Source organism: Oryza glaberrima, chromosome 11 (genome assembly GCF_000147395.1).
Source record: "Oryza glaberrima chromosome 11, OglaRS2, whole genome shotgun sequence".
Classification (NCBI taxonomy): Eukaryota; Viridiplantae; Streptophyta; class Magnoliopsida; order Poales; family Poaceae; genus Oryza; species Oryza glaberrima.
This window is the reverse complement of record NC_068336.1, coordinates 8,581,145-8,725,323: the sequence shown is the minus strand read 5'-3', so window position 1 is coordinate 8,725,323 and position 144,179 is coordinate 8,581,145. Positions and strand designations below refer to the sequence as shown.

Here is a 144,179-nt window from a genome sequence, read left to right as displayed (position 1 = left end):
AATAGGGTTGAACTGTAGGCTACGTTGCTCAGAGTACACCGGTCCCTGAAGTATCTTGTGTGGGATGTATCGTTATTTCCTTAAGTATTCTAATATCTCGTTCTGTGGAGCAACTGTGCGCAGGATGTAGCGAGCCTACATAAGAAACTCCATGGCAAGATGGCCCAAAAAATATGCAGACAAATGCAACAAATAGTTTCATAAAATAAAGTAAAATTCTATGAAAATATTTGAAGGGGTCTGTTTTACGTTATAGTGCAGCGCTAAATACTTTTATTGGGTGAACAAACGGTTGGATTGTTTTTCCCGTAACAAATCTTATACATTTTATTGAACTAAGAAAATTTTAATATTTGACAGACAATTTTCAGAAAGAATCCAAATCCAATCTGTAGTATAATAGTGGTTAATGAGAACAATATCAATAAACATACCTGATGGGAATTTTGGAAATTTTGATATGAAGTAGGCGAATAAAAATTTTGAACAGGGGATAATCGAATTCCTGCGCATCACTTCAATGGCGATCGGTGGCACCTCTGTTCTGTGCTTGATCAAATCAGTTGATGCCATTGCATCCTAGGCTACATTCAAATAAATGATATCATGGTGGAAATAATGAAAAAAAATAAAAAAGATAACAGCCCAAAATTTCAGAAACCACCTTGGAAAGAACAATTGTATTCTTGTTTATTCCCTCATAGGGGAAAAGGCAAATGAATTTGCAACTTGATGATAGAAAAACAGTAGATAAAATAACCTTGTACAATATTTACAGAAGAGAAGCAGCCAAGAAGGTAGTACATCACTCGAGCCAGCTGCCTGTTGTCAGTATGAACAATAAAAGATGAGAAAAAAAAAGTGGCATGCGAAAGATTCATTGAGCGATCTTCTAATCGATTTTAGAAAGATGAAACAACTTTTGTTCGAAGTTCTCAAACATATGTATAATCAATTGCTCGAGGTGAGATGCTGATTATATTAGATCGTGGCTGGAGAAGACAATAACGAAGGCCTTCAAGACCAGAAGATAAAGCCAGCATGACATGCTCTTTAGTAACCCACGGCCGTTTCCGCTTTTTGCATGCATCAACTGAAGCCTGAAGGAGGCGACCAGCCATGAGCCCATGACGTGGGTTTGGATTTTGGAATTGAATGGTCGGCGATGTGGGATGCCGCGGTTTAATCTTCCATGCAGTCGATCTCATCATAGAGAAGTCGAGAAGGCACAGCTGATCGTTGCTTGGCTTTGTGGCGAATTATTTGGGGGAGACGGAGCGACGCTAAGGGGTTGGGTAGGAGAGGCGCCATGAAGTGGGGGAGAGGAGGCTGGGGCATTGGCATAGCGGATGGGTAGGAGAAACTGAGAAAGGAGAAGTGTGCGAGCGTCCAGATTAGATCGAACGGCTGAGATTTTAAAGGTGACATTCTACTTAAAGTATATACTACCAGTATATTTGATCTAACGGTGTAAATTCGTCTGACCTTCCTCCCAATTATTCTGGAGAAAATTCGATCCATAGCACAGGAAAGAAATCGGTACCAAAAAATAGCACACAAAATTTTCACTTTCGGCGAGAAGCACAGGCCATCGTTTTTCCTTCGTCCCGTAGCACTTCCGTCGCATTGTGAGGTAACGGCGTTCGATCGGAGTGGAGAAAAATATCGTTGGACTCATTTGCCCTTCGTCTCTTCTCCCTTATTCCCCATTTCCTTGCTCTTTCCCGTTCATTCTCTTCATTTTCTGTTCAGCAAACCCTATCAAGATATAACATGCTAGCTTTTTGATTGGTTCCCCATTCAAAATGTTCTTTAATCTCATCAGTAAGCGCAATCAAGTTGAATTTATCTCCATCAACAACTATGTCCCATTCCTTCCCATCACAAACCACTTCGACATCACCCTTTCGAGTATATGATTGCATAGTAATGCATACCCGATATGCCGAAAAGGGATCAACCCTGCCATAGCAAGATTAATTCCTATAGTTAGCACACACATTCCTAACCCCTATTTCAAAGAACAATGTGATTTGTGATTTGGTTGTAGAACAATCTTATCAAAGAGGGATGTCGTCTGGAGCAACCATCTAAACAGTCTATCAAAAAGAGTCTAAGAAAAACACATTCCTGCTTCAGAAACCACAAAAAACAAACAAAGAACGTTTCTTCAGATCTAGGTTGCCCCAGTCAAAAACCCAACCACAAATTCGTCATTGCACATACCGTGAGAGAGCCTTGAGCATGCAGCCACGATATAGCCGCCAGCCGCTAGCAGTCGCCGTCTCCCCTCTGCTCGCCACCGCCGGCACCACCGCCGCCGTCGCCGTCACCTTTCCCCTTTCTCTTCACCTCAAGCAGTGATACCAGCGCAGGACAAATTGAGTGGGCCTTGCTATATAGATAGAAGAAGGGCAATTTGGTCTTTCTATCTGTTGACTAACAGCAAAACACTTCACTGGATGGATGAATGCGACGGAAGTGCTACGGGACGAAGGAAAAACGGTGGCCTGTGCTTCTCGCCGAAAGAGAAAAATTTGTGTGCTATTTTTTGGTACCGATTTCTTTCCAGTGCTATGGATCGAATTTTCTCATTATTCTGCACTATAAATTGAATAGGGTATATTTGCCTTTTTATCTATTTGCATGGAGCGTAATTTTGTAAATGTGCGTTTCTCACTTAGTCAGATCCGGCCTTTAGGCGCTCAGTCAAAGCGAATTTTTCTCGAAGCCGCGCGCATGGGCGACCGCCGTCGCCGACTGCCTCTGTGAGCACGCCGCGCTGAGCGGCCGTCGACAACCACAATCGGCGCCGCCGCCATCATGAATCGATTCGATTTCCCTCCCCCTTTCTTCACCGAAAACCTAGTTCTTCCAAAAATCCCCAAATCGTCGGGTTTGCGGGAGGCAGCGCCGGCGGGCTGGGGAGGTTTGCGGGAGGCGGCGGGGCAGTTCATGGGGCTCGTCAACTCCGCCAACAACCGTAACGTGACCAATCACCTCTTCACCGTGGAGTTCGACACCATCCTCAACTTGAAGTTCAACGACATAAGCAGCGCCCTGTCCGCAGGAGGCAGCAGGCATGCGGAGCTGCAGAAGGGCGCCGGGAAGAAAGCGTGCAGCTGCGGCAGCTCGGAGCGGCAAGGGCAGCCCAGCGGCAGGGCGGCATAATTAGCATAACTAATGTAATTAGCATGGTTATATGCCAATATAACTAATGTATGAACAATTTTGTGACTACTATCCATTCAACTCCCACGTTCCAATCTTCCAAAGAAGGCCTTGAAACAAGAATGTTCATACTCCAAAACCATTAACGTCATTTCGAACTTTACACGATATATTAGAGAATCCAATTTAACAGCACAAATTTTTGGAGCAATGCAGTATAGAGTTGGGCTGAAATATACAGCTGTTACAAGCTTAAATTACGCGGATGACGAGATCCAGAAAAACACAACCGAAGGAAAATTCATCCGATGGAAATAAATCTCTATTTTAAATGACTAAACAACCATTTTTCAGTTTTTAACAAATACCAAATCTACCCTATTATATACTGGTAGTATATACTTCAAGTAGAATGTACTGTAAAAGTCCTCTAACTACAATGCAGCTTTAGGTCTTAACTATATAGAAAGAATGGATGAGAATAGTCCTTGGATTATATTGGCGAGCCGATATATAGGAATGGGAGGCAACAGGGAATCATGCTGATGCTCCCATCACTGTCTTTTCCATTCACTGTCAAAGCACATAACTGTCTGTCAAACATCGTGTTTAGGGTAAAATATGCATCAGCGGTATCCAAGGATTACTAGGGAAGTACGCTGTCTGAACTTATGCTATATATCAAAGAAGGGAGTGCAATCCTTCAATGACCTATGACTATTGTGACGCAGAGAGAAGACAATTGTACTGTATTGATATCGAGTATAGTATCTACATAGAGCTTTAGTATTCGTTCCAAGCCAGGGGATAAGAGAGGTATAAAGAAATTTGTGTTTATAGTGGGCCTCATCTCTGGGGATAAGAGAGGTATAAAGTTATAAACACACTAATGGTACAATGACCGATTCCAACCTCTCACCATTATTTACTATTTCAAGAAAGATTGTGATTTACCTTTTTCCCTATAAAAAAAATGTACCTACTTTAAAAGGTATTATGGCCCATTAAGATAAGAAAACCAATTATACACAATCGTAAGAACACATCTTGGATGTGCAAATTTTAGTTGCTTGACAAATAGCAAAATCAATATATTCCTAACAAGTGAAATATAGCAAAACTTACATTTTATGTTTTGCTTGTTGTTTTACTTATTTCAGTGAACATTCTTGCAGCTTGGACTTTTGGACGGCTGGACCTGTCAATCAACATTGAAACTAACATACATTTACAGTTGTACACAATAACATGCCATGTGCCATCATCAAAGCAATGACATAGTTACGTTGTGTACGTCACCACCCAGCTGATTCGAAGTTCAATTCTAATTTTAGCACTACATTTACGACATCCAGCTATCGGACCAATATATTCATTTGGAAGGTGAGCACAAAAAAATGGCTAGCTTTTTTTTTTTCAATAATGGAAGCTTTATTAAAACACAGTCAATTACATCGAGATGATACATTTCAACTGAGCCCACTCCGGCCTCTGCATGAGATGCACACAGAAAAAAAAAAAAAGCTCTAGCTAGATTGGATGCCATATGTTTTCTAGCTTTTCTAAAATGTGATGGATAACACCACCGATCATCCTTCTCATCTCTAGACCCTGTAATAAGTTTGTCCATCTCTTACAAAGTTAGGATACCAAATGCCAACATGTGTGTAGATAGACTGTATATATACAGCACATGCATGCAGCCCACCATAGGAAAGGGAGACACCGAGAAATCTCGATGTGCTGCACGGTTCATGATGAAATAGGACACCTCATTTGCCTGCACGGAAGGTGTAGCTAGGTTTTGTTCGGGTCAATTAGCCATATTCTACTCAGTTGCCAGAAGCAAAAGATGACTCGGTTTCAAAAAAAAGAAGCAAAAGATGACTCGGATTCAAAAAAAAAGAAGCAAAAGATGACACTTTATGCAGCATGGCAGAAGACATGCTATGCCAAATGCCACCCCATGTATATAGGTAGACACCAGACAGTTTAATCTACAGTCCGCCATATGGGGAAGGAATTTAATTAGAGGATTTTTACGGTACAATATACTGCAAGTATATATGATCTAACTGTGTAGATTGACACTACTACACGTGAGATTTTCCTGGACACCGGCTCCATTAGCTTCCAGGCGGGCCATAAGTGGCTCCGCCTGGAACAAACCGAAGGCCGGCGCCGGGGTTAGGGCCGCACGGGATAACGTATTAAGCCGTGCAGCCCACGTAAGCCGACCGTCTGCGATGGTGGGGGGGGGCATATAAGCCTCAGCCCGACTGTTGCCATGATATGCTGGCGTTTTCTCTCTCCTAAACCTCCACAAATTATGGGAGAAGGTTTTCGACCTCAAATCTTTGATTGGGTTCTATATAAAAAGTGTAGAGCTTGTTCTCCTCCTTCATTTGCTTCCATTTTTGTCAGTTTTCGTTGGTGCAATGCGAAGAAACTTTCACTTTTATAAATGGAATAGTGGAGGCACTTGTTTGTTTTTTTTTATCTTTTAGCTAATATATAATAATTCCATTACATGTTTTTAAAAGTATTTAGTAGCTAAATTGAAAAGTTGGGTTTACCTCTATTAAATTTATTTTCATTCAGATGAAAGGACGATTTTTTTAATTTTTTAGAAATGGACAATATTTTATTAATGCTTAAAATTCCTGTACGGTGGAAACTTTAATTTACTATGTGATTAGTTCCCTCCATTTAAATACACTCATTTTTGAATCGGGCATGGATGTATTAATGACAAGCTGTATTGTAGGTCATGGATCGGACATGGATGTACAACACGAAAAGAGCTCATCCTACGTTCTTGAAGGAAGCAGGCAAATTTGTTGAGCTGGCAAAGGCACATGTTGTGAGGGAGAATATGAGGGGCATTTTTTCCCCATGCAAAGATTGCAAGAACGAAATTTTGCTGCAAGATCTGAATGAAGTATTGTCGCACACCATAGAGCGAGGATTTAAGAAGAGTTACGAGATATGGACTTTTCACGGGGAAGTCTGTGGTCATAACGAAGAGTTTGATGATTTCTGCTTTGATGATACATAAAATTTTATATTCGAAGACATGTCACAGGGAAGCATCCCGGAATGCGGTGGCTCTGGTATAGACAATGTAGGTATTGATTTTGATCTGGAAGATATGTTGTGGCACGTTGAACCAGATGTCCTAACTGGTAGAAGACGAGGGTTGGACAATTGGGAAGCGTTGGAAAAAGCAGCGAAGGAACTTCGTTACGACGAAGCGAAAGGATGCGACAAGGACTATACGGTGTTGCGCTCGGTGCTTGAACTTCTCAGATTGAAGACCAGACATGGATGGTCGGACACTAGCTTCAATGATTTGATGGATCTTTTGAAAGTTATGCTTCCTAAGCCAAACCTCCTGCCGACGAACACATATCAAGCGAAGAAACTGATATGTCCATTATCTCTATGTGTTCAGAAGATCCATGCATGTGAAAATCATTGCATACTGTACCGCAAGGAATTCGCGGATTTAGACTCTTGCCGAACATGTGGGACGAGTCGGTACAAGACGGGCAACGGAGTCTCCGATCGAGAGGTGGTCGACCAAGATGCACTGGTGGATGAGAAGAAAAAGATTCCCAACATGGTGATGTGGTACCTGCCAGTGAAAGATCGCCTGAAGCGGCTATTTTTGAATCGTACCGATGCCGAGTTGATGAGATGGCACCAGGAGGGTAGGAAAAATGACGGTAAGATCCGACACCCTGCCGATGCTCGACAGTGGAAAAACTTTGATGCACTACACCCGGAATTTGCAAAGGTCCCGAGAAATGTAAGGTTTGCCTTGAGCACGGACGGAATGAACCCGTTCGGTGACCTAAGCAACACACACAACACCTGGCCAATGCTGCTAACCATGTATAACTTGCCTACATGGATTTGCCAGAAGCGAAAGTATATTCTTTTGTCTATCCTTATACAAGGTCCAAAACAGCCTGGGATTAACATTGATGTGTTTATGGAACCATTGATGGAGGACATGCAAGAACTGTGGAAGGAAGGGTTAGGAATGTGGGACGAGTACCGTAGGGAACATTTTACTCTGTGTGCCATCATATTCATTACGATCAATGACTTACCGATGAACTTTTCGCTCTCGGGCCAGTTTAAGGGGAAATTCAGATGTCTCATATGTATCGACAAGACATCGTACAAGTACCTCACCTCCTCAACCAAGGGTGTGTACATGCGTCATCATCGGTTTTTACCTCAGAGGCACAGGTGGCCTGCGATGGCCAGATTATTTGACAATACAGTAGAGAATGATCTAGCTCCTGAAACACGAACTGGTGGCTCTATCTTCGAGCTGACAAAGGACATTAAGGTTGTGTTCGGCAAGCCAAAGAAGAAGGCCGTTAAGAGGAAGAAACGTACGGATTAGGAAAAAACAGATGCACCTGTAGTGGAAAGTAACCTGCCTTTCAAGAAGCACTCAATATTTTTCAGGTATCTGGATTACTAGAAAGACCTGGAGGTTCGTCATTCCATCGATGTAATGCACCTTGAGAAGAATGTGTTTGATAGCACCATTGGCACTTTACTGGACATCCGAGTAAGACGAAAGATGGGTTGAAGTCCCGTACCGACCTCATCAATTTGGACATAACGAATGAGCTTCACCCAAAAGAGCTGCCAAATGGGAAGATCGATATTCCTTCGGCGTGCTACTCACTAACTCTAGAAGAGAAAAAAGTTTTATGTAGATGCTTGCATAGTGTGAAAGTCCAGACTGGTTTCTCTGCGAATGTCAGAAAACTTGTATCTTGGAAAGATTTGACCATCTCTGGGTACAATGCTCATGACTGTCACAAGATGTCAACAGTCTTCCTACCAATTGCTATAAGAGCGGTCAAGCCATTTCACACTCGGTTAGTGATAACAAAGTTGTGCTACATTTTCAATCGAGTATCACAGAAGGTTTCTGATCCTGAAGAGTTAGGCCCCCTTCAAATATTTGCAATCGAGACAGCATGCCAGCTTGAGATGTTTTTCCCTCCAGCTTACTTCAACATGATGGAGCATCTGATTCTCCACATCGTACCTCAGATTATCGAGATTGGTCCCTTATATCTACACCAGATGTGGGCGTACGACAGGTACATGTCGGTCCTGAAAGGGTATGTTTGTAACCGAGCTCCTCCGGAGGGATCAATGATAGAGGGGTACACAACTGAGGAGGTGTGTCACGTCCCAAAACAACCCTAAAATATATCCTTTAAATTATGCCTAGAATAATTAAAATCCAACTGAAAGCCTCCAAAATTAAAATGTGCAAAGTTAAAAGTCAAACAAGGCTAGAAGGATTTTTGTATATTTCCTAAAAGCCTAAAATGTGTAAATAAATTTTAGTGGAATTTTCAGAGCACAAATAATAATTATCAAGAAATAAACAAAGTTAAAATAATTTTATAAAAAGAAAAACCCTAAAACAGTCATTCCATCTCTTTGGGCCGAATCTGGCCAATCTCCCTCCCCCTCACTCTCTCTTCCCCCGAGGCCCACTCGGCCCCCTCCCCGTGCGCGCGCCACTAACGGGCGGGCCCGCTCGCCACCCTCGCTGACGGGTAGGGCCCACCCGTCATCCCCCTCCTCTTGCCGCTCCCGCCACTCCCTCCACCCGTGCCTAGCGCCGCCGCCGCCGCCAAATCCGCCGAGCCCAGCCGCTCCCGTTCAAAATTGAATGGGGGGAATTATTCCCCCCGATTCCCTCTCCCTTTCCCCCCATTTTCCCATCTCTCTCTCTCCCTCGGATTCGCTTGGAAACCGCCCCCGTAATCTCGCCGGTGCCATTGATGGCAGCCATGTCTCCTACGCCATTTCCTTCCCCTCCGGCCGCCCTCTCAAACTCCCAACCCTATATAAACCCTCCCCAAGCTCCCCACCACCGTTTCTGCCACTCGCCGCCCCTTCACCCCGTAGGATTCGCGCTCGCGCCGTCGCCCTCTCTCTCCGCCGTCGCCGCCGAGCTCCGGCCGCTCTCTGTCGCCACCTCGGTCCTCCACCCGCTTTGGCGCCGCCTCCCTCGGCTTCGCCGCATCCTCGCGGACCTCGTCCACCCCTCTATTTTGGTCGCTGACCGCCGGAACGCCGACGACCCCGTCGACCTGAGCCGCGCCAACGTCTCCCTCCGCTCCGGCAGCCTCTTCCGTCGCCGCCGTCACCCAGGGTGAGCCAAGGACCGCCGCCTCTTTTCCCCCTCCTCTTCCTCTCTCTCGGCCGCCGCTCCGCGCCTATGGTCGCCGCCGGCGACCATAGGGGTGCGGGCGCCGCCCTCCGCCGGCCGCGCCGACGTGGCCGCCTCCGGGCGCGCCGTGTGGGGCCCGGCCGTCAGCCGCACGCGTCCTTGGGTGCGGCTGACGCGTGGGCCCCACGGCACCGGCCGGTGTGCGCCTGGTGCGCCCGGTCCACCGTGGACCGTGAGGCTGCCGCGTGGGCCCCACTCCCGTGGCCCGGTCCGCGCGCCCCCTCCTCTCGGCTGACGCAATAAACTCTATTTTTAATTAAAATTTAAATGAAGAAATTCGCAAATATTCACATTAAGAACATATAAAATTCTAATGGCCATATCTTGGTCATTTGAACTCGAAATTGGACTGTTCAAGACTCTAATTTTTCCTTAAGAAGTCAAGAACCCATTTTTGTGCTTTGTTTCTGTTTGTTATATGGAGTTTATTAGAGTAAAAGCCTTTTTCTTTCCGTTGGTCGTGTAGACGCTGCAGCTTTGGAAGATCCGCTCTACGTGGAGGTTGAAGCTGACGTTTGGGAAAGCGAGCAAGGCAAGTCACATCTTCTTTGAACATATTGTTGTCCCATGCTTTAAAATTATTTTGTTTTAAACTAATGCATTATCGCTTTATTTAAATTCCCGCGTTATCACTGTTTTACTTAGCCATGCCTATTTACCTTTGTTATGACCTTATTATTATTGTTATTGTTATTACTACCTTGTTCACCCGAGAATAACCAAAACCCCACTGGTGTGTACTGTATTATGGTCTCGCTAGTACCAATTTTAGGTAGATGCTTCGCCATTTAAATTAGACAAACTTTAGGTGCTTTTATAACTCTAGACTTTGGGAGTTCTCATATCATTTGTGCATTATGGAATGGTTGGCTTATGTGGAATGGAGTACACACACACCCTCCTCTATTCAAAACCTCCAAAATGGTTTTAGGCTAGGCTCGAGGTGCATGGTTTTGATAGTCGCACCTCGGCCACTATAAGGACCGGTCTTCGGGCCTCTATTGCAAAGCACTACCGTACTTCCACATGTCTAGTGGGTAAGGTGTAGTTTGTAGCTTAGTCTGGTCATGGGCAAAAGTACACGGATAGAGATGGACGAAGTCGGGGCTCGATGAACATCTCTAGGGCAAATGAAGGCTACACAAGCTACGGCCCAGTAGTCGAGATGTCATGGCACAGGGCCGGTGTCCTGCCACTAGGGGCTCAACCTTGGTTACCTGTCCCGGGATTCCGGTTGTAGCCAGGATTGGGTCGGTACTCTTGTTTATGGCTAGGATGGGTTGGGAACTATGTCACGTCTTCCGTCCGTATGCCGTGGTGGTATGTGGCGCGTGTTTGCACGTGAGGAAGATGTGTCTTGTGGGTAAAGATGTATATCTCCGATCAGAGTATAATCTATTCGAATAGCCACGCCCTCGGTTATGGGCAAGCCTAGCAATGTACCCAAGTTAGTGGTTTATTTCTTAAAACTTGCTTAACAACTAAAATGTGCAATGGTTGGCCTGGGTTGGCTTGGGATGAGCTAGGACCTGGGTCTGGTTGCCAGTTCGGTCTGAATCATCATAGGCCTTGAGTTAAGGCAGGTTTGTGTGGGTTCACGGCCTTGATTAATAACACTGTATAGCTCTAGGATCGTCTTTACAAAATAGCCCTGAGCAACTAAAGGTCTTCTAAATGCTGTTACTGCAAATCCTAACCCCTATACTATAACCCCTTGTACGTGTTGACGGCTGTTAAATACAAAATTTATACCGTCAATACCTGCATAAAACCATAAATGCAAAACATCAACCATAGTGGTAGGGTTTATTTCTAATGATTTCCACTAGTGTTGGTGTATATTCATATGCAGGTGACAAACTACCAAAGTTGAGAGGAAATATACGTGAAGGAGGATGAGAATCAAACTCGTATCCGAACTTAAGGAGTTTTGGACCCATAAACCCAATTAAACACCTCCAAATGGGCCAAACATTCATACCAATGAATTAAGGGGCCCAAAATGAGTGTCCAAGACGAAAACCGGAACGATCGGAGCCGTCCCGGGTTCGGCCGAACTCCACCCTGGCAGAGGCTGTTCGCCCCGGCCCAAGTCCAGTTTGGTTGCTATCCGCTCCCCAATGACGGTTATGACCGTTTTCACCGGTGGAACCCGTCAGAAATTGGACACTTGGCATGACAAGAGAGAAGATGCTCTATGGATGCTTGGAGCATCTCCACTCTCCCAAGGCAACCCTCCACCTATAAATACCCCTCTCCTCTCCCTCATTCACACACACCAAAGCATGAGCTGAATTACAAGCGGCTCTAGTGTACTTTCATGTATATTAGAATAGGGAGAGAGTAAGGTAGAAGGAATCGGAGGAATCCCGGAGTTGTCGGTAATCTCCTCTTTCTTTTGTATCTTGTTAATTACTCTGCTTTAATAGAAATATCATTCTGAGTAATTAAGATTTGCTTAGTGAGAATTACATCTTGGTTAGTTCCTAATTAGCATACGGGATCATTGTTCACTATAGTCTATTTATTTATAGTGATTGCTTTAGTGTTTGATCGGCACTAGAGTAGTTATTAATTACGTAGACGCGGTGTCTGGGTAATTAATCTCCAGTGGTTGCTGCGTATCCCACAGTATGTTTGAGGTGGGTGTAGAGGTGGTGACAACCCTGAAGAGCACTTAAGTCCTCCCTATCCGGGTACGTAGTAGAGTGACATCTGGAAACAGCGGGTTGCCAGTGCCTGAAGTATTGTGTTAGGATTAAAGTTAAGCTTTCCATAGACACTATTTCTCATTAGGAAATCATTTCTGCCCTCTGCCCACATTAGCTTTGTGTCCTTGGATGAACCGGAGGAAGAGATAATCACACACGTTCCCTTGATTCGATACCCTTGGAATACTCCATAGGGGAAGTGCTACATCGGTATATCCGTGCGCTTGCGGATTCTATCTGTGAACGTAAGAATTACCAATAGTACGCCTTTGCATTTATCCTGCATTTGTCGGTGTGTCTTGCTGAGTACGGTGGTTGTATTCAATCTTGCTCAATTTTTCCCCAACCCAGAAGAGGAGTTCCCGGAGGATGAAGGCTTTGGTGTCTAGCTCGCGCCTGTCGTCAAGCGCCTGTGATTGTCGCCCTAGTCTTCCGCTGTTTTTCGTTTATCTTCGTGTGTGTTGGGCCCTCGTCGCACATGTAATAAATTAACTATTTACGCTTCCGCTTGTTAAACTCTGAATTGTATCAACTTCTGGTGTACCTTGCCTCCTAGGACAAGGAATAATACACGCACGTATGGAATGCCTGTTGGGTTAATTCCGGTCGTGACAAGGTGGTTGAATGATGCATAGATTACATGAAGGACGCCGAACCCATTGGTGTAACCCCCCTTTACACGAGGGCCGGTTAGCTGGGACAGGGATCGTAGGCAAGAAACGGTTCTATGATGAGGACTTCAAAGATGTAACGGAAGCACATAGCAGCGTGTTGCAACAGCTCGCCATCATCGAGCTGTACATTGAGGAACATATGAATGAGATAAGAGCCCGAAACCCTAGAAGAACGGCCATTTGGATTTGTAAAGAACATAAACGAAAATTTCCTAAATGGTTGAAGGGGAAAGATCTGCAGTTCAGTGAATCACTCGAGGAAAAAACATTGCACAGGCTAGCAAATGGCCCAACTAGTCTTGTGACCTCATGGCAAGGGTACGACATCGGCGGATATAGGTTTTACACAATATTCAAGGACAAGAAAAGCGCAGCTCAGAATAGCGTAGTTCGGGTGGAGGCGTTTGACATATCAGGTGAGAAGAAGTTTTACTACGGGATCATACAAGACATTTGGGAGCTTGACTATGGCCTTAACATACAGATCCCGGTGCTACGATGCCAATGGGTCAGAGACACAACAGGCGTATCCATCAATAACTACGGCCTGACGGTTGTGGATCGTAGCAAGCTAGGACACAAGGATGATCCGTGGGTTGTTGCTGAGCGTGTTGCACAGGTTTTCAATGTGAAGGACCCATCCGACGATAAGGTGGCCGTTGCTGTATCGGGAAAGCAAAACATCATTGGCATTGATGACATTGAAGATGCGTCAGATTACAGCCAATACGACGACGTCCCATTGTTCACAGATTATCCTAACTGGATCAAGTGAGTTGAGACAACCCTTGACGAAGATATGTTTTCGTCCGCGCGGAAGGATTGTGTTTCCAAAATTGTCAAACATTAGTTTTATTTTTGATCGTGTGTACAACTTTTTTTGTAAACGATTATTGGATGAAACTTATTTTGCGAATGAGACGGGGTATCCATGTTTATCCATACTATATGTCGTTCTAAATTTATTTTGCTACATTATGGAATTTGTGATGGAATTGTGAGTTCTACATTTTAGAGTATTTATGATGTAATTAAATGGACTTTGTTATAGTACAGTATTTGAGATGAAATTGTGATTCTAGGGGATGTTAGTTACATATGTGGTTGACTAGGATTTAATTAGTGAGATGGAATTTTATTATTGATGTTAGAGATGTCAATTGTATTATTGATTTTTCTTTGTTTTGTTGATATGATGGGACTTATTAATTAACTATATTTTAGATGGGACTTATTAAATAACTATAATTAACTATAATTTAGATACGACTTATTAATTAACTATAATTAACAATAATTTAGATGGGACTATAACAATTAATTAACTATATTTAATTGTGCTATAGTAAATATAATAATTAATACAATCGCATGGAAATTATTTTTTTACAAAAAAAATCGTGCTTTTTTTGGTCCCATGTGGGCCACTTAAGCCGCCCGCACGAGATAATCAATTATCCCGCGCGGGCGCCTAGATCACCCGCACGCGGTTTGCCTCTATAAGGGGAGGGCGGTTCGGCGAAATTTTGTAAGTCCCGGCGAAAATTTCACTGACGCTGCCAGGCTGCCAAAATTTCTCCCGCCGCCGATGCCGCCAAAACCTCTCCTCCCGCCTCCGCCTCCTCCTCTCGTTCTCTTCTCCTCCCCCCCACACCGCCACCTGCTCTCCTCCTCCCCCCACTCTCCCCGCCGACGTCGCCGACCAGATCCGGGCTGCCTCTCCTTCTCGTCCCCGATCGCCGCTGGCTAGATCCGGGCTGCGCGCCTCCTCTCCACCTCGCCCTCGCCGCCGCCTCCTCCTCTCCTCCTCGCACATGCTGCCGGCTGCCACCTCCTCTTCTCCTCCCCCCACGCCGCCGCCTCTCCTGCTCCACCCCCAGATCTGGGCTGTTGCCCACCTCCCCAGCATCCTCCGCCGCCTCCTCTACTCATCGGCTTCCTCCAACGCCACCGCGCGCCTCCTCTCCTCCCTAGCCCACCACCATCCGCCGCCTCCCTCCCCTCGCTCCCAATCGCCGCCACTGCCGCCTCCCTCTCCTCCATCCCCCTCACCGCCTCCCTCTCCTCCATCCCCCTCACCGCCTCCCTCCTCTCCACCTCCCCCTCTCCGCCGTCGCCTCCCTCACCGTGGATCTACTCCCCGAAGCCTGCACCGACCACCTCCCCCTCGCTGCCGGCCTCAACAACCCCATCGGCCTCCTCGCCGAGCACGTCCCCAAGCCAACGCCTACGAACTACCCCAAGCCGGCGCCGACATCTCCCCCAAGCCGCCGGTGACATCTCCTCCAAGCAAAGGCCAGCCACCTCCACCCCAAGCCGTCAGCCTCCTCCTCCCCAAGCCATCGGCCTCCTCCTCCCCAAGCCGCTGGTAAGCGTTTAGCTGTTGATTTGTGATGATTTCCGTCAGCCTCAATGATTTGTGATGTTAAGCTGAAATATGTGATATAATGTGATGTTGATGCCGATTTAGATGATTTGTGATGTTGATGCCGATTTAGATGATTTGTGATGTTGATGTCGATTTAGATGATTTGTGATGATATTTAGATGATTTGTGATGATGTGTGATGTTGGATAGATGTTGAGATGATGATGATATTAAGGATGTGCTTTTAGAGTAATTAAAGGGACTTTGTTAATAAATGGACTTCGCTACATTATGGAATTTGTGATGGAGTTGTGAGTTTTACATTTTAGAGTATTTATGATGTAATTAAATGGACTTTGTTATAGTATGGTATTTGATATGGAATCGTGATTCTAGGGGATGTTAGTTACATATGTGGTTGACTATGATTTAATTAATTAGTGAGATGGAATTTTATTATTGATGATAGAGATGTCAATTGTATTATTGATTTTTCTTTGTTTTGATGATATGATGGCTATGTTTGTGATGTGAATAGATGACCTTTGTTAATTTAGGATAAATTTTTATTCATGTTACATCTATGAATTTTGTTGATTAGATCGATGGCTAAATATGTGCAAATAGATGACCTTTGTGAAATTAGGTTAATTCGGTGCATATAAGTACGTTATCTTGCGGATTGCTATAATACGAAGTGTTCCGGTTTCGAAGTTGGCTTGGTCGGGTTAGTTCCTGGACGGAACCGACCAATGCACATTGGCAATCACAACATTTCGTTAAGAGGTTTAGTGCAATAGGTCTAGACCTTAGGGGTTTGGTTTCCTGTGTCTTGTACATACATCGGCCTCGTCGGCAGATGTTTAGCGACAATGTGAGCAATGTCGAGTGGGATACCGATGGTGAGTCGAGACAACTGCACTGGCCTTCTTGAACATGGATGGGTCCGTCCACGAGGCAGACGCAGGTAGGAGATAGAGGTAACACAAATCAGAGCATTTCGTAAAGGTCTAGCAAACCATGGATGCGGCGTTATGTTAGTTTAGTGGATTTGAATGAATTATCAATTTTAAATTGAGTTTTAAATTGTTCCATTGGAAGAACGCGCAACGAAGAAGATGACGAACAAGACGGCTCCCTCGGGCACAGAACCGATGGTCAATAAGAGTGACCGGTCGGGCCCAGATGGCACGAACAATCCCCCTCATGAAGAAGCTGTCGGAAAGGAACCGGCGTCGAGCAAGGAATCGTGGCGCACCCCGAGCGACCTGTTTCAGCTAGAACTAGCACAAATGCAAACTCAACGACCTGAGGATGACCCGGATTATATTCATATCGAGCAGGCGGTGATAGTTGAATCATGTCCAACGACTTAAGCATTGTTAACGTTCCCTGTCCTAGCGGTCTAATGATTTCACCGTGCAGATGGCTACCTGTCGTTGCTTAACCATGCAGATAGCTACCTGTCGTTGGTCAAAACGAAATGCTGTCAGGGCTGAACCTGAGTCGGACACCGCCACCTCAGGACCACAGCCAACGGACACGATGACGAGTGCTAGAGCACGTCCAAAGAAAAAACATGGCGATAGGAGCAGGAACCTGATGCCGAATGAGACGTACTACATTGCTGCTCTCAACGATGATGGCAAACCCGTCGAGCCACAACATGTCATGGCGAAGTTTAGCACTGCATGCAGCACGCTAGCATACACATCAAGAACTTAATGTGGGAAGGTCTGCAGGAGCACCTCATTTATCAGCCAGGGTCAGAGGCACTTAGTAGGAATTTGCACTTCAAACAATTTCCCATCGCTGGCGACAGTGGAAGTTGGACATGAACACGCAATGTGTTCAGAAGAATAAGACTCTATTTGAACAATGGGGCACCATTTCGAGAGACGAGTGGGACAAGTTCGTGGCCAAGATGACAACGCCTGAAGCTCTAGAAAGGAGGAAGAAGATGTCGGACCTGGAGAAAAACATATATCCGCACAGATTGGGGTCAAGTGGATACGCTGGTCACGAGAAGAAATGGTGAGCTAGGGAGGATAAGTTTGCAGCTGAAGGCAAACCTTTGATGGTGCAGCCCCTAAATAAGCGAACTAGAAATTGGGTGTGGGCACGAACTTCGGGGCAAGTGACAGATGAGGGTGAGATGTTGTTGGACTGTCCTGACATCCAGAACATGACCACATCTCTCAAACAGATCGTCAAGAAGGAGAAGGCCGGGGAGTTCATTCCACGACAGGCGCATGAAGAGCTAACCGAAGCTTCGGGAACTGCCAAACACTCCGTTAGAGTTAGAGGACAGTCTTGCAGGACTAATTGGAAGGTAGGGTTTCCACAGGAAATTGAAAGTTACAAGAAGCGGGATGCCTATAAGGCGAAGATGCGTCAGGAAACCACAGACCAAGTAACCAAACAAATCACCCAACAGTTCTACAGTCTTGCCGCACAACATCCTCAACCCTTCCCAAACCTGGTTCCACAAGGCTCGCAGTCAATGCAAATCCCAAGCTCTGTCGGGTCAGTAGAAAATACAACCTACCCGGTAGATAGTATCACTGGTCCTACACCATGCAGCCTTGTCGTTCTTATAGGGAGAGCGGGAAAAACAAAGGAGGTTGCGTCCGGATTGGCGAGACCAGGGAGACAGTTCCATAATAGCCCAATTCCGGCGGACTACGCAAGGGTCCATGTGGCACGGCTTAATGCCGATCAGATGTCATTGGAGCTTGACATCCCAACACCAGAGGGGATTGAACTTATCGGAGATGCAGTGAACCAGTTCATACTCTGGCATCGTCGAGACATCATCCTCATGGGACAGTGCGCGTCGATGACCCCAGCACCATAGGTGCCAAATACGGCTGCCCCTCCTGCACCACCATCCCCTCAGAATTCCACAACCCCACCCGGATCTCCACTCCCACGAATATCACCACTTAGAGGTCGTTCTCCACCTCCAAAACAAGCTGCACCTGACTCCCCAACTCCCCTACCTCGACAGTCATCACCTGCTCTGCAGTCGTCTCTTGCTCCACAATCTGCCAATGTGCCACCTCCCTAGACAGACACATCAAAGGAGCAACCAAGTACCTGCGAAGCCCGCAAGCTCATACATGTTACGATTTCCACGTACAACAAGGATAAAATGGCAGAGTATGAGACGTGGATGGTTTTGCAGTCTTTCAGGGGTCACGACGGTCCGCTAAAGCCACGTGAACCTGATCAGTATTCGGACGCACCGAAGAGCATAGTAGGTCATACTGACAAAAATGCAATCTTGGACCTTCGATGAAGTACCAAAGGAGTATGAATATGGCAAGCCATTCTTGCCGTACAACTTAATGTGTGAACTCCCATGGCCAATGAGGTTGTTGCATGACTAGTAGTCTATCCATGTCTCGGGATGATTACTGTGCATGTCCCATGGCCAATGAGGTTGTTGCATGACTAGTACTTGCATGGCCAATGAACTCCCATGGTCTCGGGATGATTACTGTGCATGTCCTATAGGGCGCTTTCAAGACTGAACCTAACGGAAACTTCGCCATCAGTTTCAAGGACCTGCACACTTTCTTTAAGATGGATAAAATGGATATCAATCTCGTCGGCGCGTGGTGCCTGTAAGCTTTCCATGTAGTTCGTTATTACCCAATGTGTGGCGATAAAAATGTTAGTTATTCTAACTTCCAAATTTCTTAAGGTCACAATGGGTAGACTCCCAAAGAACGGGGGCCTCAATTGCATATGTAAACCCAATATTGGTTTGCGAGACGGCCCACACGGTGCGGATATCGGAGAATAGTGCGGTACTAAAGAATAAGACAGACGAGGAGAAAAAAGATTACATCGAACATCTGCATAAGAGAAAGATGGCCGAGTGTTAACAACCAAATTTGGTAATATCAGCATCGGAAGTGAAGATGGGATCGAAGCGGAGTCGGAGATAAGGATTGTTGCGGGAACAGAGTAAGGATCAGCTGGAGTCCAGATCGGCTACGACTAGAATCGGCTAAGTCTGAATCAGACTGGGTTAGGTGATACAGTCGATTCCGACAATACGACTTGTATCCGATATTGGGTTTGAGTTGACGTGCTTCAAGATGATTGCCATACATGGATAGAGTCCTGAGAAGGCAATTGTATCTATTAATTAGGATGCTTTGTGTAATTTCCTTATAGATATGTTTAGGGCAAAAGTCTACCGCAAAGACTTATGATATCTTAGAGTTTGTTAGAGATAATAGTCGTGTCTGGTATGGACATATCTTGTAATTCTCGGGTATAAATAGACCCTGAGCCCTATGTAATTTTTAACACACACGTTCAATACAATCTCGGCGCATCGCCACCCTTTTTGCTTTAGTTTTATTTCGACGAGTTCTTTCTTTCGGGTTGAGCTGCATCGGTTTCGATCTTCAACAAGAGGTAAAACTTGTTATGATGGATTGTGTTCTCGGGATTAGTGCTTCCATCTTTACGACACTCTAATCTTGTCTATGTAATTCGTCAAGTTATCATATATCTTACATAATCTTCGACAATATCGTCATCTAACCTACAATCGGCTAACATTTGTCAACAGAAGGCAGCCGATTAGGTTAAATAGCGACGTTGACCTAGATTATGTAAGATATCTACCACTTCATGAAACATCCAGCGGCTTGATTGTCTAGATATTGTTCTTCTTTTCATACTTAATGCTGCATCAGTTGAGTTTGATCTATTAAGTCGTGCTTAGAATTTCAATCTCTAGCCTACCTTCTGGTTGCCGATTAGGGTAGTATCGGAGTTTCAGCCGATCTTATCTGATTTAACTACTTTTATCTTATATGCTCGATTGATATGTTAGATCTGCCCTTTATATTAAGATTTTGCTGCGTTTAAGTATATTAAGCTCCTGTTTAATGTATTCTACTTGCTTTAATATCTTAATATAGAGTGGTATCAGAGTATTAGCCGATACATGCTAGATCTATCTGATCGGCTATGCTATGAACATATATAATCCTATTATTAATATATATTTTCATTTAAGTGATTTATACTGTCTCGGCAAGGTGACCGATCTATCCCAATCACTTGATTTAAGTATATATCGATATAAGGATTACATATGATTAATATCTACAGCCGATCGAGTAGATTTAGTTCTGATTTGTTTATTAATACTTGCCGATCGATGTACATATGACATCGGCATAAGATAAATGGTATGTCATCGGCATCTAGCCGATCGGCTATCATTTATAGATTTAACCACGAATTCTTTGTCTCTATTTATTGTTGATTACAGGATCAAATCAACTGTCATGCTCATACATCTGAAGGCGAGCTTTGGACCTGCACAGGAGTTAAGCAGATCTCCTAGGCCTCGTGTTTTCTGTCAACACCGAGGTGGAAAATTACTTGGCTCACTCAATGCTCACGCACTCCAACAAACAAGTCATCGTGGTCCCCTACCACTTTGGGTAAGCAACTTCCACATCGTTCCGTTCACATATTAATAACCGCACATTAAAATATGTCTTACGTAATTTCATAATCCGTGTTTGCAGCATGCACTATATACTATTCCTTGTCTATCCAACGGACCAAATCGTCATAGTTCTTGATCCGGCAGACTATGACAAGCAGGCGTACATGGAGTTCCTATGCTTGCTAAACTTGTAAGTACCAAGCAAACCCCCAACATTCTGTACAGATCATTTGTAATGTGTAGAGTTAGCTCAATTAATTAATTTATCTTTGTAGCGCACATGGCCGTTATAGGAAACTTGGCGGGTTCGTAAAGAATCCAAGTAGAGACAAACTCTACACAAGGGGACGTTGGCCGGTATGTCAGCATTTATTTGGTATGTATATCACGATTGTAAGTTCTTACTACTGACGTGTCCACTGTTCTTATGTAGTGTTACAAGCAACCGAGCTTGTCAAACCTATGCGGATATTACATGTGCGAGATGCTCAGGGTCAGTGGGAGATACAGAACTGAGTTTACAGATGTAAGTCCACATGCCCTTAGATATTGCAAATATTTCATTTAAGTTGATTGTAACATAAATCATTTGTCTTTTACATTCCATAGCTCCCGAGCATCCCTTATAACGCAAGCCGGTTCGATCAGAAAACGCTTATCAACTTATGCACGGACTTTTGCCGGTTCATTCGTCGCGACATCTGTAACCATCTAGGAGAGTTCCACGATCTTCATAGCGAACTTGCCATGGATCCCAAATTCAAGAACCTAAGGGAGTGGGAGAGGAAACATGCTATGGACTAAAAGGTTTATTTGTCGCTAGGAAGCTTGTAATATTACAAACACTATACATTCTATGTAATTTGAACATGTTGAGAGAATCCATTATATGCCACTGACTTTGTCACACGTCTACGATTTACCATCGACATTATCATGATCTACAATATACCATCGACTTTTGTTTAACTTCTACGATTTACCATCGCCGTCCGGTTAGCCTCCGTTAGTACTGTACAATTTTGTCCAGATGACCGAAATACCCCTAGGACAAAAACTTCCAAAATTTGGATAACAACTTCAAAATATCATATTATAAACATAAGATTGTAAACAATCAAAATTTGGCCAAAAACTTAAAAATCTTATATTTCAGAATTTTTATCCAAATTTTGAAAGTTTTTGTCCCAGGGGTATTTTGGTCATTTTGAAAAATTTGTACAATACTCATGAAGACTAACCAGACGGTGATGGTAAATTGTAGAAATTAAGCAAAAGTTGAATGGCATACTATAGAACATGATAAAGTCAGTGGTAAATCATGGACGTGTGACAAAGTCAATGGCATAAAATGGATTCTCTCATGTTGATGTTTATAATTGAGCTCGGTTAAATTTCGGCTAATTTTACATCTATTATCCCGTGCAGTCAAATTATACCAACCGCACGGGATAATAGCTTATCGCAGACGGCTAGCATGTGCTAGGGAAATGGCACGAATTATCTCGGGCGGTCGCCCTAGCACATGCCAGCCGTGGGGGATAACCTATTATCTCGTGCAGTCGGTATAATTTGACTACACGAGATAACAGATTATCCCGTGCGGTCATCCTTACTGGACCGCACGGGATAATTGATTATCCCGTGCGGTCGGCCCGCCCGCACGCGAAAATATCGATTTTCCCAGACGCAGCGCTGCAGTCAGGCTGGTCCATCGCACGGGAAAATAGATCCAACCGCCCAGAAAAATAGTGTCTGTAGTAGTGTGATTTTATTCTTTAGTTAATTAGATTGCAGCATAAAGTTTGAAAGGGTAATTTTGTCTTTTCTTTGTTATTCTATCATCAAACCGTGCTATCGTCACGTGCTTCATCATCATGGCGCTCAAGATGCTCCTCCCCTAGTGCACGATAAGATCCAGGACCGGGTACTCTCAATTAGATTCAATATGAACCAAAAATTACTAAAGTGTTATTTTATTTGCTATCAAATTCCTAACATACCCTTCTATATATTGCTAGTATATACTAGTAGTATATTGTAAAGTAAAAGTTCTCTTGAATTAAGGCATGCATGGATGAAACATGATTAATGTTTCAGCATCATGCTACAAATTGCCAAAATTGCAGAAGGAATGTTAAGCATGAATACTGTTCTACAGGGTTTGCAAGCTAGGCAGAACCATCTACCACGACTTAGATTGAATGATATGGTGAATGACAGCCAATTTAAGACTAAATACGGTGTTCATCCAACAGGCTGCGGAAGCTCGGTAGTAAGAGATCAGAAATTTAGAATTAAGTTTAGGATTCACCAATTTGCAATTTTGCACTAAGCTTCTCAAACTTTTTCTTTGTTCTGCGATGGTCGAAGCGTTGAGCTAATTTTGTGAAAAATATGGTGTTCAATGATTTCCTGGTTGATAATAAGGTATCAAGGTGAAAGCGGATGGACAGTGAACATATACATACATGTGAACCCAAGATAAGTTCTAAAGCAAAATTGATGTACATGTTATAGTGGTAATTTTTACAAGGCAAATTTTGCAACAGGACACTTCGACTTCGTGGTTTAAGGCGTGGGACACCACCCGAACTCACTTTTGGGTGAAATACTCCATAAACGTGGTAATTTTCCAATGGACACCGCGCCGATTAAAATAATAATTTCCGGTTGAAGAGGAGAGAGAAATCGCGTGAAATATCAAAAATACCCTTGGGCCCACATGTCAGCTATCCCATCTCTTCTCTTCTCTCTCTATCTTCACTCCATAACGCCGTCGTGCTCCCGTCGTCTGCACGTCATCATCGCCGACCGGGTGGACCCCCGCTGCGCACGCTGCATCCCCTCGAGGAGGAGACCGACCTCGCCGTCCTCCGCCACTCCCGCCACGAGCGCCGTGGTGGCCGCTCCCACCGTCCTCGCCATCCCCTCCGCCACAACGAGCTCGAGCCCCGGTGACCGACGCCGCTCTGTGCCGCTTCGCCACGTCCTCGCCGTCGTCCTCCGCTCCCGCCCCGTGACGCTTCGCCACGTCCTCGCCGTCCTCTGCCGCTCCCACCATGAGCGCCACGGCGGCCACTCCCGCCATCCTCCGTCGCTCTCGCCGCGAGCGCCGCGGCGGCCGCTCCTGCCGTCCTTGCCATCTCCTCCGCTGCGACGAGCTCGAGCCCCGGCGACAGACGCCGCCCCGGCCGCTTCGCCACTACAATTTAATGGATGGAATTGAATTAAGGCATGGATGGATCAAACATAGGTAATGTTTCAGCATCATGCTACAAATTGCCAAATTATAGAAGGGATGTTAAGCATGAATACTGCTCTATACAGGGTTCGCAAGCTATTCAGAACCATCTACCACGACTTAATTAGATTGGATGATATGGTGAATGACAGCCAATATAAGAGTATAAGACTGTCACGCCCAGAAATTCACTAGTAATTTTCGAACTAATTTGTGCATTAAATCCTCGTCCAGGAATCAGCCGAGGTACACAAACTGACAATTTAATATACAGATTTATCAATAATACAACATTACATACTTACAAATGAAAAGAAAACAGCAGTGGAATAACGGTCTAGCGAAGCTCTAGCTCCACTCCCATAGGCAGCTCAAATGGGGTGTAAGCTAAACGTCTTCTCCTTCGCAACTTGTCTTTAACTGAGGTTTGATTGATTATTTCAAGGTGAACATATGACATACTCAGCAAGCCACACAGCAAATATGCAAGTGTACACGGATACCAAAGAATGGCATAATATAGGGCTCATTTGCAAAAGCAGCATTTAGCAAACATTTGAGAATTGTAAAACAGTAGAGTAATTAATCATCAATATTAATCAACACTGAACAACACACCCATGCTGCTTAGGCCCAACCATCCTGAACAACCATACCCGGCTACACAGATCTATCTCCAAACCAGGAATGTACCATTCCAAACCAGGAGCTAAATTAATTACAAGCAATTATCACATTATTATTAATGAGTAGTGTGGGACTAATCACGAAAGACATTGTTCGACCCGCCCATAACCGCGGGCACGGCTATTTGAATAGTTTTACTCTGGCCAGAGGTGTACCACTGTACCCACATGACACAACCCCACGACATGTCACCATGCGCCTCAATACCACCACGGTACCTCGGAAAGGAGCTGTGACAGTACCCCTCGCATAACACAATCCACCATAGCGCACCGTTCCTAGATCATAATCACCCCCTTATAAACAAGGCTTGCACTCCCCAGTGACCCACGTGGGCTTATCTCCGCCACTTCTCAGTCTGGTGCCCCACAATGAACCATGCTATACAAAAGGTAAAGCCGTTGCCCACGCTGGCTTGTGGTTGGCACGGTTAATGTTTCACAACCGAAACTCGTGAACCGGTCCTTAATTGTCATGAGCACGACCATCAAAACCATGTGCTTACAACCCACCATTATCAAGTTTTAGTTGGCACATTAATTAATTAACTAATCACGATTAGCCATCGTGAGCTACAATTAAATATCCATCATTAAGTGATAGTGAAACATTAGTTATCCCAATCATGTGCTAATGTTTGTAAGCATGGCTAAGCAATTATATCTAATATCTAGCTGAACCAATATATAAGTCCAACTAGTCAAATTGTAACCCGAGGTAATCAAGAAATAGGGTAATCAATGCAAATTGGCCATAACGAAGGAATAAGTTCACACCACCCGGTGACATTCGAAAATTAATGCACAGTTAAAATAAATAGAGAATTTAAATATAGGATCAACATGTTCAAAGGAATTATGTCTGGGATCTGTGTGACTTGCCTTGCAATAATCGGTCTTCAATTAGTCTTCTTGGATACTTCCAACGCACTCATGAACCTTCGAAACGACGGAAACGACAAGCTAACACGCAAAACGAGGAAAAAGACTAATAAAAACCAAATAAATAATACATATAAATTAAACAAACATGTATATCATAATTTTAGATGAATTATGAGACTTGAACAGCCTCATTCTGATTTCATATGAATTAGTTACGAATTTTACAAGATTTAATTCCAATTAAACCTATTAAAGAAAAGACTATTCCAAATTAATTAAACCATTTACAAATGATTTATAACTGAGATAAAAGATTAAAGCAACCTCCGGAAATAGATTAGATTATATTTGGTAGATGACATATATTAAAAAGAAATAATATGCCATTGAAAAGAGAGAACGGATTTATATTGATTTTGGACGGCTGAGATTAATCTTGACATAGAGTTGACCAAGATTCAACGGATTAGATTGATCTGGCAAGCGAGCCTCACAAGATACCGACTCAACGAGTCAATTCTACATAACACGGGATCACCCAAATGATCAACCGAAACCGGCGAACAGAACCGACGGCTTTGAACGGCTCTAAGCTAAAGGACGACTCAACATGGATGAATGAACGAAACACGGGGAACACCTCGTTCGAACGAACGAGCGAATGACTTAACAACGGCTGCGACTAAACCGGTGAGCTAGACACGATTCACGGTAAAGCCCCGATACGGCAAATGATAGGCCGGTAGGAATTAAGGGATGCACCTTAGGCTTTGCAACTCGGCTACCGGGCAACGACAGCGAACAAACCACAACAACGACACGGCACAGCACAGCGGCCAGTGGCTCGGTGGTTGCAGTAGTGGGCCGGCAACAACTTGGCACACACGAGCAGCGGCCAAACAGCAGCTAGCGGCAAGCGGTAACGCACAGCAGCAGCAACACGACTGTGGCAGGGAGCGGCACAACGGCGGCTAGGCGACTAGCGCAGCGGCGACGGCAAGCAATAACGGCACAACGGGTAGCGACGGTGCACGGGCTAGGGCTGCAGCGCGGCAAACAACAACGCAACAGGCACGGCTGCGGCTGCGACGAAGCAACTTGGCAAGCGCGGCCGATGGGCTGAAATCTAAACCAAGGAGACATGGATAGACGTCCCACCGAACCAAAGCGATCGGAGAGATAGATGATGACGGTGAACCGGCGGCAACACATGGAGACGATGATGACGCTAGGGCCAAACAAGATTAGATTAGATGGGATTAAGACCCTAGGGACAAACTACACTGGGAACGGCATAGGAGCGGCGGTTGCCGGCGAACCACGGCACAATAATGCAAACAGAGGGCACCGGGAGAAAGAGGAGGCAACGGCGATGCTTACCAACACTTACGCAGCGATGAACGGCGAAGGAGATGGCCGGCGACGAGATCGGATGACGGCGAGGTACTGTCCATGGCGGCGACGACTTTCCAGCGATGTGCGGCGACAACGGAGGGGTGGACGGCCTTCGTCTTGGTGCTGCGATGCCGAAGGAGGGAGCAGCTCAGACCAGGGACAGCTGGGACGACGGCGAACGGCGGCTGTAGATCAAAAGACGGCGGCAACCCACTGGTTCACGGCGAGGACGGCTTCTGGCAAGATTTCGGCGCAAGGGAACCGGCTGCCAGGCTTCTCCTCCTCCTTGCGAATCCAACGGTGGCGGCGGCGACCGAAGGAGACGATGGACGACGACGAACGGCGCGGCCGAGGCGACGGCGCACTGCGGCTGGAGCGGCGGCCGGAGGTGGAGAGAGAAGGCGAGCGCGGGGAGAGCGTTTCCGGCGACGGCGGAGGACGAGACTCGAGGGAATAGGTAGAGGACGACAAGGGGGTCCTTTATATAGGCACGGGAGCTCGCGATCAAGCCCACATCGACGGGAAAAACTCGGGAAAGTCTAGGGTTCTCGCCGGAAAAAGGAAAAATTGAACCGCGAAATTGGAAAGGATTTCCATAGAAACTTTTGGGGATTTCTTGGGGAAATTGTAGAGGAGATTGAGAGGATTCCATTCCCGCAACTAATTTGGAAAGAGGAGCAATGGAGAGGTCGGATTTGGAAGGAGGAGGCGGCGGCAACAGGACACGGCACGGGAGACAGTCGGCTGGAGGAGGAAGATGATACTGTAGCGAGAGGGATAAAAACTAGACTTTGGCTGGGCTGAGAGGGAGGGAGAGAATGGGCTGAATTCGGCCCAAGACTAGGAAGGAAACTTTTATTACTTTTCCAAATAAATTAACCAATGAGATGATGTTTCAATTGTTAAAAATACTTCCAATGCTCAAATAATTCCAAGAAAAATCTTGAACATACTTGGACACTCAAAGCATTTCAAAAAATTGAAACCAGCTCATTTAATTATTAATTTAATATGTGAATAATTACTTAAATATTCTTTCTATTATTAAAATTAATAATTGTGCTCTGAAAAATCCGAGAAAATTTCAGAGAGCATAATTAATCATGGAGGACTTAATACAAATTAAATCCATCATGCTTTATATTTAGGAAATTTTATTTCCTATATTTAACTTCACTTGTAAATTAATGAACATTTAATATAAATTCTATTAATAATTTATTAAATAATTTATAAATTCTGAAACGGAAATTCAGGCTGTGACAAAGACTAAATGCGGTGTTCATCCTACAGGCTGCGGTAGCCTGGTAGTAAGAGATCAGAAATTTAGAATTAAGTTTAGGATTCACCAATTTGCAGTAAGCTTCTCAAACTTTTTCTTTGTTCTGCGCATCACAGATGACATATTGTCTTGTGGCAACGGTCGAAGCGTTGAGCTGATTTTCTGAAAAATATTCTGCTCATTGATTACCTTGTTGATAATAAGGTATCAAGGTGAAACCAGATAGATAGTGAACATATACATACATGTGAACCCAAGATAAGTTCTAAAGCAAAATTGATGTGCATGTTTGTCCGTTCTTGCTCATTCGTGCGGAACATCAGCATCCTCCATTTGTTCAAGAAGGGACCCGGCTCTCCATCAAGTCGGCATGACGAGTCTGGCACTCGTTCATCCGCCGATGTCCCAATGGAGGATGCTGATGTTCTGCAATGTCTCTTGAACGACGCTGACCTCGACCTTGTCGGTGATCGGGAAAGACAAGCCTACTACATTATGAAAGACCGGGTGTTTGCTCACACGCGGGCATACGATCCGGAGCTACTAAAAAAGATAGGTATGGACACTGACTTTCGTGCCATTTGGAAAGCTGTTGGATGGCAGAGATTTGTTATGGTAGATGAGCATGGTTCTTGTTTGCTTACTTTGTAATTCCTGTGCATTTTAAAAGAAAAAGAAGATGGAACTCCTTTCGCTTTTTCCATAATTAATGAATACACGCTTAAAAGAAATAGAAGTAAATTTCTTTCTTTTCACGATTCCTGTAAAATCGATCTTTGGAAAGGAATTTCCGGGTTTGTTGACGGTCCTTAAATTGTAATATTTGACAGTCAATACTTGCATATAATGAAATAAAACATGGTATCCAATTTAGTGGTATGTATTATTACTGATCATTTCCACTAGTGTTGGTGAAATATGTGTATGCAGGTAATTTGAGGAGAAAACACATCTGTCATGCGACAAAATGCACCTCTGCATATTCAGGACACGTTTACACGGATTGGAGGCCCCATAAGTCAATAAAAACTATTTAGAATTGGGCCAAAACATAGTGCAGGTTATTGGGGGCCCATTAAGCAACCTACCGGCCAAAGGAGAGGTCGGGAGGACACTTTTTGGGTTCGGCCGAACCAACCAGTTTGGCCGAACCCGTTCCGCGGCCGTTCACCATCTGCTTCCACGTGGACGACTTGGATTCCTCCTCTATGGTGGATGCAGGGTGTTTTGGTCATTTCCCATATCCCTAACCGTCATTTGGAGCCTATATAAGGAGGTCCTCATCTCACTTCAAGCACATACAACTTTAAGCTGAATTACAAGAGGCTCTATTGTATCTTTTATACATTAGAATAAGGTAGAGAGTGAGGGGAAGCTCTGGAGGAGTGCCCGGAAGTTTGGTGCTCATCCGACATCTACCTCGACGAGTGTAGCTTTCTAAGAGGAATTCTAGAGGAGTACTGGAGCTATCGATATACTCTGCTCCGGGTTCGGAGAACTTCTTCTATAAAGTAAGCATTCGTGCTCATTTCTTTTGTTATTTAATTACTTAGTCTGAGTAAGTTATATTTCCATCTTTGCGGGTTCATTGTTTCGTATTCGTACTAAGTGCTATAGTACTAGGAGTCTGGATAAAGAAGGAAGTTGCTGTACAAGTATTAGAGTAGTAATTAATAACTTATAGACATGGTGTCTCGGTTAGAGATTACCCTTATTTGTTGTGTATCCCACGGATTTGTCAGAGGTAGACGGCAGGTGGTGACAGCCCTGAATCCCATCCTACTAATCCTCCACGTTCGGATACATCATAGAGCTATAGCCAGAACCACGCTGGCAGACCAGCAGGGGTTGGTGCCCGAAGCAACATATAAAGAATTACCTTGTTTAGCATAGATATGTAAAACACATAGGATGTCCTCTCTAGCCTAGCCTACCTATCATCCATTGTTCTCCTTGGATAGTCTTAGCCTTAGGTAGATTACACACGCTCCCTGAGTTCGATATCCTTTTGGGGTCACCCGAAGGTGAAGTGCTACAGCGGTATTACGTGCGCGCTTGTGGATTTATCTATGGTCGTAAGAAATACCAACAGCATTCGAGAAAAACAGATTTTGGGAAGACATTTCTGGTGCTCCAATTTGAAAGAAACCAAGGACGAATGACATCTATAATCCTACATTTAGGCTTATGCACAAATGGATTGCTATGACTTTGTTTCCTAGAGGAGATCTTAAACCTATAAGAGAGGACGAATTGATTATCATGTTTGCCATGGTTAAAAAGATTAAAGTTGCTCCTGTGAAATGTATGATAAGGCAATAGTAAGAGAGTATAAGATTTATTGCTCCTGTTGAGTACACTTCTTTGGTTACTCGCATAGCAAGGGGACTAGGGGTCATTAGTAATGATCAAATTGCTTATATTTATACCCCTCGTCCCTATGTTGATAAGAGTTATCTAGTGCAAGGGCATATTCTTAAACATGGAGTAGATGGATCTGTGATATTCTTTTTCCCCGGTTGTACAAATGAAATTCCGTTGCCTAATGCAGGATATCATTTGTACAACTACCATGAGCTAACCATTCCCGTGCAGACCATAGAAGAATCTCGTGCCGGTGGAACATACAGGGAGACGCGCAACATGGCAAGACACGAACGCGAAGGTTCAATATCCTCAACACCCGTACAGATGTATGAGGCTGGTTGGGAGCCAACTAGGGATGCACCCGGATGGACCTAGGCTCCACGCCATAGCATTGGAGGCTCAGGCTGGGAATGTGCCAGTGAAAGCCGATGGCGGTCGCCTCATGAAATACAATGGGGAGGCTTGAACAATCAATCCACCAGATCGAGCGGTATGCCTCCATCTCCGGGTGAATGGTGCTCAAGTTCCTCTCGTTAGGATTTAGGTGAAATCACCAGGAGAATGGATACCCTTGATATGCAGACGGGAGAGATCCAATACAACCTCAAGAAACACATAGCACAGACGCAAGAATGGCAACAAAATACTGATGCTCAGTTCAACAACATCAACAATCTGATACAGCAATAACACGATGACTTTCAAGCGTACTTCCGCTTCTAGGGATTCAATCCTTATTAAGGATCCTGAGTGAAAGCCAAGCTTAGGGGATGTCTCTCCCCCACTAAGGTAACTTGTATCATTGCATATTTTCCTTTTTAAATGCATGTTTTTTTTTCCAATTGCATTCTATAAGAATAAAAACAACATAAAAATTTGTAAAATAGAAAAAAATATATTACATGAAATATATTATAGATATACACCGGTCATGCGAGTAAAAATATATTATAAATAGTAGTATACAGTTGATTTTCGTTGACCAGCTAGCTTGAGCAAACAAAATACATATATACTGATCTCGCCGATCTGTATTTACAAAACATATAGACACTATATGCAGACTGTGTCTTATTTGTTAACTTTATGTTGTGCAAATTGGTTTTTGCAAATAAGAATAAAAAAATTAGACAGTTAATCTCCTATCGATTACACCATTTTTCTATAATACTGTAGAAAGAATTACATGAAATACATTATATATGACCTGATATACGTCGGGTGCATCCAGCACGTATGTCGTTCGCGAACTTATCTTTCATCTGATGCAGAGGTCACGAAGTGATTCCACAGCAAAATATTGCTTTTAGGGCTTCTTCGAAATGCAAAAATGGTAAAATAGAGGAATAGGGATAACTTAGGAATTTGGTAGGATTGCATACGCAAAACAGAGGATTTGAACCTATATATAGGGATTTTTTTAGGAACGGTTATGTGAAACATAGTAATAGTTTTGATGGAATGCAACGTAATTAATTAAATAACATACAGAACCAGCTGACACCTGGGCCTAGTGTACTACCGGGTCACGTTGTCAGTGAGAAAAGAAAGAATTCGTTTGAAGCTTGATCTAGTTCTTTGTGCAAAGGAATTTTTACAATGAGGTCTGGGTTAGATAAATTTTCCTGTTGGTTTTCCTACGAGAACAGTGCTAACTGCTTTGGAAAATATTCCTTCACGTATCCTGTAACCATTTTGAATCATCTGAATGGTAGGAAACGAAAAGTTCCCTATCAACAGTATTTCTATGAAAATCCTTTGAGAATCCCTCAATCCGAACAACCCCTTTGGGTTTCATGGTGGACCTTCAAACCGCTCCCGTTATTGTCCTTACATATTGCTATTTAATTAACTTAGAGATGGGAATCGAAATAATATAAGTACAACTCTTCATGGTAATAAAATAAATCTCTTGTACAGAAGTCATACATCTAGAAGATCCATTTTACAATGCGTTACAAAATTATGGACAAGTCGTATAGCTTATATTATATGCTTCATGGTTTTATATATATATATATATATATATATATATATATATATATATATATATATATATATATATATATATATATATATATATATGCTCTCTAGACAAGTTGCTTCATGGTCATAGCGTACTCTTCATGGTTATATGCTTTCTCCAGGCACGTGGCTACTGACTTTTTATGGTTTGTTTAAGATTTAAGAACACGTTGTCCACCGCTCTATGCACCATTTATTATTATCAGGAAGTTAAAACACATGTTTGATTTATTAATTCATCAGAATTTTAAACGACAATTTCCCTGACATCTCTCTTAATCTTATGTCACGGTGACATTGCTTCATCGGACAAGTTGGCAATTGACATTGCTTAATGCTGACAGCTCACCGTAGACTGAATATCATTGGACAGAAATATAACGTCTTTCTTTTATAGGGAAAGCTACTAGATCTACAACGCCACCTTAAAACAACTACTCACTCCATAAATATTTTTGGAGTTTGTTAGTGGAATTAAGCACGTATGTGAAATTATTTGGGAGTGAACGTGTGTGATTAATTAAGAAAAGGAACTCTTTGAAGAAATTAAATGCAGAATGGTTGGGATTGATTAAGATGAGGAGCAGGTGGAGAGAGTATATAGTTTTATTTTAAGACAGATCCATAGTGGTACAAATAGCTTCAGTTTGAGACGAAGGGTATAGATATACAGGTCGTGCTAGTATTAATATATAGTATATTGCTGTTTTCCATCCACTAACTTGACCAAATAAATTCATCTATACTTATCTCACCGATCTATATTTATAGAACATACTGACAATCGATGCAAGTGAGACTGTTATTTGTTAACTTAATGTTGCAAAAATTGGATTTTACAAATAAGAATTAAAAACACGGACAGCTAATGACCTATCAATTACACCATTTTTCTGTAACTAGGAAGATATCCTGCGCATTCGCGCGGGTATGCATCGTATGCTAAGTTTGAGATACTTATCAGAGCGAAATATTAACCGGAGAACATATGCTACGATTTCTCCATAAATTATTTTTATCGGTATTAATTGCTTTTATGATTTTCCAACCTATTAGCTTTATATTATATCATATTTAAGTAATATCTATAAGTAACTATTTATAATATTCTCCATCATTTCAAAAGAAGGTAGACTTATTTTCTTTAGAAAACATGTCAACAAAAGTAAAATAAGGTGTTTTTCTCTTTTTAATTGCATATCTGTTATCATGGTTTATTATAGGAGAATTGGGTGGGACATGAAGTTCCACTAAATGTATAGATTTATATAGCCTAATATAATTGATGTAGTTTGAGAGGTGATCCATCTATAAACATTTCATGTAGAGTGGGTCAGAGGTTCGACACAATCTAACATGAATACTATAACGACGAAATATAATTGCACAACATTAGTATTATTTTTGAAATATGATGTACCATGAATACACGCTTGCTTTTTTATATAAGATTAAAAATAATAGTTCCACTGGTTTAAAAGGCATAGGGGTATTCCAGAAATGTAGCTTAAAGATTATGGTTGTTTTAATATCTAATATTATTGCAAAGTGAGCGTAGCTCAACTGGTTAGTTTCCTTATAGTGGAACATGCCACCCCGGTTCAAGTCCTTGACTTAACATAGTGTTCACATTTACGACTAATTATTCTTTCAGTGGTAGGTGGCGTACCCATCGACAGCGAAGCGCCGTGGTGATTTCATCAATCTCAAAATATATAGGCCCAATATTTCGGAGATACTCATAGATGTAGGCACAATCTTTTAGAGATACTCAAAGGGGTAGGTTATGTGTTTGTGCGTTCATAGGGGTGAGCGTGCGCGTGTTGTCAACGCCTACGTTCATACTGTTTTTCTAAAAAAAATTATCCAGCATTATTGATTATTTTTATTTTAGTTTAAGAGCCAAAAAAATTGGAAGGGGATGGGCAGTGTTGTACGCATGTGAGGGCGAGGAGGTGAAGGAGATTTTAATTTTGTAATTTTTATAAATGATTTAAGTGATAGCCGATGATTGGCTGTTTCGTTTTTCAAAGAATTTCTAAGATTTTTTTGTGTTTTATAGGACGTGGCGCATGGCGATTTAAGATTATTTTTAAGAAATAGATCTTATAGTAAAAATAATGGATACGTCAATTTAGTTGGATTTTTTTAGACTCGTAGGACATGATACGCGGTGACTTATGAGCGCTCTAGAGGGCATTTAATTGATTTTTGTTATAACATAATACATATTTTCAATTAATTTTTGGTTGTTATTTTGTTGCCATGCAAATGATAGGGTCTACCTTTGAACGATGCATTTTTAACTTTTAGATAGTAAAAGAGTAAATTGCACCCACGGTGCAACAACTTGGCAGATGGGTCCAATTTAGTGTAATAACTTGAAAACCTAGGTGAAACCCAGCGCATTGCTGCGGGAATTTAGTATGATAATAATAAAAAAATAACGTGTAAGATAGTTAGATAATATTAGTTTAAGTAAATTAATGTGGTTTATGGTAATTTAAATTTAAATAGTATGTAGAATGGTGATTCAAAAGTAAAAAGTAAGGTGGTATGACTTTATGGAAGAAGAAAAGCAGGGAGATAGTTTGGATCGTAGATTAATCATCTAAAGGCTAAAAATAATTGATGTAATATGACTTAATTAGAGGAAAAAAGGAGAAAGATAATTTGAACCATAGATTAATCATTTAAGCACTAACTAAGTGAGGATGAACTATATAAGTATATATGATATCATAAAACATAATAAAGATATATATATATATATATTGAAACATTATGTGAATTATGTTGGATGATAATTTAACATGTTTGTATTTGAAAAGCTCTTAAATTATAAAAACTATAAAGATATAGCATGTTTGTATGATGTTTGAATGTGATGATTGTTAGTGGATGATGATGTGGCATCTTTGCATGTTAAGTATAAGGAGTTAGTGGGGGATAACTTAATAGTAAGATATGATGAGCATTCTAGTGCAACAACTTGGCAAGAAGGTGCAATTTAGTATAAGAACTTTATAAGTAATCGTATAAATGCAACAACTTGTAAGGTAGGTACGATTTTGATATAATAAATTAAGAAGTTGTGTGACAACTTAATTATTTGGAGAATTTTTTTATATAAATTCAATTTTTAAGTACTTATTTTGACAATATACTAGCGTGGATTTGTATAAACATATTTATATTATTATCCTAATAACTAATAACTGAAAGCCAATTAAACTGGATGTAGAAATTATTATATTTTGGTTGATATTTGAGAAGGTGAAGAAAACAAAAAATTCTTAAAGGTAACTGAATGTAAATTGTATGTGCAACATAATTCTTAAAGATTAAATTCAATATTATAAGGTAATATCCGTAGGATTACTGTGTATTGGCATATTAACATCGTGAAAAACCTCACCTACCATATGCTTAGCTGAATTGATTCACCAAAATACTAAATTGTCAAGTTCTTGTACTAGAACACATCTACTTGTCAAGTTGTTGCACTCGGACGTTCAATTCTCAAGTTCTTGCACTATATCACACCCACCTGCCAAGTTGTTATACCGTGGGTGCAATTTACTCATAGTAAAATATAGCTGATGTGATCTTGATTATTTATTTAGTTATGAATAAAACAATAGATATGATTATTTTTATATTATGTTAGTTAAAAAATAGAAGAGGATATAATTGAATTGGAGAGGAGAGATGGGAAAGTTAGACGGGGAGGGTCAGAGATATACGTAAGGAAAGAGGATGGGGGATATTATTGTTTTTTAGATAGATATGATGGGTCCTAGTTTTGTGTTATCTACTACTATATATAATCCTCGTATGGTCCGAATAGAATAGAACATACCCTACCTGTTAATTCATATGTTGATATAACTATTAGCGATGGTGGCCTCCATTGGGATTAGGGGTGAAAATGGTACGGAAACTTTCCGGATTCCGATCCTATTTTCAGAAACGAAATATGTTGGTCGGAATTTTTCAGAAACGGAAACAAATTCGGAAATATTTTCTTGGAAACGGAATCTAAAATGATAGGGCAATTTTCGTCAGAACTCGGAATCGGTCGGAAACTTTCCGGAAATTTTATTGGAATTTCCAGAAATTTTGTGACTGAAATACCCTGGATTTTTTTTATGCACTGAATAGTGAATACCATGGTGTTTGGTTGTTATTTTTTAGAAAATATTTGTTATGCAAATCTGAAGTTACATAAGAATATTTGTTTGCTTCATTTGGATTTATCAACAACATCACTGAAATAAATTATCTATGTTTAAGATAATTTATTTCATAGATTGTGTTTTGTAATGTACCGTTGAGACTTAACAATTAGACTTATATGATTTAGTTTCATGATGAATTGTTGACCATTGAGACTTGAGAATTGGATTTATCAGTTTGAGGGGTTTTTGTATTCCAATAAATTTCTGTTACCATATTCGCGCCGGTTCGTTTTCGCTCCGTTTTCGGTTTCGATAATATTCGATTCCGTTTTCGTATCCGGGGTTTCCGATTCCGAAAATAATATGAAATTTTCACCCCTAACCAGGATCACCTTAACTTAGCCATATGTTCCATGCTATACTTACGGTACCATAGCAAACTCTGTTATCCATGTTTGGTGCCCTTTAGGGAAGGACAAAGAGAAGATGGAAGAGATCAAAATAATTTATTTTAGACATAGTTTGTTTATGGTGTTGATCATTACTACTCAAATATTTTTATGATATAGATAGAATAGTCACTTTTGAAAATGAGCGAGGTTAATCATTCAACATTATTTTAAAAAATATAGCTAAAGAGAGGTACCACCACGATAATATCCAAAGCACCATATTATTTTTTTAATATTTTGATAAATATCTATAGTTTAGCGCCTAGTTTGTTTCAACGCCTATTATTCATAATCACACTAGGCACTTCTACTAATTTGAAGAATGTATTTATTTTTCCAAACTCATTTACATTAAATAATCCATTGGAATACACTTATAGTCACGTTAGTGGAGTTTATGACATATATCCATCAATTAAGTCTGACATATTGAAATTCCTTTAAGTATAAGAAAATATATCATGAGTAGTTTATTGTGGATGTTACTTCATTGTTCATTTGTGTCAAAACTATTTGGCAAAGAAAAAATATGACCAAAAATCTCATGATGGATTAAGGGGTTGAATTATAGCGAAGATCATTGGCTGAAAATATTTTTGATATTTCTTTTCATATCTATGTACAATGTATGTTGCTCACTTCTCCTATACCAATCGAATAATTCTGAAATTGTCAAAGAAAAATTTTGAGAATCTTGATCTCGAACAAATTATAATTAATTAGATCTACTTGAAAAAACAACTAAATTATCTTGTTTTTATTTTTTTACATATGTAGATCCAAAATTGTGTTGTATATTTATGAAATGATATTTCACAACCTAAAATATGATGTGTACTTTTAAAATAATTATCAAACAACTAACTATTATATATCAGCCCCATGTGTCATGATGTATTTAGGACCGCAATATAACTTTTATAATTTAATTAAAGGAATACAATAAAATCACAAATTAGATATATAATTTAAAAATAATTTAGAAGATGGTACAAGGAACATTGATTGGATATTTTATATTATTATTATAGATCTTAGTTTAACTATATATATTTATATTTGTGATGTAATATATTTAGAAAACCATATTTTAAAGATCATAGATTTTTTTCATGGTTTTTCTTTTCTTTCCGGCAAACAGTACGTAAGCTATTGTTTTGTTTTTGTGTACGTAAGTACGTATGGAGAAGAACATGGTTTGCATCGTATAAACTTGTACGTACATGACAACAGTAGTAGTGCTTAAATCATGTAAAGAGGACGTTATTTTTTTAATAATAGATCTAATCCAATGGTATAAAATGATGGGTCCACCAATTTAAGTTAAAATTGATGGTGAGATTTGATAATGTCATTTGGCAGCCTAAGAGCGTTTATAGGAGTGCCACGTTGCTGCTTAAGAGCGTTTGTAGGAAGTTTAATGGACTTTTAGTATATAATAATAGATAGATAGATAATGGATAGATAGATAGATAGATACTGTAGAAAAAAAATACATGAAATACATTATATATGTACGAAGTCCTGCGCATATCTTGGACTGATGCTAAGGTCACAAAGTGCTTCCACAGCAAAATATTGTTTTTTAGGTTTCATATGGATCTCCAAACCGCCATTGTTATTGTTCACTCTACATGTTTCTATTTGATTAACTAAAGATGGGAATTGGAATAATATAAGTACAACTCTTCATGGTAAAAAAAAGTAAGTCTCTTGTACAGAAGCCATAACTCTCTTGGTGGAAGATCATCTTTACAGTACGTTAGAAATTTCTCTAGGAACATTGCTACTCACTTTTCACTACTACATAAAGAGACATGCATGTCAGCACTATAGGTGCCGAAAAATGTAAAACTGGAACCTCTAGTGCTTTTCCCGTTCACGAGGGCAAAAAAAAAAAAAAACCGAAACCTTTCAGGCGAAATAGATGCCAGTTTTAAAAATAAACCGGCACTGATTTTCCCTGTCAGAGAAAGGTGCCAGTTCTATACTAAAATCTGACACATTTTACAAACGTCAACCGGATTGTTGCCCGCGGGGCGCACAATAGAACCAACATAAGCGGTCAGAAAAAGATGTCGGTTCTTAACAAGAACCAGCACCTTTAAGTCTTTCATCTGGCTAGTAGTCGTAAAGGACCTACACTTGAAAACTGGCACCTTTATTTTTGTTAGAGGTATGTGTTAAGAACCAGCACCTAATATCGCAGTATATAACATTTCCCCTCCCCTCGAGCTGATTGAGCAAAGAACAAAGCGGCACCTCTTGTTCTTGCTCGACCACTTATTTGAGGGGGGAGGTTTTGCTCTGTGTTCTTTTGGTTTTCTTGAAGATTTAAGCATGCAAGTTTAGTTCATTATTTCTCACGGATCCATTTTCTATTGATTCGTGTTACACACAATAGATGGTATATCGGAAATTGACTAAAGCAACATGTCTTATTTTTCTCATGGACAGCTACTAGGCATACACTGCGACCTTGATCTATATATAGGTCCTATCGGACTCAAATGGACTTGTACCACCACAAACAGCACTCCCTAGCTTAAGTACGAGCGTCCATCGTATAATTAAGCTGTATGGCGAAGTTCACTGTACGACGGAGCAAACCTGAGCTAGTGGCTCCAGCCTGGGCCACGCCAAATGAGCGCAAGTATCTCTCTGATATTGACAACCAACCTTCTCTACGGTTCTACGCTACTTTTGTTGAATTCTTCCAACCTAGTAGTACTTTCGATGGCTCTAGGCCATCTGATCCGGCAAAAGCTATCAAGTCTGCCCTTGCAGACGCCTTGGTGTACTACTATCCTATTGCTGGTCGCCTCACAGAGCTTCCAGAGGGTAGGCTGGTGGTAGACTGCACTGCCGAAGGAGTGGTGTTTGTGGAGGCAGATGCAGATGTGGGGCTGGAAGAGCTTGGTAAGCCATTGTTGCCACCCTACCCTTGCGTGGACGAATTCCTATGTGACCCGGGTGACACTAAAATGGTGGTAGGCAAGCCATTATTCTTTCTGCAGGTACTATGCTGTATACTTTTCTGTTCATCACAAGCCATACATATACACATGTCTTCAAGATTCTTTCTAGTGTTTTAGTGTGCTCTTTCTATATATATTGCTAAAATATTAACCATTCTATCTGATTCTACTTAACCAATCACAGTGTACTCCATTTAATTTTTCTATCTATTTTGTTATCTCAACCGATCACAACCATTAAAGCCATCAACTTTTTTATATTTTGACAATGAGTATCATGTGCACCCCTGGACTGCAGAACCCGAGACATCATACTTTGTTGTAGATATTCACCAGCTGTCGTCCATAATACTCCCTTCATACTTGTAAAGGAAGTCATTTCGGACAGCGACACGGTCTCTAAAATATAATTTTGACTTCTTGTTCCTATAAAAATATTTACTGAAAAGTAATATATGTATACTTTTATGACAGTACTTTTCAAAACAAATCTATTCATATAATTTTTTATATTTTCAAACTTAACAACTTGGGAGTTATTCATGATTTATATTTCCAAGGTTTGACTTAAACATTGTCTTAAACGACTTCCTTTACGAGTACGGAGGGAGTACAATATTAAACCGTTCATGAAGCGGTATCATACTTTTTTTGTTTACAACACACGATACGACGTCCTTAGAAGTACAAAGGCACCGAGAACTATCACTTCTAGGCACCACTGGAACTATAATGTATTCCTCCCTCTAAATTCTAGGAACCGTATATAAAGTAGATAAAAAAAAACAGATTCTTCTAATAATTAAAGATCTTTTTTTCGCTATTATGACATTTTTGCTCGATACGGAAGAAAAGGAACATCCATGTGGCTTGGACTTTCTATGAAATAAAATTTCATTCATACCATATAACATTGAGATAGAATATAAATTGAACTAAAATTTACAATCAGTGCACACTAGTAGAACAAACTTTTACTAATGCTTGTTCCAAATCCTTATAGGTGACAGTTCACCAATATAGCCGAATTAATAAGAGTAGTCACTGGTCCCAGTTCTAATTTAGAACCATCACCTATTGGTCATTTTTTATTTTTTCCACGATGACATTTCGGTTCTCACAACTCACATAATTTTTCACACCATATTCACGGGAATGTGCCATGCAAGATTTGAACCCACAGGACCTCACTCTCTTTGTCATCTCGCCTAACAAACACTTGTTAATTATCTTGTAACCAAACACTATTCTTTCAAGATTACCTATCATTCGAAACATGTACGTTTAACAATACAGATAAGCTCAAATAAAAATGTTGTTAGTTACACAAGCTTTTCTAGATCTCCTCGAGATCAATAGATTTCATATAAATTTTTTCTTCATTCGGGACCATTCACAAATTTTAAAAATTCATTTATCCAAATAGATCTGAGAACTTATAACATGTTTTCATACGTCCAAACAACGTCAAATGAAAAGGTCATCAAACTATAAATTTGTTGATCTCGTCAAACTCTATAAATTTGATATAAATTTCATCTTCATCCAACTTCATATAAAAATAAAAGATAAAAACCACACGTATATGAGTGACAAAATCATATATACTGTCTTTTAATTATATACCGGCACATATATATACAATGCTCATATGTGACGGTTCAAAATGAAAACCGGCACCTCTAATGCTAGACTCATCGGTACCTTTTTTTTAATTAACTGGCACATATATGACGTCTACAGGTGCTGATCTGATGGGACAACTGTTACATGTTTTTATTATGAGTTGGCACCAATGAGTTGTTATAAGTGCCGGTTCTTAATTTTATCCTGTCGAAAGGCTTGTTTATGCAGAAGAAATCTCATATGTATCGATTTTAGACAAACGGGCACCGATAAGACCAATCCATATATGGCGTACTATACTTAGGCTGTGTTCGTAGATCATGGTTGGGAACCTTATCCTCCCACACGGAAAACGGAGCAATCCATTAGCGCGTGATTAATTAAGTATTAGCTATTTTTTTGAAAAACAGATCAATATAATTTTTTTAAACAACTTTCGTATAGAAACTTTTTTAAAAAATGCACCGTTTAGCAGTTTGAAAAGTGTGCGTGCAGAAAACGAGGGAGAAGGGTTGGGAACCCTCCTATACAAACTCAGCCTTAGTAGACTTTTCCAGCCAGATAGATCTGAATCATATCGATATTTTTTTTTTCATCAACTGTTGAGGGCAAGTAATCTCAAATATATAGTTATATGGAAGTTTGGGGAGCAAAAACTGTTTCAGTATTATCATGCAGTCTATAAAATAAGAGCGTAATTATATATTATGGTAAATTTGTATTTTGTTTTACCAAACACGGTTGCACCTCACCTACAAATTAAAAACACAGTTGCACCTGCCTTTTATGCGTGCTTTTGGCCAAGCATAATCATCAACCTGCCTATGATGCAATGTATAGAAAAAAAAATCATTTCTTGTTCATTCGTGTCTATCCCTCTTCTGTCAGCATAAAAAAATTATCACACTTAACACATTTGTTTACATATGTACCACATGTAGGTGACACGACTAAAATGTGGAGGATTTGTGGTTGGCTTTCATATGTGCCATAACATAAGCGATGGCTTTGGCATGTTAAATTTCATCAGAGCTATAGCTGACATCGCATGGGGGGAGGCATTACCGACCATATTTCCTTTGTGGAATAGGGAGCTCTTTACTATGTTTTCCCACCCCGTATATCACACGTGCATCTAGCATATGAGGCACTACGTGATGGTAATCTCGGCAATGATATAATGCAATCCACACCACCTGGTGCTATGGTAGGCCAATACTTTCTTTTTGGCCCAGCAGAGATATCTGCCATGAGAAGCCATCTCTCTGCACACCTTAGGCAGTCCAGTACCATATTCGAACTAATATCTGGAGCAATATGGAAATGCCGCACAGCTGCGTTGGATTATTCTCCTGGACAACTTGTACGTTTCATGTTCACTTTAAATTCTCGTGGCAAGTGGAAACGCAACCCACCAGTCCCTCAAGGTTACTATGGTTGTGGTCTCGTCCTTCCTGTTGCAGAAACATTGGTTGCTGACTTGTGCGGAAATCCTCTTGAGTATGCAGTTCAGCTCGTGCGCAAGGCTAAGTTTAATGTGACTGATGAGTACATCAAATCAACCGTGGACATGATAGCTTCCCGTAAGTGGCCATCGCTTGTTGTAGATCGAACATATATTGTGTCTGATATAACAACCATTGGAGAGGACAAGATAGACTTTGGGTGGGGGAAGCGAGTTGGGGGTGGCATACCAATGGCAGGAGACATCATGTCCAAGCTATTAAGCTATTTTATGAAGTGCAAGAATGCTGATGGTGAAGATTGTGTTGTGGTGCCGATGTACTTGCCAAGCATAATAATGGATAGGTTTGCAACGGAGATCTCGGTTTGGTCAAGGAAACAAGGAAACAAATTCATCGTGAATGCATTTAATTAGGCGCCTTTAAAATACTACCTCCGTTCCAAGATACAGTTGTTTCTTACAAAGAATAAGCAACAGGGCATTCTGTCCTGATTGATAGCTAGAAATAACTATATTTCGGGATATAGGGAGTAGCAAATAATGGTACAAGGTTATTTGAAATAATAATTAATTACTCCTTCTTTTTAATATATAATGCCGTTAACTTTTTGACCATTCATCTTATTCAAATAATCTATATAACTATTACTTATTTTATTGTGGTTTGATTTATCGTTAAATATTATCAAGCATGACTTGAATTTTTCTATATTTGCAAAAAAATTTGAACAAGACGAATGGTCAAATATTTATCAAAATTAACGGCGTCATATACTTAAAAAAAGGAGGTAGTATATGTATGGGGTACATGTTGAATGTACGCATGGTTTGTGCATTTGTAATCGTTATAAAGTAAGGGGATGATCCATCTCCCGTCATCGTTTTTGTTACACCCAGAAATTGAATTGATAACCAGGTCTACCAGGTTGTGTTGTTATTTTTCTTCATATCTACCTTTACTAGAAAATTGTTAATGCGTTGGAGGATTTCTCGTTTCAAATCATGACACCTTTTAGGTATGTAGTGTTTGGGTATTATGAATCGTTACGTTAGGTGACTAGCTAGCTATGACGTCACTTGCTTCACCTGATCACGAAAATTGCTCACATTAAATGGCAGAAGGAAAAAATCATTGAAACTGAACAACACACGGTGTCATAACGAAAAAATGATCAGGACTTGTGTAGCCGAGCCGTATCATCAAATATGTACATTCCAATTGAATCAGAGTTACATCGTGACAATTTTCCGAGAGAGAGAGAGAGAGAATGACATTGTGGCACATTCATCAAATATGTGTTCATTTTTCTATACGTATAAATCTAATTTGGTAATTTATTATGCTTAAAAGGTACTCCCTCCGTCTCAAAGTATAAGTTTTTTAAGTATAGTGCTTAGTCAATCAATTTTAACTTTAATTATTAATAGCAATAAAATAAAAAAGATCAATCATGTAAAATTGATGTTACTAAATTTATCATTAATCAAATATTCATAATATGCAACTCTTTTTATTTAAAACATTTTATTTTTCTAGATATTTTTGTTAAAGTAGCATCTCGAAGACTATGACGAGATAAAAAGAAATTTTATATTTTGGGACGGAGGGAGTAATATATGTATTCATGTTTGTACCGTTAAGTATATTGATGAATAGGATATACTAATTTTGATCAACAGGCATGCAACTTGCATCTCCTTCAGGGGGTGTTTGGGAACCCTCAGAATTTACCTACCCCAATTGAGTACGGTCAAACATCACAGCCAATGGGAATATGGGATGTGTAGTAGTCGCTAGGATCTGTCCATGATTTACCCCAAATATGGGGTCTAAAATATAAAATCGCCAAAAACTACAGGACTGATCACATCGTCTTCCTCCTCCCGTCCTCCTCACGCGGAATGTGACAGCGCTCGGCCATGCCTTGGGCGGTCGGCGATAGGAGGACGTCAGGGAGGCAGGACGGATCTCACAGGCGCCCCGCTCCCTTGTTCGACGGCGGCGCCCTAACTCGCGCGTGCAGTGTGTGCACGGCCGCGCGCGCGGCTCGTGAGGCAGCACCGTACTACGGATCGTCAGAGAAACGGCGATACGGTGTGAAACTCCGGCCCGAATGTCTAGGGCAATGAACGGCGAAGCAGGAGGCGCGCGAGTTGGGCGCTATGCTGGCCTTTACATGCAGTAGATAAGATCGAGATAGAGATTTCATATACGTTTACCGTAACGTTTTCCTTCCCCTACTATAGGAATGATTCTCATGTATGGGGTCATTTTAAATTGTAGACGGGACCGTAAGTGGTCGCGTCTGTGATTTCCATTTTCACGTGCAGCTCTTCAAAATGACCGCATGAAAAAAAATTATCGCAGATGCAGATGGTCCACTTAACAGGTTTGCACGTGAAAATAGCCTGTTAATTCACCCGCACACAAAAATAGCCGCCCAACTTTTAATCCACCGTCGCCGCCCCACACCCACTCACATTGCGTGCTATCTCCTCTGATATACCATCCCACACCTATTCCTCCCATCTCCCTCTCCACCCCACACCCGGCCTCTCCCTATGCGTCTCCTCCTCCCACTCCTCCCTCTCCCTATCGCCCTCCTCCTCCCACTCATCCCTCTCCCTATCCGCCTCCTCCTCCCACTCCTCCCATCTCCCGGCGACGACGGCGGGTGGCCTCGGCTAGGGCGGCGCGAAGGCAGCGGCATCGGGTTAGAGCGGGGGAGGCAGCGGAGCGTTTATCCATCACCGGCCACCGTGGGGAGGCTGGATCCGTCGCCGGCCACCGCGGGGAGGCCGGATCCGTCGCCGGCCACCGCGGGGAGGCCTGATCAGTCGCCAGCGACCATGGGGATGACAACGGTGACGGTGCTTTTGATTTTGTTTTTGTTTCGATTTTTTATTTTCCCATACGGACGGCTTAAGCGCCTGCACTCGAAAATCGCGATTTTCACAGACACCTCGTTCCAGACGGGTGGAAGATCTGCACGCAAAAACTGATTCTGACCACACGGAAAAATCGTTGTTGTACTAGTGTTTTTCTTTCCTGCCTGCGTCGCACTGGACCGCCACATCGATGCAAAAACTCCGGCGGTGACCGCCGCGGACGGAGGGAGCTCGCTGTCGAGGGTGGATTCGACCCGATACGGCGCGAGGCCGCTGAGGAGGGCCGTCGTCCGGCTGCTGGAGGACACCCTCGCGGAGAGGATGTTCACCAGAGAGGTCGGGGAAGGGGATTTGGTGATAGTTGACGCCGATTCAGCTGGGAAATGCCGTGGTCAGGAGGAGCAACACCATGCCGGGGGCTTACAGCTGCCTACTAAGTGTGCAACAATTGAATTGGATACATATGAGAATTTTGGAAAGCTGTCGAAATATTTTAGTGACAGCCATAGGATTATGTACTCCCTCACTTCTAGAATATAAGCATTTTTACAGTTGGACACGGTTATTAAGAAAATAGGTAAAATTAAATAGGAAATGGTTGTGATTGGATAAGAAATGAATGTAGGTGGAAAAATTGAATGGTGAAGGGTTGTGATTGGTGTAGAAGTTGTTATATTTTGGGATAAATTTTGAAGTTGTTATATTTTAGGATGGAGGGAGTAACTTGTATCGGAAGATACCAAATATTGATTAATCGGCAAAAGCCACTATGTCAAGCTGAGTTCAGTAACTAAGTATTAGTAGTCTAGTACACAAATGGCAATCACTGTCGGCTCATCAGTGCAGTACTTGCAGAACGATCCCCAGGGGGTTTAATTGTGGAATCATGATCAGTTCTGCAAGCAGGGTTCATATTATCGCTGAAATATGGATCAAATTTTGCAAATTTCAGGTTTACCGGTGGGTACCGATGAAACACAGGGTTCATATTATCACTGAAACATGGATCAAATTTTACAAATTTCGGGTTTACCGGTGGGTACCGATAAAACACAGTATCATCCAAAAATTTCAGTCATTTCGGGTTTATTGGTGTATTTTTGAATTTGCGTGCGTGACACGATGATCTTTGACTGCCTACATGATTCTTTGCACTTATCTTAGTCATTTACAGATTATATATATATATATATTATATATATATATATATATATATATATATATATATATATATATATATATATATATGATACAATCTTCTTGATTTCCTGCACAAATTGAGTCAAATTTTAACAAAATTTGGCAGAAATTTTTTCTTATCGCCGATAAAATTCTGACATTTCTGATAATCCCGTTTAGGGTTGCCCCCTGATATTGTTTTCATATCGATAATTCAAACCCTCCCCGGTCTATCCAAATAAAGCATCCATGCATGATAACTAGCAGAGGAACTCCCTAGTCCCTTCTATATATGATATCATAGAGGAGTATGAGGATGCATATGAATGATACAAGGATCATCATATTCTAGCATCCTCATAGGAAGTAGAGGCACTAGGAAGCTAGTTTCATGCAGCTTGTACTTTCAATGATCTGCCCACTCATAATGGTTTGTGACAACAGTTTGGTGTCTGCACATATCAACACCGGCAAGGACGTAAAGTAATCGCGCTCCTGGTGGAAAACGTGACGATCCAATGCTATGCTTTTACTTGGGGAGAAATACCATGCTCATGGAGGAGAGTTGATCAGCTACTGTGATGGATGGAAATCCTTGCTGTTAGTGAGGACATTCCACTCAGCATCTAAGATGAACAGGCCTACAGAGATGTCCAGGCTGTGCACCTCTGTATCTAAATTGGACTGAAGATCAAAGGATTAAAGTCTTTAAATATCATTTGTTAAAGATCTCCTGGAGGGGATTAAGGAGAATTGAAGCACCATGATGTTAGTCAGGTGATTGACGTTTGACGGTGTTGACTTTTGGAGGTACACTGGCACTAGCTCATGGTTGTGCCAGGAGTCCATCACAGCTTGATTTTATTTAACTGCTATTCACACCCTTGAAGAATCTAAAATTTTCCAATGTGTTTGAGAAAGCAGAAGAATCCGAGTAAAAAAACATCCGACTACATCGCCATAACTCATTTTCCTTTCCTTGGATAAAATGGAGTAATAGAGATCTATCATGATTATAATGGAAAGGATAAATCAGTGAAATATCTCAGCGCTTGTGTCTATAAATTTGAACTAGGGTTGCAATCCAAACCGAGATGAAGGAATTAGCTACTTAGCTAGGGGTGTTTTCACAAGGTCTCAGAGGGGCATTGCTAATTCTTCTGTTTGACAAGATGTAACCAATGCTTGTTGAATATAAGTTGTAACACATATTTTGTGCAAATCGACGAAGGAACCGACCAGGATCCCGTGCCCCTAGTTAATATTGCAAGTTCACTGATATCAACCAAGTGCTAGATTGAAAAATTTGACGTCTTCATCTTCGAGTGCAATGGAGACAAACATTAGACTCATCAAATCAAATCTCATCCACCTCATTTATACGAATATTCATAATGTATCTCATCATACCACATGTTTCAAATCAGATGACGAAATTTCATGTTCATCTAAACTGTTTTGAGCTGAAGAATGGCTAAGTTCATTGTTATTTTTTGCTGAACCGACGCAAATCTCTCAGATGAAATTTCAAGATGTTCCCTCTCTCTCTCTCTCTCTCATTTCTTTTTTCTATTTGAAATGAATGGCAGGATCCTAATTTTCCTTGCATTCAGAAGAAAAAAGATGCTCCAATAACTCTGCAATGTTCCTTCACATTTCTTCAGGGTGGCGGCAACGCAGAATACTTTCACCTACTTAATTAAGAAAACATCTCATATCCATTGGCTTTTATGCTCGATGGAAAATGTTGTGCGCACACATGTCCTTGATCAGGATTCATGAATGAATGGCTTTATTTAATCTTTGATGCATCCATAGTACTTCTTTCTTTTTTATAGTCAGTGAAGAAATTGTTTTGAGGGTTTTAAGCCCATGATAAATAGCTAAAGCACTCCCTTTTGGTGATGCTCAAATATCATACCGTAGAGGAGAAATGTATTTTAGAGGTGCATGAGAATAACAAACAGTCAAAGTCTACCATCCCAATAGGAAAGTGAGGCACTGGGAACTTGATTTCTAGCTGTTATCCATCCAGTAGGAAATGGAGGTACCATCGGTGTATATAATCATCCGGAGTACATGCACGACTGGCCGAGCAAGCGGTTTCCAGTGTTCTTGACATGAGCTTGTTGATGGTAAACCGCGTTGAGAGTTTTGAGGTAGAGACTTTCTTCGGTGCTTGGAGTTCATTAGGGCCATTTTGATCACACTTAATCTAACGCATAAGAATGAAAGGTAGCTATGAAAAGGTATGGAAAAAGTAGCTCCCATGGTTAATTAGTGTGGTTAAGGACAAAAGCGTACCATCCTCGTATAGTCCCATCCAGACTGCAATGCGATGCCCCGATAGGGTGTGTCTGTGACAGAGGCATTCCTATGTTAATATCGTGGTTAATTAAATATGCTTAGCGATTAACTACGGAATACTCCAAACTAAGCGCGTCAATTTTGCAAGTAATCAATTACTCCAAACTTTACGATTCCTCTTGACAGCTTTTGAGTTTCGACCTAATTAATCGATACTTCACAAAAATGAATCAGTGCTTCAGCTCAGTAACCATCAGCAGCAGCCAACATCCATCAGCACCAGCAACATCACGCAATATCAGCACCAACCAGATCAGTTGTACCACTGAAGTTCAAAGGATATAACAGATATATTGTTCTGCGACCTTGCAGTAGAGCACTTTATTGCGCAAACCCATTCACAAGTAATAACACGCTGCACACACATAATAAATAAAAACAGTTCGCAGTAGTAGCGCTAAAAGCACATAAAAAACAACAGTAAAAATGCAACAGGTTTGTACTATCAAAGTGAAATTTTAATATTGGTATTGCAGCAGATTTTTTTTTGAAAATATACTATTCAATTTTTCTCTCAGAAATATAAGAGAGGAGAAAAATTATTCTTCACTGGCCAGAAATTATGGGAAATGGCAGTCCACTCCTGCTTTGCTCCTTAGCATCGATTCTGATCTTTGAACCAACGAGCACCCATGACCTACGCACTGCCTGCCAATAACCGTGCACAGGTGAGGGAGTTGAGGGTGCCGCCTCGCCGGTCGGCCGACCGCTCCGCGCCCGCCAATCGCAGCCGTGCACACTGCCTGCCACGCCCCTATTCCTAGTTCATTCTTTCACTAGGGTTAGACAGAGAGATGTTGGGCCAGCAAAGGGATGGTGATTGAGGAATTACTAAACGACTCATGTTAATATTAGTTCCTATTCCTAATTTACTCTTTAGAAATCAATGGTGGATACTAATTGGTTTAGGACTCCCAAGAACCATAAAAGATCTCGTAGTTCAGATTATTTTATACCATCAGTAGAGAACATCATAGTGGGACTCTTCTCGTATTTACCATATTAGATGATTGATCTCATTTGATCGAAGGGTTCACGTATATTTATACTACCACCCCAATTAGCAGTAGTAAAAACATGGAGAGGTATTATTGTCAATAAAAAAGGTATGGAGGGTATAATCGTTGTTCAGCAATGATTAAACTTTTTTTCTTTAACTTTTTCGATGGAATATGAGAGATGCAAGTGCAATTGATGACCATAAATCAATTTTAGTTCGCAAAAAATAAATAACAAAATCACCTCTAATCATTGTATTAGTAAATTACAAATTTATCCTTAATAACGAACGGTCGAGATCATTTGTCAGATTCATTTTAATCTGTGGTTAGGCCTACAATTCACCAACTTACACAAGGCATTAGTGTTTCAGTTTGTGGGTCAGCTTTTATAAAGCTTTTTCGTGCCTCGGCTTCTCCCTCATGGTCTAAGGGCATGTTTGATAGAGCTCTAACTTCTTAATTTAGCTCCAAGAGTTGGGTCTGTAGTGGAGCTGTGAGAGCGCTCTAGTGCTCTACCCAACTCTGCTCCCATTTTAGATGGGGCTGAAACACTTTGGCTGGGCTCTAGTTCCAGGAGAAGTGGAGCTAGAGCTGGAGGTGGAGCTGTGCCAAAGAAGCCCTAAGCAGGTGTGAACGGTGCTCAATTGATTTTTCTATGATAATTATGAAGGTAAAATCAGAAGCAATGTTCCTAAACATGTGGATGACAGAGTTCTAAACAAAAATGTTGCACATTTTGTACCAGTTAGGTGCTGCTCCAAATTAAATAGTATATAATGTGGAGCCTTTGCTATATTAAATAGGTAGAGTATATAACAAGTCAGACAATTAGCGGATCAGTTATGTTGTTGTTAGTATCAGCAAGGTTCGTCTCTCTATATATGTATGTATAGGGATGCACTAGATGTTATAAAACCAGCCCCGAAATCGACATCGGTAGCTAAACGCAGAAAAAAAACACCATAGAGATCCAAACATGATGACGACACCAAGGCACGATATTTGGTAACGGAGTTCAGTCGAGGCCTACATCTGCGGGGCACTGATTACAGACGCTCCTCCCCGATCCAGCATATACAGCGTATCAGAGTTACAACGACTCACGGCCGGTCGCCGCCAGCAGCCGCTCCCTCTCGCTATGCTATGTCGTCATGCGGTTACAACAGGCACGCCCCTCTATTTATAAGAGATCCTATGATAGAGTCCGACTCATACTCTAGTCCTAATAGCTATTACAACTCCAAGTCCTAAACTGTAACCGACTACGTACACATATTCGACACAAACTCTAACAAAATCCACCTTGGTGAATATGCACGCCAACCTAAATTCATTACTTGCTCGAACCTCCGTGTACCCAGACTTGAGTTGATCATTTTTCACCGCTCATGCAGAGCTGCCCCGGCAAGCCTCCATCGGGCTCACAGTAAACAAGAGACTCCCGCTATCCTAGCAATTTCTTCCTCTTGACTCCACCTGCAACAGTGCTCCACCTTCTCTCATATCACCACCACAGTCGTCTTGCCAAGCGAAATTGAATTCTTTTCTAGTTGTCACATCATAGACTCCCCAAAGACCATGTTCAACTTCATCTACCGTCTTAAATTTGACTTGATCTAATCCATGGCCAGATAACCCATGTCATCACCAAATAGATAAATCAAACTCACCAGACTTAAAGAGAACCATTTCTTCCTTGTCTTCTTATGAACCGAGATAATAAATCCAACATCCACGCTTTCTTGCATCTGTAGACTGAATTCCTGATAATTCGAGAAAATCACTGTTGCCTTGAATCACCCGAAGAAATTACCACCATAGCGCTCGCTCTCCCTCTTCTATGATGCAGATTCCATATATCCCCATCATGCAAACCCCGCAGATGCTGGATATACTCTATACTGCCAAACAGACTGTTGACGTCCTCAACAATTTTTGCCCGCTGTTGCCCGGAATCACTCATCCGTCTATGACTTCCTCGTCTGAGTCACATCTCGACTTAACGTGCTACCACATGCAATAATCGTCTGCATATACCACGGTTGTACAATAATGTAACAAGCATGTGCATGCATGGTCTCAATGCACTGATGCATGCAATCTGTCCAGCTCCACACGTGCAAGCCACCTGTCCCAAACACAGCCATAGACATGAAAACAACCGGTTTCTTTACTTAAAAAACCACACCTGGTTTTCTTCGGTCAAAACCAGTCAACAGAATAGGTCCAAACGAACCGATCCTATCTTGCTCCTGCCGCCCAAGCGCTTCCTTGCGCCGCCTGACCATGCCGCGCATGCACCGGACATCGGAGCACCTGCGCCTCACCGATTCCTCCGCGCCTCCTGACACCGCCGCTGCTACTGCCGCCGCCTCCGTCCTTTCAGCGCTGCCGCCCACTGGAAGGCGTTGCCACGCACGGGAGCTGGACTCCCCTTGCGCCGCCTCCCCTCGGGATTTCACCGGTGAGGGCAGCCGTCGTGGGCTTCCCGCCGGTGAGGATGCCGACGCCCACGGGCTGCCTCCGACGCAGAAGCCGATGCTGCCCCTGCTACCGGAAACTGCCGTCTCCTTGCCGGAGCTGGCCCGACGAACTCCGTCGGCACCTGCACGACGACTACACCAAGCCATGCTCCTGCCACCCGACGTTCGTCACCCCAAATCATCACCGCCAAGAGGTCCCATGTCCGATCTCCTTTTGCTTTGATGATTTGGTTCGATTGCCTTTTGCAATCCGTGTACCTTCTTGCTGATTTTCTTCGGGTTTAGTTGGAATCCGATTTATTCACGAAGCAGAGCCCTCCTTCCCTTCCGTGTCGATCTTGGAGCCTCCACCAAGCCGCTATCCATGCGAACAATGACAGAACCAGAGTTCAACTCTGCATCCGATCTGCCTCCACACCACGAGCTCCCAACTCCTCTGCGATCCTGGCTTAACCAAGCCTCTCTGCTACCTCCACAATCATCACCTCCGCGGTCTCCGGCCTCGACGCGAGCTTCGCCCACACCGCTGCTACATGACTAATTGAGCAACGTATATCTTTCATGTGACGTACACGCGCATCCCTGACACCTCCGTCTGACACTACTAGTGATGGAAGTCACCAAGCTTTTCAGATCATGTCCTCCAATGCGCCACGAATTTTGGACCCTGACAATTGCAATGACTGCCTCCTATCATGTCCAAACAAACGCCGGTCACAACTTCTAGATACAACTCTTCGTAGCAGACTCATCGCCGACACCTTTCCATCAGCCCCAAGGTCCACCTGTGGCTCACACCACCGTTGCTGCTCCACCTCGAGCCCGCAACCCGCTCCGACATCCGATTGGCCACCCGTCAATCTAGCCGTGAGCCGAAGCTGACAAATCGCCATGCCGCCTTCACAGCCACTGAACGACCCGAGCGCTACGTCGCCGTCTCCCTGTCGAACGCAGCTCATAGAAAGGCCCGGGCCATCCCGCCCAGAGTGTTTGATTCCACCTATCGAGAACGCCGATCGCCTCCAGCTTCAATCAACCCCGAGTGTGAGGCCTCACGTCTCCCTGTTAAAAGCAGCTCACCGGAAAGTTCGAGTCACCCGCCCGAAGTGTCCGACCCACCGATTGGATCGCTAATCGCTTCCGCCGCCATCAACCCGAGCACCACGTCTGGTCATCGTCCTGTTGAAAGCAGCTATCGAACGGTTCAGACCGCCGCCTGAAATGTCCGATTCTACCGATCAAATTCCATTGATCGCCGCCATGCTCCACCTTGCGTCCATGTCCGTCCCTGGACACCCTGTGTAGTCGTCGCGGCGTGGAGCACCTCCCTCGTATCTCTACCATGGATCTCCCATAGGCTCTGATACCACTTGTTATAAAACCGGCCCTGAAATCACATCGGAAACCAAACGTGGAAGAAACGCCATAGGAGATCCAAACATGATGATGACACTGAGGCACGATATTTGATAACGGAGTTCAGCCATAGCCTACATCTCCGAGGCACTGATTACGGGCGCTCCTCCCCGATCCAGCATATTATAGTGTATCAGAGTTACAACGACTCACGATCGGTCGACGCCGGCAGCTGCTTCCTCTCGCTATGCTAAGTCGCCATACGGTTATAACAGGCACGCCCCTCTATTTATAAGAGATCCTAGGATAGAGTCCGACTCATACTCTAGTCCTAATACTTATTACAACTCCAAGTCCTAAACTGTAACCGACTACATACACATATTTGACACAAACTCTAACACTAGACCGTGTCTAGGGGTGCGTGAAAACTAAATTTCTCCCCTCACATGCACAGCCCACTGCCAATACATACTCATCCCGCACCTTTTCTTATTGATCATTAAGTAAACTAGTTATTATGCACCCACTCTCACGCACACTCATCCTGCATCATTTCTTGTAGATCATTAAGTAAACCAGTTACTATCCACCCATCCCCATGCACACTCATTCCACACCTTTTCTCGTTGATCATTAAGTAAACCAGTTACTATTCAGCCACCCCCGCGCATACGCATCCCATACCTTAATGGTTTGAAATGCATGGCATCAATATGAATAACCCCTTAATGTTAGAAGCATGCATAGTACTCTTTTTTTTTTATGGTTGGTGAAGAAATTGTTTTGAGAGTTCTAAGCCCATGATAAATACCAAAAGCACCCCCTTTCGGTGGTGCTCAAATTATCATACCGTAGAGGAGAATTGTTGTGTTATAGAGGTGCATGAGAATAACAAACAGTCATAGTCTACCATCCCAATAGGAAAGTGAGGCACCGGGAACTTGATTTCTTCATGCGTTCGCCAGCGCACTACGAAATGGAGGCACCACCTGTGTTGGCTGTGTATGCGATTCTCACTCATCTGGAGCGTCTGCGCCACTGGCCAAGCAGAGCGATTGCCATTATCATTGATTGACGCGACCTTGTCGTTGGTCGATATGTAAATCGTGTTGCGAGCTTTGAGGTATTTGTAAATAGGAGAAAATGCTCCCTTATGTGACATGTTTGAACATCTATCACAACGAGATATTTTAGAGGAATTAATTGCGGAGGTGCTTGTTATGAAAATAGATGCACAACGGAGACGAATTTTTACGTGGAAAACCCTTGCGGGAAAAAACCACGGGCACCGACCGGCAATAATCACTATAGAGGAATTGGATACAAATGCAGGGGATACATTGGGCTGTCGCACCCTCCCCGTGCGGCTTAGAAGGGATATATATAGGAGAAATCTAGGAGTCCTAATAGTAAACTAATCCTATAAAGTAGAGTCCTATTAGATAACTAATCCGAATATATTGTGGGCTCAAAATTCAGATCACATATTTAACAATCTCCACCTTGAGATGAATTTCCCTTGTAGCATAAAAATCTTCAATCTCTAAAGAACCTCGTGATGATAAAATCAATGTGCACCAAATAGTCACTTGGACTATAATCTATAACACCCTTGATCTAGAAGAGGTAGTCCATACTTTAAACTCGCCATTGGGAACAAATCCTGAATCTGCTGGTATGACATTGTGGAACAGAGACACGAAACTGATGCACAAACTTCAAACTCGCCATGGGAATAAAATCCTGAATCTGCTGGCATTAATTTCTGGAATCCAAACAGAAACGTGAAAAATTCTTGTGCACAAAACAAAGTATTTAGATCCCCTGATAAACCATCTGGTACATTGGGTACAATGGTAGCAAAATTCACCGGACAATTTGATCACCTTGTGATCTAGACAGGATCGAGGCTCCCTCTCGACGACTTGAATGTGCTACTTTTTTTTATCTCAGGTGCACGACTTCTCCTCCTCGATACATACGCCAACTTGCATATTCACTTGCCACAACAAGAATATTGTATCTCAATCCAGGAGCGGTAGATCAAACTTCAAACTCGCCTTGGGAATAAAATCCTGAATCTGCTAGTACAATTTATCAAACCCTAGCAGAAACGCGAAACACTCTAGGTGCATAAAACGAAGTATTTGATCTCCGTAGAAAACCTCCTGGTAAACTGGCATGTGAGCGTAGCAAACTGAACGTGAATTTGTATTCCCCAGAACAGAACCAGAACAACGCAAGGCTTGAATCCCTGGTGCGAAGGGCGTGTGCACGCAGCAATTTCCAACCGTGATTTCCAACCGTGAAATAAATTCACGTGAACAGAACCGAGGCTTGGCTGCTGAAGGCTTGGACTTTTTACCTTCCTCGGGATGCGGGCGGAATAGATCAATGGCTTCAACCATGCTACTGCTTCTGATTTTCTCATGCATTGCTTGATGGACGTGCTGGTAGATGGCTCGGTATGGAGGCGGGCTGCATCGCCTTTTTCTCCTCGCACAGAAAACACCCGACTCTGTGTCGGACTCGAAGCGCTGAAGGCCAATTTGATCTCGATGGAATCGATCTCGCCGAGCAGAACAGAACACGTCGACGACGACAAACACAAGTGCAACCGGGCAGCAAACTGATTAGACCAACCAGATTGAATCGGCAGGACGACAATCGCACGGTGACGACCTGACTGTAGATTGGATCTCCAACGCTCTCATACCACTTATTATGAAAATAGATTCACAACGGAGACACGAATTTTTAAGTGGAAAACCCTTGCGCGAAGAAACCACGGACGTCGACCGGCAATAATCACTATAGAGGAATTGGATACAAACGCATGGGATACATTGGGCTGTCACATCCTCCCCGTGCGGTTTACAAGGGATATATATAGGAGAAATCTAGGAGTCCTAATAGTAAACTAATCCTATAAAGTAGAGTCATATCAGATAACTAATCCGAATATATTGTGGGCTCAAAATTCGGATCACATATTTAACAGTGCTTATGAATGACAAAGAGATCATAGTCATAGTTGAACACTCGGAACTTAATTAGTCTCGAGCCGCTGGTACTTTCTATGATTAGCCTGCCCATAATGGATGCGGATCCTGTCTATGGAAGAGATGCACTTGTCTGGTACTAGGCCAAATCCTGACAGTTCATATATGAAATGGAATGGCTGTGATCGTTCGTTGCTTTCTGGACTTTCCCTTAGAACAGTTTCCCTTGACAAAGACCCCGTTTCACCAAATGTGAGGTTTTACATTTGGAACTCTTGGAACTGGGATTAAAGAACTATATTTATGGGATTTTCAAGAAAACAATTTGTATCTAAACCATTGAAACTCTGTTGGCTTACAGATATAATGACACAGTTGAATTAATTGTCCGGCCTCGTGCAAAATGCGCAGTCCGTTTACGAACTTAAGCACATCAATCTTTGTTGGCGCAACTAGAAATTAAATTTTATTGTTCCAAGACAAGTTGTCATCACGGAGTGGTTAGCTGGACTTGCTTGTCGTGATAAACACACGGGGCATCATATCTTGCATGATACGCAGTATATATATATCCTAGCGAGTGGTCATCACTGTACACGATGAGAAAATACTGCACAAACATTTGAAGAACCTAACATATATAGTCTAGAATATTTCAGTAGGAAATGGAGGCACTAGCTAGCAATTCACATCAGAATCAAATATATTTCGGCTTGTGAATTTGTGTTTAGTGAGCCCGTAGTTATCCTTGGAATTGACTCCGATTATGGGAAGGAGACAGCATGAGCATTTGTGTAAGTTGAGGTCAAAAAATTTAAGCACGTTGTTGCTTACCGAGCAGGAAGAAAAACGCTGAGCATGTGACTACTTACTAGAAGATTGGTAAGTGGAGGGGCATAATTCTGCGGCATCATATCTTAACTCTTGAAAAGAGAATCCCAAAACAGAACAAGAATGAGCCACATCATCCGGTGAATAATAGCCGTTAGATCAACAAGCAGACAAACATGTAGAATAAATCTCAACCATTGGATAAAATAGTGTGTTCTAGAGCTTTTCGGTGTCTCTCCTTCATATGTGAGAAAGAGATATAGAACATAGAAGACACACATAAGAAACAAAGAAAAAATTGAATGTTTGTGTGATCGAGAGAAATGATAAAAATATTTTTTTAAAAAAAGCTAATATAAATTTTATATATTTTTCACAACATATTCTTCGGTAACATAATATTAGTAATGGATTAATTTTTAAACACCAATAGAAAAAGATAGTGATAGTCGTGCGAATGCGCGACTTCGTGCACTAGTATGTGGTGAACTTTTCTGCTGATGCCTACATATTGGCTCCGAAACACAAAAACAAAAAAAAAGCTAGAAACTATATCATTCATATTATGTGGTATGACTGGTACACTAGCACGGAATAGGTCATCTCAAACGGACGTCAAGCCTCATCTGTCTAAATATATCTTGATAAGCAAAAAGTATTACATTGAGACCATCAGCACAACAGAATTTGACTCTTTTGGATTCGCACGCCTATGAGAGTATGGATCCATCATAGTTGACTTCTATTCACTGAAACAAACATTTTATTCACTGAAACAAACATGAGTACATGCCAACCAGAGGAGGGGTGAATGGTTGGTATATCCAAAAACCGAAACTTTTAGCGGAAATAAAAGTTACCCTCGAAATCGATGGAAGTCGGTCTGACCGAGATTGATCTACCGGTCTTACCGAGTGGATGTCGCCGGTCTGACCGGTGATGAATCTCCGGTCTGACCGCCGAGATCGCATGCCGCGCCTGTCGCCGCTATCGGTCTGACCGCCGTGCTCCCACCGGTCTGATCGCCGCAATGCCACCGGTCTGACCGCCGCTGAGTTACCGGTTAGACCGCCGAAACCCGGTGAAACACAAATCGAAGGACTCTTAAAGTAGATGACGACTTTATTGATTCTCTCTGTGTTTACAAAGTGCATCAACAGCACTCCTTAAAAAATTTCGACTAAACTCAAAACCCTAACTCAAAACTCAACTCAATCGCTCTCAAAAGCAATACCAGAAAGCCTCACGCTCCCCCTCTATTTATACATGAGGTAGGCAGCCTAAAGCCACGAACCAAACTCATACTAAGAGTCCTAAACACCTTAGGAAACCCTCTAGTACAAGAAACAAACTTTACATAACCAATCGTACCAAATTTGGACTCCTTCCAAATTCGACTCCGCATCCCATACGCACACAATAACTCCATCATATGCCATATGGAATCTCCATCAACCACGTGCATCAACTCTAGCCTAAGTATCCCGCATGATCTCTGACCACCACGGACATCATCTTATCCCCAAGCCGACTCCCGGTCCATCACCGCAAATACTCTCCCGAGACATCGAGTCACCTACACATGGAACAAACAAAGAAACCATATTCCGAGACCAAGCTATATCCAACTTGACTCATCAGTAACAAACAATAGTATTACATACGTATAGTATCCATCTACAAGTCATAATCATGAAATAAATTCGCATATCCAAATAAACAACCCGAAACCGAAACCGACACTGTGTCGGCCAGTCAGACCGCGGGCTGCGCCGGTCTGACCGTGCATTACACGCCGGTCTGACCAGCTACCAGAGCCCAGTCTGACCTGTCACATAAAATGACGAATCCTGCGATCACCTATGAAATCCAATCATCTCCAAAAACCACTTCGTGAATAAATTCCAAATAACAAAACCAATAATCTCCAATGCTCAATTGTTCATCACAAAATAATAATCAAAAACACCTTTGATTTTACAATCTCCCCCTTGATGAATACATTGGCAAACCCAAAAAAATGTTTTGGTGTTTGGAAAAATAAAAATAAAAGTGGTAAAAAGCACACTTCGTACAAACGTACACATCGTGCTCAAAAATCCAAAAGAAAACTTCTCCCCCTTTTTAAAAGAAAGAAATTCCCAATTGAACCAAAAACATACTCTTCTCAACAACTCTCCAAAAATCCACCTTGCCTCTCCAAAAATCCAAAAATCCAAAAATTTTCACATTACTTCTCCCCCTTCTGACAATAATTTCATCAAGCATAGGAATTATGTTCATTAATGTTCAAGAGCTTAGCATACATATAACATATCAAGTCATGTGTTGCAATAAAAAGAAGATGAACCCATCTATAACATAACAAGCATGCATTAAAGTATAACCATGAACCAAAGATTTTACAATTAAGCTTGAATCAACAATCGAAATTCATGATTTCATACGATTTATAATGCAACATCTTAACAAGCACATAGGTTGAAGAATAAACACTAAACACATATACCTATTGCATTTATCACTCTTTCTCAAATAACCTTTAGCACAAAATAACCAAGAGAATTTTCTCATTGTCATATTATTGCTTGATAAAACCATAAGGTACAAACTCCCCCTCAAACCATGCCAAAAGGATGAATTATTCCCAATTCACCATGAAGAAAAGCAAAGCGATTAGAATCCAAAGGTTTAGGGAAAATATCAGCAATTTGCAACTTGGTGTCCAAAAACTGCAATTCAACATCTCCCTTCTCAACATGATCCCTCAAAAAGTGAAAACAAATATCAATGTGCTTTGTGCGTGAGTGTTGAATAGGATTCTTAGCAATGTTAATAGCACTAGTATTATCACAAAAGAGAGGTACTTTTTCAAAAGTAAGACCATAATCTTTCAAAGTAGATAAAAGCCAAAGAATCTATAAACAACAACTAGCAGCAGCAACATATTCAGATTCAGCAGTTGATTGAGCAACACTAGATTCTTTCCTAGAAGACCATGCAATCAATGATGTACCAAGAAAATGACATGTTCCACTAGTACTTTTCCTATCAATTCTACAACCTCCAAAATCAGCATCGGAATATCCACTTAAGCATATAGAAAATGAAGTAGAATACCAAATTCCAAACTCAAGTGTATGATTCAAATACCTCATTATTCGCTTGACCGCTTGACGATGTGAAGCACGAGGAGAAGCTTGAAAGCGCGCATACAAACACAGCAAATTGTATGTCTGGCCTAGAAGCAGTTAGATACAACAAAGATCCAATCATACTTCTATACTCTTTTTGATCAACGGCTTCACTATCTTCATCAGGATCCAACACAGCTGTAGAACCAATTGGTGTTGAAATTGGCTTGCAATTCTCCATCTTGAACCGTCTCAAAAGATCCTTCGTATACTTCGTTTGATGCACAAAAGTACCTTGAGGTGTTTTCTTAATTTGCAATCCCAAAAAGTACGATAACTCACTCATCATGCTCATCTCAAATTCCCTGCGCATAGTCTCAGCAAAATCTACAACCAAAGCGTGAGTCGAACAACCAAAGATGATATCATCCACATAAATCTGAACGAAAAGTTGATTATCATCATACTTAAGAAAAAAAGCGTTTTGTCAACCTTTCCCATTGTAAAACCTTTCACAAGCAAAAAGTTCTTAAGCCTATCATACCATGCCCTAGGAGCTTGTTTCAAACCATACAAAGCTTTAGACAATTTAAAAATATGGTTGGGAAAATCAGGATTTTCAAAACCTGGTGGTTGTTTGACATAAACTTCCTCCTGTATAAAACCATTTAGAAAAGCACTTTTCACATCCATTTGATACAATTTAAAACCTTTTGAAGCAGCAAAAGCCAACAAAAGTCTAATTGCCTCAATTCTAGCAACAGGAGCAAAAGTTTCATCAAAATCCAAACCCTCAACTTGAGTAAAACCTTAAGCAACAAGTCTAGCTTTATTTCTCACAATCAAACCATCCTCTTTTTGTTTATTTTTGAAAACCCACTTGGTTCCAATAATATTATGTCCAGAAGGTGGTTCAACTAAAGTCCAAACTTTGTTTCTCTCAAAATTTTCAAGTTCTTCATGCATGGCGTTAATCCACGATTCATCAGTTAATGCATGTGACACATCTTTGGGTTCAAAAGAAGCAACAAATGCAGAATTTGCACAAACATCATGAGTTGTTACCTTAGACCTTGTAGTCCGCTCACCTATATTACCAATAATTTGTTCCGGCGGATGTCGTCGTTGAATGTGCAAAGGAGCAGCAACTTCTGAAGTTGATGCACGTTCTGTATCAGTACTTGTCGAAGTAGTAATTTCCGGAGGACCATCTCGATCAACATCAACAGTACCGGAACCCGACGAATCTGGCCGGTCTGACCGCTCCTCACGAGCCGGTCTGACCGGAGGTGTGCCGGCGGTCTGACCGGCCTAGCGCCCGGTCTGACCGGCCGAGCCGACCTCGTCGTCGTCGTTGTCATCACTCTCGTCTTCAAAAATACGACCATCCTCCCCCTGAACCTGTGACAGTGTACCTGAAATATCGGGTCTAGTACCTGGACTAGCCTCATCAAAAGAAACTTCGCAAGTCTCCACGATTTTGTTAGTCCCCAAAATAAGTACACGATAGCCACGAGTATGTGCGGGGTAACCAAGAAACAATCCATCGGTAGAACGTGCCTCGAATTTATCCAAATTTCCAGATTTCAAGACAAAGCACTTGCAACCAAAAACACGCAAATGTGAAACTTTGGGTTGATGTCCAAATCGAAGTTCATAAGACGTTTTTCCAAGTTTAGACCTCAAGAAAACCCGATTTGAAATATAACAAGCTGTGTTAATTGCCTCAGCCCAAAATTTTCTAGGAGTTTTATATTCATCCAACATCGTTCTAGCCATCTCAACCAAAACACAATTTTTCCTTTCAACAACACCGTTTTGTTGTGGAACACGAGAAGAAGAAATTTCATGTTCAAGACCTCTTTCATTGCAAAATTATTCAAATGAAGCATTTCTAAACTCACCACCATTATCACTTCGAATTCTTTTCAAAGAACCAGGAAATTCAAGCTCCAATCGAAAAAACAAACCACGAAAGTGTTGAAAAGCTTCGTCCTTAGTTGCCATAAAGAAAACCCAAGAATATCGAGAAAAATCGTCAACAATAACCAACACATACCACTTTCCTCCAACAGATTGCACTCTAGCTGGACCAACAGTGTCCATGTGTAATAGTTGTCCCGGTGCATCCGTCATCACAGAAACAATAGGAGCATGTGAAGTAGAAACCATCTTAGCGTGACGACACAAGCAACAATAGGAGATTTTGCATGCACAACATTGGATTTTGAAGAAGATGCATTCATAGTAGACATGATACCAGCAGATTTAAACACAGTTTTATTAGTATCAGGTTTAACCAAAATCTCACCACTTCTAGCATCAACACCTAACACAACAGGAGGATGTCTAGAATTATGAGCATAAGGATTAAAACCTAAACCACGATTATGTGTGCTAACCTTTGATTGATCCAAAATCATGTTGAGGTTCTTTTTACCATCAGAAAATCTTAGCAAAGAATTTTTCAAATAAGAGACCTCTTTTTCCAAATTAGCACAATTTTCAAATCTACCATGACACCTTTGCTTTTACGACATTTAGGGCAAGAAAGCACTTCATTGTTTTTCACAACATCTTCCATGTACTCAACACGACCTAAAGCATCTTTCAATTTCAACTTATTCAAATTACATGTTGAGCAATCCAAAACATCATGAGGTTGTTTTAACTTTTTAGCAGAAATCATGTTAAACATCAAACTAGCATGAAAAGCAACTTGATATTTTTGCAACAACTTTTTAGTTAAAAACAATTCATCCAAAGTGCGTGTATGCAAGGCAAAACTACAAGCAAGAGAAGATCTATTTTTCAAATCATGTGCAGCATTAACATCTCTAATTTTTGAAATCTCATTCATTAAAACCTCATAATTTTCACAATCATCATCATTAGGAATAAGAGATTTTAATCTATCAATTTCAGATTTAAGAAATTCAATGATAAATTCCTGTCTTCTATACATCTTCTCACACTTCTTATTTTTTGCATTCAAAATATTAATAGCTTCCTCAAAAGCACTCACCTCATTATCTTCATACTCTGTGTCAGATTCACCACGCGCCATGAAGCAAACATCGGAGATATTCTTTCCCTTATCATCATCTCCACTTTCACCATCTACATCACTTAGTGGCTCGAAGGCGGCGCAAACTTGTTGAAAAGCCTTCCTAAGATTCTCCATCTTCCTCCCTTGGTATGAACCCTTCGACTTGTTGTTGTTGGGCTTGTTGTTGTTGATCTTCTCACCATCTTTGTCTTCTCTTTTGCCTCTCCCAAGCTTAGGACAATGCGAACGAAGATGATCAATTGAACCACATTCAAAGCAACAATTTGGACCTCCTCTTTTCCTATTCCTGGCATTATTCATAGCTCGAGCAATACTGTTAGCAACCAAAGCCAAATTCTCCTCCTCGATTTGTTCGAGTTGATCATCGGATGTGGCATTAAAAATAGCAAGAAAAGAAGACTTAGATGAAGAAGCATCAACATCCAAAGAGGAAACCAAAGCACTCGACTTAGCATCAACTTTTCGAGAAAGAACATTCATCTCATGTGTTTTCAATTTGTATAAAGTGAATCCAAAGTCAAAGTAGACATGTTAACAGATTCCTGAATAGATGTAACTTTCATCTCCCAAATAGACATGTCAAGACCATTCAAAAAGTGGCGAGAAATCTCAGATTGTGGATAATTAGCATCATAAGAAGAATCAACAGATCTAAGATCACTCAAAATTTTATTAAACCGAGAAAGATAGTCATCCAAAGCTTCTCCAGGTTTCATCTCAAATTTAATATACTCCTTTTTGAAAAGATCATGACGAAGTTCTTTAATATTATTTGTTTCTTGATGAAAATTACTCAAAGCAGTCCAAATCTCATGAGCAGTTTGAAGATGAGCAACACGATCATAATCCAAACGAGAAATACCACTCAAAAGAATATTGCGAGCTTTGCAATTTGTTCAAAAGCAGTTTTTTCAGCATCAGTATTAATAGCCTCAGGAATCACATAAGGATGAGAAACTTTTCTCCAAATATCATAATCTTCAGCCATAATATAAGATTGCATCCTACTACACCAATGAGAAAAATCCGTTCCATCGAAAACATGAGGCTTAGTTGAAAACCTAGCAGGAGTAGCCATGGCAAAATCTCTAGATCGATAAAAATTCAAAGAAGAAAACAAGGCTCTGATACCACTTGTAGGATCGAATCACAAGAACTAAGCCAACCAGGGGGGGTGAATGGTTGGTATACCCAAAAACCGAAAACTTTTAGCAGAAATAAAAGTTACCCTCGAAATCGATGGAAGTCGGTCTGACCGAGATTGATCTGCCGGTCTGACCGAGTGGATGTCGCCGGTCTGACTGGTGATGAATCTCCGGTCTGACCGCCGAGATCGCCTGCCGCGCCTGTCGCCGCTGTCGGTCTGACCGCCATGCTCCCACCGGTTTGACCGCCGCAATGCTGCCGGTCTGACCGCCGGTGAGTTGCCGGTTAGACCGCCGAAACCCGGTGAAACACAAATCGAAGATCTCTTAAAGTAGATGACGACTTTATTGATTCTCTCTGTGTTTACAAAGTGCATCAACAGCACTCCTTAAAAAATTTCGACTAAACTCGAAACCCTAACTCAAAACTCAACTCAATCGCTCTCAAAAGCAATACCAGGAAGCCTCACGCTCCCCCTCTATTTATACATGAGGTAGGCAGCCTAAAGCCACGAAACTCATAGTAAGAGTTCTAAACACCTTAGGAAACCCTCTAGTACAATAAAGAAACTTTACATAACCAATCGTACCAAATTTGGACTCCTTCCAAATTCGACTCCACATCCCATACGCACACAATAACTCCATCGTATGCCATATGGAATCTCCATGAACCACGTGCATCAACTCTAGCCTAAGTATCCCGCTTGATCTCTGACCTCCACGGACGTCGTCTTAGCCCCAAGCCAACTCCCGGACCATCACCGCAAATACTCTCCCGAGACATCGAGTCACCTACACATGGAACAAACAAAGAAACCATATTTTGAGACCAAGCTATCTCTAACTTGACTCATCAGCAGCAAACAATAGTATTACATACGTATAGTATCCATCTAGAAGTCGTAATCATGAAATAAATTCGGATATCCAAATAAACAACCCGAAACCGAAACCGACACAGTATCGGCCGGTCAGACCACGGGCTGCGCCGGTCTGACCGCGCATTACACGCCGGTCTGACCGGCTACCAGAGCCCGGTCTGACCGGTCGCATAAAATGACGAATCCTGCTATCACCTGTGAAATCCAATCATCTCCAAAACCACTTCGTGAATAAATTATAAATAACAAAACCAATAATCTCCAATGCCCAATTATTCATCACAAAATAATAATCAAAAACACCTTTGATTTTACTCAGGTCCAGATGACTTTTCCCCAATTTGAACAGCCTAGGTTGGTCTACCGGGGGAGAAAGCTTGATATCTGGATTCTGGAGGCTGGCGCTGTGTTATGGCTATCAGGGTTCAAAACTTGCGTCAGCAAAAGGAGCTCTCGACTGAGGTGGTGTTTGGATCCAGGGACTTAACTTTAGTCCCTCTATTTAGACACTAATTTAGAGTACTAAATATAGACTACTTACAAAACTAATTACATAAATGAAAGCTAATTCACGTGACAAATTTTTTAAGCCTAATTAATCCATAATTAGAGAATGTTTACTGTAGCATCACATAGGCTAATCATGTATTAATTAGGCTCAATAGATTCGTATCGCGAATTAGTCTAAGATTATGGATGGGTTTTATTAATAGTCTACGTTTAATATTTATAATTAATTTCCAAACATCCGATGTGATAGGGACTTAAAACTTGTTTTAGTCCCATCTAAACAGGGTCTGAAGTCTCCAGTCCCCCAGGATCAACACTTGCAGTTAACAACGGGGGGAAAATCGCGTTTCCGAGCTGAGAGATAGGAGTAGCAACAGCCAAACAACTGCATATATTGCTATGCGGCGCCGGCCACGATATGGAGCAGCCGGTGGACAGCGATATCCACCACGTGATGGACAGCATAAAGGATCTCCAGCTCGCCAGAGGCGCGGCGCCTCGTCTGCTTCTGCGTCGATTGACTCTGTTCGACTAATGTGTGCTGCGCTGCCTGCGCCTGCCTCGTCTCCTCGCCAGCGAGGAGCTGCTGAGCTGCATACTGCACTGAATATTGCGGCTGATGGCCTCGGCTAGGGTTTAATTTTTTCAGTTTGGCCGAAATTTTGAATAAATGTTGGTCAAATTTAAACAAAATGTTACCAAATTCAAAAATATTACCAGGGTTTAATTTTTTGGTTTCGCCGAAATTTTCAAAATTTTGAACAAATACTGGTGAAATTTAAACAAAATATTACCAAATTCACAGAAAAATTAAAAAGGTTCAGCCGAAACAATATCGTATGGGGGGTCCGAAATTTCATTCCGAAATTTTCAACCCGGGCCTCCCCCCCTCCCGTTTTATTTTTTTTTGTTTTTTTATGAAATGGCCACTGGAGTATTACTCCATTCTAGAGAGTTTCACATCTCAATTGTGCGTGTTTCAATTCACCAACTTGCACAAGACATTAGTGTTTCAGTTTACAAAGCTTTTTTCTTGCCTCAGCTTCTCCCTCATGGACTAAGCTGTTGTGGAAGGTGCTCAATTGGTTTTTGTATGATAATTATGAAGGCAAAATCAGAAGCAATTTTCCTAAATATATACACTGAAAAAATGCTCATGCGTTGCAACGGATGAAAACTATTTTAATCTTATTATTGTTATACGGTTTAACTATGGTGAACTTGACTGTGTGAATTTGCTTGGATATAGTTTTCTTTTAGAAATTCATGAGCTGCAATTAGGAGTCCGACTTTCATCTCAAATTAGTATGCGAGTTTTTTTAAAGAGAATTCTTATACGACTCCTTTTGTATATCTAAAAACAAACGAACTTAAAATCTGACTCAAACACAAATATGTATTTTCAAAAGAGAGCGAACTTTAAAACCTACTCAAATACGAATGACGTACCAAAATACCGACAAAAACATCTTTAATTTTTATAATAGTAGAGATGTGGATGACAGAATCTTAAACAAAAATGTTGCACATTTTATATACCAGTTAGGTGCTGCTCCACATTATGTATATAACTAGCCAGCACCCCGCGCGTTGCCTCAGATGCCCAGATGTTTTAGCTAGTGAAATTGAAATGTTTGAATCAACCATGCAAGTGCAAAAATGAATATTAGCAATTCATTATTTATAGTAAAAATAAAGTAAAAATGCAACGCGATTATTTAGAGTATACTTCATATCGAAGTGTACAAATTGACAGTTAGTTGGCTTAAGACCGTAAAACATCGCAAGTTGATATGCAGATTGAGAAAGTGCCAAAAAAAAGAATAAATGGAAAAATGTGGATAGATAATAGTACATTAGTAGTACGTGAATATTGACCCATACTAAGGAGCTCATGCAATTGATCTCGTGGTCGAACACTTAGAACCTAGGTTGCTGCCTCATCCATATGCTCTCCTTTTTGAATTCTCTTGGTTTGGAAATGATGCATTAATTGATTGATGATCATTTAATAGCGATGGTCATGTAGGAGAACAGCCTAGTAGATGTCAGCATTGCAAGATGAAAATTAAGAGAAACAAAAAGTAATTAGCTTCCTAGTGTACCAAATAGATGAATATTCCTCCATATATCTCAGTTAGAGTTTTTTTGGATCTTATTTCTTATTTACATCGATGTGATTAGTACAATGGCAAGTTCAGCTTAGCCTCATTTACATAATAGAGAAGCACACACAATACTATAGCCTGAGGAAATGTACCATATGGTATAGTAAAAGAACACAGGGTGACAGATCTCACATAAACACATCTAGGAATGAGCAGAACTGCAGCAGTATCAGTGCACACTGTAATGACTAATGAGTATACAAAGCAACACTTAGTTGAAGTTGTATACCTTAATGTTTCTGCAGGCATTCTTCTATCTTCTGAGATAACTGGAAAAATATGCAGCAAAACATGAGCAATGTATGACCTGCTAGAAATAGAGAAATAGAAGAACAACTGATCAATTTCACAATCTTTTGTTTTAAAGTACACATGTGGATGAACACTTGCACAAATCATCCATACGATTTGCAGTGAGTGGACATGAACCATATGATCACGAAATAGATGTAGAATGATGAAAGGAAATATCATGTCCTTTTGTTGGGCAGCAAAATGACAGTGCACCTACTTTGTGCCATTTGTTGAGCAGCAAAAGAAAATGGCAAACGCATTCCTTAGTAAAGATTGAAACGAAGGCTTCCTGTCCTTTCCGAATAGAATGACAATCTGAATTTGTTTCATATAGAATTAGTTATGCATTCATTGCACCTACATGTTCAAGTGGATAAAATATATTGTTAGATACACACACCTATTTGATTGCACTACATGTGCGAGCGATCAGTAGAGCAATCGAACAAACGCCATCATGCATGAACTAATAAAGTTTACCTACATCTTGTGATCTTGAAGATACTAAACCCCAGCAACAGATCTAATGGAGCGCTAATATCATCCTGCGGTGCAGCTGGAAATCGGAGCGGCCGACTGGAGCATAGTGTGGCAGTGGACTGACAAATGTTGTACAGCTGATCATTTCTGCCATTTCACTAAACATAACAAAAGCATAAATAAATTTAACAGACACTTTACCTGCATCTTCAAGTCCTGGAGGCTTAGAGCAGCGCAAGGAAGGGGAATCGAACCAAAAACCAAATGCAAAGGCTACAGAAGATGAGTGAGGGATAAGAGATGCAGCTACCATGAGAGGCAGAGGAAGGAGAGCCGCTGAACCATGAGAGGGGAGGTCGCTGTTAGCCCTACGCACACCGATGCTGAAGAAGAAAGGGCTAGCGACAGGGGAAGGAGGGTGCTGGCATGAAGGCCCCGAATTGATCAGCGCCGTCGAGTCGACAGAGAGAAGGTGCGAAGAGCGTGGGTGGGGAAAGGGAAGGCAACCATGACGACGGCGGCGGCGGGGACCAGGCGACGGAGACAACCATGGTTCAGCGGCCACAACGCGATGTCTTGGTGATGTCGATTTGGGCGCACTGGAGGGTTCGCCGATTGCAGAGATGGCAGCAGCGGCGGCGGCAGCGTCGATTTGCTGGGGCAGCGGCGGTGGCATCGCCGATTTGGGAGGAGACGGAGAGCGAGAGAGGATCGGGGATTGGACGACGGAGAATAGGTGGTGCAGGCGACGGACAGGACAGGGCAAAGAGAAGGACGCGAGCACATCTGTACGGCTCTGATCGCACGATGCAGGTGCATCGGACGACTGACGTTAGGGAGCGCACTGTTGCACTGTAGCGGAATGCTGCTTTCTCGCGGTAGGTGTTACTGTGGGTAGAGAAACTAAAGGTTTTATATGACGTGCGAGCCTGTGCTATATTAAATAGGTACATTAGCGGATCAGTTATCTTGTTACCTTCTCAATGTTTTTTATCAGCAAAGTTCGTCTGTCTCTCTCTCTATACACACACACACATATATATATATATATAATAGAATCCAAACAAAGAGAATGAGAATAGTCCTTGAAAAATATTTGGTTTATATTGGTGAGCCGATATATAGGAAAGGGAGGCAACAGGGAATCATGTTGATGCTCCCATCACTGTCTTTTCCATTCACTGTCAAAGCACATAACTGTTTGTCAAACATCGTGTTTAGGGTAAAACATGCATCCGCAGCATCCGGGGATTATTAGGGAAGTACGCGGCCTGAACTTATGCTATATCAAAAATGGGAGTGTAATACTTCAATGACATGCTACTGTTTTTCTCTATGGCCTATGACTATTGTGACGCAGAGAGAAGACAATTGTGTTGTATTGGTATCAAGTATAGTATCTACATAGAGCTTTAGTAATCGTTCCAAGCTAGGGTGGATCCAGTGTGAGTGTCGGGGCGACTCAACTCCCCAATACCCCGCTAGATCACTATTGGTATAGAAGGAGAGAGAGAAGGGGGAAGAAGAGGGAGAGGAGGAAAAAGGAGATGAGTCCCCACTATAATCTTATTTTAGATTAACTCTTGTTCCAAGTAGAATATCGTTACAACTTACGAAGTGAATAAGAAAAAAAAAACTGTGTAGGAGCTCATTAGCAGGGTTGCATGGAAGAGATATAATAGATTGGATAGGTGTGCATAAAGAAATTTTTATTTACAGTGGGCCTGATATCTAGGGATAAGAGAAGTATCAACACACTAATGTCTAATGGTATAATGACCGGTTCCAACCTCTCACTATTAGTTACTATTTCAAGCAGTTCCAAAAAGATTGTGATTTACATTTTTCCCATTCACAAAAAATGTAACGACTTTAAAAGGTAGTTGGGCCCATTAAGATAAAGAAAACCAATTGTACACAATCGTAAGCACACATCTAGGCTGTGCAAATTTTAGTTGATTGACAAATAACAAAGTCAATATATTCCTAACAAGTGAAATATAGCAAAACTTACATTTTATGTGTTTGCATGCTGTTTAACTTATTTCAGTGTGAACATTCTTGCTGCATGGGCTTTTGGATGGCTGGACCTGTCAATCAACATTGAAACAAACGTACATTTATAGTTGTACACAATAACATTGCCATGTGCCATCATCAAAGCAGTGACATAGTTACGTTCTGTACGTCACCGGCTCACCGCCCAGCTGATTCGAAGTTCAATTCTAATTTTAACACTACATTTACGACATCCAGCTACCGGACCAATATATTCATTTGGAAGGTGACAACAAAAAAAAGCTCTAGCTAGATTGGATGCCATATGTTTTCTAGCTATTCTGAAATGCGATGGATAACCACCAATCATCCTTCTCATCTCTAGACCCTGTAATAAGTTTGTCCATCTCTTATAAAATTAGGATACCAAATGCCAACATGTGTGTAGATCGACTGTATAGAACACATGCATGCAGCCCACTATAGGAAAGAGAAACATCGAGAAATCTGGATGTGATGCACGGCCGGTTCATGATGAAATAGGACATAAGGTGCCTCATTTGCCTGCACGGAAGGTGTAGCTAGGTTTTGTTCGGGTCAACTAGCCACACTCTACTCAGTTGCCAGAGGCAAAAGATGACGCAGTTTCAAAAAAAAAAAAAGCAAAAGATGACACTTTGTGCAGCATGGCAGAAGACATGCTATGCCAAATGCCACCCCATGTATGTATAGGTAGACACCAGACAGTTTAATCTATAGTCCACTATGTGGAAGGAACTGAAGGCATGCATGGATGAAACATAAGTAATATGTTTCAGCATCATGCTACAAATTGCCAAATTGCAGGAGGGATGTTAAGCATGAATACTGGTCTGTACAGGGTTTGCAAGCTGGGCAGAACCATCTCCCACGATTTAGATTGAATGATATGGTGAATGACAGCCAATTTAATTAAGACTAAATACGGTGTTCATCCAACAGGCTGCGGAAGCCCGGTAGTAATTAGGAGATCAGAAATTTAGAATTAAGTTTAGGATTCACCAATTTGCACTAAGCTTCTCAAACTTTTTCTTTGTTCTGCCCGTCACAGATGACCTATTGTCTTGTAGCGATGGTCGAAGCGTTGAGCTGATTTTGTGAAAAATATGCTGCTCATTGATTTCCTGGTTGATAATAAGGAATCAAGGTGAAACCGGATGGATAGTGAACATATACATACGTGTGAACCAAGATATGTTCTAAAGCAAAATTGATGTACATGTTTTAGTGGTAATTTTTACAATGATCTCTACCGACAGTAGTATTACTCATAAGGTATAGGAAAAAGTACGAATTACCCCCCGAACTATCGTGGTCGTCCGAATTACAACCCTGAACCACAAAACTGGATATTCTTCACCCCCAACTATACAAACCGGACGAATTACCCCCTCGACCTAATCCGCGGTGGTTTTGGTCTACGTGGCGTACACATGGCAGTCCAGTCAGCATTCTATATTAAAAAAATGTGGGATCCACATGTAATGCGCTCTCTCTCTCTCTCTCTTCCTCTCTCTCTTCTCTGACGGTCAGCGGCAGGCTAGGGCAGCGGCTGAGGGCGGCGGCGGGGGCGGCGGCTGAGGGCGGCGGAGGCGCCGCCGTTGGTGGTGCTGCCGCCGCGTCGCCGCTCGGCCTAGACGAGGAGGGGATGGGGAGGATGGCGGCCGGGAGTGGAAGCGAGGAGGAGGGGATGGGGAGGACGGCGGCGCCCCCGCGACCAGGAAGGATGGACGACGCCGAGGCCGCCGCCCCCGCCGCCCTCAGCCGCCGCCTCCGCGTCACCGCCCGACACCGCCGCAGCTCCGCACCGAGGCCGCCGCCCTCAGCCGCCGTCTAGGCCGAGCGGCGACGCGGCGGCAGCACCACCACCGGCGGCACCTCCGCCACACTCAGCTGTCGCCTCCGCGTCACCATCCGACGTCGCCGCGCTCGATTGTGCGCCGCCGTTTCCCCTTTTGCTCTGCTTCACTGCCGCCGTGCTCGATTGTGCGCCGCCGTGGTCTCCCTCGCCGATTCCTCGCGCCACCACCATCTTGGAGCTCCCTTGAACCTCCCCACTAGCTCCCGCACCGTGCCTCTCCTCCCGCCGCCGCCGAGCGTAGTCATGCTTCGCCGTCGGCCCTTCTCCCCCTCGATTCCCGTCGCCGTCACCTTTCCCGTGTCCTAAGCAACCGTCCCGAGTCGCCGCCCTGGCCGCTCGCGCCTCCTCTCCCCTTTTGCCGTGCCGTCTTCTTCCGCCGCCGCATAGTGCCGCCGCGCGTGCATCGCAGGTGACCATCTAGGCCGAGCGGCGACGCGGCGGCAGCACCACCGCCGGCGGCGCCTCCGCCACCCTCAGCCGCTGCCCCCGCCTGCCGCTGACCGTGAGAGAGAGGAAGAGAGTGAGGAGAGTGAGAGAGAGAGAAGAAGAGTGAGAGAGAGAGTGTGTATGATAGGTGGGCCCCATATTTTTTTAATACAGAATGCTGACTGGACTGTCACGTGTATGCCACGTAGACCAAAACCACCGTGGATTGGGTCGAGGGGGGTAATTCGTCCGATTTGTAAAGTTGGGGGTGAAGAATATCCGGTTTTGTGGTTCAGTGGGGTAATTCGAACGACTGCGATAGTTCGGGGGGGTAATTCGTACTTTTTCCTAAGGTATATGTGGACATGAGTGTACTATACTACTTAAGCTACAATTTTATTTCACATATAGACATAGTTGGTGAATCAGTTATTTTCGAGCTTAAGGGCTTGTTCACTTTGATGCCATTTTCAACCTTACCAAGTTTTGGTAAAGTTGCAAAAAAAAGTAGCTACATTTAGTTTGCTGCCAAATTTTGGTAACTATATAAGAAATTCTGCTAAAAAAGTTACCAAAATTTTGGCATGGCAATGCCAAAATTTGGTAAGGTTTTTTTTTCATCAAAGTGAATAGGCCCTAAGAGCCATGATAGATCCTGTAGATGTTAGATAACTCCTGGTCACCCTTTTTCTATTAAGAGAAATAATAGTTCAGAAATTACACAAGCCTGGCCGGAGCTAGTCTCTACAGTTTTCCGTCAACATGATGCGCTTGGCCACGCATGCTGCACTCTCAATGTCTATATCAAGGTAAAAAGTTCATCACCTTATATATTTATATCTACTATACAAAGGCACTCTTAAAAGCCCCCACGTCAATCAGAAAAAGAACTGAACGATGGGAACCTTACAAACCTAGTTAATTAATTTTTGAAGCTAAATTATTATTTTTAGAAAGTACCTCATCGCTAATGGGTCATAAACAAACAATGTCTCAGATGACCTCAACTGTGATGGCATTGGTATATTAGGCCATCATAGATGAGTCACCTGTGACAGGATCCGAAGTAGATTCATCAGAGATAGGGTTACTTCTAATGGATCGTAAGCTTTGAGCCCGTCACAAGAGAATGACATCTAACTGGTAACAAGCACACATGGACTGGTGGTGGGCCTCACCTCTGATGGACAACGGAAACACAACCCATCAAAAAGGTGAGTGGAGTTATCCCTGACCACTCATCTCTAGCCAGGGTTGAACCCATCAAAGGTAAGGGTTTGTGTCCGACAAAGGTGACCTGATCCGGCGTAGTGCCTCGTGTTACTTTTGTCATTGTATATCTGTTTGGATATGTATGGGCTCATTCATGACGATTGACAAAACATTTTTCGAGGATTCTACTCCTAGATAAAATTTTCCTGTGCCAATTTAATATATTCATATATGTACAATGCTATTACGAGTACTGTTTGATGACATCTATATTAAGCATCATCTCTTTTATGGATACTCCATGAAGAAAAACCATAGGACAACATTTAATATGAGGAAAGATGTGAATGAAGAGCAGGTAGTCACGGCTGTGGAAGCTTAGGGTATGTGAAATGGAGGCACTAGGAATTCAAGTCTCTGCTCCCATCTCCACGTACGGTTGTTCTCGATCACAGTGATATCACATACCGGGTACCTAGAGAAACCGTTAGTTACATACTCGATTGATGAGCAAAGAACACAAAATATTATTGCGATCCATATAGTTGCCAAGTAGTTTCTTCTATTGTGCCTGTCTAGAGTTATTGGGATGTACAAATACACAGACCTCATGATTATTGATTAACACTAGCAAGAAGATATCCTAATAATATCGCAATATCATAAAAAAACCGTAAAATTAATCTTATATATAAGGTACCACCGGTTAATTTCTTGATTTCATAAATTTAACCATGTATGTTCAATTTAAATTTATATTTGTCATATCAAAATTCATTTTAATATGATAAATAGAATGTGTGGTTTTACGAACGTTTGATGCCAGGCTTTGGCTGTATAGATTCTTCTTCACAAAAATAATTGCTATGGAAATCTTGTGAACTCCCTTAGCTCATATACATAGGTTTAGTGGATCGCCAACACCTAAAAGAAGTGCAAACGCATTAACATCATAGACAATTTGCAGCCGTTTTTAGTGCATTCATTAACTTAGACATTTCAGCCTATTTTTTCTCGAGGAAAACCTCCAAAAAGGCAGGGAGCTCCTGTAATTTCTCTGATGGAAGAAGAGAGTTATCCAGTTTATTAGGAAAATCGAGTAAAAAAAATTACTACATCACGGTTAATTAAGGAAAACCAATGAAACCCTGACATTATTAAAGTTAGCAAACCACACAGACCTAGACCCACTAACAAAGACCAACGATCCAATAAGCAAAATCTCCTAAGACGAAGCCTTCAAAAAGGACACGGAAACATAAGGATGGCATCGCCAGATCCAAATTAATATGAGATTTTCACGCAGTGAGATCGCTTGAGGCTGACGATAACAATGGCTCGACAGCAACACCTTCAAGAAGGTGTATGACACCTAAGGGCATCGCCGTTGTTAGTGCTGGCAAGCCGTGCAAGGCTTTCGCCTTAAAGTCCCATCCAACCATCTCATCCACGATGAAAACCACACAATGCCACCTGCACGCCAAAAGCCACCACTTGTCCAACATAGCCATTGACGCACATATGCTAGATTTTCATAGCTGCATAGCACCAAGCTATCGAAGGCATCTGTTCGTCGCCATGGTCACATTCCACCGCCACACCACACCATGGAGCTGCACACGAGAAAGAGGGTAGGAAATCCACATAGAGAAGTGGCCCGAGTGAAGAGAGGCCATAGCTCTAGCACAGCTTGCCAAGACGACCTGCGCCATCACCTAGATTGTTCTATAAGAAGCTCCAAGCCGAACCGTGGAGCTAGCCCGTGGGAACTGCCGGACGACCACCACCAGACCAGTCTAATCTGTCGGAAAACCTAGATCTAGATCTAGATCTAGAAAAAAAAATAAAAGGGGAGATGGAGAAGGATGAAAGAGATCCAGGAAAAAAATGAGAAAGGGATAGGAGATCGAGATAAGGATGGGGGAAAGGATGTAGGAGGGAGGAGGGCAGAGGTAGGCGCTGCCGACACCACCACCGTCGGCGGCGGCGGCGGCGTGGCTGGCTGGACAAGGGGAGCCTACGGACTCGCCTTTGGTCACCTCCCGTGTCGCCCCGAGAGAACGGCATGGGAGTCAGCCCTCATTTCAATTTAATTAGTTGGCCCTACTAGAAATTGGGTTGTTCCAAGCTAGGCCAATGTAGTAGCAATGTTGAGAATGATGACAAATAATTAGGCTCTTCCATGCTATATAGATCGCCCTAGGCTCCTAGCTACTCGCCATCAGCAAAGCATGGGTACAAGAAAGAGCCGTAGCCTTCAATATTCCAATAGGAGATGGAGGCATCTGGAATTCACATCAGAGCCGAGAAATTCCGCCTCGTGAATTTTCCTTCGAAGAGCCTATAGTTATCTTTAGCAATTTATTTTGGATAGAAAAAGGATACACCATGGTTTGGGTTCTGTCTTGCTGTAAAAATTTCGAGCCCTGTGCTCAGGGTCAGCAAGGTCAAGCCGGTGACGGCCATGAACAATACAGCAGTATCTAAGCGATCGACAATGCAACGTCACTGGCATGTGATGCTTTGAGAATTGCTCTTGCTGAAAGGAATGCATCTATGTTAGCGGCAACGTTAGCAGGTGATTTTTTCCTAGAGAGGGATGTATGTTAATATTGGAAGTTATTGGGAGTACAGCAAAATCTAATTAGAACTGCATGATCATATATATTGCTAACTATATGAAAACTCAACATCAAAGACTCGAGGTATGCTGCTTGGGTACTTAAAACTTTTCGGCCGCTTATTTGTAGTGTTTTCCTTTTTTCCAATTTCCCTGCAACATCAAATATCTCTTCATGCTTAACTAGGGACAATTAAGCAAGCATAAATAATGTTCTACAGGAATGGATTGTGAGTCTGTGACGTGGTTGAATGATTTGAGAAAGATATCAAGGATTAATTTGTAGAATCGAATACAGAACCAAGCCTACTAGAGAGGAGCGAATGGAAGGAAAAAAAACAAATAACTTTTAGCGAAAACAGAAGTTACCCGCAAACTTGACGAAGCTATACCAGTCACACTGCTACATCACCACCGGTCTGACCACAGTACTCCCACCGGTCTGGCTGCTTGCAACGGGGTTGCCCATAGTCATGAATCCGACTAGAACTATGACTCCTAATCACATAGGAAACCTATCAAACCAGGAAAACAACATCCCCATACAACTCCAAACTTCAACATTTACAAATTTGGACTGCTTTTTTCGGTACGCACACAACACGATGAAACGGGACATAACGTCTTATTTGCCAGTTGTTGAAGTGCTGGTTATTAGGGCCCATGGCTTTGTACGGGTGGACTGGCCTTGCTTTCACCAGTTGGCAGAAGCAAGAGACAATACTTAGGGCCTGTTTGGATTGCTACCCTATCAAAATTTACCCTACCAATATTTTGGTAGGGTAGCAAACCAAACACCTCTATCAAAACACTACTTATGCCACAAATTTGGCTTTGCCCATGAACTTGTGTCTTATAGGTATATTTTGACTTCAATCCAAATGAACATTTTTAACTCTACCCTACTAAAGTTTTGGTAGTGCCAAAATTTGCCTAAGATTTAGCACTACCAAAATTTTAATAGGGTATCAATCGGAAACATGACCTTAGACTACCATATCATCTTCCTAGTCACTAAACTCGAGAAGTTTCTCCACCTTATGCTAAATTGCAAGAAAATTACTAGTAAAGAATGACCGAAGATGTGCTATGCCAAATGAATGCCACCCCATGCATGCAGGTAGACACAAGACCGTTTGTGCTACAGTTTAGTACAAAATGATGTTCAGCATCCTGTCAAAGAGAAAATGAAGGGGATTCAGCAATGTTGTTTTTTAATACATAAGTGACCATCTAACATCTTTTGTTTGATTGCCATGTTACACGTTTTGTTTGGTTGTCTTCTTTGCCTTTAATATCACCCTCTTCACAATGCAAAAAATATTTTTGGTAGCTGGCTAAGGGGAGTGCCTAGTTACATGTTTTGTCTTCTTTGCCTTCAACATCTTTTGTTTGATTGCCAGGTTACATGTTTTGTCTTCTTTGCCTTCAATACTATGCATAATAATGCTATACGATTGAAATTGGTAGCCAAACAACTTTTGTTCTAGTTTGGATGGCGTGGTATCTACATAAATTTGTTATAAAATGTATGTGATTTTGAAAACGTTATTTTAATAAATCATTTTATTGGCAGAAGTTAGGAGTATGTCCCATCACGCCTTTTTTTTAAATTCCTTCCTATTTAGTTTTGAGACTTTTTCACTATGTGTCCACGGGCAGAGACCGAAGATGTAATCCTCATTTCTATTATCTATAAAAAAAAGTTGCATGATGCAGAAATTTGTGTTGATATGTTTCTTGTTCAACACCGTTTCATAACCGTGCGAAAAGTGGCAGTATTACCAAATCGTTGAGCCAATAGACCAACGTGCAAGTGGAGATGTCTTAATTTTGTGCATTCTAATGTTCTGAAATGCATACAGTTTCAGCAGAATTGTTGAAGACACATGCTAGGATGCGTGCTTTTGTTCCATTCAAAAATATTTGTGTGCTTTGCTCTTTTATCTATTGGTTCTGCAGAGTTTGTCACTTGCTACTGAATTCACAGAGTCACCAGTATGAAGAATGCAACCTGAAAACAGTTGTGCTTCGAGTTCCGACAATACCGGCAGTTAAGCTCATGAGTCAGGCAATTTATCAATCAAACATTTGCAAATTCAGAACCATTTGTACTAATCAGGAGTACTGTTACCCAATTAGATTAACAGCCCATACTGTACTACTTAATTAGGATTAAAACCATCTTACATTTCTTCTGGTTTAAAAAGTTAAGGGGTGTATAATGACTGATGTAAGAATTAGGTAGGATGGTAGAAGTTGATTTTTCATGGGACAAAATTGAAGTTGAGTTTTTTTTTGGACGGAGGGGAGGGAGTAAGAGTTAAGGGGATTGCTTAAACTTTTGTGACTGATGAGGGGCTTGAATATATAGTTGGTGGATCAGTTTTACTTGGTGACTTATGAGCGCCATGAGAGCTCCTGTATAATACATGTTAGATAACTCTGGGTCGCCGATGGTGCGTTCACAATGTTAAAGTTCATCTGTACATATTTCTTAATCTACACTTTTCGTTTCATTTTATAAGTCATTTTGATTTTTTTTAGTCAAACCTTTTTTAGTTTAACTAAATTTATAGAAAAATTTCACAACATACCACCTCTGTTTTTTTAATGTATGACATTGATGATTTTTCGCATAACATTTGATCATTCGTTTTTTTAAAAATTTAGTATAAATATGTAAACGTATAAGTTAATATTATAGTTTCTTTATTGATAAAACATGTCACACCAAAATAAATAGTATTTATATATATTTTAATAAGATGAATAGTCAAACGTAGTGTCGATGTTTGATGTCACGATTCCGGTATTTGGATAGTGTGGTGATCGTTGGTACTAGGATATACGCGAGACTGAGGTAAAAGAGATGGAGACGAGGATTTTTATATAGATTCGGGCCCCTGAATTGTCAGGTAATAACCCTACATCCTGTTGGCCGAAGCCGATATTGCTTTTATTCACCATAATCACACCAGTACAATATTTGAGGTAGCCTATCTAACTGTTGTCGACATGGCGGTCTGAAGGTCTAACTCGTAGTCGACAACAGGGTAGTCTTCCTCCTCGAGTTTGTGCTCTGCTAGATCAGAGACAGCGCTAGATCCCTACGGCCGGCCTCTGTAGGTACCAGATAGGGTCGATCCAGGCATATCTCTGATGTCGATATCTGGTGGCTTGTCTTGGCGTATGTTGGCTTGTATGTTGTGGCTTCTGTTGTTCCGTGTATGTTGATTGTGGTGGGTGTGTCCCCTTTCCTCCTAGGGGGCCTTGTATTTATACCCATAGGTGTCCCCTTGTCCAAGTAGAACTAGGGAAACCAATATGGATACAATCCGAGTAGTCCTTGTCGTTTCCATGTAGAACTCTGGTCGTCTTTCCTTATCCGGAACTCCACCTATATCCGCAGGTTATTTCCGTATAGGACATGGTATGTAGTGGGTCCTGCCGAGATTTAGTCATCTACTATTAGGTATGTGGTATCCATAACCCTGACAGTAGCCCCCGACTTCAATGCAAATGAACAAATTCATATTCTCAACCGCAGACCTTGGAGTAACTGTTATCGAGCTCACGTGACCGTTCTCGATGAGTTCAGAGATAACGCTAGACTTCCTTTATCAGCCTCGTGCGGACACCTGAAGGGTTTGTCTGAGTCAATCTCCGACGTCAACCAAGAAAGTACAGAACATACGATTAAGTCTCCCGTCTTGCTGTAATCGAGAATTTGGATTGAAGTCAAGAAATTTTATCTCGGCGGGTACACCATCTCTTCATTCCGTATTCCTTGTCGAGATCCACCAACCGTTCTCGAGCGATCGAGAAGGCGTAGAATCTGCGACGAAGCCTTGTCAACATTTGTCGTATTCGCCTTAGTCGATCTTGGTGTAGAACCATAGAGACATGGAGTCTTCGTCAATGTCAAATAGAATTTTCCTGAAATCAACACTCAGAAAAAAATATTAGATAGAAATAGCCCCCGAGCGAACGCTCAAAGGGTGACATGTTATAATATGTATGGAAAACTGAAAATGAATTAAATTTACAGACCAATGTTTTGTATATGAGCGTCTTCTCTCTTACCGACTTCGATCAGTCAGTTTGTTGAGTCATACACTCTCCCTAGCCCCCAGCCTTGTCGTCGAAGAATCGTTCTCGGAATATAAGGCTCTTGGACCTTTGACCTGCCTTGGTTGAACAAGCACTGATCCTAGCCCCCAGCCGTGAAGTTGGAAAACCCAAATTCCGATTACACGGCTTGGTTAATACGCACGGCGAGAACTCTTACCCGACCAGATCTTACATGGTCTTTTGTCTCTATAGGATCCGACAAGGCCTTATCGGCTCTGGGTGTCCCCAGCCGAAGTTCCCTTAGGTTCCTCGGAGGCCTTGTCAAGACGGCGTAAAGGGACAGTAGGATAGGTTTCAACGCTAGGTGTCATCGTGGTAAGGGATCTCTGGGTAAAACACTTGGCGATATTGTGTACCTGATGTCAACTTTGTTGAGGTAGAGGTAGTGGGAGAATCGCTACACCTCTGGTCGAGGACCAGGTAGTAGTCGTAACTCGACCACTAGAAGTAAATGTACGAGAGATCGCTACGATTAACTGGTTGAGAACCAATGAGTAGGTGTCTCTTGATCATTTGGAGTCGTGGTACGAGGACCATTACACTGCCGGTCGAAAACCAGTCGCAGTTGTTCCTCAACCATCTGAAGTTAAGGCGCGAGAGATTGCTACGTTTACTAGTTCGAGAACCAGCAAGCGAGTAGAATTATCTCTTGAACACCAATGGAAGTTGCGGTGCGAGAGATTGCTACGTACTGGTTCGAGAACCAGCAAGCGAGTAGAGTTATCTCTCGAACACCGATGGAAGTTCGTGGTGCGAGAGATTGCTACATACTGGTTCGAGAACCAGCGAACGAGTAGAGTTATCTCTCGAATACCAATGGAAGTTCGCGGTGCGAGAGATTGCTACGTACTGGTTCGAGAACCAACGAACAAGTAGAGTTATCTCTCGAACACCAATGGAAGTTGCGGTGTGAGAGATTGCTACGTACTGGTTCGGGAACCAGCGAACGAGTAGAGTTATCTCTCGAAAACCAATGGAAGTTCGCGGTGCGAGAGATTGCTACATACTGGTCTGAGAACCAGCGAACGAGTAGAGTTATCTCTCGAACACCAATGGAAGTTCGCGGTGCGAGAGATTGCTACGTACTAGTCCGAGAACCAGCGAACGAGTAGAGTTATCTCTCGAACACCAATGGAAGCGCTAGAGTTGGTTTATTACATGTGCATATCATGTAGCCAGCATGACTCACACACCCAACTTGTAGCATATCCGGATGTCCGTTCGCAATCATGTCGGGTGATCAAGCCGACAACGTTCACAAGGAATTATCCGTTAACAACCTTTTCTCAAATAGTCTAGCCACGGCCGGTGCTATGAGATAGGTCGTCGGTCTTCGTTGGTAGGTTGGGCGCGACTACTCTGCATTTGTCGAGATCGTTCTCGATAATGCGGTATACTCGACCACAACCTACTCGAGTGCTCAATTGTTCCTGAAAAATATTTTCTAGAAGGCAAGACATATAGCAGAGAATATCGAGCATGTACTCAAAAAACTGCATGGATCTTCTAGTATTATCAGGACATAACGAGCAGATGAAAATATCAGGCATTATGTAGACCGTAAACAAGCATGATTTATGAAGAAGAAAATAGAGCGAGCCCCAGCGTTAGACCGTAGTCGATTTAACATCGAGGACACTCGCGCAACAGATATTGTATAAAAAGCATGCTCTAGGTAAACATAATAAATTATTGATCTGACAATGCTGTATAAGTCTGAAAAATAGGTACGATAAATTGTGTATAAAACATTGCGTACCTTTGTAGATACATGCGGATGTATCTACGAAATTAGTAGATCAATTGAATTAATTAATCTACTAATTACCTTGATTAGCCTTGGTAACTGGTCTGGATTGTTTTCTACAAGCACGTACAGGTGGCCCACTGACATACGTACATATGTACCTAAGGTAAAATAGCCTTCGGTACATTGTAAGTGTTAATGTATGTGCATGGGTCCCACGGTATGCATGTATAATATACGTGTAGATGGCAATGCAGTCGGCCGGCTGCTTGGTTGGCAGGTCGAACGACGGGTAATTGACTCCGATCTGATGTAGGCCAATGTATCTGAATCCGATGAGGACACCTCGTCGATTCTCAGAATAGGCTAACCGTCAGACTGATCTCGGATGTCGTCAACACCCAATGATGGTAATTTGTCGAACTTTTTGGCAGTGGATGTCGGTTTAGAGGTAGTCGATCCAGGCAAGGCCTCACGGTTGACAACTTTGAACCGATACCCTCCACGGCGATGACGTCTTGAAGGTTGGTCGATCTCGAGAGATCGAATTGTTGACGACGATGGTTCCGATCTCATCGGAGCACGTACTCTGGCCAGGTTGGATCTCCCTGGTCCAAAGTAGTTGAAGTATCCCTCATCAAAAAATCCGCGGTGACGCGGCCATGACGAAGCTTGAGATGATGAGGGTCCCGATCCACCGGATAACGCACTTCGATTGGGTTGGATCCCCCTACAGCCGAAGTCGTTGAGTAGCTTGTTGTTGGAGAATCCATCTTTTGAACCCATCTCGTCTAAATCCTGAAGTTCCCTACCTGGCGTGCCACTGTCGACGTTTGATGTCGCGATTCCGGTATTTGCATAATATGGGGATTATTGGTACTAGGATATACGCGAGACTGAGGTAAAAGAGATGGAGACGAGGACTTTTATATAGATTTGGGCCCCTGAATTGTCAGGTAATAACCCTACATCCTGTTGGCCGAAGCCGGTATTGCTTTTATTCACCATAATCACACCAGTACAATATTTGAGGTAGCCTATCTAACTGTTGTCGACATGGCGGTCTGAAGGTCTGACTCGTAGTCGACAACAGGGTAGTCTTCCTCCTCGAGTTTGTGCTCTGCGAGATCAGAGACAGCGCTAGATCCCTATGGCCGGCCTCTGTAGGTACCGGATAGGGTCGATCCAGGCATATCTCTGATGTCGATATCCGGCGGCTTGTCTTGGCGTATGTTGGCTTATATATTGTGGCTTCTGTTGTTCCGTGTATGTTGATTGTGGTGGGTGTGTCCCCTCTCCTCCTAGGAGGCCTTGTATTTATACCCATAGGTGTCCCCTTGTCCAAGTAGAACTAGGGAAACCGATATGGATACAATCCGAGTAGTCCTTGTCGTTTCCATGTAGAATTCTGGTCGTCTTTCCTTATCCGGAACTCCTCCTATATCTACAGGTTGTTTCCGTATAGGACATGGTATGTGGTGGGTCCTGCCGAGATTTAGTCATCTACTATTAGGTATGTGGTATCCATAACCCTGACACGTAGGTAGTATAAAATACCAAATTAATTTTATTGATTCTAGCATTTTGAATATATTTTGATAATATGTTTATTTTATGTTAGAAATACTATTATATTTTTCTACTAGTTTGATCAAACTTAAATAACTTTAACTTGAAAAGGAATATAAAAAATTACTTATATATAAAACGCATGGAGAACTAATTATATGTTATCCAAAAAGCTTGAAACTCCCAATTAGCATAGTATGAACCCAGTTGGAATTAAATTTGCAAATATATTGTTGATTTCTTTTTTCCGATAAATATTTGGGATGTAATTTTTTTTTTACAGAAATATACCGTTGGTCTTAAAAAAAATTACGCGAAATGACGTGGGGTTACGTCGCATGCGGTTTCGCACGCGTAGGGAGACCTGGGGACTGGGGGCAGCTCAAGTTGTTTAATTATCGATTAATTAATTATTAATTAACCGCAGAATAATTAATTGCTAATTATTATTACTTAATCGCTAATTGGGTAATTAGTTAGTCACTAATTAAGCGGCTGCTCGCTAGACAAGCCGTTCGCTCTGGCTCTTTTATTTTAGCGAGACCGTTTGGTCTCGCTGTCTCTCTTTGTGCGATACCGCCCATGTCGACACACCCAGATCATTCTCGCGCAACTATTGTGTGAGACCGATGGTATATTTTTGTTAAAAAATTTACATTCTGAATATTTTTGAGAAAATAACAAATTAACAGTATATTTTTAAATTTAATTCAAGCTAGTTGAACGATTGAAGCTGAACAGTGGACGTGCTCTTCCGAGCAGAGATGATCCAGCGTCCTGTTCAGCAGCATAGACTCACACCATCACTTTTGCAATTTTGTGCAGCAATTAGGTATTTATGGACTTGGACTAGTTTAGACCCACTTTCGGAATGGACGATTACTTGACAGAAGGATTTTGGACATTGGAAGATCCAACTTTCCAAGGATTTTTTTTCCTTCTAACAATTTACTGTTATATATCGTCATCGTACATGTACAATGCTGTTACAATTGCGCGATGACATGTAATAAATTGAGTAATTTACTAATGAAAACACCACCAGTGTTAAATTAACAGCTCATCTCCTTTATGGATATTCCATGGAAAAAAACTGCAGGACGAAGGTATCAATTATCAATAGTTGCAGTCCTCTTTTCATTTTGAATGTTTATATATATTGTATGTAGCATTCCCAATTTCACAATAGCTAGTCAAACCATATTTATAGAAAAATGCAGTAGTATTTTCAACACAAAAGAAATATGTTATTAAAATGAGTAATTTTACCATCCAACTTTTGCTACCTTAAGGCACCATAAATTTTTGGTACATCAAATCATTTTTTATGTAAAATTTGATACCTCAATATACTTACTACCTAATGTTACCAAAATTTTATGTGCAAAATGTAGTATCTAGAAGTACAAAATATTGAATGGTAAAATTGCTCTATTAAAATATATTCACCATTAGATTTAATAAAACTAAGGCCTGGTTTAGTTCCTAACTTTTCCTTCAAACTTCCAACTTTTCCTCACATCAAAACTTTCCTACACACACAAACTTTCAACTTTTCCATCACATCGTTCCAATTTCAATCAAACTTTCAATTTTAGCGTGAACTAAACACACCCTAATTTGGTATTTACTGTATTTTTTTTATAAACTCAATCAAACATAAAAAGTTAAAAAGTTTTGACTTTAAAATAAATCAAAGAGACTTATAATATGATGAAACGGAGGGGGGTAGAAGTTTACAACCAGGGGACAGTATGGCCATGATAGACTAATGCACATACCCAAATTAATGTCGTCCACTTTGCAGTTCTGTTAATAATTAGTGCCAGCTGCGAGCTAATTCATACTTTCTCATCTTCATGCACATTTGTACATCCACCCAGCTACTTCTAGTGATAAATATTTTCTACATATATTTGTATCTATATATATATCACAAAGGCGAGGAAATGCAACATGAAACTTCTTATCCCTCTTACATTTTTTTTTTGAAAGAAGCCCCCTCAATTTTGCATGATCCAAATATCATAAAAAAAAAAGAGAGCAACTAGTCGTGGCTAGGGCAGCATATCATGTAGGAAATGGAGGCACCAGGAAGTCGAGCTAGTGTCTCTGCTCCCATTTCCATCAAGTGTTTCTTGATCTTAGGGAGAGAATATCACATAACCACCGAGTGGAGAATTATTCAAGCGGCTAGCCACTGCGGAAGCTCAGGACATGTAGGAAATAAAGACACGAGGAAGTCGAGATAGTTTATCTGCTCAAATCTCCAAGTGCTTGTTCACCGTGATGGTCAAGGAGAATAGAGCTAATACCTAGAGAACAGAAATTGCAAGAAATTAACAAGACAAGCGTCTAGCCTTAGTGACTGTGTGAGTGAAATCAGTGCTTTGCCATGCTGACATAGTCGAACCATGTTATGTCGAGACTATAACTCCGAGAATGGGACTGACTCGTAGGATCGGAGATAGTCGTACTACTGAAATATGGCACTTCTCCCTACCTGCAGAGTTTGACAAAGTCATCAATTGAGTCAAGCAGAAAGAAATATTGTTGATTCAATAAGCAAGTGGGCAGATAGTCACAGACAACTCACAAATCACAACCTTACTTCATATGTTATGTTGCTTATCGGTATTAACACGAGGTTTAAGTCGAGCTAGCGTCTCTGCGCCCATTTCCGTCAAGTGTTTCTTGATCTTAGCGAGAGAATATCACATAACCACCGAGTGGAGAATTATTCAGGCGGCTAGCCACTGTGGACATGTAGGAAATAAAGACACGAGGAAGTCAAGAGATAGTTTATCTGCTCAAAATATTCTCAGGATAATTTTATTATCTTGATGTAATTGACTGAGTTCAATAAAAGCTTCCATTATTAAAAAAAACTGCTCGAATCTCTATGTGCTTGTTCATCATGGTGGTCAAGGAACGTAGAGCTAATACCTAGAGAACAAAAACCGCAAGAAATAAAAAAGACACGTCTGGGCTATGCTTCTACGAGTCCCTAGGGTGGGTAGCAAGGAAGTGAGTGAAATCAGTGCTTTGCCACGCTGACATAGTCGAACCATGTTGTGTCGAGACTGCGACTCTGAGAATGGGATTGATCAGTAAGATCAGAGATGGTCGTACCACTGAAATATGACATTCCTCTCTACCTGCGGAGTTTGACAAAGTCATCAATTGAGTCAAAGCAGAAAGAAATGTTGCCAAAATTTAATGAGCAAGTGCGCAGATAGTCACACACTCACAACCTCACTTCATATTATGTTGCTTATCAAGTATTAACATGGGGTTTGGGTCGTGCGCCGTTGAACATTTGGTTTAGAACATACATACTCGATCGAGGAGTGGAGAACACAAGATGTTGTGATATTGGTGGTTTACTGTTTACTTATCGGAGTCAATTATCTCCTGCTCTATAGCCTTTAAATCGAAAATTAAAGTATAATTGACAACGAGTATCTTCAATCATTCATGTCTAGAGTTATTGCGAGACAGAGATATACATAACTCATGATTACCAGTAGTAAGGAGATATATATTTCTGTATCGCCATATCTTCAAAACAGTAACAAATAACTCTTTTGTATCCAAGTCTCTACCCTCTATTTCATGATTTTATTTTTAGATAATGGAATGAAACATTCTGGCCTTTACTCAAGAGCTACAGCCAATTATTACAAGGTTCACATAAAAGCAAACTCACACAGTGAATATGTAGCCAAAGTAACAAAACCAAAAGTAGAAGCAAACTAATAAAAATCAAACAAGGTAAAGACCCCACAACTACTGAATTCTATTGGTGAATCTCCACCAATGTTGGCAAAGAGCTCTATGATCGTCGACTCAAGTTTATGACACGCATCTTTTATTAGCTTGATATGATCATCATGCGTTTGTAATTGAGCCTATTCCCGAAGCCAATATGTTGCCTTGAAAAGAACCTGCAAAGATTTTGAAGACGATTTATCAAAAACCATTTCATTTCTACTAAGTCAGAGAGCCAACATACAGCGGAAGCTCAAACAAGAATAAGTTCCTTGATCTTTTTATTAACACCCACAAGCCAATTCCCAAACATATGAGATATACTATGTGGAAAGTATAATCCAAACGCGAATTGTGTAGATCTCCAAAGAAATTTGGCGAAATGGTAATCTAGGAAAAGATGGTAAATCGATTCATTTTTCATACAAAAACAACATTTCAAACTACCATTACTTGTCTTTTGTTAAAACTATCCCCTTATAAGGAGATACCACATAAAAATCATAATCTTAAGAGGCATTTTAAGTTTCCAAATAAACTTATTTCTCTCTATATACCCATTATTAATTAGAGCCAAATACATAGATCGAACTGAAAATTGACCACTTTGATTAAGATTCCATCTAAATATATCCTTCTCCTTTGTTAAGTTAACATGCACAATTGAAGCACACAAATTGTGACATCTAATCAAGTTCTGACCAACTAATGCTCTCCTAAAAGGCATTAAGAGGAACATTACTCATAACACTTGCAATCGAGGAGTTTTTCCTTCTAACTATAGAATATAATTATGGATATTTGTCCTTTAAAGATGAATTACCCAACCACTTATTCTCCCATAATCTAACTTGTTCACCATTATTAATAATCCAGAAACCCATATTTAAAAAAGAACTTTTAACCTTCATCAAACCTGACCAAAAAATGGAATCCCATTGTTCCGCTCAACATGAATTATAGATTTAGTACCAAGATATTTCCTTTTCAAAAGATCTTGCCACACACCTTGTTCATTTAATAATTTAATCAACCATTTACTTAATAAACATTGATTTTGGATTTCTAAATTATGAACACCAAGTCCCCGTTGATCTTTAGGCTGACAAATAATATCACATCTTGCCAATCTATATTTCTTTTTATGTTCATCGCCTTGCCAAAAGAAACAAGATATATAGTAATCAATTTTTTTAACTCAAAAAACAAAATCATAAACATAATTAAAATTGATAACACATAACCAATCTCCCACCTATAGAAATATGTTTACCCTTTCAACTACTAAGTTTTTTTCTCAAATTTTTGTTCAATTGTTAACCAATCTTTATTACTAAGCTTTCTAAAATGCATAGGAATGCCAAGATATCTAACAGGAAAATCTCCTAGTTTTCACCCAAAAATATTTGAATATTGCTCATGACATTTCTTTGCTTAGCCAAAGCAAAATAATTCACTCTTGTGAAAATTTATCTTCAGGCCAGCTAATTTTTCAAAAGCAGTCAAAATCAATTTCATATTTCTAGCTTTCTATAAATTATGCTCAAAAAAATGATAGTATCATCAGCTTATTGTGAGATAGATAAACCATCATCAACCAGATATGGGACCACTCTAGAAATTTGACCATCATCCTTTGCTCTCTTTATTAATATAGCTAACATATCAACAACTGTATTAAAAAGAATTAGACATAATGGGTCCCCTTGCCTTAAACCCTTTTATGTTTGAAAATTTAATCCCACTTGGTCATTCACTTTAATGCCAACATGTCCACCTTGTATAAAAGAAGCAATCCAATCACACCATTTTTGCGAGAAACCGTTCATTCTCAAAGTTTGTTGAATAAAAGACCATTTTACTTTATCATAATTTTTTTATAAATCAATCTTAAAAGTACACCACTATTTTTTCAGTGCAATTCATGTATCGTTTCATGAAGAATAACAACCTCCTCCATAATATTCCTCTCAGGTATAAAAGTTGTCTGTGTGGGACTAATAATCTTCTGAGCCACTCCAGAAATTCTATTTGTAGCAAGTTTCGTAAAAATTTTGAAACAGACATTAAGTAAACAAATAGACCTATATTGTTAAATTTTCAAAACCTCTTTGCACTTAGGCAGTAAAATAATATTACCAAAGTTAAGAGAGTAAAGAGGTAAATTACCACTATGAAAATCATTAAATAAATCAACCAAACAGGCTTAATAACATTCCAGAAAACCTGATAAAACTCAGTTGGGAATCCATTCGAACCCTGAGCTTATTATGTTCCATTTGAAAAATCCCATCTTTAATTTCCTTCTCAGAAAATTCTTGTACTAAAGCATTATTTTCTAATTGAGAATCCTGGGGAATATCACTTATTTGGCTTTCATCTAACATTAAAGAAGAAGCTTCTGGAGGGCCAAAAAGACATTTATAATAAGTGGTGATATGCGCCTTTAAATTCGCATCATCATTAATTACCCGATCACCACCCTGTAGCTGATAAATCATTATTTTCCTATGCTTACCATTTGCTACCAAATAAAAATATTTAGTATTCGAGTCCCCTTCCAAAATATCTTTAATTTTAGCTCATTGATACCATTTAATTTTCTCTTCCCGCAAACATGATAACCTATTCCTCAAATAATCAAGCTCCTCTTGAGTTAACAAAGTTGATTCTGTTTTTTATAAGAAAATCAAGTTTTTCTAACCAGACCAACTTCTCATTTTTATAAAAGACATTAGTCTGTTTGGCCCAACCTCTTAAAAATTGTCGTACTCTACGAATCTTAGCCTGCCAACGCTCTAAATGAGTATTACCGTCAACAACACTTAACCATGTATGATCATGATTTCAGATTTAATCATGTGTGTTCCATTTAAATTTATTTTATCAACATATGCAGTGGCTGCTCCATGGAGCAGTTACCATAGTTAGTTACACAATATCTGCAAAAACACAATAGGTTAGGTACACGATATTTTGTATATAAGTGGTCTCACTCTGTCTATATATATATGGTTTGATAAAATGCATATGAAAATATGTATTCATTGCATATTACCATATATTTTCTTCAGTAACACCATAAAATGTACTTATGTTAGTGTATATAAAGGAGACAGCTCCGGTAAGTTATCTCCTTCTAAGAAATTAGTATGTGATTAAAATGATTCATGAGAATGTACATGCATACAAAATCTTATAGGAAAGAGAAGCAACAGGAGATTAGAGCCGAGTTTCAATACACTAAACCGATAAACTGCATAGCTACTCCCTATTATTCATAAAGCAACAACGATCTATGGAGTTGTGGACACAAGCGATGATTAGCTGATATGGTTTCTGTGCGGTATCGCGGTCGCGGTGCTTCATTGCAAAATGTCGTACTCTAGTGTTACCTGAAGACATCGGCATGGTACCAACGGTTGCCCCAATCATCATGGATATTAGAGCAAAGTTTGTACATGTACAAAGGACTCAACCCTTAAGCTTGGGTTTGGCAACGGCATTCTTGGTGCCGCTCCAAAAAAACTGCTGAGCGCAAGCATCATGATGAGTTTGCAATACAATCTGGACCGCTCCTTGTTGTTCTCTTCAATCTGTATGCCTCCAAGTTTTTATTTGACTAAATTTCACGTTGGGCCACATATTTTGACCAAGATTTCATAATGGACTAGGGTTAAATCAATGTTTTCACTTAACACCATACATCTTTACATAAGTTTTCAGTTTGGACTAGGGGTGAGCAAAGCAAGGGAATGTGAGAAAACTTCATATGATTTACACAGGGATAATTATAAAAGGCAAAACATTTTATGTTTTCTTCCTTCTTTTCAGTGTGAATGATAATTAACTATTTTCTATTTTATTTTTATTCATTTACCCCTATGTATAGACCATTTTGTGCCACTTTTAAACATGTTTGCATCATTATTTTGATGTGATTTGCTGAAAAAAAGTAGTTTTGTGATTTGCTATTTCTTTCTAAAGATATTTATCTTAATACTATGGAACTCAAAATGATAATTTGAACTAGCTTTTCTCTTACAACTTCCATTGATGTGCTCAACCCTAGTCCAAAGTGCCAACTAGTGCAAAGATATGTGGTGCTAAGTGAAAAGGTTGGTTTGGCTCTTGCCCATTGTGAAACTTTGGTCAAAATATATGGTGCGATGTGAAATTTACTATTGATTTAAAATGATTTGACTATTGATAGTCCATGCGTAGTTTGACGTAAGTATCTAAATACAGTGTAGTTACTAATTTTGAGTATATGGATTAAAATAATATGTCCATCTTCGCCTCTCCGATCCTCTCACTTGTTTTTATTGTAGTTTTATTCATCTTTTTCGTTTTCTCTAGCTACTAGCTATGATTTGGTGTACCTTTTCCCTTCCAGTAGCAACGCACACGCTTTGCTAGCTAGTACAACAGAGGAAAAGGACTTATTGCGTGTCCCTCCGCGGCCAAGGCAGGTGCACAAATCTCAGCCGTCCGATCCATCACGGACGGACGCCACGCGCGCACTCCAGCCACAGAGTTTCCGCGTACCACACCACATCGCCAAATCCTCCCTCCTGATATATTATAGACCGGAATCCGCCGCGCCGCGCCGCCGCCACCCACGCGTGCGTATCTCTCTCCTCCGTGTCGCCGGCGAACCCGCCGCCGCCGCTGCCCCCTCACCGGCGGCGACGTCAGCCGCCATTGCCCCGACCATCAACAGGTCTCCTCCTCTCCTCTCCTCTCCTCTCCTCTCCTTCCACACTTGCATGTGTACTGCGTGCGTCGTGCATCTAGACCTAAATACCTAATGATCTCCCATGGATTGAATGCTAGTCCAGATTGATCGAGGCGTAGAGTAAAAGCTTCTCCTCGGCGACCATGGAGAGAACCCTACTGAACCCGCCGCCGTCTCTCCGATCGCGGGCATTCCGTACCACCGCCGCCACAAGGATCAGGCCCTCCTCCTCCATGGCTAATATGATCCCAACGCCTCCGCCGATACGGCACGCCCGCCTCGTCAAGGCATCGGCCGCGGGCCGGCGAGAGCTCCACGCTCCCCCGATCGCGCCGCCAATATTACTCGGCCTCCGTTCACCCGCGGCGGCGTCGTACGGGCGTGCGGGCGGCGGCGGCGGCGGGAGGAGGAGGGGGGCGCGGGTGGTGGCGAGGATGGGGTTCGACATGTTCACGGACAAGGCGATCAAGGCGATCATGATGGCGCAGGAGGAGGCGCGGCGGCTGGGGCACCACGCCGCCGGCAGCGAGCAGCTCCTCCTCGGCGTCATCGGGGAGGGCACCGGCATCGGCGCCAAGGTGCTCAGGGGCGCCGGGCTCAGCCTCAAGGCGGCGCGCGCCGAGGTGGAGAAGATGGCCGGGAGGGGCCCCGGCATGGTCCCCATGGAGATCAAGTTCACCCCCGCCGCCAAGAACGTCCTCCAGGCCTCCGAAGAAGAAGCGCACCAACTAGGTATATATTGTCAAATCAAATTTGGGCACATTTAAAATTTATGCATAGCTATTTCCAAAACATTTAAAATTCGACATATGCGAGTTACATAGTTGTGTAGATTTGTTTTCTACAAAGTGCAGTCTTGTCTTGTGTAGTATTGTACAAGTTCATTTGATCTTACACAGACATTGTTGCAATATAAATTATTGCAGTCAAAATTGTATTTCGAAGATAATGCTGATGTCCAGATTGGCTTGATTTTCTATGAACAGGGGAATAGTTATTATGCAATTAGCAATGGGTGGTTTGTATATTCACCGTGTTGTTATTCTTCACAGCTCGTACAGTCGTACATGAGCGAGCTAAAGTACCAGTCTACCAACACTGATCATGAGGAAATAATGATCATTTTCATCTGTACTTTTTAATGGGAACTGACATTAAACATGGTGACTTTTTAGTTCTTTTTACTGCTAGTATATCTTTACTACTCCTCTTGAAGGAAAACAAAAAAAAAAAAGGAAAGTATTCCATCTTTTTTTCATTTCTCTAGCACTGAACCTCCTTACATTGTTCAGGGCATAACTATGTTGGATCTGAACACCTCCTACTTGGGTTGCTCCGTGAGCATGGTGCTGCGCTTGTTGTGCTGAAGAACTTTCAGGCTGATCCCAGCAACATCCGCAGTGAGGTGAATTTAGACAGAAAAGGAGGTTCTCCTTATAAATTCAATCCAAGTTGATACATATCATCAATTCATATATTTGCCTCTTAGGTTATCCGAATGATCAGTGACACCTCTGAAGATCATCAACCTGTTAGTGCTGCAGTTGGGGGAGGAAGCAGTGCAACTAAAATACCCACACTTGAAGAGTATGGCACTAATCTGACAAAACTAGCAGAGGAGGTAGCATTCTACATCAGATTTGACAGACCTGTCATGTTGCAATACAAGAGGACATTTCAGGGACAAATTTAAGTAACCGAGAATTGATGTTCTTTATTTTATTTTATTTTTGGTAGGGGAAGCTGGATCCTGTTGTCGGAAGGCAAAACCAGGTTGACCGTGTAGTGCAGATTCTCGGTAGGCGGACCAAGAACAACCCCTGCCTAATTGGAGAGCCTGGAGTCGGGAAAACAGCGATCGCGGAAGGGCTTGCACAGCGCATTGCTGCAGGAAATGTGCCTGAAACAATCGATGGGAAAACGGTTTGTGATCGTCCTATCTCTTGAGACTCAGTATACTTCTGTTTTTGTTTGTTACCAAATCCTTATAAGCTAAATGTGTAACAATGTAAGCTTCCTGTTCATGTTGGCTTTATGTATGGAAGTGGAATTTATCAGCTTAATTAGGCTACTGTAGTTTTTTCAGTTCTCACTGATCAGAATTTACAATTTGAGCATTATGAGATTGTGAAGAGTCTACCTTTCTAGGATACAAGAGAAGAAGCATGGTAAACAGTACCATGGACCATGCTTTCCTTGATTTGATCTATCCTGCAAGCACATCTGAACAATTGATGACATCATAGTAGAGATGAAAAAATACTTACTGTTGGAAATCCTTTCCAGGTTATCACCCTTGATATGGGTCTACTTGTTGCTGGTACAAAATACCGTGGTGAGTTTGAGGAGAGATTGAAGAAGCTGATGGACGAAGTGAAGCAGAATGGTGAAATAATTCTCTTCCTTGATGAAGTTCACACCCTGGTGGGTGCTGGAGCAGCTGAAGGGGCCATTGACGCTGCCAACATCCTGAAGCCAGCACTAGCAAGAGGTGAACTACAGGTACATAGTTGACCTCTCTGTCAAAAACACAGTAACTACCTATTGAAATCTGTTTCTTTTGTATCCTATCAAAAAAAAATTTTCCCGGTCCTTAAGAAGGTATTGGCCTATTGGGAAGTACCATATTTCTAGTGTAAATTTTATACCTCCGGTGTTACCTTGTCTGAGTTATGTTACCACAGGTCCACTAATTAACACTAAAAATTATATATACTCTGGAACCTAATTAAAATTACTTGTCAAATTATAAAATCAGTCTTGAGCTTCTAGTTAATTTAATTTTACCAAGTGCTCAAGGTAACTTTGTTACTGTCAGTGTATTGGAGCCACTACCATTGATGAATACAGAAAGCACATTGAGAAAGACCCAGCACTGGAGAGGCGTTTTCAGCCTGTCAAGGTCCCTGAGCCAACTGTTGATGAGACCATAGGAATTCTCAAAGGTCTCCGGGAGCGATATGAGATCCATCATAAGGTCCGGTATACTGATGAGTCGTTGATCGCAGCTGCTCGGCTCTCATACCAGTACATCAGGTTTGTGAATTCTGATAACAGAACTGTTACAGCAGCAGGTCTCATGCAAGATGATCAGTGTGGCTTTTAGCATCTCACAATGTATATTAATTTATTTTCTGCTATTTTTACTCGTCATAGTACTGAAATTTTCTTCAAGGCTACTCTAGACTGAAAAGATGAGGCGCCAGAATTTAAGATTAATGGATCATGTAAACTTGGATCCCATGATAGTACTACCAAGTAGTTGAATATGAGGTTTGGAATGCCTTTTGTTCTTCTTCATGTCTTGATAATTGCATCTTTTTTATTTCCTTTTTATATAAGTCATGAAATGATGATTCCTAAGAAGTTATAAATTCAATTGTTCCACTCCCTTGTTTCACTGCCTTCTCACGTCTGACAGCCTTGTTAGTTTGCAGTGGATACGCCTTTTATTCTTCTAAATGTGTTTTAAGAATTGAATCTTTTGCCTTCTTAAGTTATTACGAAATGTGGATCTTTGAGCAATTTTTTTGCTATGTGACCCTTTTCACTGCCTTCATCTGACATACTTGTTGGTTTGCAGTGATCGTTTCCTCCCGGATAAAGCAATTGACTTGGTTGATGAAGCAGGTTCTCTTGTCAGGCTGCGAAATGCCCAGGTAGAAACAATCATCATATTTTGATGAATCGATCCTAATTTTTGCACTAGTTTTTGAATTAATAATGTTCACAATTTTTTTATCTGAACTTTTACCATATTGACAGCTACCTGATGAAGCTAAAGAACTCGAGATGAAGCTCAAGGAGATCATGGCAGAGAAGAACGAAGCCATCCGAAGTCAAGACTTCGAGAAGGTTAATTTTCTTTGATAAATGCAAATTTTAATTCGTCGAATCAATCAATCAACCTGTAAATTTATTGGTATATAAGAACGTCGAATCAAAATTTAATTCATTTGAATTCGACAAAAATTAGGCGGGAGCACTTCGCGGCGAGGAGGTGGAGCTCAAGTCGGAGATCATGTCGCTGGTCGACAAGAGCAAGGAGATGAGCAAGGCGGCGGTGGACTCCGGCGAGTCGCCGGGGCCGACGGTGACGGAGGCGGACGTCCAGCACATCGTCTCCAGCTGGACCGGCGTCCCGGTGGAGAAGGTCACCGTCGACGAGTCGAGCCGTCTCCTCGCCATGGAGTCGTCGCTGCACCGGCGCATCGTCGGCCAGGACGAGGCCGTGACGGCGATCAGCCGTGCCATCCGCCGCGCCCGCGTCGGGCTCCGCGACCCGCGCCGCCCGATCGCGAGCTTCATCTTCGCCGGGCCGACGGGGGTCGGCAAGTCGGAGCTCGCCAAGGCGCTGGCGGCGTACTACTACGGCTCGCCGGAGGCCATGGTGCGGCTCGACATGAGCGAGTTCATGGAGAAGCACACGGTGGCGAAGCTGGTGGGCTCGCCGCCGGGGTACGTCGGCTACGCCGAGGGCGGCCAGCTGACGGAGGCGATCCGGCGGCGCCCCTACGCCGTCGTGCTCTTCGACGAGGTCGAGAAGGCGCACCCGGACGTGTTCAACATGATGCTCCAAATCCTCGACGATGGCCGGCTCACGGACAGCAAGGGGAAGACGGTGGATTTCAAGAACTCGCTCATCATCATGACCTCCAACGTCGGCAGCGGCGTCATCGAGAAGGGCGGGAGGCAGCTCGGGTTCGCCGGAGATGGCGGCGGCGACGGTGGGTACGGGATGATCAAGAACATGGTGGAGGAGATGAAGCGCTACTTCAGGCCGGAGTTCCTGAACCGGCTGGACGAGATGATCGTGTTCCGGCAGCTGACGAAGATGGAGGTGAAGGAGATCGCCGGAATCATGCTCGCCGAGGTCACCGGCCGGATCGGCGGGAAGGGGATCGGGCTGCAGGTGACGGAGAGGTTCAAGGAGCTCGTCGTCGAGCAAGGCTTCGACCCGAGCTACGGCGCGCGGCCGCTGCGCCGGGCCATCATGCGGCTGCTGGAGGACACGCTCACGGACAAGATGCTCGCCGGGGAGATCTGCGCCGGCGACTCGGTGATCGTCGACGCCGACGGTGACGGGAACGTCGTCGTGGTCGGCCGGCGCAGCGCCGGCTTGCCGGACCTGAAATCGCCGGCGTTTACTGTCTAGGATTTACTACTACGGCTGCTGCATTTTCAGCTACTATCTTTTTGTGTTTGTGTATACATAGCTAGGGATAAACTGTCATAGTATTTCTTATCTTTTTTTTTTGAAAAAAAAAAAACTTATTAGCATCTTGGTAGAGAGACAGATGGTAGGAATAGCTTAGTTAATCTTACGCACTCAATTCTTTTATGGTTGATGCACTTTAATTCCTTTGTTAGGAATCTCAAAAGTTATCTTCATATTCTTGTAGTCCCATTTTAGTGCTTGTGAAGATCCTGTTTTTTTTTCTGATTTGAACACATTTTGTTATTCAAATATCTTACATTTTCCATGGATTAACTCTCATTTCTACAAGAGATCGGCAAAGAACTGCAAATCTGCAATAAACAGAGGCAAATGCAGGGTAATTGATGAACGTCCTCCGTTTTGTTCTAGTTATACTGTTTACAAAAGCTTTTTCCTACCAAGTGCCAGTTGTTTGCCCATAATAAATAACTAGCAAGATCAATGTGTCCCTACCCATTGTCTCAATAGATCACGGCTATACAAAATGCTACATAATGGCTATACAAAATGATAGATGGTTGCAGGAAGGTCATCCAGGCAATAAATATGCCAACCAAAAGAAGAGCCTTCCAGCACTAGCAGGTCAGTAAATAATGCATGTACACAAGTACACAAGCCCTGCCAATAAGTTCTAAGATGACCTCATTTTCTTTTGCTTTGGATTTGGGCTTGATGATTCCTTGAAAGCTGAAGGGCAGATGTTGTTTATGCCGCACATGTCACATTTGGGCCTAAGTGGAGTACAGATTGTCTGCCCAAATCCAACCTGCATGATTTTAAAAACAATAATTTCAATTTACACAAGTCTTACATTTCTGCAGTTTAGGTAGTATTCAGATATGTAGTGTTAAAGCAAATGCCACCATCTTATGTAGTTATTTACATGGTAGAAATTGAGCATTAGTGGTGGAAAAAAGAACCGATTCATACCAGTAATGGGTTGATAGGTTCCCACTCATCCTTTGGTAGCCACTTCTCAAGAGACATTCTCGTTTGCTCTGGTGTTGTAGTTCTCTGAGCAAAGTAAACAGAAGTGGCAATTTGTCAGTGACAAAATGGATGTTCCCTACGTATAATTTGTTTTCTTCAAAGGCACAAAAGACATAACTCACAAATTACCTGTTTTGTTCCCTCTCGGAAAACCCACCCAAGACGGTTAGATATGCGATGTACATGAGTGTCAACGCAAATTCCCTGAGTATTCTTCCATGCAATGCTCATCACCTGCTTAGTTTATGTTATTAAAAAGGGATTGTGAAGCTAAATAAGCTTATATTTCGACTATATAATGAGTATTACTACCAGATGAGCCATTTTAGGACCAACTCCTTTCAGAGCAAGAAGCTCATTCAGAGAATCTGGAATATCCCCTCCAAAACGTTCAAGGCAAATTTTAGAAGCTTCTTTTATGAATTTGGCCTTCCTCTGATAGAATCCAACCTGATTAAACAATAACCAGTATGATGTCAAAGGCTGAGCTGAGTAATTTCCAGCAAGAAACATATAACAGTATAATTAACAAAGCAGGTACAGCTCTAGCTAGCTTCTTGTCTTCTGAGGTCCAAATCAAGGTTATGCTTCAATTAAATTGCATGCATTCAAAGTTTGGTTTGTTACCATTTGCTAGAGCCCATACTGTAATATGCAGATCATGTATATTCTTTTGTACATTTGTAGGATCAATCCTTATATTGGGTAGTTCAGATGCAGTAATTTATTGTAGTTGGGAAAGTTCCCACCAAACAGTCCTTGCAACTTACAGGTTTGATAAGATTCGCTAGTGTGGCCTCATCTGTTCGGACAATAGCATCCGGATCAAGTAAACCTTTCTCAGATAGACGTTCAACAGCAGCTGATAACAATTGATCCAAAATACAATAATCATTTATATGAAAGAATATAGTACAGATGCAGCAAACAGACATAGTTGTGGTACATAAAGTGATGTTTATGACAAGGTTAGTTCAATGGGGAAACAAATGGAAGGGTATAGACACAGGATGGTCACATAGCATGAAGTTCTGAACTACCAATCAATTATTAAGAACATATTATCATCTGAACCATTGCACAGCAGAGTATGCATAACACTCCAATCAGAATAGATCACATGCTCTTTTTCATTTTTCACATTTTAGCTATAGGAAAACTATAACAAGGCTAGCAAAAAATAGTGTATAACCAATTCCAAATAAGAAATCTTCATGAGACATACCATGTGTAACTTCATCTTTTGTTTGGCTTGACATCATGGTTGATATCAAAACTGCGAATCTCCTTTCCTGGGAAAGAAATGTAGTATATGATTACACGGATGAAGAAGAGTTACACAATAGTAGTTGGCTGAAAACCTTTTAACAATAAAAAAATGGAGTTAAATGGATGGGGGAGTAATAATATATTAATATGCAGATGATTTCTGTGGCAGGAAACACTCATAGTAGTGAAGTGTGAAAAGTGACAAGTGTACCGCTTGCACTAAAATTTTGATATGGCAACATAGCACAATAAAATAGGGGAATCGCATATGCACTATGCCTGTGCAAGACCTACAATGAGCATTTGGAGAACTTGGGTCTGATCACAATAAATAGGCTCTGCACTAGATACTACACTTATGATATATTATCAGGTTGAAAGATGATGCGAGGATTTGAAAAAAAGAAAGATGATGCAAACACAAAACCTACCTTGGGTGGAAGAAGAGAACCAGCTTTTTCACAGCCCTTTGTATCTACAGGGGCCTCGCCAGATAACCTCATGTTTTTAATACCCTTAAGGATTGCCTCCCAATTTTCTGGAGATCCAACTGCATAAATTTATGAAAAAAAATTCACACAATAGACAACAAATCATTGTCTTGACATATATTTTGTTTAAACAGTAGAGCAATCGATAATGCCATAATGGCCACATAATCACTAATATGTGTCACAAGGATACACTGAATCTGATGTTAAACATTCTGCTACCAACCTGGCAGCTTTTTGGCAGCTAGGGTTGTTATTTTGTTAATAGTAGGCGAACATGCAATGAAAATGTTGAACTTAACAACAGATTTAGATATTCCATGAATGGTGTGTGTGGGAAATTGAGGAATGAATAGCCATCATGTATGAACCAATATGTAGTACTATATTGCCTTCTGGTTAAGATGATACAAGTCATAATCTAGTGATCGTTTATTTTTGCAATCCAGAGCAGCATAAACATTTTAGCAATATATAAAATATATAACTGAAAACTTCAGTAAAGTATTGTCAATATTGTTTGTACAGATTTAACTTGATATCAGCTAGCAGAGAAAGAAACTAACACATAACAAGAAAATTGCGAAGATGTTAAACAAGAAATGCATAGCTTCTCTCATCAAGTAGTCTTCTGAGTACCTTTTATAGCAGATGAAACTCTCACCTTTTTCTCCAACCTAACTGAAGAAAGCAAAAGTAAGCTTTTTTGCAAGACATGGAACAAAGTGTTAAGAATATTATAATTTGGTAACTATATGGTATAACTGTTCTTAGTTCTTACCTAAAGATGGCGATGCCTTGCCATATCGAAAATCTTCAATGTCAGGAACGATATCAACCTGCATATGGGCAAAATTGTTCTGTTCAGTTCACCAACCAACAGGGTAGAAAAGGAGCAACTACTAAAGTGAGTGCTAAATGCACAACTGCAGTTGAAGAGAAAAGGTGTATTTGCATCATACTATCTTAGAGTGACTGGTCTTAAGGAGGCTAGAATTTAAATTGTGGGGACAAAAGAGCCGATAGAAATAATAGAAATGCAGGAAACTTCTTTAAAATAGAACTACCAAAGACATGGCCTGGTGTTTGGTCAGTAGGCACGTCTTCCTTTCTTCTTTTTGAAAAAAAAAAAAAAGACAGAAGCTCTGCCTTGTTTCATTGATAGAGAGAAAAACATCACCAATCCAAGAAGAGGTGCACACCAACCTCTTTCTTAATATTCTCCCCAGTTACTTCAAGCACCCGTTTCACATTTTTGCTTCTCATGGAAGCAACCGCTTCAGTTTTGGTCAAGTCAAAAGAAACACTGGATTCACGTTTCACTTCTTTAGCACCTGAAAAGGCATACTACCAAATAATCAATTACACATTTACACTAAACTTGCTTTAAAAATCCATATATATACTGATAAGCATGTATGTGACCTCAAATGACAGATAGATTAAGTTGGCAGTTAATGGGCGTATACTTTCCCAAAGTCAGTATGAAACTGTTAGGTAATTCGACTACATTGAAGTCATGGGAATTAAAGTTGAACTTTCAGGAAATAACATGCATCAAGCAAACTATGTTATGTGAGTAATGATCTGATAAATAATTGGACAGCTTGAGAAACGCATGAATATCATCAACCCAAAACAAAAGCAAAGGAACCCAACCCATTTGCTGCTCAAACAGACCAAAGCTGCCCAAGCATTTGAGCAAAGAACCATCAGTGGTAAGTCTCCATAGGGTCAACACAGTTAACTCCAGCCTCCGCCTTCAACTTTATGCTTCTTATTGTGAGTTCCTCTGGAACCATTTGTGCTGTAGGGAAGCACAAATGGATCTAGGAAGGGCTGCTAAACCACACAAACAAGTGAAATGGGTGCATAACAGTTGGCCGACCTCCCAAAACTGCATCTAGCCTCTGAGCAGGTCTAGCTGCACCTAGCCAACGTGTTTGCTCGCTCCTTCGTTATCAAATCAGGAACTTTTCATTTCATTTTTTTCCCATCAAGAACAAGCAGAATAAGATACATATACCATACTAAAAGCTAGCTTCCGTTGGCAATTAAAGAAAAAAATCATGAGATGACTCTTCCTAAAATTCCCCTTCTAGGATGACTTTCCAGAAGCAAACGCACAATAACACCACAAAACTTACAACACTTAATCTCTAAATAACGCAGCTTATAAACAGAAACTAAACAAAATGGGCAATCCACCCCTCCCAACAGTAGCAACCCTTCAATAAAGACTAGGATAGAAGCATCTTACCTGCCGCATTTCAAGAAATAACCTCACCAAGGTAGAGATACCTCAACTTTTTCACATTTTTATCCAGAAAAGGAATACCTAAATACCCAAATATATTCGGATACTAACCTGACCTATCAATCTAGAATACCCCTAATGGCAACAATGAATGGAAACAGGCTACAAGAGCGCCCTCCTCCCCGCCCTTCCCAAGAAAAGGTACAACTAGAGGAGAAGGAGGAAGAAACGCGCGTTTCACCTGGGTTGAGCTCCGCACGGGAGGCACGAAGCACCCTGGAGGAGGAGCGCGTGGTGGCCATGGCGATGGAGGAGGAGGTGGAGGAGAGAGCGGCGCGGGCGAGGAGAGCGAGGGGCATCCGCTTTCGCGCCCGCGCCCGCTAGGGTTTTAGCCGGAGCCGTGGGTGGGCGGACTCGCGAACGCTCTCATTGTTCTTTCTCCCTCTTCCTCTTCTACTCTTTTTTTTTTCTTCCGACTTTTTTTTTTTGAGTTTGTGGCGTTCGATCTGGAATCGTGGCCCTTGGCTTGTGGTGTTGCGGTTTGCAGCGTGGGACACTGTTCTATCGCTAGTTCGGAACATTCTGCGCCCTCCTTTTCTAAATATTTGACACCGTTGACTTTTTTAAACATGTTTGACTGTTCGTCTTATTTAAAAATTTTTATAAAATATGTAAAACTATATCTCTACATAAAAGTATATTTAACAATGAATCAAATGGTAGGAAAAGAATTAATAATTGCTTAAAATTTTTGGAATAAGACGAACGATCAAACATATTTAAAAAAGTCAACGGGTCAAAAATTTAGAGATAGAGGGAGTACCTTTTTCTTCATGTAAAGTACGTTCGAACGAATTTAAAGATATAGCACAACATTGAATTCAACGGGGTTTAGCTATCTGTAATCGAACGAAAGACATTGAGTAATTATTATATTCGAATTGCAACTGATTTTTTCATGCTAAGGTGCCATCCTAATTTTTGTTTCCTTTTCTTCTTTGAAAAGGCTATGTTAATTATCGGGGATCGTGTAAGCAGTTAAAATACTATAAGCTATTTTGACGATGATGAGAATAGGTAAAAAAAATAAAGGAAAATTGCATGTTTGAAGATATTTTGAAGGATGAGTTGTATTTTGTGTCGAGGGATATTTCATTTTTCTTCCTTCTCTAAACTAGGTGGGTGTCCGTGCGTTGCAACGGAAACATAGCCATCATTTCAGACCTACAATCTATGGCATATAGAAATATGCACAAATCAACGAGTGGAATCGTTTCCTTGATAAGAAAACAAATTGTGACGACACTATATATTAAGCAGTAAAATTGGTAGATCTATAAATTCAACAAACATGAAGACGGACATGTGCACCCACATCAACTCTGGTGCATTAATAATGTAAAATTGTGGATCAGCAATATACAGTTCCATGACAAAAATGAACAATTATAGTCTAATGGTCTCTCTGCCACACAAATAATGTGTCTACACAGTCCTACAGACAGATCTAAGAGTTAAAGATTAGCCACAATAACGACTTGACGATAAGCCATGGTATGAGAATGTTCATAGCAGACACCAACTCATGGTTGATGGCGCTTTGGATCGGTATCGCTGGTGAGGGTGGGATCTGACAAATCATGGGATCGTTGCAATGATCCAGAGTCAGCGATGGGGGTTCGGCAACTCTGGATCATATAGGAAACACCATATCTGATTTAAAAAGAAAGAGACATGATCAGCCACCAACCGTGAGCAAAAACAGCACCAACTGATTACTACATGTTGCTTACATGACAAACAATGAAAAGTCTCTCATAAATATCAGGACCGAACTCACAGAAACAAAAAGGAAAACTACGGTACGGTAGTACTCATCAGGTCATCCATTCCTCATCCAGGGCCAGGCACCACCCTATGGTCTGCAAAAACGAGTAAAAAAGTCAAAAAATCTATAGCACAAAACTGAATACGACTCAAGACAATAATAGGTATCCGTTCCTCAACCAGGACCGCTACTACGTACTTTATCTTCTCTCTCTACCTCTGCATGTAGAAAGAAAAGGTTGAATGGTTCAAAAATACATACGAGTTATATAAGTAGCTTAACAAACAAAATTCTAATATTCGATAAAGTACATAGTAAATAACTATCACCATCATGGCACAGAGTAGGTCCTGAGTACAATCAGGCACAAAACATTTGGACTATCACAATAGGCCTGCATTAAGCATTTGAATAAACATGCTTTACACAAACATTAGGGTCCTGTATTGACGTGAAGGGTATATTGCCACCAACCTTTGCTGTGACCACGGATTGCTTTTACATCATATTTCTCCTGATTAAGATGTGAGACAACATAATGCAAGTTATCAGCCTCCTTTCTATATAATTCCTCTTCACTTTCTCTGAAAAGCATACATTCTTGCCCACAGAAAGAAAATGTATGTCTGAAAGACAAGTACCATCTGAAATTCAACAATATACAGGAACCTCAGCTCATTCAGCTCTAACTTCTCACCAAAACTTTAGAGAAGGATCATTGGTTGTGCTGAAAAATCATTGGTTGCATCGAAAGAGCTTATTTTCCTGCAAACAGTAGGACAATAGCATAATTAAACATTTTTATTCTTTTTTATAGCTCACTAATAGATGGGTTAGTATTGTACAGGGAGATTATCTTCTTGGTGAAACAATATCATATTGTGTATGCTTGACACATGAGAGTCATTAAAATGAGAGGCACCTTAGCACTTAGCAGCTAGATATTTATTTCTCCATATATTTCTACAATTATATATTTTTTTTGGATTAGGAAGAAGTTACCAGATGGGGAAAAGGTTTTTTTTTTTCGAGAGTCACCTGTAAACTTCTACTGGAATGCAAACAAATAAAACCATTTCACCAAATAACTTGAGTGCACAAAACAAGATTACTAAAATATAAGGACAAGTAATATTAGAGTACCTGATGATCTAACAGGAGTGCACCTCGACCACACATTTCATCAAACAGTTGGCGCGCTGCCGGCGTGAACACCAGGGAACCTCCGTGCTAGCCTGCTAGGGCACCTGGAAGACCTCCTAGTGAAAGGGCATTGTCCATAGCACGTGGTAGCCGCCGCCACATTCAGCCATCAGCATCTTCGACAATGGTGATGGTGACTCGCAGGCGCATGCCTTCGTCTATATCCTATTGCAGCTCGACCCAACCTCAGGAGACATATCCACACTGGAGATGAAGAAAAGAAACTCACAAGATCAGAAGAAAGGATGAAAAGAAAGGAGGATGGGGACAATGTTGGATTGTACCGCGTGAGCGGGGAAAACGTGGTCAGCGGCGACGTCTGATGTTGTTGCCCCAATTGGAGATGCGGCGCAGACGCAGGCCGGTTGTTGAGGCGTCGATGCAGGGTCGGCGGGGGGTCTTTGGGGAGGGACGTGGCGGTGGCGGCCGCTTCCTGTCATCGGGGAGGATCCAGCGATGGCAAAGCGGGAGATCGGGAGCGGGTGACGAGGACGGCGGGGATCGAGATCAGTGTACGGGCGGCGTGGAGGCGACGATTCGGCGGTAACGGGAAGGACCACGCGGGAAAGGGAAAAGGCCGTGGTGTCTCCGGAATCCGTCGCGCGGAGGCCTCCTGGGTCCCGCGGCAACGACGACGGCAATGGCGGCGCCTCGGCGGTGATGGGAAGGACGGCGCGGGTCTAGGGTTATGTCAGCGGCGGCGGGTGATGGATTGGGGGGCGTCGATGGTGTGGAGGCGTGCGTTTTTTTCGTTGCGGAGGAGGAGCGTGCCCCCTTTCTTTTTTTCGTCCCGCATCCGTTTTTTCGTCCCACTAAACGTGTCGATTTACATTTCTACGTTGGATAGCATGTCTGCTTTGGCTTCACCATCAACAATACGGATTTTTTAAGTAGTAGAGATTATTTCTAGTTGTATTCCCCACGTTATAAATAGAACATGACAAAATGTCAGCTTCATTTTAAAAAAGAGATGAGCAAAGTTGAAGAAATTTGAGTCAAACTAATAGTCTCTAGTCAAATGCATAATTATCTAGAAATTAAATGTGAGGTGGTTGTGATTAGTTCATACGAGAAAGTACATGGAGAAGTTACTATGTTATATGATTTTTTTAAAAAATATTAAACACTATAAGCTTACTTTTAGGAATAGGCGACTTGCATGAAAAGTATTCTATGTGTATTATAAAACTTGATATTAATACATATACATTTTTGGATTTATTATACATTGTTTTTTCCTCTCACACCAGGTTTAAACAATTCTTTAGTTTTACATTGCTGCCCTAAGCCAAAATCTAGTGTTGCATAGTTCGCCCCAACCCAATGTCACTCTACTATACCCCAAAGATCACATAGTATGAATAGTTCATTTTATAGATGTATATTGCCATAGTACAAAGTAAAATGTACTGTGATATTTCCAGTTTCAAGATAGGTGCAATTTAATTCCTTAGTTTTTAAACTGTCCTAATGTATCATTAATTTTGTTAGGCACTCCAGATATAAATCTAGCATACATCACACAAGTTGTTTGCACTAAATAGGACAATCATGTTTACATGACACGTGACGTAAACTTAATGTAGTTCTTATTTTTTCCCCATATGCTGATGCCTAATTATGCATAGGGCTATAATAGATCTGGCAAATATTAGTAAGCTTATATCATCTAATGCATAATTCCATATAAAACACAAATAGAGTGAATATAAAAAAAATACCAAAAGAACATTCACAAGTCGCATGACCTAATGATAGCAAATAGCCTCATGGCACGTGGTACAAGCAACATTTGTATTTATAAAAAGAACATGCAACTGTGTCGCATGGTTGATAGGTATCAAATGCAACTCATAAGTTATGACATTGTTAATGTATTCTTATTAAAATATATCACACCTTAATCCATAATAATAATTTCTCATTCATTATACTGCAAATAACTAACCGCAAAATTTGGAGGCTTTAACACGGGATGAAAGTAGATCTTTATTGAAATTTCAAAGGTTATTTGACAATTCAAATTTAAAAAGTACTCCGCGCTCGCCGTTTCAGTTCGCTTGTGGAGTTAAGCCGCCACCGCACGTGTGTCTCGGGAGTACTCCACGCCATTGCTCCGCGCGCGTAGCAACAAATCATCGAGTAGATCAATTGCTCCTTCCTAATCTACCGCGCGGGGCAACATATTAGATCAGTCGCTCCTTCCTACATACTCTTCTCTGCCTCGCTCCATCCTAATCACCGCGGCAATACGTATCCAACGCCATGACCTGCAAGGAAGTGAACTCTCTAAGCGAGCACCATGGCGCTGAGGTGATTCTGTATGATTCCGACGAGGTTCATGTCATGGAGGACTCCTTTGCCGGTGACACGGAATTTCTTGATACCCAAGTCGCCGTGGACGTCCAAATGGTGGCCATGACCGAGCTTGAGATCCAGGGTTGATGGAGAGCAAGCTTCAGGATGTTGCTGTTGATGTGGTCGAAAACGAGGTCGATGCCCTTGTGGCTGTATGCAAGGAAGATGTGGCCGTGGCTGAGAGGGAGCTCCATGGTGCTGCAGTTATTGTCGCCGTGGACGTCCATGCGGTGGCTGTGACAGAGCTCGAGCTCCATGGTGTGATTGAGAGTAAGCTTCATGATACTGCTGTTGCTATGATCAAGAGTGATGTTGACATCGTCCTGAGCGTACACGATAAAGCGATGGCGATGACTGTGGCTGTGGCCGAGATGGAGCTCGATGGTGTGCCCTAATTGTTGTCCCCGAGAGCGAGCTCGATGCCGTCATGGCTACATGCGAGGTAGTCATGGACGTGTACGTCGCGCATGACCTTATGCATCTCCATGGCATCAAGGTGAGCACCTTCGATTCGGACAAGCAGGCTCATCACGTCTCAACTTTGATGCTTTCTATCATGGTTCCTTACTTGTATAGAGAGCACAATCAGGACATGAACGATACAGCGATAGACCTACTTTGGATCAGCCATGGCTATGATCATGGGTTTAGATTACCCGAGATTCCTGACGAAGCTTTTGACAATGAGAAGTTTAAAGATGTCAAGCTATCTATGTTGAAAATCGCTTACCCTTTCCTCTATGAAAACAATAAGGCATATTGATAGTGTTTTTGTTTGCTACTTTTATTATTAACGCATGTTATCTAGTTTGTGTTGATTTTTTTTTGAGCTGAAGCGTTTTGCGAGCGGTGGCTACGGTTACGAAGCTGAAGGGTTGCCGTGCGCGCCGCCAAATACGCAAAGCTAAAGCGTGGGCCGAGGCACACATGGACCGTTGGTTGATAAACACCTGGGCGTAGGATTATAAGCGCATTTGTTTTCTTGGTCTTAGTGTCAAGCACTCAAGCTAAAATATGACGATGGAAGTAAAAGCCAATCGAAATTTGATTAAAATTTGTCAAAACACGGCGAAAAGTTCAGCAAAACGGTGCGAACCATTTGGATCCAGATCCTGCACTCCATCGAAAAGCTGAACCCTTTAATATGCACTTTAAATCATGTATCAAAGGGGAATTTATTTATTTATTTTTTGCGCGTAGATGGCCCAAATGTTCTTTTTTCTTTGCATCTAAACCCTTCCAGGTTTCCTTGGCGTCCTGCGTCCTCCTCTGCACCCGATCTCCTCGACCAAGACGGAGATGGCGACCACCACCTTCCCCCTACTCCTCCCTCGGATCGTATGCGCCGCCTTCTTCGCCTGCCTCCCCGGCCTCGTCGCTGGCATCCGGTGAGCGAGATCCAGTTCAAGTTTAATCCCCTCACCCCCACGTTCAGCCTTCCCGTCATAGAAAATGTGGCGTAATTTGAAAATTTTTTCCCCTGTTTGCTGTTTAGTCTTGTAAAGTTAGGTGCGTTTTCCGATTTTTGTGCGTCCGGCTTAGTTTCGCACGGATGATTCCTTGTGATATTTACTCGGTTTGGCGATGATCCCTGTTCAAATCTTGGCATGTATATTGTTTTTTATTTCTGTAATTGTGAGTTTTGGAGTTAGCTTTCTGTATTCAACGCACACATCAACCTAGATTGGGAGTGATAGAGTGGGAAATGGTGGATGAAGCTGGCAAGGATGGAGGGAAATTTGGGGAAATATGCTTGGGTTAAAGAGGAATGGTGGCTCTGTTGGGTCGTGTATGTACTAGTGCCTTGCTAACATCCATGGTTTCCTGATGAATGTTAGTAATGCCCAGACCTTACCAGTGCACAAAATGCAATTTTGTGCCTACATTTTCTTGCTGACTACTGCATGACCTCTACAAAGTGCAGAATAGAAATATAGAAGTGCAGGTGTTCAGTTAAATACTGTGGTACGAAACTACCAGTTGATGGGTTGTCTTATCTAATTGTGCTTTCAACTGTTAGGAGCAGCCTGGGATAGAGTTCATTTTATATGGTATCATGTGGCCTTTGAACCCATGACCCATGTGTGTCAAGCTTATTAGCGTGCCCAAACTGTTGCGCCATTCATGTTTTCTTTCCATCCCGAATATAGGCTGGATGTTGGAGTATTAATTTCAGTATATCTAATGATGCATCTTGATTTTAAATATTGTGCAGGAAGGACATTGGTCTTGCAGCACCCATCATGTGCAGGAGCACTGTGCAAGGGCGGCACCTGATATCAGATGATAATGGTAGGAAACCCTGCCCATCTCGTTTTGCTCACATATACTGCCTGGCAAGCAGTGTATTTGCCTTCTAGACTTCCCCCGCTGATAAATACTTCCTTTTTAAGGTTATGTATGTTCTTCCCTATCTATTGATCCATGGTCTCGGTGTTGCCCAACAACAGGGTCACGCTTTTCCTGTCAGTGAGTTTCTTATCTTTTGTTGCTCACTTCAATTTCAGCTCCGCACCGCAATAAATGGGTAGAGTTATAAATTTAACAATCTTCATGGCACCAACCAGGGGTTGCAAACTCGATTTACAGTGCTGTGATTCTTATGAATATTGTGTTTCTTGCTGCTTAAATCCTTCAAGAGTAAGTTTGAATTTTCTCTATTAGTCTATTACGAATAGTCCTGGGTTTGGCAAGTTGTTTCCTAAATTTTGCACTCATGTTGGACAGACCAAGGAAACAGATGTGCTGAAGTTGAAGGTCGCTAGACCAGTTACTTCTGGTAAGATCTCGTCAATATCGATTGGTGGATGTAGCATAATAGAATGTGCTGGGAGTTCACAATTTATTTATCTCCAGGAACTTACAGAAATGTCTTTGATTTCTGCATGGGAAGATGCCACCATAGTTCTGCAAGTGTGGTACTGTTCTTTTTTTTTTTCTTTTTTGCAGCGTTCTAATTGTTCATAATATTCTATGAAATGGTTTTCCACTTTTACCTGCCATATGAAATAATGTTCAGGGTGCAGTTACATCCTGGTGGTGCTTGTCATGCTAGCAAAATCTATGTGCTAGAATGTTCTGATAAACAGCATTGTCTTCAATCAAAGTTATTGTTTAATCAACCAGGTACATGAAAATGCATATGCAAGTGACTTCCATCATTGCTTCTTGCTGCAGCAGAATTCTTCAGGTATGCACGTTTTGATTGGTTATATTACAATGCTAGCTATCTTGGTATATTACTGTTCCTGATAATCTCCGGTACCCTCTCAGTTTCTTTTTATAATGCATATATTTTTTTATTGCAAAATAGAAGACATTCATGTGAAGTTGTTGATTCTTTTCAGTCTTACTACTGTATTGATTAGAAACATATCACTGCTCATCCTCTCATATTTCCAAGGTGCTTTAGTTTAGGTAATATGGTCATTTTAAGTCCTTTATCTCTTGGTTTAATGGACTAATTATTTGAAATGAAGGGATTATATTATATATTAATCGGTCAAGTAGATGGGATTACAATTACCCTGTGAGATTCAAACATAACTGTCCAGTAGGGGTGGATATGAGCCTTGGCACTGTATTTTGTGGCTACACTACATTACACACTACATATATCATATATATTCATAAATCATAATCTTTTCCGGTATTTATATGTAAATTACCTTCTTTCAGCAACTAGTCCATTAAATGGATGCGACAGCTAGATCACTGGCCAACAAGTCCAAAAACAAAGTCAGGGCCTTAGGGGTTCCATTCCCCTTCAAGGCGAGAGAATGCGTGACCCTGTAACATGTTTGCGGGGAAAACTAAGTTACAACACTAAATGAGAACTGAGACAACAGTCTTTTAATTTCACCGAATGAAGGAACCAAGATAGCAGAACATGTCGCTTGCATGTTATGGCAGGCCAATAGTCTGGCAAAACACTTGCAGTCCATTGGGCCATGACAGGATGCAGGTCTGGGAAAATTCACCAGTGAATTAGACAGTAATCTAGTTCGATGCAGAAACATGCTCATTAGTTTAGATAACATTAGTAAGGTTTATTGAGATAAGATGAGTCCAGTTGAATATATGATCTTTTTAGGATCTCTATCTCTTGTTATATTAGAGACAAGGTAATTGGCTATTAGTTATGATGTAAGCAAGAAAGGTGAATTAATCTACCTCTCCGTGATCACCTCTCCCTATCCCCAATCTCAATCTAGTGCCTCATCCCTGGTCCTCTCAGTATGTTAACTACTTTCTATGAACTAAGGTTCATTGTATTCATGTTGTTTTAAGTTTCAAGCTTAATCTGAGCTGAGCTTGCCCAAGCAGCACAAAAGCTGCTACCATTTATTCACTACTAGTACAAATGCAATTTTCTTTAATTACGTAGGGGGGAAATGATTATAAAAAACTATTTTGCAGGATCAGCTGATTCTGGTTCTGGACCTAGGCTGGATGGCATTAACATCAGCATAGGAAGGTAAGGCCTTTTCCAATTTAAGAGAGTGAATGGAACACCCTCAGAATTGCTTTATGAAATCAATGTTGATTTCAGGAGAGGCGAATCCTGTAGTTCTGTGTGCAGAGCAAAAGGACAATCATGTGTTCCAAGCAGGCTTTCTGTTCTGAACAAATGTGAGATGTAAGTTTACTTGTCGCTTTTCTTTTGTTCATGATATATCTTCAAATTATGTGTCATACTAGAAAATTGTAGTTTTTTTTATTGCCCTTAAAATGGCTAATCCTGCCAGAATAACTGAAGTTTAATTGACTAGTCGAAGTAGCTAGCTCCATTTTGATTGTCTTGAGTTTTTGAAGTAAATAATATTTTAATAATGATTTTGCACGATTACATGTACACCCAGTTTTTTAGTCTGGTTGAATAATCTGCAACTTAATTTGTATTTGAATGTTTCTATGGTGAAAGTAACTTGAAACAGTTAGTATTAGACTACTTAAATTGGAACATTTAATCTGTCTAACTGAAAACCTTTGAATATCATTTTGTATTTACATGGCCTTTCAAGATTCAGTTGCCATCAAATGATCAATCTGCCATCACCAACACATTTTGCTTTTGTAGCCTGACTTTGAAAACATAATGTAACAAAGTTGTTCCCCACTTATTTATACTTCATACCTTGTCTATATTTTGTATTTTTTGAACTTTTGATTGTCTGAATGTAGTTAGTCTTTGTGGGTGACCAATTGTCTCCTAGCTGTTTTGCTCTATCCTAGAGCCACAGTGGTTACTTGCTATTCCCAGTTCTATTAGAATGTGGTGTTATCATTTTCCTTGTTGGAGTAATTTAGTTACAGACAGCCGTATAAATCTTCATATTGTGTTGTGATGCATATGTGATTAAACTAGCTAGGAAAATAACAAATGGAGCACAACATAACTATTGAAGACTGAAGAGACAAGAATCCTGCTTGTTGCAATATATGTAATGCTGTAATGGAACTAAGAAAGCTAAGAAAGTAGCGTATATGAATGTACAGCCTAATTCCTGCAGAATCTGAATATTTTGCACTGTAGTTGTTTATTCATAATGGATTTAACATCGTGTGCGACAGCTTGGCTGAAAAATGAAGTTGTGCTGAACTGCTGATCGGCAGTATTCTTCAGAAAAAAAAACCTTTTTTCTGAGATTTGGCTAGCATCAACTTGATATTTGATCACTCTGTTAACGACACTATTTATGAATGAGATATTTGGTTGTGTTTATCTTCATGCTGGCTTGCCAAATAGTATCATGCTACATATTTCCATATGGTTCTTGCTACAGGATTACATTCAACAGGTTGATAGCACATCCTCATGTTGATTATAAACAATTTCCCATGCACACACCAGCACAACACTTTTTCGTGTGGACACTTTATCTCTGGCATTATCAGATCATACTTGTTGTAGAAATATATTTGCTCATCTTTTATTTCTCAAACCAGTTTGCAGAAATATATGAGATGCAAAAGTGGTTGTTTCAGCAGTCTTGGACCAGATCAGCCTGCTCAAGTTGTAGATGAGGCTCCAAGCAATTTGGTATGAGCAATGAACTGATTTTTTGCTTGCTAGGTAGTAGTAGTGCTGTAATGGTTATCTGTTTATCGAACTAATTTAGATTCTTAATCATTACAGAATTCTACGTTTCTTAACTTTGCATCATTGGAAGTCCTTACGCATGTACTGTTTAGAAAATGGTCAATACTTATTTATTAATAGAGGAAACTTTAAATTTTAAGCATTAAATCTCACATGAGATAGGGTAATATCAATGTTCACTTGCATGCCAGTTACATACTGATGCTTTACATTGCTAATATAACGCATCATTTCCATGGTAAAAACATAGAACTAATTTTATTTTACTTCTATTTCAGAATCCAGGAGCATGCTTGTACATGCAGATGGATGAGCGGCTCACATGTGATGGTTCACATCAACATACCCGAAGGCTCTGTCCTTGTGCGTGAAATGTAAAAAAGTTGTTGCTGTCATAACTCATAAGAGGTATTTCCCCTGAAAAGGCTCTTCTGTTTTTTTTGAGACTCGTTTAATTCCTGAGATATCACCAAGGTCAGTCTAGCTCACATCAATCACAATCACTTGCCAGGAAACAAGTGGAGATGATCAGCTTAAAACTGATGGCTCTCCTTGATGAGCAAAGCAAACTTTGTCCCTGTTCTTTGTCCCAACAAGAAATCGCCATTTTGCAAACAGTGCAACGGTTGATGCAAAAGAAGGGAATATGGAAACCTGTGAATCATCCTATGGTATTTGCTAGGATGTTACACATCGAAAGGAAATGCATGCATTTCAAGTGCCATTGGCCCATTGCCCCACAATCTATATACATGCAAGAGTGCAGGATGCATTGCATCCATGCGTCCCTTAGAATATTCTATTTTTTTCTCTCTTCTTTACATGCATCATTCATGTGCAGAGCAAACATCTCAAACAATTATATTCATAATATATTGTGCAGTTTCCCACGCATGTTTACAGGACATAACAATCCAGATGGAACTACGGATACATGTTTCCTTTTTTTTTTCTAAATCAATTGCACCATGACCAGCATCTCTGCATCACAAACTCCCATGCTTTTCAGTTACCCCCCATCTCAAAAGGAGTAGTCAGGCTTGAAGAAATCTCTCATGAACTTTGGCCTCTCCTTCCCTTTGCTGCCATCCTTACTCTGACCAGTGTTATCAGGTGTGTCATTCTCCTCTGCTGCTAATTCATCTTCTTGCTCCTCTTCAAAGGCAGGATGTGTGAGGATATTGCCCAGGAGCTGTGTCCCTCTGAGGGCATTGGTGAGAGGGAGATGCCCCTCTGGCGTGTCATCATTCAGCTCCCAGATGAACTCATCCGGGAAGGCCCTGTAGTTGAACTGCTCCACCTCGGTGTCAAGCTTCTTCATCCACCCAACCCTGATGAAGAAGCGGGTGAAGTCGCGCCGCGACTTCTCCCACAGCCGCCGCTGCACGCTGTACCCGAACCGGCCGCCGCTGTGCTCCTGCCAGAGCGCGTCGATGGCCCGGAGGTCATCGGCGGAGATGAATTGCACCTCCGAGAAGAAGACGTACCCTCGGCGCCGAGCTGGCTCGCCCGCGAGCTCGATGAGGAGCGCGCGGGTGGTCTCGTCGGCCTGCCGGTAATCCCTCTTGGCGAGCTGGGCGCCCAGGAGCTCCAGCGAAGGCGGTGGCGGAGACGAGGCTGTGACCGGAGCAGGGGTTACCGGTGAGTTGGGGGTTGATGCTGTGGTGGTCACTGATGATGATGATGATGAGGTGGTGTTGGAGAAGAGCTTGAATGAAATGCTGCTGTTGCTGTTTGTTGTGAGCTTGAGAATTACAGAAGGGGAGGAGCCCTCATGGATACCATTGCTGAGGAAAGAATGGTGGTGGTGAAGAAGAAAGGATTGGAGGGAAGCATTTGCCATGGATGGCAGGAAGAGAGCTAGGAGGCAGCTCTTGCTGCAACTGGAAATGGAAATGAGGGGAGGAAAAGGGAAGGAGGGAAATGATGATGATGATAAAGGAGTGGATGGGATTCAGTTCAGTGAGAGGATTGTGTGTACCTGTACTTGGGTGTGGTGTGGAGACCTGACACTGATGAGAGTGTGTTTTGCTGTTGCCTCTGTGCTGTCAAGGGGATTGTGAAAAAAGAAAAAAAATGCTGGTTGTGGTTTTGTAGAGGGGAGTGCATGTAGGAGAGAGAATACAAAGGAGTGCTGTGATTGGTGGGCTGTGGGTGAGGTGAGGATACTGGCTATCACAAGTAAGATAGAGACATTCACACATCACAAGGGGGGGATGGCAGGGCAGGGTGAGGTGGGTACTGGCTAGGCCTTGTCCATATATTTTTTTTTTCTGTGCTACTATTATATAGTTTTATACTTTGTTTTCTTGTGCTTGGTTTGATGAAAATGCTTGAAACTAGAGCCTTGCTGGCCTCATGTTTGTTTATTGTTTTTGAAGGCTATGAGTTTAGTTCCTTTTGCAGGTAGCTCTAGTATTTCTGTTCACATGTTTTTTTTTTCACGTTCTATAATTTCCCTGTGAATGTTGGTAGGCTCGGTCCTAAGTTTAATAAGCTCTAAAATATAGAAAAATTAATCGGTTTAGCTAAAAATGTGGCGCATCATTTTTTTCTTGATTTCAGTCATTTTGCTTGATCTTTCTCTTTGTGATTGTTATCTACTCTCTCTTATCTCCTTCCTAGTAGGTAAGTAATTACTTTTAATCCTAATTCTCTTATATGTTGTGTATTATACAAAATTTATAGTGTGACTATTGAAACAAACAATATGAATAGAAGAACATGTAGAGGTCTTTTGTAAGTGATGATTTCACTGTCTACATAAGTATATATGCATGTAGCTAGTTAATTGTATGGAAATTATGCATGCATATTTTAAGATTCAGCGATAAATACTTTGGGACTAGCTGTATCCATGGCTCCACGTCTTGCAAAAGAAAAGGAAAAGGAAACAGTCAAATACCTACTTTTACAATTTAATTATAGCTTACACTATAATTATGTTGGTCACTCGCAAACACACCATCAGTCACATATTTTTTTAAATAATAAGCACTAGTATATACTACATCCCATCAGTACTAATGGTCTCATCTTTTCGCTTATGCTTATGTTTATTGGCCTAAATTTGAATTTCCAACTTTAAATTTGAACTTAATTTTAGGGTTTTTCATCAAAGTTTATTTTTTAGCCTTTGCTTTTAAATCGCTAAGAATACGTATATAAAAGTTTTATTCGTAAATTATTTTTTTTACAAATATGCCGTTTCACTTATTCTCTAAATAAGAGAAACGATGAGGCCGTAAGTTGCGGAAGATATTATCCCTATACTTAACATGCAGATAATCTCTTTCACCACTGTGAGACAAAACTGAAACCAATTGCATCCGCTGTCTGAACTAAAATACAGTATTTAGTTGCTTGCTTTTAGAAGAGTTCCGAATTGTTCTAATTTGAATTATGCAGTATTTTGCATTTGATTTTGATTCTTGACATTTCCTGTGGCAGTGTCCGTCCAGCTGAGGCGTGAATTCCCGAGCGAGTCACAATACTCACGTGAGGCTAGTATCCCACCAAAGCCTAGTGAGGTTTTTTCACTGTTGTCTTCCCGTGATATCTATCGCTAGGGTAGGAAAATTTTCCACCGTATTTACCAGAACCGATTTTCAGTGATCCGATCTATAGGAAATTTTTAAGAGGTTTGAGTGAATGGAAAAATTTTCTATATTTTCTCTCTACAGCTTATAGGAAAAAAAATTTCTTTTAGTCTTACTATACTTACATTCATCATATACAAAACGAATAACACTCACAGAAAATTAATCCTTGCGCTTTCTTTTTTTCCTCCAAACTAAAAAAAGCCCTCAATTTTTCCCTGTTGCTCCTCCATTCCGAATTCCGAATGAGCACTTGAAGATTCGTTCAGGCGATCCTCACGGCTTTACGGCCCATAAGCCCACTAAATCCGGCCCATATTTGCTCTCCCCCACCTCGCACCGCCCCCACACTAGCCAGCCGCCGCCGCCGTCCTCCGCCGCCGCAGCATCGCCGTCGACCTCCCGTCTTCTCCCTCCCCGGCGTCTCGCCTGCACCACCCCGCCTCCCGCCTCTAGGTTTCACTAACATTGGTAACCGCAGCTCCGGCCTCCGGGGCCCCGGTAGCTCGCCGCTGCTGTGCCGAACCCTCTATTCCGTCGCACTCCGGTGATGTCGGACACGGAGGAGGAGCGCCGTCTAGGGCGCGCGTCGGTGGGGGCGGAGAAGGGGGCCGATGGGCAGGAGGACCCTGACGGGGATGAGGAGGAAGAGGAGGAGGAGGAGGGGGAGGAGGAGTACGAGTTCTGCGACGCCGACGAGGCGATGCAGTGCGTGGAGATGGCGGAGCGGAGCGCCCCCGACGCCGGCGTGCATGACTACGAGGCGCTCGCCGCGCGCAAGCGCAAGGCCCTCGCCGAGGAGCGAACCGAAAGGTAAATCTCGTTGAACCTGCTGCCTAAGATAATTTCTATTTGCTAAGTAGCTTTGTAATTACAATTCGTTATAGTTTGGTGTAATTCCACTGATGCTACTGCTTTTCTATGCTCTAATCTTCTAGTAGTAGTTTCATGAGTAAATTGTGCATTTCTTCTTAAAAAATATCATTGTTTTTGCTTTGTCATATTTGGTTTTATCAATCACCTCTCCTCATGTGCGATCTGTGAACTTGCGAAGTAGTGGAATTTAAGCTTGTTTTTGTCTTTGCGTTCTGTTTTAAGTTTTCTGTTCCAGGCATTGTAGCACCTGTCTCATCACATATCATGTTGCAAGTAATTGCATTTCCTGAATTATTTCTGAATAATCCAGGGATGCATCTTCAAAGAAGCTAAGGCAGGATGGGCTTTCAGAAGCTGAAGCAGCCACTGTGTTTGACCAACTGATGGAAGGCTTTGGCCTTCGTAGGAAAAGAAGGTCCAAAGATGTACGATACCATTTTTTAATTTGTCAGCACAAATGATGCAAAAATAATTCCGTTGTAGCATTGACTACGATATGAACAACACAAGGACATTTTTGTCTTGAATTTCATGGAAATGAATCCTTTGTAGCAACTATTGTTGAGTTGATTTGGAAAATATTTGGTGTAAATGCCTAAGTTTTAATTTACACTTGAGATTGAGTGTTGTTCTCGATGCAGTTCATTCATTGATTTGATGTAAGTGATCAACATAATTTTTTACTTTTTATATTTTCATTTTCATCAGGCCAAGAAAAGGGGAAGAAAGAAAGGAACAAGGAATAAGTACAGTCCTGAAGTTACTAAAAAACTGGGTGATGCCACACTGCTTTTTACAGAGAGCAGATTTAAGGAGGTCTAATCTCTATCTTTCTTAGTCTAATCAATAGTTGTTGGGGAATATTGATTACATGCTCTATGTTGGGATAAGTGGTTTGAGGGACAAGATTATTGTGTATTTATATTGTTGTGGCAAACTCAATTTTTATGGTGGCAATATTGTGACTGTTGCTTCTGATTTAGCTAAAGACTTGGAAGTTCTCTTTTTTCTTCTTGTCATTCATAAGTTGCATGATCACTAAATGGATCAGCTGGATGATTTGGAATTTTGCATGTTCATTTGACCTCGTTGTCTACTATTGGTACAAACTTTTGTTATGGAGTATGCTTTGGAATTGTTTTCACCTTAATCTGTCCAAGTTCTCAGTGTCTTCAAAGATTATATGAGCTGGTCTCCACAAGGATTATTAGTAATTGATCTGCTTATGCTTGATTATAATCTTGTGTAGTTGTGTTAACCCAGGTACTAGGCGCTGGTCAAGTGGCAGGCTGGGGCTCTGTGCCTAACTATTGATTAGGTGTGCTAGGCATGAAAACTTGGCTAGGAAGCATAGCAGCAGGCAGGATATTTTATTAAGGAAACAAGATTGAGAACGAACAACCTTTTTTTAGTTATTCTAGAAACTAGATCGGGGCATGGCAGTTTCAAGGGGTGATAAGGTCTGCACCATCATGCAGTCACCTCATCTTCATCAAAGATGTGAATGCCATGTGAACACAATTCTGTTCTCCAAGGCTTGTGTGTCATGTTTAACTCTTGTTGTAATTCCTGTTCCCATCTTTCCTTAGGAACTGGAGATGATCAATCAACATAAAGTTGTGACTTTTCGTCTTGCTATTTCTTGACTACTCAAGTTTAGATATTGGAAGTCGCTGAAATACAGAGCGGATTTCTGATTCTGGAGTTCTTATGAGCATGTGATGAACCACTTCTGAAGAAACAGATTTGTGGAACACCAAAAAATAGGCTTGGTTTATTATATCCATTTGAGTTAGAAGTTTCCTTTGTTTATAAGAATAGATGCAATTACTCGCTGATGATTAGAATAATTAAGAGTTTTGCTCCATTTGGTCAGATTCTTACTGGAGATGAGTTTCCTGTGTTGCAAGAATTGCTTTATAACACATACTTTAAGTTTTCTTATTGATTTCCTGTTGGTTTCTTGGATAAAACACAGCTCAGATATACTGTTCTTGGAACAAGACAGAAAATGTTAAATTCATGAGATTCCGCATTCAACCATTATCTTTGCAGTCAATTTACATATACCAATAATTTCAAGTAAATGAAGATAAAAAAAAATCCAGGTAATGTTAATCCTTAATCATCAAACAAGACAGCCATCCATTTGATTGAGGGTATTTCAGAAATTTCAAAACCTTCAGCTACAACCAACAGATCAATGAAAGGGCAGGTTGTCAAATACACAGCCTTAGCTTGTTAAGACTCATAATCCTTTGTGAAATCCCACCTTTAACCAAACTACAATTTATTGTGGTAGCAATGGGGGTTGCTAGGTGAAACTAATTGTTGATGTAAGGAAAGTCCGGTTCATCAGAAAAACCAGCAGTGTAAATAGTATCACTGCCAGTTTGACTAATCTAGTTGTTACAGACTCATTTGTTCCAGAACCTTATGACCAAGAAACCTGGGGTTTAGTAACATTAGGCATGAAAGATAGGGTTCTGTGCAATTATGGCCATAAAATATGTGATTTCAATACTATAGAATTTTTAGAAATTTTTACAATCTAACTTTATCAATTTCTATTATGTTGTTTGATTAGGATGACAGTAACCTTTACCTTGTCTACTCTACTAAACTGCAGGCAATTCCTATATTACATGAGGTTGTGCGGATCGCGCCGAATTTGTCAAATTCATACCATCTACTTGGTAGCATTTATAAAGAGTGCGGTGAACTAGATAAAGCCATAAACTTTCTAATGCTCGCTGCATATGTTTCTCCAAAGGATGTATTTTTGTGGAAGAAACTCATTGACATGGCATTGTGAGTTAATGCTAATCCTTTTTCCTTTTTCTATGTTTCATTTTTTTAATTCTATTCATAAACTTTTAATTGTTACAGTAGTTAGCTTGATTTATGCAGAGTACAAATGTTGCATTCAGTAATATGGTCTCATCCTCAGACCTCAGTTTTGCTTTTATGTTTTATGATACTAATTTTCAGGAAGCCTCTAGTTCTTGTTAATACATGAACCCAAAGTACCTTAATTGCTGATTACCTAGCATAATTTTTTCTTGGAGGTAAGGCATACAATGGCCAGAAATAATAATATAACGGACCATATTGACTACTTTATTATATTTGTCAGGAAAAAGGAAGATGCTGCTTTAGCAAGACACTGTGTTTTAAAAGCGATGAGAGCAGATCCTGAAGATGTAGGACTGAAGTTTGATTGTGCTAATATATATCGCGCCTTGCGTGACTATCAGAAAGCTGGAGAGATATACGAGCAGATAGTCAGAATTTATCCTTCAAACATTGTTGCTCGTAAAGCAGCAGCACAGGTTTATTTGTTTATAACAATTCTTGCGTTATTTTGTGGTGCATATAAATTACAAATTGATTTTAGCTGTTATGGGCTAGTAGCGTTGGTGAATGAGGTTCTTCCTGGTAGCCAGCGGCAGGGAACCATTGTAGTCAGGGACAAGAGGGAGAGGGAGATACAGATATAATGATCTTTCATGCCTCTATTTGAGTCAATGAATACAAACATATAGGTCCCTAGACATGCATGTAAACAAGACCAATTAGCACCATCCAAACAGGACACTTATCTCTATTTAGCTTAAGGCACAAGCAAGTATGAGGGCTCTTAACTTCTATAGACTCTTGGACTCCTGGATGCCAACTGCTAAGACTTGACTCTAGACACCTGGATGCACATGACACAACTAAGAACTCATATATCTGAACTGCTATCTAATCACTGAAGCCAGTACATAACAATATGTACTGCTGAGTTAGTTCTAGACTTCCACTTATTGCTTTGTGACTTTTTTGTCCAGATGTACAGGGACTGTGGTCAAATTGATAAAGCTATTAATTTATTGGAGGATTATGTGAATGCTCAAACTACAAACATCGACTCGAATCTTCTGGATCTACTGATATCCCTTTATCTGAGAAATAATGCCTATAATGAAGCATTGAGGCTGATTGAGAGAGCACATATAGTGTTTGGATCTCAACACAATTTGCCAGTACAATTGCAGGCAAAAGCTGTAATCTGCCATGCTTATCTTGGAGATATGAAGCATGCTGAGGTTTGTCCCAGTTCTGTTCCATTATAGCACACACTTGACATAATTTATCCTTGATTAGTCAAAACCCACCTTTTGCTACCATTGATTTATTAGACACTATAAATCCTCGATATGACTATAAATTGCTCTGATAACAGGTTGTACTCTGCAAGATTAGATTGTGCTTGTGTATATACTGTATCCAAGACTACGTCAACGTATAGTTTTGAGTTTCTTAGTTATTGAATTGGTATTACTTGTGCAGATGTTTCTTCAGAATGTGCATCTGGAGCGTTCAAAAGATAACACCGATGTGATCAAGGAGGTTGCTAGCACTCTCGAAAATTTAGGACAATATGAGTATGCAATAAAGTTTTACCTGATGATTGAAGATGTTGCTGTTCATAATGATGTAAGTAGCCGATTTGCTTCATTTTGAAGTTCTATTTCACTATTACATGTTTCTAGCGTTCAATTAAGCATGGAACAAATGATAATTAGGACCATATGATTTATAAATAATGGCAAAAAGCCAAAACCTCTACTTAACCCCCTGAAGTACAAAACCTGATATTCTACTCCCCAACGCATGAACAACTATTTGAACCCCCCCCCCTCCCCCCTGGAGTTGTATTGTAAGTGTTTTCCCCACGTGGACGATGACGAGAACAGTGACATGGTGATGGATTCAGTTAAATATTTTTTAACTAGCAGAATAGCTCGGAGAAGAAGTACAAATAGCACTGGAGGTGGTTTCTGGGCTTGCTGACTAAAGAAAGTGATTGCTTGGGCAAACTTGGGTGAAACATGCTTTGGTGTGTGTGTCATGCAAGCAACACCACCCACCACGTCATTGTCCACATTGACTAACCACAAAGTGTTAAGCAAACTTTTTCCTAAATGCTGTGAAGTCTTCAGAAGATCAATTCAATCCTGTGAATCTTTTGACATACGTAACTTATCAAGGTAATGCTATAAGTGCATAATACGATTATGATAGACTTGGTAATTGGAAACAAACATCTGGTTTGATTCCAACGAGTATAATTTTTGGAAGGGGAAGGAAGCCCATCTCAACATAATAAATTTGAACCTATCCATTAGTCGTGAGTTATAGTGGAATAAAATTATGTAACTACGTAACCCAGAAGAGGTGAAGCCAGGCAACTGCTACTGAAAGAAGTTGGGGGCAAAGCAGTTCCTATTAGCTGATTTGAACATAAATATGATAAAAAAAATTCAATTAATCATTTGAGAATGTGCTTTTAACAGCATGTAGATCTTCTAGCTAGCCACAAATGTTCCAAATTTGATTATAATGTACATGCTCTTTAGAAGGCTTGATAATGGTACCATGATCAGGAATGGGGAATGGGCTTTGTCTGCTTTAATGCTTCATAAAAAAAAGGTATTTAAAAATCTACAAAAAACATTCTAATTCACAATGGATCAACTAGTCACTTGCTTACACATGTACAAAGGATGCAATCCTTCATAAAAGATTCTATAAATACATGCCTACAGAAATCCATCAATAAATGATATTTTGGAAATGAAAGGATGGGTGTAAAGCACACCATCGCAATCACCTAGTCCGTTAAGGGATTGAGGAAGTTGTATGTATATTTTATTTCCTTCACCCTTCTCTAGTTTGATATACTATAACTTGTTTCAGGGTAGTTCATATGTGAAAGTTGGTCAATGCTACATGGTCATAGGGGAGAAAAGGAAAGCAATTCCTTACTTTCAGAAAGGTTCTGTTCTATTTCCTTCATGATACCCTTCCTCTTTGGTAGCAAACTTGAGATTGCTTAAGAAGTTAAGATATACATAAAAAGATAATGCTGGTGAAAATCCGTCACAGCAATGTTTTGTTGGAGCTTTGAAAGTAGTATTACATGGAGAGGATCTTATGCCCTGTCTCTTCTTTTCTACATTCTCTTATAGTTGAATCAATTTGCTTTCTGATATTCTCATAATATTCCATAATTGTTCTGCTTTGCATTCCCTACACCAGATTCTATGCATTGTTCTCAAAATCGTTAGAATATGGTATTACAAAAGAGAGAATAAATTCTATTGTCAGGGGTGGTGACTGTTATTTGAATGGACTTTATGGAGATTGAGTTTCTTAAATCATAGACAAGAGTCACGAGACATTCTAGGATTCCGAGAAATGCAGACATGACATGGCCATACAGAAAAGACAAATCAGAACAAATGAAAAAAAAATATTGTATTACAACAAGCCTAAGACAAAACAGAACAAATATAAAAAAAATACTGTAACACCCTAGCAATTACAACAAGCCTAAGATGCTGGTAATATAATCAGGAGCAAAAAATATGCTAACAAGTAAAACAACCTAAACAAAGATAAATAAACTAAGTTTTACATCTCAAGTGTTCATTTAGCCTATTAACTCAATAAATACATTATGGTTTATTAAAATGACAACTTAACATTTAAAGATTAAATATGAACATGACGTGCAGAAGTGTGTTGCTACTCCCATCCCCTCAAGCAAGCATGCCACATCAAGTACCTAGAAGGATTGCTCAGCAAGCAAACTGCTTTAACAGTTTATTTAAGCTACAAGTTCATTAGGTGATTATTTAAATACGAGAGTGCAACCTCATTAAAAAAATTAAGTTAAACTTTTACATAAACTTTATAACTTCATTGGTGAAAGTAAAGCCACATCTGCATAACTTCTCAAGAAGCAAACTCTTCTGAAAGATAACCCCGATTGTATAACATCTAGCAAAACTGCAATAGGTGTTTTCCTATGGAAGCCACATCTACATAACTTATTGCAATTCTCCTATGGAAGTTATACAATTGGAGTTATATTTGAGATGTGTTTGCTTCTCACAATGTTGCTTTATTTTCACTCATGAAGTTATGAAGTTTGTTTATTTGCAAGTTTTAACTTGTTTTTTCAGTTTTCATTTGGATTTTATATGAAAAAGAAAAAAAAAGGAAAAAAAAGGAGTCTTTATGCCTCGTTACTGAGGACCTCGTTTCGAAAAATATGCTGTCTGGGAGCTTTACCGGGACTAACTAGTAAAATACCTAGATCCTAAAGTATCTTTAAAAGATAGCAATATCGTATTCGTCTAGAAGAAAAACGGAAATTTCGTTTTCATTATGGTCTGACAGAATGACAATTACTTAAAATGATCTTGTACTCCTGTATTTATATCATGACCTAATGAATTTGTAGTTTAAAGAATTTGTTAAAGCTGTTCGCTAGTTGAGATTTATCCTCACACCCTTACAGCCTTTCCAGGTATTTGTATGTGGCATGCCTACTTTAGAGGTTGGGAGTACCAAAACTTTGGCACGCCATGTTCTTATTTAATTTTTAAATGTTGTGCTATCATATTTATGAAGAATAGATGTACTTATGGAGTTAATAGTTTAAATGAACACTTGAGATGTAAAACTTGGTTTATCTAACTTTGCTTAGTTTGTTTTTACTTGTTAGCATGCTGTTGGCTCTAGATTATATCATATCTATATATTGATGCTTCCATAATACTTTTCTTTGTGAGAAGATTCTGCAGAATTTCAATGTTTTGGCATTGTTTCATGGTTGTCTAGTAACGTCTCAGGCTTATTGTAGTTGCTGGGGTGTTACATGTATTTCTAAGGTTCTTTTGAGAAATGTAAGTCCACATTTCTGGACTTTCATGTACTCCTGCTATACTATCCATTTGAATTGCTCTGAGATTTGTGCAATAGAAATGACTATTATTCAAAGTTGGGATGTAAACAATATTGCTATTGTTGGTGCTGGGCTCGTCCTGATCACTAGGAGACTCTGATCAAGCTAGGCCTAACCTTATGTATTAGTGTATCCTGATGATCGGGACAAGGCTAACACTGATGAGAGCGATCTCACCTTTATCCCTGTTTCAGACCCTTATCCTATCCATGAATCAATGTCCATAACATATAAGATTGTGAATTTGGAAGGTATATTCTTTTAGAATTTTTAGAACATATGTGAGGTTTGAATCTATGTAAAGGAGCGGTTACCCCTACTGCTGGGAATTCAACATCCTCGGCATGAGGTTTTGTTTATTTAATTTCTTTTGAGTTAGTTTTTTCCATTATTATCAATTTTGAATCTTTGATGTAGTTTTCTTTATTCTTTCATAGCCTTGCAAAGGATGGAGGACAACATTGATGTGCGAATAACTTTATCCTCTCTTCTTGTTGATGTGGATAAGAGTGACGAAGCTATTGTTTTGCTTTCTCCTCCTAACAATTCAGGTATACTATCCCTAGCTTGTTCAATGCAATTAGCTGCTTTCGTTGTTCAGTTTTTTTTTTAATGGCATTTGTAGGGTCAAAGTCTGCTACAGATCAACCGAAGCCATGGTGGCTTGATGGGAAAGTAAAGATGCACCTTGCGAACATATATTACAATAAAGGCATGTTCGAGGACTTTGTGGGCACCATTCTTATACCCATTCTTGAAACACTGAATATTGAGTATGCTAATCGAAAGGTAGAGACATTGATTCACATTTAGTTTACTTGATCAATGATTGCACATCTACTCCCTCTGTCCCAAGATATAAGCACTTCTAGAGTTTTTCATGGGGATTAAGGAGAGAGGGGAAATTGAATGGGGGATAGTTGTGATTGGTTGAGAAGAAGCGGTAGGTGGAAAAGTTGCTATATTTTGGGACAGTGTTAGTATTTGTTTTTGTTCTTGCTGATCTGTATTCCACCTGATGTTTTTTTCCTTCACTGTCTTATCAATTATATGAGCTATGAAATCAGCCTGCTTGCTTTTGTGTAACTCATGCACAACAACTTTCTTTTTCTTTTTTTTTTAGCCAGGCGCACAACAACTTTCTACTAAGATTAATTGTAGTTGAATCACTTTGAAATTTGTTAAATAGCTTTATGTGTTTGATTTGTTTCTTGGCTTTCCAGGAATTTGATTAGGAAGGCACATATGCTGGGTTTAATATTGTGTTAGTTTGTAATAATTTTGTTTGTTCTTCCAAATATTTTTCTTGTTATGAGATCAAATTGTGTTGCTTTTTAATATAAAATTTGTGTAGACCTGTGAGACTTGGGGCACTTTTTTTTTTGGGTCCTACTGCAATAGTTGAGTTGACATTTTGTAAACTAGGATATTGTTCATGTGTTGACTATGAAGCAACTATTTTTTCTGTAAATTTTATATACGTGTAATGCTTTTTTTGGTTGACCAAACGGGGTACACATTGGCACATGGCATGGCAACCATGGTAGGTTCAGGAACCTACACTTTTCTATTGTGCACTTTTACGCTTTTCTAGATAATTTTATTTGCAATGTAGTGCTTTTCTATTTGCCCTTAATGGATGAATAACAGGTGGTGGAGAGATAGGATGATGTGGTCCTCTCATACATCTTTGTTTATTCTTCCTTTAATATGTGGTAGAGATATACAAGTTATTTTTATGTTTCTTGATAACAATAGGTCTAAATGCCCAGCGGTTTATGGTTTGCTCTTGGGGTATGAAGCTTAATGTGTTAAGGTCATGTTATGTATTTTCTATGACATTTCAATCAGGTGAGGAAAGCTAAAAAACTTCCAACTAATGTTCTATATGAAAGAGCCAAAGTGTTAGCTGAACAACGTCCAGAAAGCGTGTTTCAAGGATTAAGGCCAATAGCATCACCGGCAGAGTTGTAAGCGTGCTATTATTTCATAATTTTTTTCTACAATCTTTTATGAGTAAATTGTATTGGTGGTACACAAACTTGTTAGGTGGGTGCAATTTAGTACATAAACTTGTAAAATGCTTGTTTCAGTACACGAACTTGTCTAGTTCGTCCAAACGAGGATAAAAATAACTTGGCAATGTTAATTTACGAAGTTGATGTTTATTAAGATATTACGTGCATAGTAGTGAGTATGTATAAGACATGCAATATTTATAAATTTGGTCTCTACTTTATCATTCATCATAGAAAAGATGAATTTCGTATATTTCTAACCCTTATATCATTGCTCAGTTTTTTTAATCTTTTTCTACTATCACTATATCTTATTCTATTTTTATTGAAGAGGTATATGTCTAGCAACCTTCTCAGATATATGTTTACATAGTATCCTAATCAGCCCCTAAATCAATAAGATTAGCCATGTAGTGTCGCCTTCCTCCGCACGCACCAGACAAGTTTATGCACCAAAACGAGCATTTTACAAGTTCGTACACTAGATTGCACCCACCTGACAAGTTCGTGTGCCGGCGATGCAATTTACTTATCTTTTATTTATCAGACTAGTTTATCATAAGCCCATGCAACCCAAAATATTTATCAACAAAAACCACCACAGAATAGGGTGTAAGGTGTTATTTGCGTGGTTTTAGAAACTGAGGATGAAAAAAGGAGTTGAGAATAGTTCGAGAGCCAAAAATAGGCTTTGGCCTTTTAGGTAGAATACACAGAACCACAGTCCACAAATGTATTTTGCACGCATGGTAGCAGGTGGAGTTCCATGTCAGTTCTGATGATGCACACAATCTAGAACAATCTATTCCTAGCTATTCCTTTGCTATTGTTGTCTTTTTTGTAGAAATTTTCTTGGATCATATTGTAACTACTAGCTTGATAATTCGGTCACTAATTCATGAGGATCACGTCCTGCATCCTGCACTACTGTCGTGAATACTGAAGACTAATACCCCCATATGGCCCACATTTTTAGCAACGCATGACCTGGTCCCATGACCTTATATCTTGACCTCCACTTGACCCAGATGCCAGGAAAGTGGCAACTGTGAATTCATGTGCTATATTCGCCAGTCTTTAGTTCTTTATCAGTTATATGCTGCCTTCTGATTTGATTACATTCAACAATTAATTAGGGCCATATTTATTATTGACCTCAACTTTGCCTGACGTATCTTTTTTCTGTGTTTGTATTGACGCTTGTTAAACTTTTTACTAGACAAAAGGCAAGCAGAGCAAAGAAGTTGCTAGAGAAAAGAGCAGCTTCGAATGAAGATACGATAAAAGATGATCTGGTATCTGTTTCCTTCTATGCTGGTGTTTCTACTTGGAAGTATTTCTTCCCCAAACTAAATTACTCATGACTTCCTTGTTTGATATTTTTAGCAAAGGTCGAAGCAAATACCTCCGATATCTGGTCTACTTACGAATGCAGAGAACCATCAACTTGTGTTACATGTCCGTACCTGGCAGATGCCTTTCCCTACCCCTTTTTGCCTAATGTTTTATTTTGCAATTGACACTTCACTTTATTCATAATATTTTGAGTAAGTCCTACTTAATAGACTATAGGCCCTTTGCAGCACAATTTCACTCTTAAATAAGTTTCGGTTCCATTTGTTCTTCGCACCTTATTCATATAATCATATTCGAATATCTTGCTGGTACTGTGTTCAGTTGTAGGTGCTAACCACTAATGTTTGCCTCTTTGTATTTCTAAATCCCCTCTCGTACTTGATTTGAAGCTGTGATTCTGAGCTTTTGAGGTATTGCACTGAAGGAATTGGAGATGTAATTATTCCCGGCTTGTGATTAATTTTGTACATGCATGAGCTGCTCACATTGGTAGTCTTTGCAAGGTTGTGTCAACTACAAACATTAGTTGACTTGGAAATTGATATGCCTACAACTATGGGGTTCTAAGTGCTACTGTAATGCAAATTTAGGGACCCACCACACCTAAATTCGAGTACAAGGACCTAGATGTCACATCCATGCAAGTTTGTGGACCTCAGTAAATCGTGTCTTAGTTCACCATTATAGGCCTATTGTGATTGCCCCATCAAAGACATACTGCTTACATCACAAACACTAAGTTGTGGTGTACATTTAGTGCTCATAGCTTAATGTGCAATGGTAAAATAAGATTCTACATAATAGCAGGCATGTTTTATATGTTCCCTGTTATTTTGGCCAACTGTTTGATCGTTTCCATGATGTCTATTCTACATTGATATAGCTCACTTCTTGATGCTGCTTTTCTGATCATACTCTGGCTATTAACTTCGCCTTGGTTTTGTAGCTTTGTCAAACATTAGCTTTGCTTCACCGATACTGGGAGGCTCTACAAGTTATCAACCGTACTCTTAAACTTGGAAATGATACTCTCACTGATGAGAACAAAGAGGAGCTCAGATCGTTGGGTGCTCGTAAGATCTATTCCCAGCTCTATGTATTATTCAATTGATAAAATGCTACATGCAGTTAGTTCATTGTAACTGTCTAACTGACGACATACTATAGATTTCAGTTTTTGATCCAACGTTTCCATTATTCTCATTTCAAATGATTAACCTCCTTTTCCCCATGTGATGATCATCCTTTCCACTGGGTCAGATTGGGCCAAACTGTCTATTAACATGGTTTGCTTCAGTCTGAGAAATGTGACAGATTGGCTCACCCAGATAAAGGTCCAGTAAAAGAATCAAATCCTTTGCTCTGTTCTGAAAAAAAGTTAACTCCCTTTCTAATCATCTAAGTGCAGTAGCCCAGTTGATGTAAGCTCACCATCCATCCATACGGATGTCAAGAAGTGATTGGTTTGAACCTTCCTAATTGTTTTCCCTTTCACATGTTATCAAAGGTTTGGTAAATCGCAGATTTCCTGCATGTTCTAAAAAAAAAGGTTTGGTAAATAAAACTAATTGCTCGCCACACCTTAGGCATACAGGTGTATGAAAGGGGGCTCTAGGGCAAAAAGACTATCACGTCAGAATTGTGGCAATTAACCAAACAGCTAGAGAAAAACATATAGAATTCGGCAGTGTGGGAAAACCAAACAAGCAACTATTGCAACCAGGAACTTCCATTCAATTATGTGATTTGCAACCATCAGAATGACCTCACACCTCATAATAAAGTTAACTGATGTGGGACACAAAGCTGGTCTTGAAGTTCTCCACATTGGAATTCCCATGCCTTCTGCCGTAAGTGCTATGTTCTGGCTGTACCTAGGAGTGGCGGGTAGGGCCCAATGGAGAGGTGCTGCTGGGGCAGGAAATGCTAAAGAATGAGACCAGGGTGATATTGTATGAGTGAATATGGTTGCCAATTGCAACTATATTAGTGCCATTTTGTTGACACTCTTAATGAGTGATTGAGTAGCACGCACTGACACTTCATCGATTTCTTATTATATTATGAAAATCGAGACAGGTTATTTGGTAATATTTATGACAGTTCGTTTGACTTGATATTATTGTTCTTGCAATTTTGCAGAAATAGCTTATAGAGCTCCAGACCCTAGACATGGCTTTAATTATGTCCGCTATGTAGTTCAGCAGCATCCATATTCCCTTGCTGCATGGAACTCATACTACAAGGTGACATCAAGGTAATAGTTGGAATGATTATGATTGAATTTTTTGCATTTATTAGTTGGAATGATTACGATTGATTTTTTTTGCATTTATTTATACTGGTCACACTATATATGTTCTGTATTTTGCATGTTGTATACAATTTTGTGGGGCATAGGCCTTGGGTTCCTTTTTGTCAGGTTGAAAGACCTTTTACTTTTTTTTTGCCAGCATTAGTAATTTTGTTTCGGTTAGATTATAGTGATAAACAGTGTTGAACAATCTTATGTAGCCACAAAACCCAGCTGTGAATTGGGTGAAGGTATCCTAGAGCTGGCTGATTGGTTTTTGGCTTTTTGCACTTTTTGGCATAAACACCATGAAAAAGGGCTGAGTTGTGTTGTCAATTCTTCAAGTTTTGACAGAGTATTTGAAAATGGTATACCTAGCATATTCAGTTGAATCCTAATGAACTCAGAATTTGAAACCTCTCGCCTGGCTTGTTAAAATGCTGATTGTTGGTCAGTCCTAGTTTTCCAATCCCTGCTTTCATAAAAAAAACAGGTAGTGCTTTAATCTCCACTTTCATTAGAACATGCTTTGTTCAACACATTTTTATTATTTTTCATATGCAATATCCACTAGGACTTCCCCAATAGGCCTTCTGGTGTTGTATGACATTGCTCTTTCCCTGCTAGGCTCCTCAGTTTCCAGTTTCCTTTGTAGTACTCTCTGATAGTACTCACAATATGGTCTGTATATATCGAGTTGCACCATGAAAATTTTGAAATCAAAAGCAGCTGTTCACTTGTTCCAATTTCACATTTTCTTTGCAGAATAGAAGATAGGTTCTCACGTCATCATAAATTTCTTCTACGGACAAGAGAAGAAAAGACTGACTGTGTGCCTCCTATAATCATATCTGGCCATCGATTTACGGCTATCAGCCAGCATCAGTCAGCTGCTCGTGATTATCTGGAAGCTTATAAATTGAACCCAGAAAATCCACTTATAAATCTGTGTGTTGGTATGCCACCAAAACAATGGCATTGAGTATTAACATTAACACGTATCAACATATAAGAGTACTAACTGTAGCTGTTCAATCATTTGCAGGATCTGCTCTAATTAATTTAGCCCTTGGCTTTAGGCTTCAGAATAAGAACCAGTGCATCGTTCAAGCTTTGGCATTCCTCTTTCGATATCTGCGTCTTTGTGACAACAGCCAGGTTTTGTCCTTATAATCCATATGGATAATGCTCTAGTATTGTCAGCATCTAAGCTGCTAGTAATGCTCAACTGTTTCCTTATGGGTTTAGTGGCCGTGCTTTTTTCTTTTTTTTTTTACCAAATTTAATGGCTGAGGTTAGCCTGCAGTGCTGAGCACTTGCATCACTTGGGCCTGGGCTGTATGTGCTTTGTGATACGTGTCGCCCCAAAAGGCAGGTCAGGTCCACAGGATTAAACAAATCACAGGGCAGAAGCATATGCATCCATCACTTGCTTTGCATACTTCAGTGCCTGGGTGGAATAATTTATAACACCAGACTGGGAGCACCTCAGCTGACCTACTTAGGAGCCCATGGTTAAAAGCTGGTGTTACGGCTTACAGCAGCAATCGAGGAATCGAGGAAGGTGGCCTGGTCTGGTCCTGCATTTGGTTTCGGTTGGGTTTGCCTTTGATTTTCAGTATGCAATACTAATGCACACTGAAATAAGGCCATACATAGGAATTCTAAATCCTTCTTGCACTCTTGGTTGCTACACCATGCTTGATATGCCCTATTTACACACACAAAAAAAACAGAGAATTGTTTACACTTGGTCTTTACACAAAACAAATGCCCTATTTACCATCAATTGTTAACCAAACTCTCTATGTACCACCAAAAAGATCTTCTATTCCTTCAGGACAATTACTTTCAAAGTTTACCATTGTTTACCATTTCTGACATTTTTGGTTAATATAATGCAAGTGGGATAAGAAACACAGAATTGTTTTACCTCCACTCTGTTACTCTTTTCTTTGCTTAAATCTGGCTTCTTGTGTTGTTCCATGCACGGGTGCTTGCCAAAATTTGCGAAATATACGCAATGCCCAACCTTCCCATCCACATGGGCTTATGGGCCACCTTGCATGCATCTTGTTCAGTGTTCATTGCTACGCCGACAATCCATAATCAAATCTCATGGTTGTTGGTTGGCTAGGAGTCTGGAAATAGATGGTAGAGCACACCTTTATTTTGGATATTTGAGGTTTAGGTGCTTGGGGTGATATTGTTATTTTGTTCTCTTGCAACCACAAAAAACAGAAAACTAGCTTGTCAGTTAAACAAGACTTCAAGTTGAATAAATAGCAGTTACAGATAAATTAAGGTACATTGCTAATCATGTTTTCGCCTTGTAGGAAGCCTTGTACAACATCGCTCGGGCGTATCATCATGTTGGCCTCAACACCTTGGCAGCAATTTACTACGAGAAGGCTTTAGCCGTTGAGGTGAAAGATTACCCTATTCCCAGGCTTCCATACGAGGAGAATTCCTGTGCCCAGCAGGATCTCAAGCCAGGGTATTGCGATGTACGAAGAGAGGCCGCGTTCAATTTGCATCTGATTTACAAGAAAAGCGGAGCAGATGATCTCGCCAGACGGATTCTTAGGACTTACTGTACTATTTAGTAGTAGATAGAATTATGCATGTATATATTTGGTATTTCCTGGTGTTCAGGTGACTGGGAACTGCACAAATTTTAGTTGAATTTTGTGGCCGTCCATTTGTCTTCAAGATCTGTGCACGAATATGAGCTTTGTTTCTTTGTCGGATCTGGAATCCACTAGGACACAGTACCTGAAATTTTGTAGGCTAGTATTTTTTTGGGTCGGCCCATCTCTGTTGAATTCTTGATCTCCGTGCCTTAGGGGGTCCGTTCAAAAGTGAAAATCGGATTAGCTAGTACTTCGATTTATGTTAGCACGTTTTTTAAACTACCAAACAGGATGTTGTAAAAATTTTCTCGATTTCTGTTAGCATGTTTTTGAAACTGCTAACAGGGTGTTTAGTATAAAAATTTATATGTAGAAGTTGGTTTAAAAAATCAAATAAATATTTTTTTTCAATATTTATTAATCAATTATCATACACTAATCATATTTCTTGTTGCACACTTGCACTTGCGACTAATCAGTCATTCTCATTGTCTCTTTAGTACGTGTCCTTACTTCCCACAAAGAGAGAGGGGAGAGCGGTCGTGGTCTGCGAACTAGTCTTTCGGTCTTTCCGGAGGAAAGAGAGGAGAGGTGAAGTTGATTTGCAATGGGTTCATTCCGATCTGTATGTTGTGTACGGAGTACTGTTGTGCTCGCTAGTTAATTTGACCACGTGATCGAAGGATTTTAGGCCACCTAAAATCAACAGCATGCATCTATTTTGTTGGAGACTCGTTTTAGGGATGTGCATGCTACGATTTTAGGCCACAATCTGTTAGGATTGTTCGACGAGTTTCAGGCTCAGCAGCTTCACGTGCTGGTGCAGCATGATTAGGGGGGTTTTTTTTTTCTGCTGCTGTTGTTGTTAAGTCAGACTATCCGATTTGATGACAGTATATCCGATCCTCAGACAATCCGAAATTTCACGAATTGTCCGATGTGGCATCAGACTGTCTATGTTCAGACTATCTGAAGTTTACTGGAATTTCACTCTCTGTCTTGAATTGAAATATTTTCTTGAGTGAATTTTCTCTAAGTCCAAATCAGAGTATCTGATATTGGATTAGATAGTCCGATGACTTAGAGACTCGAAATTCAATGAAACTTGAGTATGTTTGAGGATGAAGTTTTTAGTTCTAAAAACATCGGACTGTCTAACATGAAGTCGAATTGTCCGATAAATCGGACTATCCGAAATTTCAAAGAATTTTGTTATCTGTCTTTCGCTTGCTTGGGGGTTAAATATATCGGATTGTCCGATATTACTCCGGATTGTCCGACGTGGGATGAAAAGATTCTGCTCCAACGGCCACATTTTAGAGGATCTATAATAACCCCCCATCTAACCCTTTTATAGGGTTACTTAACTCATTCATTCTCTTTCACTTTGGGTTGAGCTTTATGCTAAGGTGCTTTGGATCTTTGAGCTTGTTTTATCCCTCTCAAATCTCTCCTTGTTCTTGGTGTGTTGGATCTTGGTGGTTGTGGATTTGGTGTTTGGGATCCTAGTGTGTATTTCACTCGATCTTGAGCAGTAGGTTTGTCCAAGGGTTGTGTGGTGTTTTTTACTCTTGGAGGTTGAGGACTCCTATATGGCTAGGCGTCTCTCTTGAGCCACCGATCTACTTGTGGTGAGCCAAGGGAAGTTTGTGAAGGTCGGATCTTGCCCCCGAAAGGAAAGAGGTACCTCTAGTAGAAGAAGTGCATTTGTGCAACCTCAAAAAGAAAGGGTTAGAAAGACCCAGCTCTTTGTAAGCCCCTCAAGGATTTGAACTCCGGGAAATACTTCCGCACAAAATCTCGGTGATATTCATTCTATCTCCTTTACTTGTTGACTTGTTTTGTGCCACTATAGCTTAGTCGCTATTTGACATATATCTCTTGTGTAGTAGTTATAAATCTAATAAGCTAGCTGTGCATCTCTGCAGGTCAGATAGTCTGATCCTACTTCGGACTATCTGATTTATATTGGACACTCCGATTTGGTATCACACACTCCGACTTGGTTTAAGTTTTAGCTTCCGCTTCTTGTTTTAAATTGCATGTTCAACCCCCCCTCCCCTCTAGGCCTAAGTAACCATTTCAAAATCGTTGGACTGTGATGAACTTGACAGCACATAGTAGATTCTCTCTTAAAAAAAATCAATTGTACCCTTGGACATGCATGGAACGTTTGAAATTTGAGAAAACTATTGTTGGAAATTTGTTGCGTGAATGTAATATCCATAATAAGTTTGTTTGTTGTATGAGAAAACATTATAAGTAGAAAATTTAATATAGTATTCAAGAAAAGTCAAAAAACAATTAGCCTTGTAGTACAATATTTCTCTTAAATAAAATGTACTAGTGTAAGAAAATATGCTATAAATACAACTTGTATTAATTAAAAACAAATAATATTTTTTACGGAATTGCTAACCTTATTTCAACAGATTTTGCATCCCAAAATCTGCAAGATTTTGGGACACCGGATGGGCTTCGAGATTCGTGCTCCACGCCTTCTCCTCCAACTCCGGCGACCTCCTCTTCTTCTCCGGCACCGGCGAGGACCCTACGGGTTAGGGTCCCGGGGTGGGGTGGGGTTGGGAGGGGGAGGGGGGAGGGGAGGAGTTCGCCGGCTCTAGAGGGATGGTTGGGGGAGGTGGCAGCCCGGCGGTGGGTGGCGGATCGGGCGGGCGACGAGGCGCCGGAGCCACAGGGCTGGAGGAGGGTGGTGGGCCGGCGTCGGTGGCGGGGGCACCTCGCCGCCGCCGGCTCGAGGAGGAAGGAGGGGAGGAGGGGAGGGAGGGGGAGGGGGAGGAGGCTGGTCAAGGGGTCTCGCCGGCGCCGTTGACGCCCTCCGGCCAACCGGCGAGGCGGGCGGCGGCGCGGTGGGGCGGTGGCGGCGGCGGATCGGGCGGAGCCGCTCGCGAGCACGATGGGAGGGGAACATGAGGAGGAGAGAGGTAGGGTTAATGCATCTGCACGAATCTTAAAGCACATCCAATGGTCCAAAATTTGAAAGATGAGAGGTGGAATTTTCTGTCACCAGATGTATATACAACCCCTATTTTTTATGCCACATCTAAAAGTAAATGTTACCATAAGTATCTTGCATAACAAACTTATAAATTTATTAATAGTCTCGTACAACAGATTTCTACACTCCAACAATATACTCTACAAAATTTATATGCTTTTTCTATACCTATGGACAATGGACAAAGTAGACCTTTTCATAGGAATTAAACGGTCAACTAACAGAAAGGGTATGAAAATGATCCATACTAAAATTCGAGGATATATATGGGAGTTAGTAAAACTTAGAGGTATGGAATGAATTTGGTGAAATCTTAAGCGTAACAGGGAATATTCTCAAACTACCATGTTGACAAATAGGGGTGATGAAAATTGGATGGGATTAGCAAGGGAATATGGCCAACTTGTTAGCTCGGGGCCTCGGGGATATAGTGTTTGGTCAGGATAGCGTACATTCTTGTGTTCCCTGCATGTGAAATCTATGCTTTCTATAAAGTTAAAGCCCACTAAGTCTAAAGCTCAACATGCAACCATGCCACATCATCACCCACTAGCAATAATTACATATTTAATCACATGGAAGCATACAACATGATCTACAATTTATTTAATTCTACAAATCAAAATGTAAACATATTCAATCATCACCCCCTCATATCATTTGCATAATTTTTTTTGACTTGAATAACTGTTAGGGCTTTGCTTCGCAGTGTGATTTTATAAAGAAAACTCAAAATATTTACAAGTTACAAGTTACAGAAGGAAAAAGAAAATGATTAAACAGTTTGTAACCAATTAAAAACTATCTGCTTTAAATGATCCTTCATTCTAGACATATGCAGAAGAACATCTTTTTTGAACAAGGCTCTCTAGGAACTGAAGGAGGGGAGTTCATTCCGAAAGTGTCGACGGGGGATACCCGTAGACCGGATATAGAGGGTATTGGGGTACGCTGGTGTTGACAGAAAACACGAGGCCTGGGAGATCTGCTTAACTCCAGTGCAGGTCCAAAACTCGCCTTCGGATGTGTGAGCGTACCAGTTGATTTGATCCTACAATCAACAAGAAACAAAGACAAAGAAACCGCGATTAAGTCCATAAATGATAGCCGATCGGCTAGGTGCCGATGACATATCATTTATTTTAGGCTGATGTCATGTGTACATCGATCGACAAGTATTAATAAACAAATTAGAACTAAACCTACTCGATCGGCTGTAGATATTAATGATATACAATCCTTATATCAATATGTACTTAAATCAAGTGATTGGGATAGATCGGTCACCTTTCCGAGACAGTAGAAATCACTTAGATCGAAATATATATTAATAGTGAAACTATATATATTCATAGCATAGCCGATCAGATAGATCTAGCATGTATCGGCTAATACTCCGATACTACTTTATATTAAGATGTTAAAGCAAACAGAATATACCAAACAGAAGCCTAATATACTTAAATGCAACAAGATCTTAATGCAAAGGGCAGATTTAACACATCGATCAAGCGTATAAGATAAAAGAAGTTAAATCAGGTAAGATCAGCTAAAACTCCGATACTAATCTAATCGGCAACCAGAAGGCATACTAGATATTATAGTTCTAAGCACGACTTAATAGGTCAAACTCAACTGATGCAGCATTAAGTATGAAAAGAAGAACAATATCTAGACAATCAAGCCGCTGGATGTTTCATAGAGTGGTAGATATATCACTTAATCCAAGTCAACGTCGTTATTTAACCTAATCGGCTGCCTTCTACTAACAGATGTTAGCCGATTGTGGGTTAGATGACGATATTACCGAAGATTATGTGAGATATATGATAACTCAACAAATCACATAGACAAGATTAGAGTATCATAAAGATGGAAGCACTAATCCCGAGAACAAGTTTTACCTCTTGTTGAAGATCGAAACCAATAGAGCTCAACCCGAAAGCAAGAACTTGTCGAAACAAAACGAAAGTAAAAAGGGTGGCGATGCGCCGAAATTGTGTTGAACGTGTGTGTTCAAAAAAATTACATAGGGCTCGGGGTTTTATTTATACCCGAGAATGACAAGATATGTCCATACTGGACATGACTATTATCTCTAACAAACTCTAAAATACCACAAGTCTTTGCGGCAGACTTTTGCCCACATTTATCTCTAAGGAATTTACATAAAATATCCTAATTAATAGATACAATTGCCTTTTCAGGACTCTATCCATGCGCGGCAATCATCTTGAAGCTTATCAACTCGAACCCGATATCGTACACAAGTCGTATTGTCAGAATCGGTTGTATCATTTAACCCAGTCTAACTCAGACTTAGCCGATCCTAGTCGTAGCCGATCCGGACTCTAGCCGATTCTTACTCTGTTTCCGCGATAGCCCTTTCCAATGCTGATATTACCAAATTTGGTTGTTAACACATGCCCCCCAAGTCCGGGAGATTTGGTAATGTTCCGGATTTGCCGCGTATCAACTCCGAGTAATTCTCGCACTCTGCCGTTTTCTGACTGTTATCCTTGGTGCTTTAAATACTAATCGTTGTCCTCGAGAAATCTCACACCGTGATTTCCGTCTTCACCACTCAAGCAAAACTTTGTTCTCTCTCTCTCCGGCGATTCCTCCGACGCATAAGGCAATCCCCAGGCGACTTCATCTCCGGCCAGATTTCCGCCCGTGGCGATGTCGTCCTCCGCCAGCCCGTCTGCTACACCACCAGCCGAGTATGCTGAGGTAAGTCTCTATCGGCTAGATCTCTTTCTTTTGCCACAGATTGGTTTTCTCTTGCCTCATAGCGTTTTCTTCTTCTCTATTCTCGATTATTTGTAGCATTTGTCCAATCTGGTAGCAATTCCAAGCCTATCACATGAAAATCATTACTTCCTTGGTCCAGTCGGCAGTCTTGATCCTACTGAGTTCATCAACGGCGAAACCAATAGGATTCCTTTTAGATTGGCCAACCCAGATCTAGGTCACTGGAAGAATACCTTTAAATCTTGGCCATCTCTAGAGAAAAACTCACCCGAGAAAAGCTGGATCACATGGTTCAAACGCATATCGGCTAGCAAAAGAGTTCATTGGGATGAGATTGGAATCGGCCAAGCACTCGACCTTACCATAGCCAACTCAGCTAAGGACGAACCCCTAATGGCAGCTGCCTCTTATTTCTGGTCCAACACTATCAACGCCTTCTTGTTCAACCGAGGGCCGATGACCCCAACTCTCATAGATATCATCATGATCACGGGTCTAGATATTACCTCATCGGCTAACCCTATGAGCCTGAACACAAAAAACCAATATGATTTCAAGACTAAGAGCATAGGTGGCTGGTCAGGCTATGTAGCAGCATACATGGGCTAGGGTCCGGTTACCCCCCGAGAACATGTGGCATTCTTGCTAATGTGGCTAGAAAAATTCCTCTTCTGTGGATCAAGCTGTGGCCCTACAACCAATTGGCAGTTTGTAGCCGAAGCCTTAGAAACAAAGAGACAATTCCCTTTAGGCAAAATCCTCCTCGGCTACTTATACCAAATGCTAAATAATGCATCGGCTAAGTTAGCCGTCGGCTCAATAGTCGGAGCGGGTGGACCATGGTGGCTACTGCAATCCTGGTTGAATTTGGTAGTCATGAAGTTTGTCAATCGGCCATATGTAACAGAAGCTGAATTCCCAAGACTGGAGCCGATTGAAGACAGTGACGGAGAAGAATGCACTCATCGAAGATGCACATCCTTCGGAGAATATGCCTCCACACCAACCGATGCAGGAGCAAAGCTATCAGCCGAACTGCTTAAAGATTGGTTTTGCAGCTTTTATGAAGGATTCCAAAAAGAAGCTCGAGTCTGGTTCCTCTATGAAGATTCAACACTTCTAGAAAATCCTTTGGACTTTAGATTCGAAGACATCAACCATGACAGATATCAGAAACCCAGAGAAATCTTCTCAACTGCAATCAGCCCATGTGTCCTTCCTGTCGGCATTCATCAAGGAAGAAACATCCAAGTCTCCTATGAATTTTATCATCCAATGAACTCCGCTAGGCAGTTTGGAATGGGCCAACTTCCAATCAGCTTATTCTTTGCCGATAAGATCCAATGCCGAGGGAAAATCTCATCTACCTTAATGATGAATCGACTGCTTAATCTTCAAGGACCTCCATTGGGTAGCATTGAAAATATAGAGTTGGCAAGATTCAGGAGTAGAAACTTCGACAGATGGTGGGGTGAATGGAAGCTGCATCTATTCCATCAACCGGCTTCAATGTACATGACAGACCTATTTCCAGATGTTGTCCCTCAGGTATGTCTTTATTTTATTAATCGTATTTGAACAATTATCAGCCGATTCACACTTGATTAATCTAATCTTCTGTTTTATAGACAACAGAATCTTCCCCCCACACCAGAGCAATAGTGGCAAAGATATCGAATATGCCCCTGGACTAATTCCAAATGGAGGTGGACCATCTCCTCCATTCATCGGCTATGATGCCCCCAAGACTTCGGCTCTTCTCCAAGGCTTAATCAGGGAACCAGCCGATGTAGGCAAGAAAAGAAAAACCAGATCATCGGCTGTGGACACATCAGCTCCGGCTCTCAAGAAGAAAACCAAATCAAAGAAAACCAAGCCAGCTGATGATCTGCCTGCCCTAGATCCATCTGTCGAACAAGCACTA

At 41.1% G+C, this 144,179-nt stretch overlaps 6 protein-coding genes, 1 long non-coding RNA gene and 1 pseudogene across 7 annotated transcripts; 5 read left to right on the top strand and 3 right to left on the bottom strand.

Moving 5' to 3' along the window:
* Positions 1–6,247: 6,247 nt before the first annotated feature.
* Positions 6,248–13,614, top strand: LOC127755664 (uncharacterized). The gene is made up of 4 exons (XM_052281351.1): positions 6,248–7,580; positions 7,657–7,702; positions 7,962–8,388; positions 13,066–13,614. The coding sequence occupies exons 1-4, from the start codon at positions 6,248–6,250 to the stop codon at positions 13,612–13,614; spliced, it is 2,355 nt and encodes a 784-aa protein (XP_052137311.1).
* A 26,174-nt stretch (positions 13,615–39,788) lies between these two features.
* LOC127753667 (acyl transferase 1-like) lies at positions 39,789–43,692 on the top strand (annotated as a pseudogene).
* Positions 43,693–69,193: 25,501 nt separating this feature from the next.
* LOC127755366 (uncharacterized) lies at positions 69,194–70,928 on the bottom strand. The gene is made up of 4 exons (XR_008013003.1): positions 70,276–70,928; positions 70,079–70,193; positions 69,812–69,951; positions 69,194–69,569 (listed from the first exon to the last, which is right to left on the bottom strand). It is a non-coding gene; the product is annotated as an uncharacterized LOC127755366 (long non-coding RNA).
* Positions 70,929–94,076: 23,148 nt separating this feature from the next.
* LOC127754881 (chaperone protein ClpC3, chloroplastic) lies at positions 94,077–99,597 on the top strand. The gene is made up of 10 exons (XM_052280479.1): positions 94,077–94,174; positions 94,293–94,921; positions 95,482–95,594; positions 95,679–95,810; positions 95,927–96,112; positions 96,476–96,691; positions 97,008–97,225; positions 97,773–97,848; positions 97,955–98,044; positions 98,166–99,597. The coding sequence occupies exons 2-10, from the start codon at positions 94,333–94,335 to the stop codon at positions 99,342–99,344; spliced, it is 2,799 nt and encodes a 932-aa protein (XP_052136439.1). The 5' UTR covers positions 94,077–94,174; positions 94,293–94,332; the 3' UTR covers positions 99,345–99,597.
* Positions 99,598–99,748: 151 nt separating this feature from the next.
* Positions 99,749–104,916, bottom strand: LOC127754882 (endonuclease III homolog 1, chloroplastic-like). The gene is made up of 11 exons (XM_052280480.1): positions 104,656–104,916; positions 103,364–103,491; positions 102,939–102,996; positions 102,797–102,838; positions 102,098–102,216; positions 101,623–101,689; positions 101,168–101,259; positions 100,710–100,847; positions 100,527–100,631; positions 100,338–100,421; positions 99,749–100,173 (listed from the first exon to the last, which is right to left on the bottom strand). The coding sequence occupies exons 1-11, from the start codon at positions 104,771–104,773 to the stop codon at positions 100,039–100,041; spliced, it is 1,086 nt and encodes a 361-aa protein (XP_052136440.1). The 5' UTR covers positions 104,774–104,916; the 3' UTR covers positions 99,749–100,038.
* A 6,088-nt stretch (positions 104,917–111,004) lies between these two features.
* On the top strand, positions 111,005–116,800 carry LOC127754758 (uncharacterized). Its single transcript, XM_052280327.1, has 12 exons — positions 111,005–111,191; positions 112,019–112,095; positions 112,197–112,272; positions 112,371–112,443; positions 112,531–112,582; positions 112,660–112,721; positions 112,930–112,993; positions 114,223–114,280; positions 114,356–114,442; positions 115,753–115,846; positions 116,185–116,314; positions 116,418–116,800. Exons 1-11 carry the CDS (start codon positions 111,103–111,105, stop codon positions 116,275–116,277), a joined length of 825 nt encoding a protein of 274 aa, XP_052136287.1. The 5' UTR covers positions 111,005–111,102; the 3' UTR covers positions 116,278–116,314; positions 116,418–116,800.
* Positions 116,743–118,015, bottom strand: LOC127754759 (tetrapyrrole-binding protein, chloroplastic). The gene has a single exon (XM_052280328.1). The coding sequence runs from the start codon at positions 117,747–117,749 to the stop codon at positions 116,928–116,930; it is 822 nt and encodes a 273-aa protein (XP_052136288.1). The 5' UTR covers positions 117,750–118,015; the 3' UTR covers positions 116,743–116,927.
* A 1,756-nt stretch (positions 118,016–119,771) lies between these two features.
* LOC127754757 (uncharacterized) lies at positions 119,772–136,561 on the top strand. Its single transcript, XM_052280326.1, has 18 exons — positions 119,772–120,318; positions 120,692–120,806; positions 121,090–121,197; positions 123,011–123,192; positions 123,518–123,713; positions 124,215–124,472; positions 124,717–124,863; positions 126,127–126,205; positions 128,620–128,733; positions 128,808–128,971; positions 130,034–130,152; positions 131,420–131,495; positions 131,587–131,658; positions 132,503–132,629; positions 133,699–133,813; positions 134,615–134,805; positions 134,895–135,007; positions 136,186–136,561. The coding sequence occupies exons 1-18, from the start codon at positions 120,056–120,058 to the stop codon at positions 136,453–136,455; spliced, it is 2,709 nt and encodes a 902-aa protein (XP_052136286.1). The 5' UTR covers positions 119,772–120,055; the 3' UTR covers positions 136,456–136,561.
* Positions 136,562–144,179: the final 7,618 nt, after the last annotated feature.

Coding starts and splice junctions, on each gene's coding strand:
- LOC127754758 (XM_052280327.1), top strand. CDS start 111,103: ATGGCGACCACCACCTTCCCCCTACTCCTCCCTCGGATCGTATGCGCC. Junction 112,583..112,659: donor CGCTAGACCAGTTACTTCTG/GTAAGATCTCGT, acceptor ATTTATCTCCAG/GAACTTACAGAAATGTCTTT. Junction 115,847..116,184: donor ATGAGGCTCCAAGCAATTTG/GTATGAGCAATG, acceptor CTTCTATTTCAG/AATCCAGGAGCATGCTTGTA.
- LOC127755664 (XM_052281351.1), top strand. CDS start 6,248: ATGTCACAGGGAAGCATCCCGGAATGCGGTGGCTCTGGTATAGACAAT. Junction 7,581..7,656: donor GGCCGTTAAGAGGAAGAAAC/GTACGGATTAGG, acceptor AATATTTTTCAG/GTATCTGGATTACTAGAAAG. Junction 8,389..13,065: donor AGGGGTACACAACTGAGGAG/GTGTGTCACGTC, acceptor AAATGGTTGAAG/GGGAAAGATCTGCAGTTCAG.
- LOC127754757 (XM_052280326.1), top strand. CDS start 120,056: ATGTCGGACACGGAGGAGGAGCGCCGTCTAGGGCGCGCGTCGGTGGGG. Junction 124,864..126,126: donor ATGTTGCTGTTCATAATGAT/GTAAGTAGCCGA, acceptor AACTTGTTTCAG/GGTAGTTCATATGTGAAAGT. Junction 132,630..133,698: donor GCTCAGATCGTTGGGTGCTC/GTAAGATCTATT, acceptor GCAATTTTGCAG/AAATAGCTTATAGAGCTCCA.
- LOC127754881 (XM_052280479.1), top strand. CDS start 94,333: ATGGAGAGAACCCTACTGAACCCGCCGCCGTCTCTCCGATCGCGGGCA. Junction 96,692..97,007: donor TAGCAAGAGGTGAACTACAG/GTACATAGTTGA, acceptor TGTTACTGTCAG/TGTATTGGAGCCACTACCAT. Junction 97,849..97,954: donor TCAGGCTGCGAAATGCCCAG/GTAGAAACAATC, acceptor CCATATTGACAG/CTACCTGATGAAGCTAAAGA.
- LOC127754759 (XM_052280328.1), bottom strand. CDS start 117,749: ATGGCAAATGCTTCCCTCCAATCCTTTCTTCTTCACCACCACCATTCT.
- LOC127754882 (XM_052280480.1), bottom strand. CDS start 104,773: ATGCCCCTCGCTCTCCTCGCCCGCGCCGCTCTCTCCTCCACCTCCTCC. Junction 102,997..103,363: donor GGGAGAATATTAAGAAAGAG/GTTGGTGTGCAC, acceptor GCCCATATGCAG/GTTGATATCGTTCCTGACAT. Junction 100,174..100,337: donor AACCTATCAACCCATTACTG/GTATGAATCGGT, acceptor AAAATCATGCAG/GTTGGATTTGGGCAGACAAT.